Source organism: Carassius gibelio, chromosome B16 (genome assembly GCF_023724105.1).
Source record: "Carassius gibelio isolate Cgi1373 ecotype wild population from Czech Republic chromosome B16, carGib1.2-hapl.c, whole genome shotgun sequence".
NCBI classification, from domain to species: domain Eukaryota; kingdom Metazoa; phylum Chordata; class Actinopteri; order Cypriniformes; family Cyprinidae; genus Carassius; species Carassius gibelio.
Genome location: NC_068411.1, coordinates 4,247,980 through 4,392,158, shown reverse-complemented (window position 1 = coordinate 4,392,158; position 144,179 = coordinate 4,247,980). Strand labels below are relative to the sequence as shown.

General features: G+C 40.4%; 3 protein-coding genes and 1 pseudogene across 3 annotated transcripts; 2 read left to right on the top strand and 2 right to left on the bottom strand.

The window, feature by feature from the left end:
* Positions 1-52,329: 52,329 nt before the first annotated feature.
* LOC127974289 (putative nuclease HARBI1) lies at positions 52,330-53,564 on the bottom strand (annotated as a pseudogene).
* Positions 53,565-98,642: 45,078 nt separating this feature from the next.
* On the bottom strand, positions 98,643-114,947 carry LOC127974529 (sal-like protein 3). The gene is made up of 5 exons (XM_052577870.1): positions 114,866-114,947; positions 109,671-109,679; positions 103,352-106,468; positions 101,492-101,826; positions 98,643-99,486 (listed from the first exon to the last, which is right to left on the bottom strand). The coding sequence occupies exons 1-5, from the start codon at positions 114,945-114,947 to the stop codon at positions 99,055-99,057; spliced, it is 3,975 nt and encodes a 1,324-aa protein (XP_052433830.1). The 3' UTR covers positions 98,643-99,054.
* A 13,916-nt stretch (positions 114,948-128,863) lies between these two features.
* On the top strand, positions 128,864-132,188 carry LOC127974534 (uncharacterized). Its single transcript, XM_052577879.1, has 2 exons — positions 128,864-129,417; positions 129,546-132,188. The coding sequence occupies exon 2, from the start codon at positions 129,684-129,686 to the stop codon at positions 132,186-132,188; it is 2,505 nt and encodes an 834-aa protein (XP_052433839.1). The 5' UTR covers positions 128,864-129,417; positions 129,546-129,683.
* Positions 132,189-132,197: 9 nt separating this feature from the next.
* On the top strand, positions 132,198-143,239 carry LOC127974538 (uncharacterized). The gene is made up of 9 exons (XM_052577887.1): positions 132,198-132,333; positions 132,521-132,625; positions 132,884-133,023; positions 133,474-133,558; positions 134,524-134,677; positions 134,774-134,967; positions 135,194-135,344; positions 135,429-135,556; positions 142,570-143,239. Exons 1-9 carry the CDS (start codon positions 132,325-132,327, stop codon positions 142,870-142,872), a joined length of 1,269 nt encoding a protein of 422 aa, XP_052433847.1. The 5' UTR covers positions 132,198-132,324; the 3' UTR covers positions 142,873-143,239.
* The last annotated feature ends 940 nt before the right edge of the window (positions 143,240-144,179 follow it).

Sequence of the window (144,179 nt, the reverse complement as noted above, 5' to 3'; positions counted from 1 at the left end):
ACTCACCATCATGAACAGCCCTGTGACTGCAGTGGAGTCTTTCAGATTCCTGGGAACCACCATCTCTCAGGACCTGAAGTGGGACCATCACATTGACTCCATAGTAAAAAAGGCCCAACAAAGGTTGTATTTCCTTCGCCAGCTAAGGAAGTTTAACTTGCCACAGGAGCTGCTGAAACAGTTCTACTCAGCCGTCATTGAGTCTGTACTGTGTACTTCTATAACTGTCTGGTTTGGCTCAGCAACAAAATCGGACATCAGAACACTACAGAGAACTGTTCGGACTGCTGAAAGGATTATTGGTGCTCCCCTGCCCACCCTTCAAGAACTGTATACATCCAGAGTGAGGAAAAGGGCTCATAAAATCACTCTGGATCCCTCACATCCAAGTCACCCCATTTTTGAACTTTTGCCATCTGGCCGGCGTCTCAGAGCCGCAAATACCAGAACAGCAAGGCACAAAAACAGTTTCTTCCCCCAGGCAATCTACCTCATGAACAGTTAAATGTTCCCCACTTATGCTTATGCAAACAAAAGTGCAACATCCTTATATTTATTTGTTACCCCTCCATCCTAGTACATCCCTGCATCTTTTTCAATCCTATCCCATTATCATTTATAGCACAATTGTTTATACACTTATTTATTAGACTAAAATTTTTTTTTTTTTTTTTTTGTCTGTGTGTTGGTGTCTCTGTGTACTGGAAGCTTATGTCACTAAAACAAATTCCTTGTATGCGCAAACATACTTGGCAATAAAGCTCTTTCTGATTCTGATTCTGATTCTGAAAGATCGGACTGCCATTACAGTACTGACTCTCTGCCTGCTTTAACGACTTTGTCTCTAAGATATGGATTCTAATACTGTCTGTGTGAAAAGGTGCATTTCTATTATAGGCTTGTCCATGTGGAGATGGCATCAACCTCATCTTTGCACCCGACACTGAGGGTGTACTCACACTAGGCACGGTTGCCATGAACCGGGCCCGAGTACGATTGCCCCCCCTCCCCACTCCCCCTCTGGCCTGCACTCACATATAGGGTTTCAGCATTCGTGCCGGAGCACGCTTACGTCATTATGGTGCGACGGTTTCAGGATAAACAGGAAGAGCGGCGCTCTCTGAACACAATGGAGTGCATCGCTCTGTTTTCTTGGTGGATAATTTTGTGTTGTTTGGTCCACAGCCTGTTAAACAGATGTGTCACCTTAGTGGCGCGAAAATTTTCACGTAATCGTGCTGCTCGTATGAGGATGTTTGCAAGGTACCAGCTGAAGTGCAGCAAGGACTTTACAGTTTTTAGTTTTTATGCGTTTTGCACCTCTGCCGTAGACCAAAGCCACCCTTTCCCTGCCATGTTGGTTTTGGAGCGTTGCAAAACCGTGATGCAAAGCGTCCTTTTCCGTGCTCCGGCACGGTTAGCGCTCACACTGCATGTGAACCGTGCCCGAGTCCAACTGAACCGTGCCCTGGCCCACCTCTTCCAAGCGGGCCAGGGCCGGCTAATCGAGAGCACTCACACTAGTCAAACGAACCGCACTTTGGTGGTCAAACGCACTCGGGCACGGTTCAAACTGGCAGTGTGAGTACACCCTGACTCAGAAAGCACTAGTTTATTAATAAATAATTAAAATGTCTTCTTTTCCCCCGAGACTCTCATAATCACGTTGCCTGTGTTTTGAGGAAATTGCTTTATGTGTGAGCTCGACTGCAGAATAGGCAGAATACACCTGCCTTTATATTAAACTATAATTAATAAATTATTATATTAATCAATTTAATATACCGTGTGACTACTTGACTAGAAAAATCTTTAGTAGAGGGCAGGGCTATTTAGCACAATTTTTTAAGTGACCCCTGTCTGAAGCATACAATGGAAAAACACCAACAACTTGTCTGGTGACAGCCCCTGACGTCACTACCGGTGCGACTATAGAATAAATAGGCACCGGGAGAGCACGTCATTCACAATTCAACTGAAGCTTGTGTCCGAAGAATGGCAGGAAAGCTAGAGGACGCAGTGTCTCGTTCTCTACTCAGGGAACCATGGTAACATTCGTAACCTGAGACGTTCCCTTTCAAGGGAACTTCAAACTACATCCTCTAGGGGTCGCTATGGGGAACAGTATACCCACACCAACATGCTGAGGGGAGTGCAGGCCAGAATCATGGCGAGTACTAAGTATAAACTCTACAATTTCCATGGAAGTTGCCCCTGGGACTTTAGATGGCTTTTCGTGACATTATCTCTTATGGCAAAAGGCCTAGGCTACATACCCAAACTTACCTGTTAGGGCCACCTGTCTCAACAGTAGCAACACCCTGTTTAAATAGGTATTCTGAGGATACATAGTTGGAGTGTCACCCAGGCAAATCCCTCACCATATAGGATTTTCGAAAGAACGCAGAGAACTAGGGTGTGAACTTACCATAGTGTGGATTTTAGAAAGTGTGCAAAGACTTTACATGTACACTTACCATAACTTGGATATTTAAGACACTGTTTTAACCTGTTAGCCAGCACCCCGACGCCCTCATCCTGAACGCCTTTCAACTTGCACGCGTCAGTGTTTATGAATAGATTAAATGAAACGGACAAATTTAATCTTGACAATCTATGTATCATTATAAAGATCTAAGCCTCAAGCATCGACGACAGATCGCAGTTTTTAAATGGAAAGCTTATAAAGACTGTATTTGCTACATTTGTGTAAGCAGTACACAGACATGAGCAATGAAAACGCTGTACATACCAGCTCCATCGTAATAACGAGTCATAAACACATCCACAGCTGTAAATCCCGGTTTAGTTAGAAAGGTAAGGGTCCACTGAATGACATCTCATGAAGCACGTTTAGTCCAACGAAGCAATAACATTGTGATATGGATCATAATTCCTTTGTTTACATTTCAGTTCTTCAGCGACATAACTGTTTGTGTCTGTTATGGAATAACTCATGGTCAGAAACTGTGTCTTTGTAGTAAAAAAAAATGGCACAGTTTTGCAGTGTACATTGTCACAAACAGAATGAGGCGATCCACCGGAAAAAAGAATGAATGAAAGATAGGCCAAATATAGTATATTTGAATTTTGGTGCTTCCTCGTGACGCGCTCTGACGCACCTGTAAGCTGATGGAGGGGGAGCTTATAGCGATCGCCTTTTTCTTTGTTTCTTATATTTTTCAACAGTTTTAATATGTGTGAGAGTGTGTTTTATGTTGAATGTGAATGTATCTGCACGATTACCATCTGTTTGAGTGCAAATCAGCCCACTATTACTGTATGATCACGGCTATCAAAGTGACCGCGTCTATATGAATAGAGAGAGTGGATTATTTACTATATGGCGCATTTGTGTTATTACCATCTGTATAAGTGGCCATCAGTACATCAGCACTTATTTGCATCGTAAATCATCTCATGATTTTCTGTCATTTGCAAACAAAGTTAAATCTTCTTTTATTTTTCTTATTATTCTTATTTTTCTTACTCAAATTATTTTTATTGTATTTTTCTAGTGCTCAAATAAATCACTTATATGATGTCTAAGTTTCTGTCTAGTGTTTTATAATCGAAAAAAAACCTATGCAGTGGTATGTTTACTGACTAAATAGTTTGTGGAAACCAACAATAGTATTGGGAAATATATTTTTTGTATATTTTGGGGCTGGGGGGTCTAGACATAGTCTCCTAAAAATATTAGCAGAAGTCTCATTTTTCATGATATCTTATTCAGATTTGAAATAGAATTACTACTACTAATAGAATTCCATTACTTTTGTAGATAGCTTCAGGACTCATTTCATGTATTTTTATATCAAATAGATTTTTTTTTAAGTGTGGTAAAAAAAAAATCCAATGCACTTCAGTGTCTATAACTTTTAATATTTTTGAGCATTATCAAATCTTGATAAAAAGTAAAGCCCAAAGGGGCTTCTCTCCAAAGACACCAAAATTATGTTTGTAACACACTGAAGTAGGAACCTGTTACAATTATAAGTTAGGTAGAGCACTTTCAGCTGTGAGTCTCATAATGGGGGGTGCTGGTTAACAGGTGTAACTATGTACAAACTTCATAATCATCGGGAAAAAGGAGGCAGGAACCGGCAGACAATCAAATCAAACTTTAATCATCAAAATAAATACGAAACAGCGCAGCAGCACGGCCGACTGCCACGCACAAACAAAACCAAAACACAAACTAAAATCCAGGCCAGGTTTTCTCTCGTCCTTCTTGTCGCTCCTGTTTTATATCCTTCCATCAACTCCGTGGGACTCAAGACCGGTGGGTCGAGCAGGTGTCGCTCATTTCTCAATCACTCCACCGGCCTCGCCCCGTTCCCATGGCTCTCGGCCCCACCCCACTCGTCACAACAGGTTAAGGGGCTCTTGTGGCACTCTGAAAGAGCAGCTCATAGATGGAATCTAGGTGCATCATAGGTGCATCCCAAAAACAATATGTTTAAGAGTCATCCACTTGATCTATGGTAATAATGCTGGATGTTCATTTCTAAGGTTGATGTTTTCATTAGCTTTGTGAGCGTAAGAAGCACGCGTTTATCGCTCTGTGGCTTCTATACAAATAAGAACGTAACATCAATGACAGTCATTCAAAATATTTTCCGCAGGGTGTATGGTTCCCCTGCCGGATTGCCACCCACAATTATGCAATTTACAATATTAATGCATATAACATGCTCATTGTGCCGCTGCTAGTGGTCGTATGCTTCCCCCTGTACAATCACATATTTGCTATAAGCATTTTAAGCAACATGCTTGTTGCATATCCTCGATTGCCTAACTTGAGGTGATGCTTCCCCATTAATGCAATTTAATAGCATGTTTAGACACATAAATTGTGCTAATATACAAACTGCTGTTGTATTAGACTGCTGCTGCTAGGGGTGTATGCTTCCCCCTGTACATTCAAATATTTGCAAATTATGCTTGATGCATGCTGCCTTACTGAGCTGGGGTGATGATTCCCCCATAAATATAGTATTAAGCCAACATTTCCCATCACTGACCATTCAAATTGCATCAGTTGTGTTGGGGGGTTTTGGTATATGGTTGTTTGCGTGATTGTCTTGCTACTTTTTCCTGCTCTGTCCAAGAGCGTATGCAATATAATTATAATAAATATACTTGACGAAAGTGGTCCTGATTGAAATTCAGCATTGCGTTAGTTCAGGGAGGCCATGTCAGTCAAGCTCGCATCAGCTGACAGTCAGCTGTTCCTGATGCATGGACAGGCATGTGGAGTGTTGCCCCGAACATAACCATAACCAACATACTGCCATGACTAACTGTATGCATTATAATTGTAATAAATATACTTGACAAAAGTGGTTTTGATTGAAATGTTTAAATTTGATCTCTTTCGTATTTGTCTTATTGTCTTATTCTGCTTCTTTTTTTATTATAAATTATATATATTAAATATATTATATATGAACAACTATAATTTTTATAAGTTGCTCCCTTTTCACTACTGTTAAAGGGATATTTTCAAATGAAAATTATCGTAAGTTATTCAAGTTTTTCCAAATTCAGTTATTGATTCAAATTTATTTAAGCTTAATTGATTTAGTCTAAAGAGAGAATAATTAATTACTATTTTTTGTTCGAAGACATTGAAAATAACTACCAAAATAAATGTTGGTAACTGCAGCTTGACTAAAAGTACACTGATAAAAACAACTTGTAGGATTTACTTGATAAAATCATTGTAACAATTTGCACTCAATTTGTCTTAGTAAATTTTACTGCTGTGATATCAAGTACAACTTGCTTGCCAGGATCAAGTAAAATGTACTTAGTTATAAATGTAACATTTTTGAAAACATTAAGTAAATGTTACTTAATTATATTTAGCAGGTTGTATTTATTAAAAGTAATTAAGTAAATTTAATTTTAAATTGTGAAAATATCAAGTAAATTTTATACATCTGTAATATTTACTGTTATGAAGTAATTAAGTAGATTTTATAATGTCTGTCCATTTTACATTTTGAATTATTAGTTTAAAGAATTTATATTACTCACTATTATTATGTAAATTTTGTTTTTTTAAGTGTTACCAAATAAATGTAATAATTTTCTCTGCATCAAATACTTTTAATCACAAATCACAATTAAATACAATAAAGTTGAACAGTTTATTATGTCAACATTCACATCTTCACATCAACTGATTAGTAGTTAAGGTACATTCAGTAACCTCTCTGATCATTTACAATAACTGTAGAATTAACCAACAATCAACAATTTCCCCTAAAGAAAAGGAAGATCCATTTTACTCCATCCAACACATATCTGGGATTATATTTTTCAAATACTCAATTAGAATCTATGCAATAACAGCATTCAAACCGAGTGCTCTTTATGCTCTTTAAACCACAACACATTAAAACATTTCAAAAGTTAAAAGTAGTCAACAGTTCTGACTGGTTCTACCTTTGCCTCTAATAAACATTAACAGAAAGATCAGGTGTTAATTCTTGGCATTGCTATACAGGAGTCTGAGCAAGACAACTTCACTAAAGTCGACTTGCATATTAATGAGGTCAAGTGTTCTGAAAGGGATATTTGTATTCACACTGAAACAATGTTCAACAACAAATGCAACAATATATCTAACAAGTAGTCGTGGCCAAATTTAACCACATTAAACAGTCTTTTAGGGAATCAAAACTTAATGCAGGTCCAAGTCTGTGTGTTTGACAGTGAAATATCCATAGAATCTATCTTTTTAAGATTTTGTAACAAATTTTTGAGATGGAGATGCAAATTGGGGTGTACCAACAGCCTCAATTGTGTAGCACGTACCATGTCGATAGCATTTAGGATAGCAACTTCAACTTGAAAGATTCCACTGTTGGGGACATCTTAACACCATCCAGGTCCAGGAAAAGTTTCTGGAATACCTCAAAGGTGTAGCGCAGTGTTGAGGGGTACGCCAGGTTGAGGGCATAAATAAGCCCCATCAGCAGTGTGCAAGCTTTAGCAGTACTGCTGCATCCTGGAAACATCTCCCTGCCTTTCAAAAGGATGGACACATCGACTGGATCCTCTCGATCAGCACCATGGACGACCAGTATCTTAAGGATTTGTTCAGCGGCATCACTGTGAGTGTATTCCTGCATACAGTTTGGAGGCCTATACTGTTTCTCCCTAATGACACATGTGTTGAAACGCGTCAATCTCTCTTCCTAGACCTCAATTGTCCACTGTATTGGTTCCTTCTGAGAACAAGGTCACCCTGTAAAAGGACAGACACAATTTGTGATGTTAAAATAATACTCAAAAAGTTAATGCCAAATGTATTTACAATTCATATTGTCACACCCTCAGCTCGTTCCCTCAGCCCCAGTCACCATTGCCAGTCACCATCCACTCAATCTCCCATGCACCGCTCACGTGAACCGTCACCTGAATACTGATTACCTGCACCTGCACCAGCAATTACCACACCTTTAAATACTCACCTCACTCATTCACTCACCGGCTGGAATCAAGATTACATGGACACTCTTTGTGGATCTTCTGCCTGCTCCTTGTGGACCGTATTGTGACTCTGTGGAGATTCAGACACGGCGATTAAGGGAAGTGACTCTTTGTTGTCTGGCCTAGCTTTGTGCTTGAACTCACCTATTGATCAGTGCTTGAAGATTCACCGTCTGTGACCACACTTACCAGCTCTGTTGAAGTCCTATGTTAATAAAGCTTCACGAAAATACTTACCCGTCTTCTCCTCTCCTTGTGTGGATGTGACAGGATTCCAGCCCCAAAACAGAACTTCATATCTCCCATGGATGTTAACGCTGCTGCTCAGGGAGCGGCTTCGGACCCGTTCACCGAAATGGTGACTGCCCTCCGCCAAGTATTACAGTCAGTTTCACCACCCACCGAAACTAGTGCTTCCACCACCAACAGCACGCCCCTTGCACGTCCCGCGTGCTATACGGGTGAACCGAGTGGCTGCAGTGGGTTTATTCTGCAGTGCTCACTATTCGTCAACGCGAATACCAGTAAATTCCCCAATGAGGCCACCAAAGTCGCCTTTGTGATCTCTCTCCTCACCGGACGAGCGCTACAATGGGCAGAGGCTCTTTGGAACTCCCAGAGTCCGGTTCTTTCCTCATTCGATGCCTTCGTCACCCACCTCCAGGAAGTGTTCGGGGTGGCTCTAACTCCTCTTTCAACCCATGATGAACTCTTAAATCTCCGCCAGGGAGCCACGGAAATACACGACTACACTCTCCGTTTCCGGACATTAGCCGCCACCAGTGGTTGGAACCAAACTGCCCTGCTAGCAGCATACCGTAAAGGTTTAAAGCCCCAGATCAGAAAGCAAATGGTCATTTACGACGATAATATCAATCTCGAGACATTCATCAGAAAAACTATAAATGTTGCTCAGCACCTCTCGGCTTGTGCCTCCCCGGCTTCATATACCATCTCTCCATCAGCCAGAACGCCCTCGCCTCAACGAAACCAGGAGGAACCCATGATCACCGACTCCTACCGCCTAGATGCCTCTGAACGGAGACGCCGCATCCAGCAGCGGCTGTGTTTATACTGTGGCGAGGCCACTCACCTGATCCACGCCTGCCCGGTCCGTCCGCCTCGCCCAATGGTGAGTACAGTTTCCATTACCCCATCTGTATCTCACATACCTCATATCAAAGCCCAGATAACAATTAACTCACGTAATCTTTCCATCCATGTCCTGGTGGATTCCGGAGCCGCAAGCAACTTCATCTCATCTCACTTCATAACCAAGCACCGTATACCCATCACCCAGAATGAGACCACCTACCGTATCACTACCATCCAAGGATCACCGTTAGGGGGAGGCAAAATAACTAGAAGGACACACGAGCTGGAACTCGTTCTGCCCCACGGACACCGGGAACAACTGGCACTCCTCGTACTTCCTCGCGCTACCGTTGACGTCGTCCTGGGTAGGCCGTGGCTGGCCCAACATAACCCACAAGTCAACTGGAGCACAGGGGAGATCCAGGCATGGGATCCGGGATGCCAGAGTCACATTCACCGTTCACCAGTCCAGAGTTCACAGTCTGAGCCACCGCACCTTCAGTTGCACTCCACCTCCATAGGAAGACCTGCCCTTTACTCCTCCTACTCCGATGTGTTCAGCAAGGAACAAGCCACCCGATTACCACCACATCGGCCCTGGGACTGTTGTATCGACCTGCTGCCAGGTGCCAAGCTACCACATGGGAAAATATATCCACTCTCCCGTCCTGAGCAGGTGGCGATGGAGGAATACATCCAGGAGGCTCTCAAACAGGGGTTCATCAGACCATCCACATCTCCAGCTGCATCCAGTTTCTTCTTCGTCCCCAAAAAGGATGGCGGACTTCGACCATGCATCGACTATCGAGTGCTAAATGACACCACCGTCAAGTTCGCCTACCCATTACCACTCGTTCCGGCGGCTCTGGAGGAACTGCGTGAAGCCAAGGTGTTCACCAAACTCGACCTCCGCAGTGCCTACAATCTGATCCGTATCCGAGAGGGAGTGGAAGACTGCTTTCATCACCCCTGCCGGGCACTACGAATATCAGGTTATGCCCTATGGGCTTGCTAACAGTCCATCCATCTTCCAGAGTTTCATGAACGAAATATTCCGTGATTATCTCCACCAATTCGTCATTGTCTACATAGACGATATCCTGATCTACTCCCGGAACATAGAAGAACACCAAACCCATGTCCGCCACGTCTTACAACGACTCCGAGACCACCACCTCTACCTAAAAGCTGAGAAGTGTGAGTTTCACTGCACTACCGTCTCCTTCCTCGGATACGTGATCTCTGCGGAGGGAGTTCAGATGGAGTCAGCCAAAGTAGATGCTGTGACCAACTGGGCGGAGCCCACAACGGTGAAAGAACTCCAGCGTTTCCTTGGCTTTGCCAATTTCTATCGGCGCTTTATCAAGAACTACAGCCTGCACTCGGCTCCTCTAACATCCCTCCTAAAAGGAGGTCAGCGCCGGCTGCGCTGGACACCCCAAGCTCGAGAAGCTTTCAACCATCTTAAACACCTCTTCACCTCAGCGCCCATTCTTCGACATCCTGACCCGTCCAAACCTTTCGTCGTAGAGGTGGATGCGGCCAATCACGGCATTGGAGCCGTGCTATCCCTAAGGTCTGGTGAACCTTGCTCACTCCATCCGTGTGCGTACTTCTCTAAGAAACTCTCTCCTGCCGAATGCAATTATGGAATCGGAGACCGTGAGTTGTTGGCCATTAAACTCGCCCTTGAGGAGTGGCGGCACTGGCTAGAGGGAGCTCAGTTCCCATTCACTGTTGTCACCGACCACAAAAATCTCCAATATCTGCAGAATGCCAAAAGACTCAATGCTCGTCAGGCTCGGTGGTCACTCTTCTTTGCTCGCTTTAATTTCCAGATCACGTATCAGCCCGGTCACAAGAACACTAAAGCAGATGCCCTGTCCCGTATGTACTCACCAGAACCACACACCAACAAACCTGATTCAATTCTACCACCCTCCATTTTCCTCGCGCCTATCCTCTGGCAGATCGACGAGGAAATTCGAGCCGCCACCCTCGAGGAGCCTGCACCTCCGGAGGTACCCACGGGTCTAATGTACGTGCCCACCAACCAGCGACTCCCCCTACTGGAAAGTACGCACACGTCACCTGGCTCAGGACACCCTGGCAGCAGGCGAACCCTCTCGCTCATCCAGCAGAAGTACTGGTGGCCTAACATGGTTCGTGACGTTACCCGGTACATCCTCGGATGCTCGGTCTGCGCCGTTACCACCACACCTCGTCAACTTCCCGTGGGTAAATTACAACCACTGCCCATTCCTCGCCGACCCTGGACCCATCTAGGGGTGGATTTCGCCACTGACCTTCCCCCCTCAAGGGGGTACACTACCATTCTAGTTGTTGTTGATCGTTTTTCTAAATTCTGCAAACTAATCCCATTAAAGGGTCTTCCCACAGCGTTCGAGACCGCCGAAGCCCTCTTCACCAACGTGTTCCGGAATTATGGCACTCCAGAGGACATTGTCTCGGACAGAGGACCTCAGTTTGTCTCCAGGGTCTGGCGAGCGTTCTTCCAACTCCTCGGAACATCCGTCAGTTTATCTTCTGGATATCATCCTCAGACCAACGGCCAGACCGAGCGGAAGATTCAAGAGATCTCACGGTACCTCCGTACTTACTGCTCCCAACACCAGGATACCTGGAGCCAGTATCTGCCGTGGGCTGAGTATGCCCAAAACTCCCTTCGCCAAACCACTACAGGCTTAACCCCTTTTCAATGTGTTTTAGGCTATCAACCACCGCTGTTTCCCTGGTCAGGAGAAGTCTCTGAAGTGCCCGCGGTAGATCACTGGTTCCAGGAGAGCGAGAGGGTGTGGGACTCAGCTCACATCCATCTCCAACGGGCAGTTCGGAGGCATACAGAGACCGCTAACCGACGCAGATCGCCTAATCCCGTCTATCTACCTGGAGACAAGGTTTGGCTCTCCGCTCGGGATATCCGCCTCCGACTGCCCTGCAAGAAGCTGAGTCCCCGCTACATAGGGCCGTTCACCATCCATTCTCAGATAAATCCCGTCACCTACCGCCTGGACCTACCACCACGCTACCGGATCTCACCCACGTTTCACGTCTCACTGCTAAAACGTCACATTGATCCAGTTTCTCCTTCCTCCACAGAACCAGAACCGCCTCCCCCTCCAGACCAACCCGAGATCCTCGGAGACAACATCTACCAGGTCCAAGAGATCCTCGACTCCCGGCGGCGGAACGGCCACCTGGAATACCTCATAGATTGGGAGGGGTTCGGTCCCGAAGAGAGGTCGTGGGTACCACGTAATGACATCCTGGATCCGGCTCTCCTCGAAGATTTCCACCGACAACACCCAGACCGCCCGGCTCCCAGAGGTCGTGGTCGTCCCCGTCGCCGCTCTAGGATGCCTGGAGTCACCCGTGGGGGGGGGGGGGGGGGTAGTGTCACACCCTCAGCTCGTTCCCTCAGCCCCAGTCACCATTGCCAGTCACCATCCACTCAATCTCCCATGCACCGCTCACGTGAACCGTCACCTGAATACTGATTACCTGCACCTGCACCAGCAATTACCACACCTTTAAATACTCACCTCACTCATTCACTCACCGGCTGGAATCAAGATTACATGGACACTCTTTGTGGATCTTCTGCCTGCTCCTTGTGGACCGTATTGTGACTCTGTGGAGATTCAGACACGGCGATTAAGGGAAGTGACTCTTTGTTGTCTGGCCTAGCTTTGTGCTTGAACTCACCTATTGATCAGTGCTTGAAGATTCACCGTCTGTGACCACACTTACCAGCTCTGTTGAAGTCCTATGTTAATAAAGCTTCACGAAAATACTTACCCGTCTTCTCCTCTCCTTGTGTGGATGTGACACATATAACATTACACAATAAAGAACAGGGAAAATAAGAGCAATATTATAGTATTGTTACAAAGATTTTTGCATTGAGTTCTCATTTACATTGTGTTTTAATTCCTTTTAATATAGCATTGAACATGTGATGAGTTCGTACCTGACAATTGGCATGGCAACGAGGCGGAGAGGCTTGCCGCCCATTGCATTCAAAGTTAACGGTTCCTGCTTCATCTCCTAGACTGAGATACACAGGGCTGAAGCTACTGATGCTAACTTTGGGCTAACCGTTAGCCCAACTCCTCCCTCACTTTAGCCGTGAAAGGCTGTGGTCTAATGTTAGGTTACAAAAATTACATTTTATTTTTATTAAAAAGGTGACCGGACCTTCATACTGCTAGCTCACTAAAATAAAATGGCTGAATTCATACAAGCCCTTGCTGCTTCACATCAATGCTTATGGATTGTTGGGGACGTTTTTGGGGACGTTGAGTCTTATTTTGGCCACAACTTTCTATGTGTTTGTCTTATTTTGACCCATATTTTGGGAAAATGCTTTGAAATTTTCTCAACGGTACACTCTGGGCAAATCCAGCGCTTTTGGAAAACTACAGACCGGTATCCCTTCTTCCATTCATTGCAAAGACACTTGAGCGAGCTGTGTTCAACCAGCTTTCTATGTTCCTTGTACAGAACAACCTCCTGGGCAGCAACCAATCTGGCTTCAAAAGTGGCCACTCAACTGAGACTGCTCTGCTCTCGGTTACTGAAGCCCTGCAACTAGCAAGAGCAGCTTCAAAATCCTCAGTACTCATCTTAGTGGACCTGTCTGCTGCTTTTGACACCGTTAATCACCAGATACTCCTGTCCACCCTCAGAAAGATGGGCGTCTCTGGAACCGCACTCCTGTGGGGTAAGTCCTACCTCTCTGACAGATCCTTCAGTGTGTCTTGGAGGGGTGATGTTTCTAAGTCACAACACCTTGCTACTGGGGTTCCTCAAGGCTCAGTACTTGGACCACCTCTCTTCTCCATCTACATGAAGTCATTAGGATCTGTCATTCAGAAGCATGGCTTTTCTTACCACTGCTACACTGATGACACCCAACTCTACTTTTCATTCCAACCAGATGACCCGACGGTAGCTGCTCGCATTTCAGCCTGTCTGAATGACATTTCTAGCTGGATGAATGACCATCACCTTCAGCTTAACCTCACGAAGACAGAACTCCTGGTGATTCCAGCTAACCTATTGTTTCATCACAACTTCTCTATACAGCTGGGTTCGTCAACCATTACTCCTTCGAGGACAGGCAGAAACCTAGGAGTTGTGATGGATTATCAGTTAAGCTTCACAGACCACATTGCTACAACGACCCGGTCCTGAAGGTTTGCCTTATACAACATTAGGAAGAGTAGACCCTTCCTGTCAGAGCAAGCCACCCAACTTCTTGTCCAAGCTCTTGTTCTCTCCAGACTGGACTATTGTAATGCTCTCCTGGCGGGCCGTCATACATGTACTGTCAAGCCTCTGCAACTGATCCAGAATGCAGCAGCGAGGGTTGTCTTCAATGAGCCAAAAAAAGCTCATGTTACTCCTCTCCTCATCAGGTTACACTGGCTACCAGTAGCCGCTCGCATCAAATTCAATGTACTGATGCTTGCCTACAAGACGACCACTGGCACGGCACCAACATACCTAAACTCACTGGTTAAATCTTATGTGCCCTCCAGAAGTTTGTGCTCTGCAAGTGAACAACGCCTTGTGGTGCCATCCCAAAGAAGTTCAAAATCACTCTCAAGGACCTTTTCCTGGACTATGCCCAGCTGGTGGAATGACCTCCCTATCTCAATTCGTACAGTTGAGTCTTTACTCACTTTCAAGAAAAATCTAAAGACTCATCTTTTTCAACAGCATTTAACCAACTAATACTAGCACTTTTCCTTTTCTTGTCTTTTCATTTATAAAAAAAATAAAAAATAAATCTGCCTATGCGTTCTATACTAGACTAACTGAGACTTGTCGTGGCACTTGTATACTGTTATTGTTCTCTCGTTGACCTGACTGCTTCTATTGTTCTCATTTGCAAGTCGCTTTGGATAAAAGCATCTGCTAAATTATTAAATGTAAATGTAATCAAACCATCAAAATGAACACATAGTTGTTATCACAAATCTAAAATAGAAAAGTCAAAACGTACCGAAAATAAGTCATGTAAAAGCAACATCCCAAACCATCTGTCTCTGCAACTGCAAGCCGGATCTTGTTGTAAAAAAAAAAAAAAAAAAAAAAAAAACCTTTTCAGATTAAAATTTACTTTATTTGTATTTTGTAGTATAGCGACTATAAAACATTAAATAGTATTTAAAAATATATGATACAATTTACTCTTTCATCTCAGTTATGTTATTACATGAATAAATAGTGTAAATTTTACTTCAGATATTATAGTTCAAGGTTAATCTTGATTTTACAATGTATAAATTACATAAATTAAGGGGAAAAAAATTACCATACCACAAAGTCATTATTTTCAGTGTAATGACTAATAGTTGAAAGAAATGCAACAACTTTTCGTCAACTAAAACTATATAAGACTTATATGATTGAAATGTGACTAAGACTATTAAGTATTTTTGTCTCAAGATAAAGACTAACACTAAATAAATAATCTCTTTCAAAATTAACACTGTTTTGAATAAGTAGAAAAACCCAAGATAATTTGTTAATTTGTGACACTGTCACACAAGAGACATGTTTTACCACTCTATTCATTTATTAAATCGCATTGTTATGCACACACACAAAAAGATCTTGTGACCATGTTAGTCAGTTGTGGCGGGGAGAGTGATCACACGGACGACAGTAATGCAGTGAAGTCCCCAGAGGGGCGATTTATTGAGCAGTGGGTGAAAGTAGACTGTGCAGTGATGGCGTGCTCTGTTTTAGGAGTCTTGGTTGTGCAGCACAAAGTATCAGTAGGTGCGGCGTGACATGCTGTTCCTCAGACACCTGAATCTGAAAGAGAGCCAGAACACAGTGTTAGTCTAGTTCTGGAGTCGAAGCTCAACTACCTCTCCTTTTTCTCTGCTTAAAAGCTTTTCTGCTGATGAGGTTCAGGTGTCTGTGATCACCATGCTCTCCCCAGTGATTGCAGTGTGAGCGCTGATTCCTGGGCGACGCTAATCCCTCGTTAGCTGGCTCGCCATCCCCCCCCCCCCCAAAGCGCCGTCCTGGTACTGCGTGAACATCTGTGGAGAGACAAGGGAGATCGGGGGGGGAGGGGTGGGGGGGTGGGAGGGAAGTGTTATTTGACAGGCCTGACCATAGTGACCACATCCTGGAGAGCCCATCGGCATTGCCATGAGCTGCCCCAGCCTGATGCTGGACCCTAAAGTGGAAATCCTGGAGGGCCAGGAACCATCTGGTGATCCTGGCATTAGTATCTTTGGCCCGGGCCATCCACTGGAGCGGAGCAACAAGTAATACCTCAACTCTAAGATGGCCCACTTGATGGCAAGCGCTTCTTTCTCCACGGCTGCATATCGAGTCTCTGCTGGGGTGAGCTTCAGACTTATGTATACGACTGGGTGCTCCTCTCCTCCTTTCTCTTGGGAAAGGACTGCACCCAGGCCAGTGTCGGAAGCATCTGTCTGTAGGATGAATGGGCAGCTGAAGTCCGGGGCATGTAGGACGGGAGAAGACGAGAGCGCCTCCTTGAGGGTTTGGAATGCGGCTTCAGCTGCCGCCGTCCAATTCAGCTTTTCTGGCTGCCCCTTTTTGGTCAGGTCTGTCAAAGGGCTGGCTATTGAGGAGAAATTCGGTATGAAGCAACGATAATATCCAGCTAGTCCCAAAAGGGCACGCACCTGAGTTTTGTTGGTGGGCCGCGCCGCTTGCTGAACCGCCTCTATCTTTCTGCTCTGAGGTCGGATTAGCCCCCGGCCAATCTGGTAGCCCAGGTATTGTGCCCCTGCAAGCCCTAAGTGGCACTTCTTTGGGTTAGCAATAAGTCTAGCTCGCCGCAACTCTGTTAGTACTCTCCGTAACCGATCGAGATGTTCCTCCCAGCTCACCGAGTGGATGACCACATCATTCAGGTACGCAGCGGCGTAGGACTGGTGCGGTCGCAAAATGATGTTCATCATTCTCTGGAATGTGGCAGGAGCCCTGTGAAGGCCAAAAAGAAAAACCCGGTAATGCCAGTGGCCACCAGGGGTACTGAAGGCAGTCTTCTCCTTTGAGTCGGGGGTGAAGGGCACCTGCCAATAGCCCTTGGTCAAATCGAGTGTAGAGATGTAACGGGCCCCGCCTAATCTCACCAAGAGCTCATCCACACGGGGCATGGGGTAACCATCGAAGCTTGAGATTTCATTCAGCCGTCTGAAATCGTTACAAAACCAGAGAGTTCCATCTTTTTTTGGGACCAATACGATGGGACTGGACCAAGGGCTGCGGCATGGCTCGATGATTCCCAGCTGGTGCATCCGGGCTACTTCCTCCTCAATAGCCTGCCGGCGAGCCTCCGGTATTTGGTAGGGCCTCTGCCGAATGATTTCACCAGGGGGCATGCGGATCTCATGTTGTATGATCCGGGTTTGCCCGGGTAGCGTATTGAACACATCTTTGAATTGTCTGACCAGGGTGGTTATCTTCGCCTTCTGCATCAGAGAGAGCTGTTCCCCTACTGCGACCACTGGGGTCTCCTCCTGGGCAAAAGCTGCCAGTTGCTCCCGGGGTGCCACCCACCTCTTGAGCAGGTTGATGTGGTAGATTTGCTGCTCCTTCCGGCGTCCCACTTGGCGAACCCGGTACGTTACTGGCCCCACTTTCTCTAGGATGGTATAGGGCCCCTGCCAGGAGGCTAGGAATTTGGAAGTCGCAGTCGGCACAAGAACCAGCACTCGGTCCCCAGGTTGGAATTCCATTGGCTGGACTGGCCGGTCATACAGCCGTTTCTGGGCGCGCTGGGACTCTGCAAGGTGTTCTCGGACAAGGGGCATCACCCGTTCAATCCTCTCACGCATCTCTCGCACATATTCGATAACAGATCTATGGGGTGCCGGCTGTTGCTCACATGCCTCTCTTGCCACATCCAACAGCCCACGGGGATGTCAGCCGAACAGCAACTCAAAAGGCGTGAACCCAGTGGACGCCTGATGGACCTCTCGGATGCTGAATAACACATAGGGGAGCATCAGGTCCCAGTCATGCCCATCTTCCGCCACCACCCGTCGCAACATCTGTTTCAGTGTCTGGTTGAATCTTTCAACCAATCCATCCGTCTGGGGGTGGTACACCGAAGTGCAGAGTTGCTTCACCTTAAGGAGCTGGCAGAGCTCCGCCAGGAGCTGAGACATGAAGGGGGTTCCCTGGTCAGTCAATATTTCCTGTGGTATTCCCACTCGGCTGAATAGCATGAATAACTCACGGGCAATGGCTCTGGAAGTGGCCTTCCTGAGGGGCACGGCTTCGGGGTACCGGGTTGCATAGTCCAGTATGACTAAGATGTGTTCATGGCCCCGGGCGGATTTCGGCAGAGGCCCAACTAGGTCCATACCGATGCGGCTAAAGGGCACCTCAATGATGGGTAGTGGCACAAGTGGGCTGGGTGGAGGCTGACGAGGGGAAGTGCGCTGGCAGGTTGGACAGCTCTGGCAAAATCGCTTCACTTCCGCCTCCAGTCCTGGCCAGTGGAACCGGTCTCGAATCCGTTGTGTGGTGTTAACCACGCCCAGGTGTCCAGACATCGGGTGCGAGTGTGCTAGCTCGATTACCGTCTCAGTCTTGGTCCTTGGCACCACTAAGAGCAGTTTTACCTCCCCCCTCCGCTGGGCAACACAGTAAAGCAGGCCATTCTTGATTATGAAGTAAGGGGTGGGGTGCGGCGGGGGCTGGCGCACCTCCTCCTCTATTACACGAACCTGAGTCCAGCAATTCTTCAAGCACTCATCCTCCTGCTGCTCTCGGCCAAACGATCCCCCTGCTGTGATCTGTTGGAACAAGTTCATATACATATTAGTAGAATTAGCACACTCACCATCCCCGTTGCTGTCGGTGGCCAGAAGGGCTGGTCGGTGGCCTTCTTTACGTTCTGCTCATTGTTTGTGGTGAGCCCGGGGGTTGGGTCCTGGTTGCATCGCGGTGGCCATTAGCTGATCGAAACCTGGCCAGTCTCTTCCCAGTAGCACCGGTACTGGGAGGTCTTTAACCACCCCCACCTCCAGTTGCCATGTCCCGGGGCTGGCTGAGATGGTAACACGCTGTGCGTTAACGTTGAGGGTGTCTCCATGCACACAGGTTATGGGTATCATAGCTTTCCCACTCTGCCGGGGTCGCAGTACCCCAGGCTGGACCAAAGTACGGTTCCCCCATCCAGGCAGACGGTTCGCTTAGGGGCACCTTGCGGGACTGCTCTATGAACGATACAACCAGCTTTCCACACGCGACCTCCCGGGGATGGCGGCTCGGTGGGCATGGGTTCATCGGTTTGTCCCGGCGCAGGTACCACTGGTCTATTAACTGGCCTTGAGGTGCCCTCGGCCTGTCGTCGGTCAAGCTTGGTCTTCCGTGGCGGTGTCGCCACTCTGTCTCCTGCCTTGGGGGCAAAGGATGCCTCTGCCAGCTCCACCGCTTCCATCAGTTCCACCAGACTGGAGGGGTTGCGCATGTTCACGAGCCTTCGGTAGTGGCCTGAAGCAAGCGATCAATTACCACCCTCTCAGCAACCTGGGCCGCCGCTGGGCCGTCGTGTAAAAGCCAGAGGTGGGCGAGGCGATGGTGAGGTGCTCATTGTAGGTCCACTGCTGGAAGTGTCGGGCGGCACACATTGGGGACAGCCCCACCCTGGCCAAGATTTCTTTCTTTAGTGCGTCATAATCCTCATTTCGGGGTGGTGGGAGGGAGTAATACGCTCGCTGGGCTTCTCCTGTCAGGAATGGAGCGAGCAACTGTGCCCACCGCTCTTTCTCCCATGCCTCTCTGGTCGCAATGACCTCGAAGGTGTGTAAATATGCCTCCACGTCATCCTGGTCATTGAGTTTAGTGAGGTGTTGATGGGCCTGCCATCGTGGTTCACGGAGTGAGGTTCGCTGGGCCGTGGCACCACGCAGCTGCTCTACCACCTGTTCCATCCTCTCTTGCCGGGCTGCCAGCTGCTCAGAGAATTGCTGCTGTCGGACCGTTATTTCCGTGAGTCTGCGAATAATCTCCTCCATTTCCAGCCCCAGAGGTACGCCGAGCCGAGAGAGAGAGAGCGGGGTTCTACGGGGACACTTAACGCTAATTGTCATCTGGGTTTGTGGGGAAGGAATCACTCTCTTACTGCCCGCATTCTCCACCAATGTGGCGGGGAGAGTGATCACACGGACGACAGTAATGCAGTGAAGTCCCCAGAGGGGCGATTTATTGAGCAGTGGGTGAAAGTAGACTGTGCAGTGATGGCGTGTGAATCCCTCGTTAGCTGGGTCGCCACACAGTATAAAGTTGTTGTAAATATCATCAAAAGTAAATACTTTTTTAGTACTCTAAATGCCCTACATTTGTGCCAATAAAGCTTTAAGTCTACACTCACCACTCACCTTGCGAAACTCGGCCTTTTGCCTAAGTTGTTTATGATTTAGAATGTATGTAAAACTGACATCTGAAAGATGTCTATCAGATGTTTTTATAAGAGTACTTATTTACATATCAGCAGATATGGATTTGGTCTGGGCCAGATTTGGTCTGATCTGTTATCCTTAAGTGGACTCCGATCCAGCTGTGTTTTGGATTATTATATTATTATATAACAGTTTTATAATAGAAATATAAATAATTAGTGTAAGGCAACAATAAAAAAAATTAATCGTGATTAATTGCGTGATTTTCTGCAATTAATCGAGATTAAATCGCATTGTTATGCACACACACAAAAAGATCTGCATTTTTTGTGACCATGTTAGTCAGTATAACGTTGTTGTAAATATAATCAAAAGTAAATACTTTTTTAATACTATAAATGCCCTACATTTGTGCCAATAAAGCTTTAAGTCTACACTCACCAGACACGTTATTAGGTACACCTCGCTAAACTCTACCTTTTGCCTTCAGAACTGCCTTAATTCTTTGTGGCATATAGATTTATGCACATATTGGCATAATATTGACATGAAACAAGTTTTGTGATGATTTGAGCTTTGTGACATGTTGCAGTATCATGCTTAAAGCAGCCATCATAAGACTGTTGTCATAAAGGGACAGACATGCTCAGCAACAATACTCAGGTAGGCTGTGGTGTTTAAACATTGCTCATTTGAACTTTGAATTTAAACTGATTCTTTGTACTTTGTACTTTTACTAATTTCATATTATGTACAGTATATTAAATATGGTAACAGCAACTCAAATAGCCATTAGCTATCCATGTAGTATACTGACTGAGTGCAAACTTCAGTGAAGTGAATTTTGGTGGCAATGATAAAATACATTGTTGTGATCTCAACATATTATGACATTCCCATAATTAGGTGAAATTAAAATGTTAATATAATTTTCATTTTGAGCCTCAAAATTGAGTAGACACCTTGACTTAGGGTTTCCTCTACCCTACTTATCCTCAGTGAGGCAGAACCTGATTTTACCAAGTGAGACATGTTCCTGGGACAACATCTTTGTCCCAGGAACATGCAGCTCTTAAGTGAAAGTGAAAGTGACGTGACATTCAGCCAAGTATGGTGACCCATACTCAGAATTTGTGCTCTGCATTTAACCCATCCGAAGTGCACACACACAGAGCAGTGAACACACACACTGTGAACACACACCCGGAGCAGTGGGCAGCCATTTATGCTGCGGCGCCTGGGGAGCAGTTGGGGGTTCAGTGCCTTGCTCAAGGGCACCTAAGTTGTGGTATTGAAGGTGGAGAGAGAACTGAACCCCCCACCCAGAATTCCTGCTGGCCCGGGACTCGAACTCACAACCTTTCAATTGGGAGTCCGACTCTCTAACCATTAGGCCATGACTTCCCATTAATGCATCTTGTTTCCTTCTGGATCATCAGTGAATTTTTGAATCTTTTTAAATAGTTGTGTTTGAGTCGCTCAAATGTCCTCAGTCTGAAAAGATGCATCTCAAAATCATAAAGTCACTGCTGGAAAGGGTTCAAATATGCAAAGATGCTGAAAAACTGAAGAATCTGCAGGACCTTAAAGATTCTTCTGAAGAACGCTGCTTAGTTTAATGTATAACAATACTGAGGTGCAAATGTATATGCCAGTAATTTTTTTTTCTGTAAATAGAGCTACTTGCACTTAGCCTACTGTAAATAGGATCTATCGCTTAGAAAGTATGTTAATTCCACTTAGTTTAAATAGCCACTGCCGTATTTTTCTTACTCTATTGGCAGATCATTTGTAAAATAAGAAAAATTCACTTAAAATATTATTATTAATATTATTATTTTATATATATTTTTTGCCCATGAGATACCATAAAATGATTAGCTATTAGTTCATTAACCTAACGTTCTGCCAGTTTTTCACCTGTGATATTATAACACCGATAAGAATTACATTTGTATCGAGTCTGAAGTATGCAGATGGCTTTTTGGTGGGAGGTATTGCCATGGTGAATCGTAATATCAGCGCTCCATTGATAATGGCTTTTTATAAGTTTTTTTATAAGTTGTGCACTGGCTTAACTCAGAGTCAATCAATTTAGAGTTGATTAAACCAACTCATTTCAGCTGTTCTGTAACCGAAAACTCAAGAGTTTCCCACCACAGGGTAAGTCAACTCAGAGTTCAAGTTTAAACTCAGAGTTGGTTGAACCTCCTTAGTGAAATAGTCCCCTGCAAAGAGACTGACATCAAAGCACAATAACCTGGCAAAAGATCTCGTAACGCCCAGAGAGAAATGGGGAAGAAAATCAGTGTAAAAGAGAGAACAGTTGCAGCCCTAATCAGTGTGAATGCTAATTGTGATCGCAAATAGCGGAGTCTAGGATAGTACAGCACAAATTTAATCTCACTGTTGGGGTGACAATAAACATACATTTCTCCAGACAAATTTATGAAGGGGGCACAAATAATACAACCAAAATTGCACTTGTAAGGATATATACAAGTGTACAGAGCAAGTCCAGGGGTTATAGATCCCTCATGTATAAAAACTAATGACAAGTACACTGCATGATTTTCACAGTCATTGGATCGCTGTTCCTATCACACTACTTAACTATTTTGGGTATCTTGATTTTCCATTTATTTCCACATTACACAAAGGATCAGTTACTCGGATTCACACATTACACAAAAATTGACTAGAATGGATCCCTGACAACTCCCTGTCCCATTACAAAATGCATGCACTACAAATTATTAGGGGAATAACGTCAGATTACTCCTCCCTCTGAAATTTAATTCGCTGTAGGGTAATTGTCAATGTCATCACTTTTCATACTGCAAGACTCTAAATCACAGACAGGTCCAGATTCTTGGGCATTGGCGACAGTTTAGCACTTTCTCGGATAGAATCTTTATTCACACTCATGTGAAAATGAACCGATTTGCCTCAGGGCTTTTTTTGGTGATTTCCTAAAAGATGTTAATGAGTGAAAATCGGCCTAGAGTCCATTTGGTTTAAAATCCTTTCCCTCCTTGCCTATGATAGCATAGTGGTTAAAGAGTGGAAATTTCTGACACAGATCTGCATGATTCTGAGTTCACGGAAATATAAGTGTCACAGGTCGGAGCGGACCACAGGTGTTGCGAGTCACGCCCCTTCCTAATTTCCACCTCGAGGAGGTCCCACGAACACCCCAATGACCAGACACACGAGATGAGTTAAGGATAATTTAAAACAACTTTATTTAAATTTAAAAAGATAATTTAGGGAAGGAGAAAGGGGAATCTAAAATTGGATTTTCGTCTCTTGACAGGAGGGGACTGGGCCTGAGAAATCTGGAGGTCGTTGGTAAGTGATCACAAGGGGAGGGGGGGGCAAAGGGCTCTTTCGTCCTTTCACAGAATTCCCACCAATCTCCTGACTGATCCTAAGTCCTTCCTTAGCGGCTTGATTTCCCGTGGCGCCCTTCTCTTCTCCTGAAGGCAATAGAAACACACGATGAGTAATCGGTAAAACGGAGAAGAATGCCTTGTTCCTATATTCGTTGCTCTTTGGGTTGTACTTCACCAGCGTCTGGACAGCTCCTCCACTCCAATAGACCTCCTAGGTAAGTACAAGGTAACACACAAGCCCCTTAGGGCACAGGTAAGTAACAGAGGTAAGTAGGCAGCAAGATGACTGGGTTTTTTCCCTGGACGTACACCGGTGTATTTGAAGTGAGTAACTTTCTACTCGTCGCACAGGTAGGTATTGAGCAAGGTGACTTACTCTTCATGCTGGACTTACAGAGCGTATTCAAGGTCAATAACTTTCAGCTCATACAGACAGGTATGTATTCAACAAGTGACTGTATCCTCACGCTGGGCTTACAGGGTGTATTCAAGGTCAACAGCTTTTAGCTCGTACAGACAGGGATGTATTCAACAAGTGACTGTATCTTCACGCTGGGCTTACAGGGCGTATTCAAGTTCAATAGTTTTTAGCTTTCCCCACAATACCTTGTCTTGCATTCACACTTCACCTCCTTCAGGCTGGATACGAGGAACGGAGTTATAGGCGGGCGTAGGTGGGATAGGTGGGCACCGCCACGGCAGCCTACGTTCTCTCCAACAGGAACTTTTCTCGGCCTGGAGGGCGAGTACAGACAACAGGGACACGGCACAGCACTGCAAAACTTTGGTGTACACACGTCAAAGACAGACTCACCCACTGCACTACACACACTTCAGTGATTTTTAAGGTCGGTACTCCACGCCCGGTCGGATTTCGTCCTGGAGGAGTTTACAGTCGCTGGCACGGTAAGTGCTCCAAACTTTACAATGTAGCCACAGCCAAATGACATCCGTTCACCCCCACTCTACTTCGGCTCACCCACTCGTCTCGTCCTCCACGATGGGGCCGCTCAACAAGCTGTTAATCACTCCAGCAGATATTAGTTATCCATATCCAAGTGTGAACAATGATATGTAAACAATCCAATGTACTCACAATCATCGTGATACTGATCTTCTCCCGCTCTCTTTCTAATCCAGATATAAGCAATGATATAAGCAATCCAATGTACTCACAGTCTTCATGATACTGATCTTCTCCCGCTCTCTTTCTCACCCCAGCTTCGTACAGATGCCCGTAAGTGTTATCGTTGTTCCACAATGGCACTATTTCCCTGCGGGACCTTCATACAACAGACACGGGTGAGTATGACTTCTCTCCACAAAACTTTGCTTTGGCAAACCTGTTCCAGTAGCCATTTTCAAAATTCTCCAATTCGCTTAGCGACTCCACAATTGCTCTCATCTGCTTCGCCCTACTCCAGCGCCCAAAACACTCCGTCTCACTCGTGGCGTTCCTTGGGAAGCAAAACAACACTCCTTCCTGTGTCCTCAATGCTCTCTTTATACACCCAAACTGCCCCATCTGCAATCGCCACGTCATTGAACACATCTGCTGAAGATTTCCCTTGATTTGGGGCGTCCGGAGTTTCCGGAAGTTCTGGCTTAGTCTGTGCAAGTGTGGAAAGTGCCAGAAAATTATCTCTTCATGCATGTATGTCACTCATTGTTTACACAGATTTCAGAATTTTGGAATATCCCGAGTTTTCTCAGCTGTTGAGCCGCAGCGTTTGCACATTGTGGTTAGTTTGCCATGTATAAACTGGAGGCGACGTCCAATGCCAGAGGGACCCAATGGCACGCTGTCAATAGAGTTACTAATATGTTGTATTTTTAGTATTATATTTCAGTATAATATATTTTATATTTATATACCCATATCTTGGGTAAACAGTAAACAAGGAGTGATTTAGACACGAGGGGGAATTGTTTAATTTGGACTTCTCTGTACATGCTCTTTGAGTGGTTGACCATAGATCTGCAATATATGAGTGACAGACAAGAACGGTTTAACTTAAAAATATAAAAATGGAAACTAATGCAGAAACAAAGACACCTACATCTTGGATGCTATTGAGGTACGCTAAAACATACCAAAATCGAAGTGAATTATCCCTTTAACAGGTGTGCAGCATTATTTATATAATATAAACCATGCCTTATATTACCTTAAAGAAAGGCTAGGCTAGGCTAGGCTTCACACATGAATTTCAAATGTCAATATTCTTCCATTACTTCATATTTGTCACAAATACATTTATTTATTAAAATTCTTTAATAAAACAACATGCAATTTTGTCATGCACAACCTGTACTTTGATATTTGTTACCTGTCCTTTATTTGGATAAATAACTACTTGGGGGAACAGATATACATTCATCAATTAAGAAATTGTGGCATATTTTATGAATACTTCCTTTATTTTAGTACAATGTGAGGCACGGTATAATTTCGCTCCCATTATGCAGGCCTAACTAAAACAAGAAATGGATAAATTACTAATTTCTAATAACATTTTAGAAATTGCATTAGAAAACTCAACATAAATCCACCTGTACTCTACACTTTTAAGTTTCAATTTAATAACTGCAGATCCACTATAGGTTCCACAAACAACCATGGTGGTCTGACAGGCAACGGAACTGTTGGACTAAATTCCATACACTATAAACCCAAATCTTTTCTATTAGCACCACATACCCATCCAAAACTCTGACTTTTAACCCTTTCGTGCTCTCAGCAGACCTGCATTACTACTCTAGTTGGGTCGGACCTAACATGTCCTTGTAGGTTTGCCCAATAGTTAGCTGCCAACTGTTCCCTCCTTAAATGTAAATGTTCCCTCCTTAAATGTATGGTAGAACAATCACTTCTACCACAAAAGACTGCTTTGTAAGTAGTCTTCCTGATGTATCTGAATTTCTTAGCATATCCAAAACCTCAGAGCAACTTGATGTAACAAAAACTTTGGACTCTCTCTTTTCTAGCTTTTTAAATACAGTTGCTCCTTTACACTTAAGGAAGGTTAAGGAAAACAGTCTGACACCATGGTATAATGAGCACACTCACACCCTAATGAGAGCAGCATGGAAAATGGAGCTCAGCTGGAGGAAAACAAAACTAGAGGTATTTCGTATTGCTTGGCAGGAAAGTAACCTGTCCTTCAGAATAGCATAAAAAACTGATAAATCCGATTACTTTTCTTCCTTTTAAGAAGAAAACAAACATAACCCCATGTCTTTATTCAATACAGTGGCTAAATTAATGAAAAATAAAGCATCAACAAGTGTTGAATTTCCCAACATCACAGCAGTCATGACTTTATGAACTACTTTTCTTCTAAAATCGATACTATTAGGGATAAAATTGTAACCCTTCAGCCATCAACTACAGTACGATCTACGATCTCGAATCTCCCTTTTCTGTCCGAGATACTAGAAAAGGTAGTATCCTCACAATTATATTCTTTCTTGGAGAAAAATTGTATCTGTAAAGATTTCCAGTCAGTAATTAGACTGTATCACAGTACTGAGACTGCTCTCCTTAGAGTTACAAATGAGCTGCTCTTATCATCTGATCGTGGTTGTATCTCTCTATTAGTTCTATTGGATCTTAGTGCTGAGTTCGACACTATTGACCACAACATTATTTTGCATAGACTAGAACACTTTGTTAATGGAAAATGTTCTAGCATGGTTTAAATCATACTTATATGACCACCATCAATTTGTAGCAGTGAATGAAGAGGTATTATATCGATCACAAGTGCAGTATGAAGTACCTCAAGGCTCAGTACTAGGGCCATGACTTCAACTCAGAATCTCTAAGTCACATTTTTTATTGGGAAAAACGGGTAAAACTAAATAAAACAAAACAGGATAAAAATTGGATAAAAATACGGTAACACTTTCTATGAAGCCCATATTTATAATACATTATAAGGGTACTCTTAAGGCATTATAATGAATGCATAACGCATTATAAAAAAAATGTATAATATGTTATATCAACTCATGAATAATCATAACAATTATAATACATCATAATATAATTCATTTTGGTTATTTTAAGAGTTTAAGTTTAAGAGTATGATTATTTATAACACAATGAACACCATATTAAATCTACTTAATTTACAATATAATGGACTGTATCATATCTTGACATTGTTCATTTAAGATCTGGACAGTATCTTATTACAGCTTGTGAGTGGTTAGATGTTGAGTGTTACTTGAGTGTTACCTTTGGAGCTAATGTTAACTGATGTGAGCTTAATACTCTTAACTGAAAAAAAATCAATATTTTATATGGTTACATTTTATTTTGATGGTCACCTTAATCAATCGATTATAAGCAGCTTTGCCACTACATCCCAACTAACTCTCATTAGAGTATTAATATGCTCAAGAATGGTAGAATCTAGTATGGTAGGATAAGTTGTCGTACTTGCAAAGACACCTATGTCAGTTTATCTGTTGGTTGACCATCAAAATAAAATGTTAGCATATATTTACAGTAGCAGACATAGTAATACTCCAATGACCGCTAGTTGATATTGTTGCAGAGTTACCCAACAGCTGTCTAAGGGGTACCATAGAACAGGATGAAATGGTATTATTCCTGGGCCTGTGCAGACTTCTCAGCTCCATACCTAACAAAAACAGTAAAGAAAGAAAAACAGAAAAGGCAATTATTTTATAATAATAGTAAAACATTTACAAAAGCATTAAAAAGCATGCGTGGTTATAATTAAGTTGTGCCAGTACTTCATATTTTTGCCCAAGTTATACTACTAAAGGTAATATGAACAAGTTAAAAGTGACACTATTCAGTTTAGACATGTAATTTTAAAAGTACTATTATTTTATTATTTTGTTATATATTCAGTAACACAAGTAATTGCGTCACACCAACCGCTTTATTCATGATTCATCTTTTATTTTTCAGAGCTGAACTTTAACAACACAGAATTACCAGAATATTAACCATATTTCAACAAGGAACATATAGCCTACAAGTAAAATCATAGATAACACATTTTGCCAGTGGAAAATAAATGGTGTAAATATAAAAATAAATTTTTTGAAGAGTTAATGTACTTAATTAGTAAGAATATAAAACAATATTCAGAGAACACATACAGTATCATCTCAAAACATATAAAATTGTCTTCTTTATGGCGACGACTCTTCCCGTCTGCCTCGCGATGGTCCAGCCAGTCATTCAGCACCACGGCGGGAGGGAAATGCTAGTTAGCTGGCTTAATTGATAAAACAGTCGAGATGACTTCAAGTGGTTTAAAGTTCACCTACCTGTACCTATTTAACGTACTCATTACACTCTCTGTGCTGTCTGTTTTGGGGGGATGGACATTAATAAATCAGACATTATTTTAGTTTATCCCAATTTGATACTTTATTACATGTTAGGTGTGGATACATTTATTATTCATGCAACAATGCTTATTACTGTATTAGCGTTCATTAAAAAGCATTGCTATATGGATGATAAGAACTTGCTCTCATGAATGTTTTTATGAGGATTTTTGTAAAAGGTTTACTACCAAACTGAATGAAATAGCATAGCATTCTTAGTGACCAGAGTTGGCATATTTCATTCTGTAACCTATACATTTATGCTCTCCAAATAGGACACTTATAATCTGGATCTGGCAACACGACGGAGAATCAACTCTCTATCAAGGCCTGTTCGGTGACCAAATAAAGTAACTGTCGTTAAAACACCTGGAGTCGCCTCATTTGTTTTATCAATTAAACCGTGCTAACCAGCATTTGCCTCCCGCAGTGGTGCTGACTGACCAGCTGGACCATCGTGAGGCAGGCGGGAAATGTTTTGAGATGACCTCCGGAGCATGCATCCTTCTAAATGAGACACAGCTGATATCTGTTCTCTAATTAAGCACATTAACTCTTCAAACTTTTATATTTACACCATTTATTTTCCACTGGCACATCCGACACGTTTGCCCACAAAGATAGCATGTTTAATCTATTATGAAGCAGACGTGCCTGTATGCGTTCACATTAAAAGTGTTTTTATGGAGGTGAAAACGCTTATGGGCATTTGCGTTACACGCAAACATTCACGAAACATTCAGAAGCATTGAAACTTGTTTTAAGCCTCTGCCCAATGAATGTATAAATAAAACATCCTACGTTTGCTAAGTAATCTGCCAACATTTACATTTTTTATACAAAGTTAACGTTAACCCTTCAGCTACCACAGTTCAATCCCGACTGGCTTCGTTATTATTATTTTTTTAATGAGAAGGGGTGGGAAGACAGCCACGCGAATCATCGCATGACTCAATGACCGCATAAGTGCTTTTTTAGATTATAAGATTGTAAGAAAAACCCTTTGAGATAAAATAGGATTATTCATAAAATAAATAATCTTGTATTGTTACATTATGATATAACCCTAAATTATATAAAACATGAAATACATAAAATTAAATCAATGTAAGTGTTAGGATTATGTAGCTACCCATAACTGCATAGAAATAAATAATATGCAAAAAAAAAATAAAATTTTTTACATGTATATAACTATAAATATATCCTAATATAGCCCAAATGTGGCCCATCTGGGACCCACAAATAAACAATAATGTGCAGCCTAACTGGGACCCACATAGCCCAGATAAATCGCATATGGGGCCCACATATACATGTTGGCTGGGCATTTTCTGCCCTTTTTGAAGTCATAGTTACATTTCGGGGGAAGGGTCCATAGACCATTTGGTGAGATGAGGGGACATTAGATATTATTTGTTAAATATAACAAATAGATGTGTGTTTGATTGGTCCAAGCAGCAGTGTCCTGTAAGAGTAACTCTATCGCTGAGTTAACACGGATGTGAATGTATGCTGCATTGTACAGTATCTTGAGACGGAAGTGACAGAACTGCAGCTGACAGAAATACATTGTAGCACGATACTACAATATTTCTTCAAAACCAGATTGTGGAGAAATTTTTATCATCCACGATCAAAAATGACCATATTGCACCTCCCTAACTGAACACTACATTACTAGAGAGGTAGGATTCTTGATTATCGTACAATGCTGTCTGGTAGACCTCATGTTAAAGGTGCTGTAGGGAACTTTTGTAAAAAAAATATTTTTTAACATATTTATTAAACCTGTCATTATGTCCTGACAGTAGAATATGAGACAGATAATATGTGAAAAAAATCAAGCTCCTCTGGATCCTCCCAGTGGTCCTATTGCCATTTGCAGAAACTCCATTGCTCCCGGTAAAAAATAACCAATCAGAGCTGCGGTCCGTAACTTTGTTTGTGTTCAAAATGTAGAAAAACTTATATAATAAGCGAGTACACCATGAATCCATTTCCCAAACCGTGTTTATGGCTTGTCCTGAATCACTAGGGTGCACATATAATAAATGTTTATATTCGGACTATTTTAGATTGCTTCGGGGATACCGCGGCGGAGTAACCCAGTACCTTTGTGATTCTTCATAGACATAAACAGAGAGAAGTAGCTCCGGCTACGATGTTCTTCTGCAAGACGCAAGCAGTTCTGTTTATTAACCGCTAGAGCGTCAAAAGTTCCCTACCGCAGCTTTAATACATGAACATTTTTTTTTTTGTTTTGATTCAGGACTTTACTGTCTCCTATAAATATGCTTAATTTAAGCCATATTTTTATTATTTATTTTTATGTCTACAGTAAGTGTACCTGTAAAGCCCAGTCATCTACATATATGGCATTTTCAATATAAAATATCAGAAAATGTTTTTTTGTTTTGTTTTTTGTTTTTTTTATAACAGTTTTATTATTTAATATTTTACAATATAATTTATTCATGTGATTTCAAAGCTGAATTTTAGCATCATTACTCAATTCATATCCTTCAGAAATCATTCTAATATGATGATTTGCTGCTCAAAAAAACTATGTATTATTATTATGTTGATTTTTTATGGTTATTTGATGAATAGAAAGTACAGAAGAAATCTTTTGTACTATTTTAAATATGTTTATCATCAGTTTTGATCAATTTAAAGCATCCTTGCTAAATAAAAGCATTCTTGTGTCTCACACTTTTGAAGGTGTCGACAACGGCGAGCAACGTCAAAGGTGCAGAACAATCAGACACACACCTGCCACTCACGGCTGACACTCCTTTTGCCTCCAGAAGTAGTTGTGGTGCCATGGTGGATGGTGTCAGGTGGTGTGCTGTGGTGATGTAGGCTATAGCAAGGACATTTGTCCTTCCCAGTACTCCTCAGTTAAGTTTTGTTCTAGGAGCTCAAGTAAGGTCGTGGCATGCATGGGGAGCTTCATGCTGGCCCTGTTTGGTGTCAAGGGCAGCGATTAGTCTGTGTTCAGACTCTGGTTCTAAGAAAAAACAGTTTTTTCCTGTTCCTGTTAAAGCCACTCATAGTCTGATTAGATGTGTCAGAAGCATTGCACCTCTGGACTAGAGCTGATCAAGAGCAGTGAGAGTCTGTGTTTGTGGTTCACACTGGTCCTAGACTGCAGGTGAATGTCAATGCCTCGCATGTAGGCGTGGACATCATGGTCTCCTGCAAGTTCTGGTGTAAATGCAGGGATGTTTTTGGCCTGGCTTGAGGTCTTTGAGTGTCACTCTATGTGTCATTTCAGAGACTTAAACTGACTTGTGAAGTGTCAAGCAGAAGACTTTTGCTCCCCACTTTGTATCTGTGTACAGGGGTGAGGGGATTTGCACTATTGGCAGTGTGACTTTTACTTGAGTCCATGCGCAGTCTGTAGGACTGTTTCAGTTCTTTCTGAACAGTGCAAGATCCTCTTTAATGTTGCAGAATTGCTAAGTCAGTGTTTTAATAGCTTAGTTGATGGGGCTGTAAGAAAGAGTTAGCAAATGACTGGGTTATACATGTGGTCAAACTATTACTCAAAGCACTGATGGTTCACAGGTTTGGTCACTATGAAGGTACCAGATAAATGAAAACTGAAATAAAAAATAAAAAAAATATGACAGAGAGGAGACTTTCCTTATTTAGTTTAAGCTAGGAGATATGACTAAGTAGTTGTCACTTGTTCGAAGGAATGCTGCAGCAGGGTCGTAGTCCTGGGGAGACTGTAAGCTAAGCTAGCACGGACACATCAAACACCAACGGTATATACACAGAAACATAAGGAAGCATTTCTCAGGGCCTATAGCATAATAAATGGTAAGTGTACCTTATGTAATAGGTCTTCTGCTGAGGAGTATGGACAAGTATAGCAGAGACAGGAATTAGGGCAACTAATAACCTGTACGGCTCATTAAGTATACAACAGTTGCTAGAACTGCTATAATCCTATACCATGAGGGAAGCTGGTGATGAATAAACAAAATGATTTAATTAAAGCTCAGATTCAATTAATATCAACTTAGCTGAATTGGTACATCCAAGCTAAACTAATGTAAATTAATGAAATAAAAGACCGGTAGAATAAAGTAAAAGTAAAAATAAAAATAACACAAATAAAAACAAAGTATGTGGGGAGGGGGAGCTAATTGAATCCAAAGAGAAGGTGATAGCACAAACAGAAAGTGAGGAGTGAGGGGGAGAGAAAAAGAGTAGTCGTATTAAAGTTTGACTTTACACTCACTATCTAAGTGTTAGTCAGATTCTAACAGCTAGCAGTTAAGGTAAAGGGCTTAGCTCATGTGCCTGAATGACTGCTAAAGAGTTAGCTTTGGCTACACTACACAAGGGTCTGTGATGTGTGTGCTGTTATCAGATTGAACGGGAAGAGCCTGCTCGCTCCTCCTGGGGTCAGACATTGCTAAGAGACCAATCCAAGCTTACAACATGCGCAAGTGGAGCAGAACTTGCAATCATATAAACATGCATGAGAAACTTAAGCCCATTCAGTTATGATGTGTTGCATACAACTTCATTCACAAATCAGAACAGCACATTCACTTCACAGACAATGGCAACTTAGTGGGGAAGTCGTGGCCTAGTGGTTAGAGAGTATGACTCCTAACCCTTAGGTTGTGGGTTTGAGTCTCAGGCCAGCAATACCATGACTTAGGTGCCCTTGAGCAAGACACTGAACCCCCAACTGCTCCCCGGGCGCAGCAGCATAAATGGCTGCACACTGCTCCGGATATGTGTTCACGGTGTGTGTGTGCACTTTGGATGGGTTAAATGCAGAGCACGAATTCTGAGCATGGGTCACCATACTTGGCTGTATGTCATGTCACTTGCTAGGCTAGAATTACACATTCTTTATTCAATAGTATCACCTTAATGACTACAATGATATGCCATACATGAAGGCCTTAATTTAGGGAGATGAGGAACATTTTTCAAATCACTATTAAAAGTAAATATACTGTAGTGAGATTTCTTAGTCTCCCAGTTTTAATATCACTTGCCAGTGGGATTTCTTCACTATGCGGATTAATCCATGCTGCTAATCTGAGATTTCTTCATCAGAGAAACACTAAAACTGAAAGTCGCCCAATAACAGATACATTTATTGTGGTACCATTTACCATATTTTCCGGACTATAAGTCACACTTTTTTTCATAGTTTGGCTGGTCCTGCGACTTATAGTCAGGTGCGACTTATTTATCAAAATTAATTTGACATGAACCGAGAGAAATGAACCAAGAGAAATGAACCAATAGAAAACATTAACGTCTACAGCCGCGAGAGGGCGCCCTCTCACGGCTGGAGATGGTAATGTTTTCTCTTGGTTCTTGGTTCTCTAAATAAATGCGACTTATAGTCCAGTGCGACTTATATTTGTTTTTTTCCTCATCATGACATATTTTTTGACTGATGCGACTTATACTCAGGTGTGATTTATAGTCGGAAAAATACAGTATATGGGCTGCTAATCTGAGATTTTTTCATCAGAGAAGTCTTAAACTCTACTAACAACCCGAAATTATGATTTTTTTTCCACTAAAATCAGGTTAGTTTCTTATCAAACAATTTAACTGAATTCAGTCACTTGTTGAAATAATTCGCTTAACTACCGCCAGGTAGCGCAAAGAGACGAATTTTGAACTGACTGTAAATTTCAAACATACTGAAATACTTTATCCATGGAGTGAAGGCGGAGCGTGTTTCTGGTATCAGTGCATGTGGAGGGTAAGTTGTTGCTGCTCACAGACTCTGCTGCAAGTGAGAGAGATGTTTCACCTGAAGAAATGAAGATGACCGCAGCAGCACAAGCATGGCACATCTGCAAAAATCAACCTGCAGCAATGCTCGTTGCTCGACTCGCCAAGCTTTACTTTTGTAGGTCGCATGGCAGTAAATATTTTGCTAATGTGACCATGCAGTCAACACAGATATTTAATAAAAATATTAAAACAAGCAGGGCTGTAAAATAAAACAATAAAAAACGCACGCCAGGTCTACACCGGACACAAGTGGAGCGATCCAACAAAAGACAACAGAACCCAGTGATGGATACACTGGACACGATCCCCATCAGTGAAATGATGCTCGTTCTGTTTATGATGTCATCAAGTTTAGAGACACTTTTCGCTGTGGGGCACGGATGACAACTCTCGTGCCTGGTGTAGACACACAGAAAGTGTCTGCTCTTCAGGTCCTTCTCAAAAAATTAGCATATTGTGAAAAAGTTCATTATTTTCCATAATGCAATGATAAAAATTAAACTTTCATATATTTTAGATTCATTGCACACCAACTGAAATATTTCAGGTCTTTTATTGTTTTAATACTGATGATTTTGGCATACAGCTCATGAAAACCCAAAATTCCTATCTCAAAAAATTAGGTTATTTTATATTTTAACTACAGTGTTTTTCTTTCATTTTCCCTGATTGAAGCCATCAACACATCAATCTAACACATCAGCGTGGCAAAACTGACGTCTATTAGCGAAAATATGCTATGATGCGCTTGTTTGATAACTTGTGGTTAAAGCACTACTCATCGGTCAAAGGCTGCAAATGCACTTTATACCACTGCCACGGCGGTACAGGTTGTATAGGCCTATATATGTAATGACTGTTTAACAGCAAAAGCATGCACAAGAGCCTTTGTGTAAAGTTCTTTCTTTATATTCTTGATGAGTAGACTGTAGCCTAAGATTATCCCACGTTTTGAAGTCACTGTCATTTTTTTACTGGTTTTTAAGGAGATTACAATGTTATATTATAATGTTATTGTTGTTTTACTTCTTCCTTTCATCTCAATTACAAACCAACATTTTACAATAACATTAAGTTCGCAATCAGTCCCCTTTACGCCACCTGGCGGTAGTTTCACAAATTATTTTAACACGCGCTATTACCCATTCTTGTTGTCCACCTACTGTATTGCCTCTGTACAATGTCTGTGCAGTGTCTGTGTATGTATATACCTAGTATTGCCTACATTATGTGGACCGAATTCCCTACAAGTATAATAATATAAGCAGTTTTTCATTTTTTGTGCGCAGCTTATAAATCATATACGTAGAAATGAAGTGTTTTAAAAAGTTAAAATTTAAGAAAGTGTACTGTAAGGCATAGAGTTAGGGTAAGAAGATAGAAAATAGTTTGTTTGTTTTTTCGTAGAAAAAAAATTACATCTATGTATTGTGTGTGTGCGTGTGATGCTGCTATGCTTTGAGCAATTTTTATCTACACAGAGAAAATTAAATCTTGTTATACTCATCAGGACAGTCATGTTGTGGATTACAGCAAACAACAAATCAGTTACATTCTGCCTTCAAATACCATACCAGCAGTGATAAGTGTTCATTATGGCACTAGGAAAACATGAAGAGATATTAGCTTGAAATAAGATTATCATTGATTCTTGTGGCGAGTCAGTCCCACTTAATCGTTGATCATCCCCCTTGTGTTCAACAATATCTAAAGCATATAACTGAGAACATAAATGTAGTTCCTTTAGCCCACAGACATGTGCACGTCATTATAGGGACATTATATTAATGTGTTTCCTGTTTATCCAGGTTGATCACAACCTAAATCATCCCTACTTGTCCTGGGGCCACAGACATCCATGTTCTAGATGGAGGTGTATTTCAAGTAGTTTACAAAATTAAAGCAGCTGTGTTTCCCTGCATACTGTGGCTTCCTGACACGGATCATTAAACCTTATTAGCCACTTCCTTTTCCAGAGATCTTCACTCCTATTTTCAAGCCTCATATTAACATTTTCTGGGTTTTCAGCTGGAAATTATTTGGCTTATTGTAGAGTGTCAACTGCCTTTCGTTTTCTGATGGGTAGCAATTGTCGCTTTAGAGTATAATCACACTGTTTCATTCTCCTACACCACATCTCTCTCTTAGTTTTGTGTTCCTCTCTGTTTGCTTTCAATACTGTTGAAATTGTAGTCTTATAAAAATGGCAATCCTACTGTGTTTCTAATGAAATAAAATTATCATGTAAAATTTCTACTGGATTATGATATGTGTTGCATAAATAGAAGCATGTAAGTATCCATAAAAACTCTTTTATCCTTAATTAAATGTAAATTTGTTTATGTGGAGTGCATTGTTAGGACGTTAGACAAACAAGATTGTTTGTTATTAAATGTGACATATTGGACTGGAATTTTGAATTGCATTCTAAATTACTAATTAAGTTCTGGATGTTGTTAAAATGGATGAATAATTAGAATATGACAAATTAAGAGAAGCAGAATTAAAGTGCAATATAATTCACATAACTGCTTTATCTTCAGCATCAGATTAGCGCACAAGACACTTGTAAAAGGGAGTTTCCTCTAACATGACCACAAGGATGCACACTGCAATAATACTTTAATCTAATGTTTCCATGGATTTATTCTCTTTCTTATTCCATTCATGGCAGACCAGATTTATAAATCCCCAATCACAGGCTGCTATGACTGCAGAATGGGTCTTTTCATCAATACATATTTTGACATGCAAAATCCATCACAGGGTGCTTTAATTTCACCACACAGCATGACAAACAGAGTGCCCCCATAATTACACTAAAGCACTTCCACCCTTCTTATGTTTGACAAGAAAAGCAATATGCTATAATTAGTTTGACAAGGGAACGTATTTCTGGTGTGATGTAGAGATGGACAACGTTTCCATAGCGACATGCATCTGTAACCAGTGGTGTGTAAAATCTAAAGAAGGCATTTGTCTGACAGCAGAAGGCATCTGTTAACTGCACACATGCCAAGCATACGGAGTTGACACTGACACACAGAGAAGAGCCTGCTGCGATGTGCCAGCTAATGAGGCTTGTTGCTAATTTCTCAAAAGACACACCACAAGCATGTAGTATATATTTAAAAGAATGTTCAAGCTGCTCTGTCAAATAAAATGAAAATAAATTAGGACTATTTGGCAGTTAAGTCCTAAAAAAAAAAAGTAACACAATATAAGCTAGATTTTTTTTTCTGTTACTCTTATTTTTCTTAAGTATACCTGATTGTGACCTTGTTAATAAGTAACTGCAAACATATTTTATCCTTTATCTTTGCAAAAAAAAAAAAAAAAATCAATTACATTTTCATATTTTCATTTTAAATTTAAGTTTAAGTTTCATCAGATGTCTTAAAACCTGACTGTATTTTTTATTGTAAATTTAAATGTATTTTTATATAATAAAAAAATTCTACAGAATGCACAATATAAAAATGTAATCATATTAGCATAATAAAAAAACTCTAAACATAATGTAACAGTAGGCCTATTTATGTTTCCATCCAGTTGTTTTTATGCATGAATTGAAAATGTGCATTAAAACATCTGGAAACACTGCAAATTCACAGGTGGAGGTGTAAAGGCTAAGATATGGCTAAAACCTAAATATAAATGTGATGTAGTAGCTGCCCAGAGAGAGATGTTCCTCTATGTCCAGAAACGCCCTCTCAAAAACATCTAGATAAAACCAGACCTCTGTCTGTCTTTCTGATCCTCACTAAGAGATATTATTTTGGTATAATATGGTATAATATAATATATGACATAAACAATGTAAGAAATGATGCAAGACACAGAAATTCACAATAAAGCTTGCACTGGAACAAAATAAATACTTTTTGTCACTGTAGCGGGACAAAAGTAACAACTGTTACTCCTGACATTTAAACTCAATTTAATTTAATATAAAAAAAAAAAAAAAAAAAAAAATTAAATGCAAACTTTAGGATGTGTTAAAGCACTAAATAACCTGTAGATTGATCATTACTGTGAAACAAGAAAAACAACACGACTAATAAAAAAAAATTATCGCTTCAACAACTTACTTTTTGTACTCGAGAACAGTTTTACGGAACTAACTTCCGGAAAGATGAGGAAATCGCATTATATTTCTCAGCTCTGTCAAGGATTGCATGCTGAATATGCTGTCATAGCTGGGAATGCAAATGCAGAAAGCGGCTCGGAGAAAAACGCTTTGTTACTTTCGTCCCACGTTACTTTCGACCCCGCTCTCCCCTACTATCTCAGTGACTCATTTAAGTGTCATTTAAGGCTGTTTAACAAAAAGAGTGGTTCCTTCACTGATTATTTTAGTAGTGTTATATATTTACGCCAGCGGGTGGCAACAAATAAGCATCTTTTATGTGAATGGAAATTTGATCACATGCAATTACTATTACTCACCCTGTTAAAATCCAACTTGTAGTTGTTAATCGTCCCACATGTTAACTGGGTAACTTCTTGAAGGAGTTGGATATGTTACTATCAAACTTTCCTGAGGATGGTACTCCTCTTGTACTATTCAATACCCACCTAGAAAAACCCCAGGCTGCTGATTTCAACACTTTGCTCGCCTCATTTGACCTCAAGTGCATGTCTACTAATGTCAGCTAATCACAAATGAGGTAACCAACTGGACCTCATGTACACAGACTATTGCTCCACTGACAACACTTTAGTTACTCCATTGCACACCTCAGACCACTACCTCATCTCTTCTAACCTCACACTAACTCCTTATATAGCACACACTCCTCCACAGGACACCTTTTGGTGTAATATAGGTTCAGTCTCTTCCTCAAGCCTATCCTCTATGGTTTCATCCTCACTTCCTTAACCTTCTCAGTTTTCAGCATTGGACACAAACAGTGCTACTGAAACTCTCTGCTCCACTTTTATATCTTGCTTAGACAATTTTTGCCCCCTTTCATAGACCAGCACGTACCACCCCCTCTGCCCCTGGCTGTCCGATGTTCTTATTGAACATCTATCTATACTCAGGGCTGCAGAGAGGAAATGGTGCAAATCATAAAACTTTACCGACCTTAGTGTGTCTCTTCTCTCTTCTTTCTCTGCAAATGTCTCCACTGCTAAAACGACATACTAAAACAACAAAATTAACAACTGTTCGCACACTTTACAAAACTTTCTGTCCTCCTCTCTCTCCTCCTTCATCAACTCATACAGCTGATGACTTTGCAATATTCTTTATAAATTAAACAACAAACATCAATGACCAATTCTCCACAACAAAAACTGATGATAACTTCATAAAGACAAATACAGACTCTCTCTCCTTCTTCTCTCCATTCTCAGAGAAGGACATCTTCCAAACGTATCCTTTCCAACTGTGGCAAAACGGAGAGTTGACAAGACAGGTTATAGTCTAGGTGGAACCTGCCCCAAAAACACCAACTAAGCCACCCTGGGACTCTCAACCAGAGAATGATTTTATTTATTTTCTACACTGGGGCTCGAAAGTTTGGGCACCCCTTGCATATCTGTGAAAATATGAGTAATTTTCAAAAAATAAGAGAGATCATACTAAATGCATGTTACTTTTTATTTAATACTGTCCTGAGTAAGTACAAAAAAGATATTAACATTTAGTCCAAAAGAAAAAAATAATTGCTGAAATTATTAAAGTAACCCCACTCTAAAGTTTGGGAACCCTTGGTTCTTAATACTGTGTTCTGTTCCCTTATGAAACAAAAATATATTGCAGTTTATTGGAAAATATCATGTAATATATTAGGCATATATTCTTATATATATTTATTTTTTCCAATATATTGCAATATATTGAAAGCGGCAATAATTTGCAATATATTATATAATATATGTATCATCAATATATTATTAAATGCATTCAAATATACAAAATATTAGAAAATAAAAATATAATATATTACAATATATCACAATATATTTTAAGAAATATATTGGTAAATATATTTTCCTTTCGTAAGGGTTACCTGATGATCCTCGACTGTATTTCTGTTTTGTGCATGGTTGTGCATGAGTCCCTTGTTTGTTCTGAACAGTTAACTGGATGCAATAATAACAGATTGTAAATTATTATATTTATTACAATTATAAATAGATGTATGATTATTAAACACTTGTTGGGCACTTTACTTCCACTTTTAGAACATTTTGTTCATTTTTATTGAAAATAAATTCTAATGTGACGTGATGGGAAAAGTGAGAAGAACGAGCTCTGCAAAAGCCGGACTCTAACCCAATCAATTGCGTCACAAGCTAGTTTTCAGTGCCCAAAATATTACTGCCTACACCATTGAAGCCGTTATTCACATGTGTCGTATATAACCTTGTGTGTCGATGGAGGGTGGAGCTACAGTAAATTTGCACTTAGTAATGGACACTCAGAATAATCTTATTTTCCATTTGCATTAAGATTATTTTTATTACCACACTGGCATATAATTTTACTTAAGTAAAATGCACTTAATTTAGATCCCCCCAGGAAACAAGACTAAGTATCTTATATCATTTTCTTATATAGAAAATCAATCTTTATTTTATAAATTTTTTGTATATATTTGTATTTAAAAAAAAAAAAAAAAAACATTGTAAGAAGAGCATTTTTCCATCATGCATCAATGAAGTCTTTATAAAGGGTGAGGAGACCAAAAGAAACTCTGGGTTTATCGAAGAAAACCTGCTCCTGACCAGGTTAGGTTCATAGAGTAAGTTACTACGGTAACTGACTCTGAGTATAAGTTACCTATCTTTCAGAAACAGGCTTGACTTACCCTGCTTTCTCGGGTTTGACAAACCTTCTATTCTGAAACAGAAAATGTAGAGTTTCCCTCATTTCAGGGTTAACATACTCAGAGTTTTCAACTTAACCTCCTTTGTAAAATGGGCCCCAGCTCTTTCCTGTCAATTTGGTTTTTAACCATGTTCTGTATTGTCAAATCAATTCCTGTTGTATGACTTACCTGGGTTTCTGCCCAGTCTCCCTGCTGCCAACAGATTGTTCTCCTCCGGACGAGGTTCAAACAGCCTGAGAGATAGTCGTTCCTTGCCCTGCAGCTTGGGGTGGTGCCCCAAACTCTCAAGTCAAGCCAACCCTTAAGTTCCAGTTATTCAGTGTTGCTATACAGTTCTCAGACATCCGGATATGGACAGTGAACGACAGACTAAGTATATTTTTGTGGACAAGAAATCCTCTTTTTGATTTGCCTTTGCTTCTGGGTCCTTTTATAGTGACAATTTCATCTGATCAATAAAAACTGTGTTAAAGGTGGGTGTAAACTTGGCTAATGAGGAAGCAGCTATCATGTGCTAGAACTAGTGCTGGGATAAACGATTATTTTTTAAACTATTAATCTAGCGATTATTTTTTCGATGCATCGATTAATCTAAACGATTAATTTTTTCAGACCGATTCGATTTCGATTATCTCCCCATTAATTGACTACTAACAATTTATACATGTTGATTTACATATCTGAATGAAAAAAAACATGAATTCCTTAACATTGCATTATATGTTTATTGCTCTAAAAATTACAAGACTAAGACTACAAAGACTAAGAATGCATTACTTTGCACTTGTATAGAGATAGCATTCAATAAAACCTTGATGCTTACTGAAAAAAAGGTCTTGATGTCTAGCATTCAATAAAAAAGGTCACCCAACATACTTGTTTAGAGCAATTGAAAGAATACAGTAACCAATGTAAACTTGAGGGCTTTAAGCTAATACAGAGAAATCTTTTCCAAAAAATAAAATAAAAATGAAAAGTGGGAGCCAGCAGCCTGTCATGGAGAAAAAAAAATCTCTGAATGCTCCACGTGAAACTTTGGCGTTCCACCCTTTTTCTATTGTGTCTAATGATTTTGGTTAATATGCACGAGGGAGAGAGAGAGAGAGAGAGAGAGAGCAAGAAAGCGCTCGTGTAGTTTGAAGACTGTGCGTGTGCGAGCGCGCGTGAAACTTTGGTGTTTCGCCCTTTTTCTATCGTGTTTAATGATTTTGATTAATATGCACAAGGGAGAGAGAGAGCAAGAAGCACTCGTGTTGTTTGAAGACTGTGAGTGCGAGCGCGTAGCCGGGGCTCTCTCTCGTACGCGCCCTGTTAGAGATTTTGGTCCATCACTCATCGATCAAATAAGGCTTTTACAGCCGCCAAAAAAAAGATCAATTCAGAAAAACCCATGGATTGGTTATATAACATTGGACAGAATGTTGATCCGGCCATCGCGTATATTCAGCGCACATAAGGTAAACGTTTTGCAAACGTTTTTTATAGAAATAAAAACAGGTCGACGAGCCCTAGCTAGAACACACATAAATAAATTTTGAGGAGACATTGTAAAAGTATTTTTTGCACATGGCAAACAGTATTTGTTTGCTTAATTGTTTTACATTTTTAGTATGTAATGTAGTTTTTTTTTTTTTTTTTTTTTTTTTTTTTTTTTGAAAGATTGGAAAACAAATAATCAGCAATTCTCATGTGGTAGTTCTATGGTCCTTTTTTTGATTTCAGAAGTAACGTTTTAAAATAAAATTTAACTTCACGTCATTCCAGGGGGCTGATAACACAGGTCATGAATGTTGCTTTAGATGGAAATCAATGACAATAAACAATCAGTTTACATTTATTATTTAACTGTCTTCAAAAGTATAATTGCTTTTACTTGAACAAATTAATTGTTTATGGTGTTTGTTCTTGTGTCATTGTATGTATCTGTCTGTCTGTGTGTATGTTGGTTTTCCATGACATTGGGTGTTGGGTGTAGCATTGATGCATCTCTGTGTTGGCATGGAGCAGGTAATCCGAGGACAGCTCTGGAGAGTCCGTTTTTTTTTTTTTTTTTTTTTTACTACAGCTGATCTAGTACAGACCAAGGAACTTTATGGGAATATAGCTGTATGGGAATATAAGTGAGCAAGAAACCACGTACCCAGATGCAGCGTTTATTGTTACGTGGGACTTTAACAAAGCCAACTTCAGAACAATAGCTCCAAAATATTTTCAACACATCAACATCAACACGCGTGGTGATCGTGCACTGGACCACTGCTACTCTCCTTTCCGGGACGCCTACAAATATCTCCCCCGCCCACCTTTCGGCAAATTGAATCACTCTTCCATTCTGCTCCTGCCTGCTTATAGGCAGAAACTGAAACGGGAAGCACCTGTCCTCAGGACAATTCAATGCTGGTCAGACCAATCAGATGCTATACTACAGGACTGTTTTGATGATGTGGACTGAGATGTTCTGGGCAGCGTCTGATGACAAAATAGAGACATACTCCGATACTTTAACGTGTTTCATCAGGATGTGTGTAAAATATGTAGTGCCAACAAAAACAATCCGCATCTACCCCAACCAAAAACCGTGGATTAACAGCGATGTTCGAGCAGCCTTGTCAGTACGGAAATCTGCTTTTAAATCCAGGAAAGCTGATGATAGCAAACAAGCCAGTTATGATCACAGGAAATCAATCCATCAAAGCCGGAAAAAGACAATAAAAAAACTAAGTTGAAGAACATTCCAACACTAACGATGCAAAAAGCATGTGGCAGGGAATCAATAAAATCACAGATTTTAAAGGGAATAAACTAGCTACTGTGAACATTGCCGCCTCTCTACCAGGCCTGTACCATGAAGGTAGCTGAACAAACTCGGGGTTACAGGATTGGTTTTGAGTCGACAAAACCAAACCGATGCAATCAGGCTTTATTGGTACCATGAGCCAGCTCATCCACTTTCTCTGTCAACTCAGGCTTTGATCCTTAAGATATGATTAATCCACGCGCGTGCACATAAAAGAGTGACGTCGACACTGAACAACCAATCGCGTTCGATATGGATAGAGCGAGAGCTATATATTTTTCTTAATTCTTAAGAAATATGAAGAATATAGAAGTATTTTTCAAGCACACAGTAACGCTGTATCTGCTGCCAAAGCAAGAGAACTATCTTGGAGGAAGATTGCTGATTGCGTTAATGCGTAGGTTAAAAAATAAATGTACATTTATGTAGGCTAATCATATTAAAAATTTATTAAATGCTAAAATGAAAATGTATTCGTGTTTATATATATATATATATATATATATATATATATATATATATATATATATACAAGCCTGTCCTCCAACAAAAAACGACCATATAGGTCGTTTGTGCAAGCACCTTATTACGACCTATATTTACGTTTTAAAGTTAAGTGCCCTCTAGCGAGCGTAAAAATAATGACAGTATCGCGTTGCGTCTGTCGTCATGAATTGACGTATAACGTCATTACCAATCAAAACGCACGGTTATTTAAATGCAATGTGTGGGCGTTTTACACCAATCTCACAGTATTTCCTACATATTTTACTACTATAGGTGGCTTATTCGTTCGAATGACCAAACCTAACCCCACCCCTAAACCTACCCCTCACAGAAATCATGCTAAATTATGATTTATTGAGTATATACATTTTCGTGCACGTCCATTCCTGGGATCGAACCCACGATAGCATGATTACATATCAAGGTATAACGCAATAATCTACTGACTGAGCTACACGAAACGCAAACCAGAGGGCAAATAAAAGAGTACAAAACATTAATATGAAAACGACCTTTTGCCTATAGGGGCACAATTGTAGTATACGCTCTGATGGGTCGTATTTCAGGGATTTGGATAAACGACCTATACAAGCGTATTGGTTGGAGGACAGGTTGATATATACATACATAGGTAGCTCTTTATTGTAAAATGAAGTGCAACTCATACATACATACGTGTGTCTGTAGATGTATGTAAAATGTGAATGTATAGGCTATTACATCCTAAGAAAGATTGATATTGATTGATTTTTAGATGCAACCCCAACTCCAAACGTTATTGGCAGCAGATCAAGACAAAATATAAAAAATATAGGTTGCACTTTATTTTACAGTACGTGTAATTACATGTACTTATATTGTACTTACAGTGTATTTATCTAAGAATGTTCTGGTAATACAAGGTAACTACATGGGGTAGGGTTAGGTTTAGGGGTAGGTTCAGGGTTAGTACCTAGTTATTACATAGTTATTGTAATTACTATAATAAGTACATACCAGGGGAACAGGACTGTAAAATAAAGTGCTACCAAAATATAATTCAAAGTGGTGAGTATTTACCATAACCTTTTATTCTTTTTTTGAACATGTAATCACAAACACTTGTTTGCAGCAAAAAAAAAAAGAAAAGTGAAATGAGGAAAACTGGGGGAGGGCCACCTCCTCAAGATTACACTGTGGGCGGAGGAGTTGGCGCTGAGGAACAATAAGGGGCGGCCGATTATAGATGGGATTGGAAGTGCTGTACAGTCTGACCCTGGTGCTGGCTCCTCTAAGCAAGTGACACAGGGTATGTGTGTACAATGCATTACTAATGTTTTTTAAAAAAAGACTCTGTTCTGCAGTAGAGGGAAATACAGTGTCCCTGTTGAAGCCAGCACACAAGCACACAGTCTCTCACACAGAGGTCAGTATGCAGCAGACATAACACCAAACATAACCTGCTTTATAACAGTTATGCTTTACATTGGCCTTTTATTTCTTAGGGTGAACCAAACGATGAAGACACTCTGTCTGTGTGTTCTTAGACAGTTGCTGAGGTGAATGCACTGAGCTTTTTATTATGGCACACATTTAAATGTCATAAGTGACCCCATACACAAAAGACATATATTTGAAATATATTTTCAGAATTTATTTTTGTAACGACAGATAAAAGAGGAGGAAGCAATTGCAGGCGATCAGATGTAGTTTATTGAGAAAGAGAGTCCAGGATGTTGGCAATGGCAAGGAAGGTCTACGGTGGCGTGAGAAGAGCTGGGTGGTGAAGTCGGCGGTGCAGGTGAAGGTGGTCAATGGTTGAAACCAGGAACAGACCGGAACACTGACACGAGGACGACAACACTTAATCCACTCCAGCACACGAACACGGAAGACGGTTATCCAACTAGGACACGAAGACATGAGAGAGGATCTGACAACAGAGAGAGAGCGAGGTGAGTATAAGTAGCTGAGGTGTGATGAAGATCAGCTGGAGCGAGACAATCAACACCCAGGTGATGACAATCAACTAAACGAGCACATGGAGACAACGTAAGTACAAAAACAATCACAAAACATGACACGGAGGAAACACTGGATTTCCTACCGTGACAGTACCCTCTCCCCTAGGACGTCACCTGACGTTCCCAGCCTGCTTTACCTGTAGATTGTAATCACCAAGTACTGAAAACCGCGTCCCCTCCGTCTAGAGTCCAGAATACGATTAACCGAATAGGTGGTCTCCCCATTAACGAGACGAGGCGGGGGGGGAACCGGAGCAGGCGGATTAAGACCGGAAGAAATCACCGATTTAATTTTGGACACGTGGAACACGGGATGAATCCTCCTGTACGCCGGAGGAAGGCTAAGACGCACGGTTACCGGATTAATAATCTTGGTAATAGAAAACGGGCCAATAAATTTGGGAGCAAGTTTGTTAGAAACGGAACGCATAGGAATATTCTGGGTAGAAAGCCACACTCTTTGACCGACGACGTAACGGGGAGGCTTCGACCGGTGGTGATCGGCCTTAGCCTTGGTGCGCGACCTAGCCTGGAGCAGAGCTCTGCGAGCTCTGGTCCAGGTGCGGTGACACCTCTGGACTAGTGCGTGTGCGGAGGGGACCGAAACCTCGGATTCCGTACTGACAAAATTAGGTGGTTGGTACCCTAAACTACACTTAAATGGAGACATGCCCGTAGATGACACTGGCAAAGAATTGTGTGCGTACTCCACAACTGAGAGTTGCTGACACCAGGACGAAGGATTATTGGAAACCAAACATCGCAAAACCCTCTCGACATCCTGATTGGCTCGTTCGGTTTGACCATTGCTCTGGGGATGGAACCCGGAAGAAAGACTAACAGTCGCTCCTAACAATTTACAAAATTCTCGCCAAAATTTGGACACAAATTGGGGACCCCTGTCAGAAACCACGTCTGTCGGGAGACCATGTATGCGGAAGACGTGGTCAATGACAGCTACCGCTGTTTCCTTGGCTGAAGGTAATTTGGGCAAGGGAATAAAATGAGTCGCCTTCGAGAACCGGTCCACTACGGTTAAAATCACCGTATTGCCTCTAGAGGGCGGGAGGGCGGTGATAAAATCTAGCGAAATGTGGGACCAGGGTCTTGAAGGGACAGACAGCGGTAAGAGTAACCCATCTGGAGGTCGATTGGAAGTCTTACCAATAGCGCAAACTGAACAAGCCAAGACGAAATCGTGGACGTCACGAGCCATACCAGGCCACCAAAATCGTTGCTTGACTAGAAATCTAGTTCTACTAACCCCTGGGTGACAAGCAACACTGGAACAATGACCCCACTGGAGAACGTCTGACCGTAACCCCTCCGGCACAAACAATCGGTTCGGTGGGCAACGAGCCGGGGGCGTTACCCCTTCTAAGGCGGTCAACACCTTCGATTCGACCTCCCATCTGAGCGCGGAGATAATGATGGTCCCCGGTAAAATGGGCTCGGGAGTAGCAGTACGATCGGAACGCTCAAAAAGACGGGATAAAGCATCGGGTTTGATGTTTTTGGAACCCGGCCGGTAAGAAAGTGTAAAATCGAAACGACCGAAAAACAATGCCCACCGAGCCTGCCTGGAGTTAAGTCTTTTGGCGGTTCTAATGTATTCGAGATTCTTATGGTCCGTCCATACAATGAAAGGTACACCCGACCCCTCAAGCCAGTGACGCCATTCTTCCAGTGCAAGTTTGACTGCCAACAACTCTCGATTGCCAATGTCATAATTAACTTCTGCAGGAGATAAACGGTGAGAATAATACGCGCACGGATGCACCTTTCCGTCTGAGGATGCGCGTTGGGATAACACTGCTCCTACCCCCACCTCTGACGCGTCGACCTCCACTATGAATTGACGTGAGCGATCAGGGGTGACGAGAATGGGAGCTGAAACAAAGCAGCTTTTCAGTTTGGCAAACGCAGCCTCAGCTGCGTCTGACCACCTGAACGTCAAACTAGGGGAGGTCAAGGCGGTCAGAGGAGCGGCTAGTTGGCTGAAATTGCGAATGAAACGCCGGTAAAAATTGGCGAACCCCAGAAATCTCTGCAGGGCCCTGCGAGACTCTGGGGATGGCCAATTTACCACAGCCTTAACCTTCTCAGGATCCATGCGAACACCCTCAGTCGAAATGATGTGTCCTAGAAAAGAAACAGACTGTGCATGAAAAACGCATTTCTCCGCCTTGACAAACAATCCATTCTCTAGCAACCGCAGAAGCACTCGTCGTACGTGTTGCACGTGTTCCTGGAGAGACGAAGAAAAAATCAATATGTCATCCAGGTAAACATATATGAACAGATCGACCATGTCTCGCAACACGTCATTAACGAGTGCTTGAAAGACTGCCGGCGAGTTGGTTAGCCCGAACGGCATAACGCAGTACTCAAAATGGCCTCTAGGGGTGTTAAAGGCAGTCTTCCACTCATCCCCCTCCCTGATGCGGACCAAATGATAAGCATTACGTAAGTCCAATTTAGTGAAAACGGACGCTCCCTGCAACCTCTCAAAAGCTGAAGACATAAGCGGTAAAGGATAAGTATTCTTTACCGTTATGTTGTTCAGCCCTCGGTAGTCAATGCAAGGTCGCAAGGATCCGTCCTTCTTTCCCACAAAAAAGAACCCCGCCCCCGCTGGAGAAGAAGAAGGGCGGATAAACCCCGTTGCTAGAGAACTGGATATATATTTCTCCATGGCCGCCGTCTCTGGAATAGACAAAGAATATAACTTGCCCTTAGGCGGAGAAGTACCTGGCAATAACTCTATCGCACAGTCATAGGGACGATGAGGAGGAAGAGAATCAGCACGAGACTTACTGAACACCTCCTTCAGGTCGTGGTACTCCGCGGGCACGCTAGCCAAATCCACTGCTTCCCCCTGAAACACAGACTCAGAAACATTAACACCAGCAGACAAAAGACAAGACAAATGACATTCCTCGCTCCAGCTAACCACAGATCCAAGGCGCCAATTGATCCTGGGGTTGTGTTTCTGAAGCCAGGTGTGGCCGAGAACGATGGGGGATTGAGGTGAGTCCGTGATGTAAAATGATATCTCCTCAGTATGGTTGCCAGATGTGGTGAGGGAAACAGGTAAGGTGGTCTGAGTGATGACTGGTAGTCTGTGTCCGTTGAGAGCAAAGGGTGCAATGGGGTGTTTGAGGGAGGTGAGAGGAATGTTAAGCTTACAAGCAAACTTGAAGTCCATGAAATTACCCTCTGCCCCAGAATCCAACAAGGCGTGATGCTCGAGTGCGTGGGTGGACCACCGTAGACTCACCGGAAGGAGTGTCGATGTAGATGAGGTCTTCCTGGCAGAGATCCCACCCGATAGTAGCCTCCGTTTTACTATCGGGCTTGGTCTTTTACCGGACAACGCTGGATGTGATGTTCTTGACTGCCGCAGTATAAACATAGTCCCAGGGATCTCCGCCTGATTCTCTCCTCCCGGGAGAGCCGAGCTCGCCCCACCTGCATGGGTTCAAGATCTCCCGGTGGGCTGACCGCAACATCTGAGCGCTGATACTGAGCCTCCGGTCTGTTCGCGAGAACTGTTCTCCCCCTCCGTCTGGCGGCTTGATCGAGTCGATTGTCAACTCTGATGGTGAGGTCAATCAGACTATTGAGAGAAGTGGGGAGCTCGACGGCGCGGATCTCCTGTTGGATGCGGTCAGCCAACCCATGCAGGAAGTGATCCCACTGCGCCTCTTCGTTCCACTTACACTCCGCCGCCAGGGTGCGGAACTCAATCGAGTAATCGGAAACGGACCTTTCCCCCTGACGTAGGTCCGTGAGAAGGCGAGCCGCTTCCCTCCCGGCGACGGAGCGGTCGAAGACCCGTCTCATCTCTTCCGAAAGGGCGTGGAACGAGGCACAGCAGCTGTCTTGGTTTTCCCACACCGCCGTCCCCCAGAGGGCAGCCCTTCCCGTAAGTAGTGATAAGACGAATGCCACCTTCATTTCCTCGGTGTAGAACGTGCGGGGCTGCATGGCGAAGTGCAGAGAACAATGAGACAGAAATGATCGACAGAACTCTGGCTCACCCGCATATTTCTCCGGGATGGGGAGGCGTGGTTCGGGCTGGGAAATCCCCCCGGAGACGATCGGCGGTGTGGGTGGCGTGGGAGGCGCAGCGGGTGACGGTTGTTGTTGGTGTTGCGTCTGGAGAGCGAGCTCGGACACCTTCGTCACCATTGCTTGGAAGGCTCGACCCATCTCATCTATCGCCTTGTCTTGGCGATCCATACGACCCACAGCTCGTTGCAGAAATTCTTCCAGATGAGATGGGGAGCGGTCGCCTGCTGCTTCCATGATGGTCAGATCCTTCTGTAACGACAGATAAAAGAGGAGGAAGCAATTGCAGGCGATCAGATGTAGTTTATTGAGAAAGAGAGTCCAGGATGTTGGCAATGGCAAGGAAGGTCTACGGTGGCGTGAGAAGAGCTGGGTGGTGAAGTCGGCGGTGCAGGTGAAGGTGGTCAATGGTTGAAACCAGGAACAGACCGGAACACTGACACGAGGACGACAACACTTAATCCACTCCAGCACACGAACACGGAAGACGGTAATCCAACTAGGACACGAAGACATGAGAGAGGATCTGACAACAGAGAGAGAGCGAGGTGAGTATAAGTAGCTGAGGTGTGATGAAGATCAGCTGGAGCGAGACAATCAACACCCAGGTGATGACAATCAACTAAACGAGCACATGGAGACAACGTAAGTACAAAAACAATCACAAAACATGACACGGAGGAAACACTGGATTTCCTACCGTGACAATTTTGGAATATATGCAAACATTTTAAATTGGCCCAATAAATATATTTCACACTTAACATCATATTTTGTTTTATATATATTTCAGAATATATTTCAATGTATTTGGAATATATGACACATATATTTTTGACACTTTTGGGGACCCATACAGAAAAAAATACATTTAAATATATTCTGAAATATAACAAAAATACATTATGTTAAGTGTGAAATATATTTATTGGGCCAATTTCAAATATTTGCATATATTCCAAAACATATTCTGAAAATATATTTCAAATATATTTCTTTTGTGTATGGGACTGGCCCTTACACATCTCTTTTGTAGGATTTTTCACAACCTGCCCCAGAAACTGAAGCCTCTTCCTCAATGGGCTATACAAGGTAATGCTTTAAACCCTTGACATAAATTACAGTCAGTCATGTGTTTGTTGAAAGTCATTCCACTTTTTGTGATTTGATCAACCTCCAGAAAACGTGTAATGATTGTTTGTGGTGGAATTGTTTCAGGTGGAAACAGACTCAGTCAGGGCCCTTTACAAAAGGAGTATAGAACTATAATGCACACTGAAGGAGCTGGACTGTGAGCTGAGGAGGCTTCAAATAAAAAAAAAATTAAATTGGAGATCAGACAGTTGGAAAAAAACAGATCTCAGTATGTTAACTTTTTTTAACCAAGTAACCCTTTAGTATGAACACTATGAATGTTTATTAATGTAATTTTCTTGCTCTCTTTTTTCCCCCTAGCCACATGATGACCAATAAAACAGTTTGAGACATATCTGCAGTGTCAGTGTGCTTTTATTAAGTAAAATATTGTGTTGTGATTGCATCTCTGACAGCTGCGCCAGCTGGGTGGTCAAGTGTGATGGGGTCAATTTCATCAGGGAGAAGCTGGTTTTGTGGTGGTACTCGCTCCTTTCTGATAGTGGCTATATTATGCAGAATGGCACATGCAGCCACTATCTGTGATGCCCGCTCTGGTGACACTCTTAAACGCCTAAGGCAGTTGAAACGTGCCTTTAGGATGCCAAAGTTCATCTCAATCTTGACCCAGGTTTTACTGAGGGCCACATTGTAGCAGTTTGGTGGCCCTGTCTGAGGGTCAGGATAGGGAGTTAGCAAAAACCTCTGGCATGCATAACCTTGATCTCCAACCAACAGGCCATCAAAAAGCCCTGTCATAGAACAGAAAAAGGGAAAATTGTGTACGTTTTGCTATTAAAATTAAAACTTTAAAGTGTACTGTACCAAATTTAACTTGCCTTCCTCAAAGCGCTGACACAAAATAGACTCACGGAAAATTTGTGAGTCATGTACAGAGCCAGGCCATTTGGCATCCAAACTTGTGATCATGCATTCATGATCACAAGTCATCTGCAGATGAAATGTACAGTAAATAATTGTCCTATCTGTTAGTTACTATTTATTTAAAGATTGATCTCAGTGCAAAAAATTAATAATTTCACATAGGCTATATAGTAGACCTACCTGAACATTAAAGCTGTGAAAGGACTTTCTGTTCACATAATCTGCTTCATGTTCTCGAGAGCTGTGGAGATTGCAACATGTGTGCAGTCTATTGCTCCTATGACTCTAGGGAATCCTATCATAGGAATTTACATTCTTAACATGTAACTACTGCAGACTACTGTATAATAGATTTCGAAGTGTGAAATATGCTTTTTTGAAGATGAAAAAATATGAGTGTGAAATTATAAATTTGTTCATGTGATGTCACCCTATCAAGATATCTTACCGGCAATTTTATAAAAGCCCTATTTTATGGACATGGTTGATAAATGTCCAGGGAACACAATGAAGCTGTTTTTGTACCCCTGCAGAGCGAGGACCACCTTTCGAATGGTTCAACAGACCGTGTTTTTCCCTAGATTCTCTGCATCCCCGACAGCATACAAGTATGTATCACTTGCAAAAAAACGCAACGCAATACATACCATTTGCGGTACAGTAAGGGCATGGCTTCGATGAGTCACATTTGTTATGTGCGGCTCAAGAAGTTCACAAAGATAAGACATTATAGATAAGAACATAACCTGCCTCGGAGCAGGTTAGCCATGCAGCGTAAGATACCATGGCAACGAACAACGATTAAAGCTGAGCTACTTTCATAGTACCTTAAACCCAGTGTTGGTGGAAACTAAGCTGAAACATAGCTGGCTAGCCACCTAATCCAACTTCATGGTACAGGTCCCAGATGAGCTTAACTTTTCTGCTCGTTTTGAGGCTCACAACACCGCCCACACAGAAAGTGCTCCCACGACTGCTGCAGAAGAGGTGAGTGCACTCACCATCTCTGTCGCAGATGTAACCGATCCTTCCTACAGATGAATATCCACAAGGCCACGGGTCCTGATAGCATCCCAGGCTGTGTGCTCTGATCATGCACATTCCAACTAGCCGCGGTTTTCACAGACATCTCCCTCTCTCTGTCAGTGGTTCCCTCATGCTTAAAAAAAATCCACATTTATACCCATACCAAAGAAAAATAAATCACATGCTTAAATGACTGGAGGCTCATTGCTCTGACACTCATCTTCAGCAAGTGTTTTGAGAGACTCATCAGAGACTTCATATGCTCTGTGCTGCCTGCCTCACTAGATCTGCTACAATTTGCATATCGTAGCAACCGTTCTACAGACGATGCTATTACTTTCACCCTACACACTGCTCTATCCCACCTAGAAAATAAGAACACTTATGTGAGAATGCTGTCTGTGGCCTACAGCACAGCATTTATCACCATATTGCCTGCCACACTTGTTGTGATGCTCCAGACTCTGGGACTAAACAGATCTCTGTGCAGCTGGAGCCTGGACTTCCTAACAGGCAGAAGTGAGGTTCAGAATGGGCAACAACACTTCACCCCCTCTGACCCTCAATACTGGTGCTCCTCAGGGCTGTGTCCTCAGCCCACTCCTGTACTCCCGGTACACACATGACTGTGCAGCCACACACAGCTCCAACATCATCGTCAAATTCACTGATGACACAACGGCTTATCTGGGACAGTTTTGAAATGGTTTCAATCCTTCCTGTCAAGTTTTTCCATTACCTAAGGTGTTTTTTTCATCCTCGATAGCTCAAATTATTTGTGGTGCACCCCGGGCATCAATTTTAGCACTGTTATTAATTTCACTGTATATGCTATTTTTGGGATCTATTATTAGTTCAGATGTCAAGGATCTTGGTTTTCACCTTGATAATAAAATGATAGTTAAAGACAGTTCATCATTGAATTCAGTGATGTCATCTCTGTTCAGTTAAATAGTGTCTGTGCATTTATTTGCAATCAAGTCAACGATATCGCTGTAGATGAAGTGACCCCAACTAAGAAAGCCAGAGGCGACAGCGGCAAGGAACCGAAACTCCATCGGTGACAAAATAGAGAAAAAACATTGGGAGAAACCAGGCTCAGTTGGGGGGCCAGTTCTCCTCTGACCAGACGAAACCAGTAGTTCAATTCCAGGCTGGGGATCTGTATCTGGGGCTCTAGTTGTCCTGGTCTCCACTGTCTTTCAGGGTTGTAGAGGTCCTTTTTAGGTCCTGATTCACCATCTGGTCTGGATACGTACTGGATCTGGGTGGCTGCAGTGACCCCCTGAGTCGGATACAGACTGGATCTGGTGGCTACGGTGAGCTCAGAATAAGAGAGAAACAGACTAATATTAGCGTAGATGCCATTCTTCTAATGATGTAGTCAAGTCAAGTCACCTTTATTTATATAGCGCTTTAAACTAAATACATTGCGTCAAAGCAACTGAACAAAATTCATTAGGAGAACAGTGTGTCAATAATGCAAAATGATAGTTAAAGGCAGTTCATCATTGAATTCAGTGATGTCTTCTCTGTTCAGTTAAATATTGTCTGTGCATTTATTTGTAATCAAGTCAACGATATCGCTATAGATGAAGCGACCCCAACTAAGCAAGCCAGAGGCGACAGCGGCAAGGAACTGAAACTCCATCGGTGACAGAATGGAGAAAAAAACCTTGGGAGAAACCAGGCTCAGTTGGGGGGTCAGTTCTCCTCTGACCAGACGAAACCAGTAGTTCAATTCCAGGCTGCAGCAAAGTCAGATTGTGCAGAAGAATAATCTGTTTCCTGTGGTCTTGTCCTGGTGGTCATCTGAGACAAGGTCTTTACAGGGGATCTGTATCTGGGGCTCTAGTTGTCCTGGTCTCTGCTGTCTTTCAGGGCAGTAGAGGTCATTTCTAGGTGCTGATCCACCATCTGTTCTGGATACGTACTGTATCCGGGTGACTGCAGTGACCCTCGGATCTGGATACAGACTGGATCTGGTGGCTACGGTGACCTCGGAATAAGAGAGAAACAGACTAATATTAGCCTAGATCCCATTCTTCTAATGATGTAGCAAGTACATCCGGTTCCGGTTTACCTAATTAATGCAGCCTAAAAATCCTTTTGTATGTTATGTGTAAGCCAGGTTAAAGAGATGGGTATTTAATCTAGATTTAAACTGCAATAGTGTGTCTGCCTCCAGAACAATGTTAGGTAGGTTATTCCAGAGTTTAGACACCAAATAGGAAAAGGATCTGCCGCAAGTACATTGGGTGTTATGGGAAGTGTTCCCAGATTTGTATATTAGAAGCATATTAGTGTGTTATATGTAAGCCAGGTTAACCTCTTAGACAGCACTCCGACGCCCTCATACTGAAAACCCCTAAACTTGCACGTGTCAGTGTTTATGAGTATATTAAATGTAACTGGACAAATTTAATCTTGACAAACTATGTATCATTATAAAGATCTAAGCCTCAAGCATCGATGACAGATCACTGTTTTTCAATGGAAAGCTTATAAAGACTGTATTTGCTACATTTGTATAAGCAGTACACATAAACATGAACAATGGAAACGCTGTGCATACCAGATACGTCGTAATAACGGGTCATAAACACATCCACAGCTGTAAATCCTTGTTTAGTTAGAAAGTTAAAGGTCCACTGAATGACATCTCATGGAGCACGTTTGGTCCAACGAAGCAATAACATTGTAATATGGATCATAATTCCTTTGTTTACGTTTCAGTTCTTCAGCGACAGAACTGTTTGTGTCCATTTATGGAATTACTCACGGTCGAAAACTGTGTCTTGGTAGTAAAAAAAACGGCATGGTTTTGCAGCGTACAGTGTCACAAACAGAATGAGACGATCCACTGGAAAAAAGAATGAATAAAAGGTAGGCGAAAGATAGTATATTTGAATTTTGCCAATCGCCTTTTTCTTTGTTTGTTTTATTTTTAAACAGTTTTTATATATGTGAGAGTGTGTTTTGTGTTGAATTTATCTGCATGATTACCATCAGTTTGAGTGCAAATCAGCCCAAATCAGCTCGCTATTACTGTATGATCACTGCTATCAAAGTGAACGTGTCTATATGAATAGAGAGATTTGTGTTATTACCATTTGTATAAGTGGCCATCAACACATCAGCACTTATTTGCATCATAATTCATTGTAAATGCTGCATTTCTAGCAATCTCAGGATTTTCTGTAATTGACAATTTTTTTATTTTTCTTATTATTCTTATTTTTCTTACTCAAATTATTCTTATTGTATTTTCCTAGTACTCAAATAAATCACTTATATGATGTCTAAGTTTCTGTCTAGTGTTTTATAATTGAAAAAAAAAAAACAATGCAGTGGTATGTTTACTGACTAAATAGTTTGTAGAAGCCTTCAATACTATTGGGAAATATATTTTCTTAAATTTTGGGGGTGGGGGGTCTAGACATAGTCTCACAAAAAATATGAGACATGTGGCTTTCAACCCATTACTTTTCTAGATTGCTCCAGGACTCATTTAATGTATATATATATATATATATATATATATATATATATATATATATATATATATATATATATATATATATATATATATATATATATATATATATATATATATTGTGGCGGGGTGAGGAACTACACGGCAACCGATTGACAGAGAAAGTCCCCGAAGGGTGGATTTATTAAAGGTAGGTGCTCTGGGTGAAGGCGGTGATCTCCTGTGGCGCTTCAAGTCCCTCGTGCTCGCTGTGTCCTGAGTGGTGGATCCCGTGCTGTGCTCTCCTTGGTGGGGCTGACGGTCACACGCTGCTCTCTGTAACAGAGGAGGTAAGGGTTAGCGTCTTTGTTGGGAGACATTCCTCACCACTCTGCCTTCCTCCTCTGCCTAAGTAGGCGCCGCTTGATGAGCTGCAGGTGCGGCCGCTCAGCCCGTGATGAGCTGGTGCCGGTGATTCCAGTGTGTTGCCAGGGCGACGCTGACGAGCGCTCGGGACGCATGTCACACTCCCCCCCCTAAGCGTCGACCTGCGCCTGCGGGACAATGGGGAGATATGGGGAGGGTGGGGAGTGGGGCCTGACAGACCTGCGAAAGCTGCCCCTATCCTGGAGAGGCCGTCCGCGTTGGCGTTGGCCGTCCCCGCCCGATGTTGTATGGTGAAGTGGAAGTCCTGGAGCGCAAGGAACCAGCGGGTTACCCTGGGGTTGGTGTCCTTTGCGCGGGCCATCCACTGCAGTGGCGCATGGTCTGTCAGCAGGGTGAACCGGCGTCCGAGGAGGTAATAGCGGAGCTCCAGGACTGCCCACTTGACGGCCAGTGCTTCCTTCTCCACGGCGGCATACCGTTGTTCGGTCGGGGTCAGCTTCCGGCTAATAAAGATCACCGGGTGTTCCTCGCCGTCCTGGACCTGGGAGAGAACGGCTCCCAACCCGGTGTCCGAGGCGTCGGTTTGCACCAGGAAGGGGCAGTTGAAGTCGGGGGCTCGCAGGACTGGCTCCGTGGTGAGGGCTGACTTCACCTGCTGGAACGCCTCTTCCGCTTCTGGACTCCAGGCTATCTTCTCCGGTTGCCCCTTCCTGGTCAGATCTGTCAGGGAAGAGGCTAAGGAGGAGAAGTTAGGGATAAAACATCGGTAGTATCCTGCCAACCCCAAAAAGGCTCGTACCTGGGTCTTGGTAGAGGGCCGCGGTGCCGAGAGGATAGCTGTCACCTTCTTTTCCTGGGGGCGGATGAGGCCACGTCCCACGCAGAAGCCCAGGTACTTGGCTTCGGAGAGAGCCAGGTGACATTTCCGGGGGTTGGCGGTGAGCCCCGCCCGGCGGAGGTCCAGCAGCACCCTCCGGAGCCGCTCTAAATGTTCCCCCCAGGTCTCTGAATGGATGACCACGTCGTCGATGTAGGCCGCGGCGTAGGCCATATGGGGCCTCAGCAGGACATCCATGAGCCTCTGGAATGTGGCGGGGGCCCCGTGCAGGCCGAAGGGAAGGACCCGGTACTGCCAGTGGCCACTGGGGGTCGAGAAGGCTTGGCATCCTTAGACAGGGGGACTTGCCAATACCCCTTGGTGAGGTCGAGAGTTGATATGAACCGGGCCCTTCCTAGTCGATCCAGGAGCTCATCGACGCGGGGCATGGGATAGCCATCGAATTCAGAGACCTCATTTAGGCGGCGGAAGTCGTTGCAGAACCTTAGGGTGCCGTCGGGCTTCGGGACCATGACGATGGGGCTGGACCATGGACTCCGCGAGGGCTCAATTACCCCCAACTTCAACATCTCCTGTACCTCTGTCTCGATTGTGTGTCGCCGAGCCTCCGGGACACGATAGGGCCGCTGCCGGACGATGACTCCTGGTGGTGTTCGGACTTCGTGCTGGATGACGGTCGTCCGCCCTGGCAGAGGGGAGAACACATCCGAGAACTGACCGACCAGGTGCTGCAGTTCCGTCTTCTGGGCTGCGGAGAGATGGGGATCCATGTCCACAACCACGGGAGAGGTGGCGGCAAGGGCCGAGAGCTGGGGCCCAGTCCCCACCCAGCGCTTCAACAGGTTTATATGATAGAGCTGCTCTTCCCTTCGGCGACCGGGTTGGCGCACTTTGTAGGTGACGGGTCCCACCCGTTCGGTGACCGTATATGGGCCCTGCCAGCGGGCCAGGAACTTACAGGCTGAGGTGGGGACCAGTACCATGACGTGATCTCCCGGCTGGAACTCCCGGGGTTGGGCAGCCCGATTGAAGAGGCGCTGCTGGTCTTGCTGGGCCTTGGTCAGATGCTCCCGGACCAATGGCATGACCCTGTCGATCCGCTCTCTCATGGCCTTGACGTGCTCGACGGTGGTCCGACATACCGCAGGCTGTTGTTCCCAGGCTTCCCGGGCGACATCTAGGAGCCCTCGGGGTTGGCGGCCGAAGAGGAGCTCGAAGGGCGTGAAGCCGGTGGACGCCTGGGGCACCTCCCGGACCCCGAACAGCACATACGGGATCATCTGGTCCCAGTCGCGTCGGTCCTCGGCCACGACACGCCGCAGCATCTGTTTAAGGGTCTGGTTAAAGCGTTCCACGAGCCCATCGGTTTGTGGATGGTATACGCTGGTCCGGATCTGTCGGACTTTGAGGAGTTTGCAGAGGTCAGCCATGATCCGGGACATGAAAGGGGTGCCCTGGTCGGTCAGGATCTCCGCTGGTAGGCCAACCCGACTGCTCAGTAGGAAGAGCTCCTGTGCGATGTTTTTGGCGGTGGCCTTGTGGAGGGGAATGGCCTCTGGGTAGCGGGTGGCATAATCCACGATAACCAGGATATGTTCATGCCCCCGGGCGGACTTCGGCAGCGGCCCCACCAGGTCCATCCCGATGCGCTCGAAGGGCACCTCAATGATCGGCAGCGGGATCAGCGGGCTAGGGGGAGGAGTATGTGGCGAGGTCCGTTGGCACGTCGGGCACGCTTGGCAGTACCGCTTGACATCCGCCTCCAGTCCTGGCCAGTGGAAGCGGTCCCGGATCCGTTGCACAGTGTTTTGGGCGCCGAGGTGGCCAGCCATCGGGTGGGCGTGGGCGAGTTCCAAGACCGCCGGGACTTTGCTCCGCGGTACCACCAACAGCGTCTTTTCCTCCCCCCTCCGCTGGCCGACATAATAGAGCAGGCCGTTTTGGATGATGAAGTGGGGTGTGGGGTGGGGAGCTGGTTGTAGATCCTCTCCTTCCGCCACCCGCACTTGAGACCAGCAATGCTTGAGGCGCTCGTCCCCACGCTGCTCTTTGGCGAGCGTCCCCCCTCCCGCTATCTGCTGGAAGACATCGAAGAACAGGTTAGAGTTTTGGGAGGGGGACTCACCTCCTCGAGGGCTGTCCGACGTCAGCAGCGCGGGGCCTCGTCGAGGGCGCCTTGCTGGACTCCGGCGTCGGCGGTTCCCGGCCGGGCTAGCAGGCTGTGTGCTGGAGGTGAGGAGCTGATCGAACCCCGGCCAATCCCGGCCGAGGAGAACGGGTACCGGTAGGTTCCTTAAGATTCCCACTTCGACGGGCAAGGAACCAGGTGTCGCGGTGATGGTCACTCGCCGGGCCGGCACATGCCTGGTATCCCCGTGCACGCACGTTATCGCCAGCCGGCTCTGGAACCTGTTCGGGGTGGAAGGACAGTCGGTTGTATCAGGCTTACCCCGCTGCCCGGGTCGAGGACGGCGACGAATGGCCGGCCGTTGATGCGCACCTTGGCCCGTGGTGCCTTCGGCGCTGGACCGTGGACTGAACAGCCTGCTAGCCATGTCCGTCCTGGGGAACGCGGCGGCTCGGTGGGCATTGGCTCGTCCTGGGGGCCGGGAACCGCAGGCCTGCTCACGGGTCGCTGGGTGCCCTCCGGCGAGCGTCGCTCCTGGACCACCCTTCGGGGAAAAGGCGGCGCTCGCTCCCCTATCTCCCAGTGTTGGGCGGCCTCCGCCAGCTCAATGGCCTCCACGAGCCCGTCGAGATCGGTGGGGTTCCTCATGCCAGCCGCCCGCCTCAACGCGCGGGGAAGGGCGCGGAGGAGTCGGTCGATCACCACACGCTCAGCTACCTGGTGTGCGGAGGGACCCCCGGTCAACAGCCAATGTTGGGCCAACCGGGATAGTTCGGCCGCCTGGGCGCGAGCGGGCTGTCGAGCTCGATATTCCCAGTCATGGAACTGCTGCGCCGCACAGATTGGGGAAAGGCCTACTCGGCCCAGGATCTCCTTTTTCACCTCTCCATAGTTCCGGCTTCTCTCGGCCGTCATGGTGAAATACGCCCGCTGCGCTTCCCCGGTCAGCAGCGGCGCGAGGAGGCGGGCCCACTCGTCCTCTGGCCACGCCTCCCGGACTGCGGTGGCCTCAAACATCCGAAGATACATCTCCACGTCGTCATGCGACGTCATTCGTGGCATCAGCTGGACGGCTTGGACACGGGGGTCAGGCAGCGGCGTGCGGTGGGCGGCGGCGCGGAGGGCGGCGAGCTCACGTTCGGCGTCTCCTTGACGTGAGGCCATGTGCTCCACTATTTGTTGCTGGCGGATGCTCACCTCGGTGAGGTGTTTGAGCAGTTCTTCCATGCCGGGGGAGGAGCGGCCGCCTGTGAAAACAGAGCAGATATAAATGACAGGAAAAAAAAAAAAAAAGAAAACAAAACAAAAACAAACGGGTGGCTTTAACGGTCTCCTCAGGGGTCGGTTGTCGGTGTCCACCTCACACTCTTGCCCGCATTCTCCACCAGTGTGGCGGGGTGAGGAACTACACGGCAACCGATTGACAGAGAAAGTCCCCGAAGGGTGGATTTATTAAAGGTAGGTGCTCTGGGTGAAGGCGGTGATCTCCTGTGGCGCTTCAAGTCCCTCGTGCTCGCTGTGTCCTGAGTGGTGGATCCCGTGCTGTGCTCTCCTTGGTGGGGCTGACGGTCACACGCTGCTCTCTGTAACAGAGGAGGTAAGGGTTAGCGTCTTTGTTGGGAGACATTCCTCACCACTCTGCCTTCCTCCTCTGCCTAAGTAGGCGCCGCTTGATGAGCTGCAGGTGCGGCCGCTCAGCCCGTGATGAGCTGGTGCCGGTGATTCCAGTGTGTTGCCAGGGCGACGCTGACGAGCGCTCGGGACGCATGTCACAATATATATATATATATATATATATATATTTAAGTCTGGTAAAAAAAAAAAAAAGAAATTCAAGGCACTTCAGTTTCTATAACTTTTAATATTTTTTAGCATTATCAAATCTGGTTGATTCAAAGTAAAGCCCAAAGTGTCCGGGCTCTCCTCGAGTGCTGGAATCACACTTCAGTTCTTACCCACCGCGGCTCAGCCTGTCGCCGCGGCTTTTCCGGCCGAGACGCAGTTTGAGGCTGCCTCCTCTAGCGGCGCAGACCGCGCATCGTAATCAATACATTTTCAGGTGAAGACGCTAAATACAGGTTCGCGGCTAGAAAGTAGTGCGGCAGCTGCGTGGAGTTCCGATCACATACGTATACGGAAATTTCAGATCCGATTTGAGCCTCGGATGCGTTCAAATATTTGAACTTCTGCGACTAGACTGTATGCGAACGCCCAACCGGATGTGACATTTTCTAATCTATCGGTGCGAGGTAGAGCTGCAACTAACGATTATTTTTTCTGTCGACTAATCTAATGATTATTTTTTCGATTAGTCGACTAATCTAACGATTATTTTTATTACAATAAATAATTAATCTAATGTTCTTTTTTTAGTTGTTTTAATTAGTGAATCCTTTGGAGAACTTTACAGAAAAAAATATAAATACAACTTCTAATATAATATTTCAACCTTTACTCATTTTCAACCAATGTGGTTGAGGTTTTTACAGTATAAAATAATAAAGAGGCAAAGAAATTGATTTTACTATGGTAAATATGAGTTTATGATTAAACCACAATAGCCATAAATTTACAGTAGTCTGAGACGTCATGAAATGTTCTTTAGCATCACAAACCATAAAATGTAGTCAGGGTTCTGCTATGGTTTAGCTTGGTTTCCAGAGATCTGGAGCTGATTCGGGGTAGCTCGGTGGTTTGTGACCGTTGTCTCGCGGCGCGTCGTCTTTTAAGGGGCCATTCACATATCACGTAATTTCCAATGTAAGCGCGCGATAAGCGCGCTCATAATGGAAGTGGCGCGGTGCGCGTCAAGACGCACTCTTTTTTTTTCCCAGGCGCGTCCGCACAGCATCGAGTTAAAAACATCTCAACTTTTCACAATGCCGCAAGCGCAAGAATATCAGACCTGAACCAGGAAGTTGGTCACCAGATCACACGGTAACCAGTTAAACCGTAACCGGAGAGCGACAAGATGTTTTCCTTTGAGGTGCTCGCGCATCGCAGTTGTGCTCCCGTGGTACCATATCGGTTTTGCAAAGGGAACAAAGGGCCATTTTATTTGTCCTCTTTTTAAAGTATTCCCATACTTTTGATAACAGTGGTCTCTGTTTTTGTGAAAGAATGCAACTTTCTCCATTCCCAGTATGCCGTTACGCGAGATGTAAACAAACAGTGTGACGCGTCGACGCATTTCACGCACGTCGACGTATTTTTGTAGTCGACATAATCGATGACGTCGACGTGTTGTTGCAGCACTGCGAGGTCAGAATTACCAATATTTTGTTAACTTTAACATTATTCTTCAAACACAATTTATGTAAAATGGTGGTTTATAATAATTATGGGAGAAATAATTATTAAACCATTATTTATTTGATTAGCCCCATAAAACCTATGGTTTTATTTGGGGGTCATCTGATTTGTGACGATGTATTCATACATTATATTCATTAAAATTATTAATTTTACCATGGTGACCATGCCAAGGTAACAGTTGCTGCACGACCAGTTTGAAAGTTCTGCACGACTGCCTAGAGGGAGAAATATGACAATCGTGTCCAAATGTCGTGTGCCATGGAAGGTGGCTTAAAGTTTGTTAAATGAGGTTATGACATAGTACCACGAAGCCAAGGCTTTTTTCCCATAGTCGTCATCCACACTGAAATGTCCAAAGATATTATCTGCCTTACCGTGCATGTTTAAACCTCACACAGACATAAGTTTCATGCAATTATTCTGGCAGGATCAATTTATTTAGGGATATATTTCACCATTTACTGGCGTGATCGCTTAGAATTTATCTAATACACCACTACCCTCGTTTTGCCGCAGGACCGCAAGTGTGAGTAAAAATTCTGTTGTCTTTCTAGGTCTATAATATGAAAAGCATGCAAGTAAATATCTTTAGAAACTGCTTGGAAGTGAATAGCACATAACTGCAATTAATGTTATTGCCATAATCATGTCTATTGGTATGTTTTACAAGACTAAATGATGTAAAAAAAAATTCTGAAGCCTCTGTTTCCAAAGTCTATACTACAATGTGAAACCAGTGTTCCAAATTTATCCATTTTGCAGGCTGCTTAAAAAGGCCGGAAGGTCAAAACAAGAAGAATGATGCTTTTCCAACAGGAACGTACTAATGTGGACAAAGGCTTAAGGAATTGTCAAATTAGGCAACCAATCGCTAAGCTGGCAACACAGTAGACTAATTTTTTAGGTTGCCACATTAAATGTTACTAACCTGTCTACTCTTCCCACAGCCAAGGAGGGGGAAGATGGGCCTAGTGGTTAGAGAGTTTGACCCCTAACCCTAGGGTTGTGGGTTCGAATCTCGGGCTGGCAATACCATGACCGTGGTGAGCAAGGCACCGAACCCCCAACTGCTCCCCGGGCGCTGCAGCATAAATGGTTGCCCACTGCTCCGGGGGTGTGTTCATGGCATGTGTGTGTGTGTTCACTGATGTATGTGTGCACTTGGATGGGTTAAATGCAGAGCACGAATTATGAGTATGGGTCACCATACTTGGCTGAATGTCATGTCACTTTCATTTTTTTTTTCACTTTCAACAACTACAGCAGTCGAAGCAAGCTCCGCAGGCGGCCAAAGCAGCTATCTCTCCTCTTCTTCTCATGCTCCCCTTTACTTATCTGTTTTCCGTATCTCCTCACTGCCGCAGCAGTGTCTGCTCCCGCAGGAGCATTTTCTGTATCTGCCGCAGCAGTGCCTGCTCCTGCAGGAGCCTTTTTTGTATCTCCCCACTGTCGCAGCAGTGTCTGCTCCCGCAGGAGCCTTTTCTGTATCGCCTCAAAAAAAAATAAAAAAATAAAAATTCCTTTTTCATCATTCAATGGGTCGTTGGTTCTCTTCGGGCAAAAGTCGACATCACCTCCGCTTCCAAGTTATGCCTATTCATCCTAGGTGGTGGTGATAGTATTATGTATCGATTATAGTCAAGACGATATTAGACTCATTCTCCTATTATTGTATTTTATTATCATTATTAGGCGGCCACTTCAGCTACCAAACTGCTCCGTTATTTCATTTCATGCTTGCCCGTGCTTGCAAGGATGATTCGAGCCTGTAGGCGATGAAGAAGTCTCAATCCACAAACAGACGTACATCGTCTGCAGATACAAGGTATTTCATTGCACTGTAACAAGTAATCTTGTATGCGCAATATTTTAAACAAGCCTCACTAACTAAGTTTAATGCCTCAGTTATGTTAGAATGTATCTCATTCTTTTGTTTCTGTGGTGTTGTGTCGGTCTCATCATGAGGCGCATGGTCCGGAGCGCGTACGACCAATGCATCAGTTTAAACTAAACCTTACTCCAAATATATTTACCGGTTTTGAATACTAGATTTAACATGTTCGTTTACGTCCATGTTAGGGTTTAATTGTTGAACTTTAAATGAAATCCTCTATTGTTTCACCATTGACCGATTTCCAGATCATTTAGATAGATAACTTCCGTGTGCAGATGCAGCAAATTTTTCACAAGACAAGCGAGATGACCGTAGTACCCGATTACATGAACTAGCTGTTTTAAATATAATAATTTCATATTTCATAATTTCATCAGTTTATCAGTGCATCTGAAAGTATATTCTTTTAGACTATCTGTGATTCCATAGGCTCTCTTTCTTTCACCTGCATGGTTTAAAACAGCAAAAAGTCATGCCATGACAAGAACAGAGTCTCTCTCTTCCTCCACCCAAACACGATTACATATGTTTACTTATTGTCGATCTCACTCACTGACAAGATGACGATTGACAATGGCCATATCGCTGATTAATGGCATCTGAGGTACCCTGGCACAGGAAATTCTATTTATTTTTTGTACACTTAATTTTTCACATACAATGACTGCACCAAGATTTTCTGACTTTATATCCGAAGCAGCTCATTGGATTCGTTAAACAATTATGCAGTAATCCTCATAGCATCTACCCTTTAGACAACCAAATTGTTCTTAGTATTGAACCCCTGTCAGGCACTGCAAGTATGTTCCCGGCTTGATCCAACCTTTGCCTTTTCCGTGTAAAAAAAAAAAAAAAAAAAAAAAAAAAAACCACCCCCCCTTCACTGTCTGGCCAAATACTGGCAATACAACTTTACCTTTCTGTCTTACGTTCGGAGAGGCTTTCCCGTCTGATGCCGTGAGTAATTACCTCCCATCAGACGTCGGTGAGAGCCTCCCGCCTAGACCACATTACTTTACCTTTCTACGATCGGCGAGGCTTACCCATTCGACACCGTGAGTATTGAGCTCCCTCGGGATGCTGGCGCGAGCTTCCAGGCCACACACCCTTACCTTTTCCTCCTACAGTCAGCGAGGCTTATCCGTTCGATGCCTTGAGTATTGAGCTCCCATCGGATGCCGGCTAGAGCCTCCTGGCAACACAACTTTACCATTCCGTCTTACGTCCGGAGAGGCTTACCCGTTCGATGCCTTGAGTATTGAGCTCCCATCGTACGTCAGCGAGAGCCTCCCGGCTAGACAACCTTACCTTTTCCTTTCTACGGTTGGCGAGACTTACCCGTTCGGTGCCTTGAGTATTGAGCTCCCATCGGACGTTGACGAGAGTCTCCCAGCCACTTAAACTTTACTTTTCCATGCTACGGTCAGGGAGGCTTACCCGTTCGATGCCTTGAGTATTGAGCTCCCATCGGACATCGGCGAGAGTCTCACGGTCACCTAAACTTTCGTTCCTGTTTGACGGGTGGCGGTGCTCGCATACAATGACAAGAGTCTCCACTTCCCGCCAAACTCTGTCCAAATCTCCCCCCCCCCCCCCCGTCTGGTGAGGCTTACCCATTCGATGTTCTGAGTCCTGATCTCCCATCGGATGCTGCGAGAGCCCGCGCAGTTGTGTTTTCCTTCTCCCCCTCCCCGGCTGGCGAGGCTTACCCGTCTGATGCCGTTGAGTATTGTGCTCGTGTCAGATGTCGGCGAGAGTGCTCCCGGTCGGGTTTTCTTTACTTGCTGCCCACAAACAGGTCTTATCCATCTGATGCCGTGAGTATTGATCTCCCGTCAGGTGTCGCAAGAGTCCTCTTTGTTGGCGCCCCAAAGCCTGTTTATCTGCTCAACCGAGAGGACTTACACGTCCGTCGTCCTGAGTCTTGATCTCCAGTCGGAGGCTTCATGGGTCCTCTCGGTCAGGTATCTGCCCTGGTTGCCCTCTGACTAGCAGGGGCTCATCAGCCAGTAGGGCCCGTACTCCAACACCGTGACCTATTCCGGTCGAGATAACTCTGGCCCTCCTGGATTGGGCAATCCAATCACGTCGCTCCTCCGCTATCGGCCGGTGGGGCTCATCCATTCCAATGCAGTGAGGTGCTCCGGTTGTGCAACGGCTTGAACCCCCCCGACCGGGCGCCTTAAATCACATAGTCCGACACAAGCAGCCGGTGGTGCCTATTCCACCAATAGGTAAATCACTGGAGTACATGGGCTCTTCCGACCTGCCTTTTTTAAATATCAGTCCCCGCCAGATGTCAAAGCTATTGTGGGGGGTCCTTAGTCTGGCGGCTGTCCTTTCCGCTATTGCTTTTTGGGGGGTACTCTAGGTTCGGGCCATTCCCGAGCTCGGAGCCCCTTCCCCGGACAGCACGCCAAATATGCATTATAATACTTCAGCTAATTATATGTAAGTGTGAACTCGTGAAATGCAGTTTCATAACAAGGTTCGGGAGGAGCACGTCAGATACTTAGCCTAATTAGCACAGGTGGAGCCACTTAAGATAATCAACCTTAGGGTATACAGTTACAGCTGAATTAACCTACCTGTCTCCATTGATGGTTTATCATCAATCTCCTCCACTAGAGTTCATTTTACACTTTTACATTCCCCGGACAGCACGCCAAATATGCATTATAATACTTCAGCTAATTATGTGTAAGTGTGAACTCGTGAATCTAGCCTCCCGAACAATCTTAGGTTGCCTACCACAGCTATGCTGATGATACCCAGATTTACCTAGCCTTATCTCCAAATGACTACAGCCCCATTGACTCCCTCTGCCAATGCATTGATGAAATGAATAGTTGGATGTGCCAGAACTATCTTCAGTTAAATAAGGAAAAAACTTAAGTCATTGCATTTGGAAACAAAGATGAAGTGTTCAAGGTGAATGCATACCTTGACTCTAGGGGTCAAACATCTAAAAATCAAGTCAGGAATCTTGGTGTGATTCTGGAGACAGACCTTATTTTCAGTAGTCATGTCAAAGCAGTAACTAAATCAGCATACTATCATTTAAAAAACATTGCAAGAATTAGATGTTTTGTTTCCAGCCAAGACTTGGAGAAACCTGTTCATGCCATATCACCAGCAGGGTGGACTATTGTAATGGGCTCCTCACTGGCCTTCCCAAAAAGACCATTAGACAACTACAGCTCATCCAGAACGCTGCTGCCAGGATTTTGACTAGAAACAGAAAATCTGAGCATATCACACCAGTCCTCAGGTCCTTACACTGGCTTCCAGTTACATTTAGGATTGATTTTAAAGTACTTTTACTCGTATATAAGTCACTAAATGACCTAGGACCGAAATATATTGCAGATATGTTCACTGATTATAAACCAAACAGACCACTCTGATCACTAGGATCAAGTCAGTTAGAAATACCAAGGGTTCACACAAAACAAGGGGAGTCCGCCTTTAGTTACTATGCTGCCCGCAGTTGGAATCAGCTTCCAGAAGAGATCAGATGTGCTAAAACACTAGTCACATTTAAATCTAGACTCAAAACCCATCTGTTTAGCTGTGCATTTATTGAATGAGCACTATGGAATGTCCGAACAGATTGCACTATATTTTCACTGTTTTATTTTAACTGTTTTTAAATGTTTTAATCATTTTAAAAGTTTTAAAATTGCTTGTTTTATTTTTGTTATTTTTTTCTTCATGATTATTTTACTTTCTTTTATGTAAAGCACTTTGAATTACCATTGTGTATGAAATGTGCTATATAAATAAACTTGCCTTGCCTTGCCTTAGGTAGTTTATTCCAGAGTTTAGGCGCCAAAAAAGAAAATGATCTGCCGCCTGCTGTTGATTTTGATATTCTTGATACTATTAAATTGCCTGAGTTTTAAGAATGCAGCGGACGCTGGGGATTATAATGTAACAAGAGCTCATTCAAAAATTGAGGTTCAAAACCATTCAGGGCTTTAATAATAAGAAGCAAGATTTTAAAATCTATACAATGTTTAATAGGGAGCCATTGCAGTGTGGACAGAACAGGGTTAATATGCCCATACTTCCTGGTTCTAGTAAGAACTCTAGCTGCTGCATTTTGTACTACCTATTACATCTACATGTAGAGGTTTTAGGTCCTATAATTAACACCTCTGTTTTTTTTTTCTTCAGAAGTTAGCAGTAAGAAATTACTCGTCATCCAGTTTTTTATATTGACTATGCATTCCTTTCATTTTTCAAATTGGTATGTTTCGCCGGGCAGCAAAGAAATATGGAGTGGAGTATCATCAGCATAACAGTGAAAGCTAGCACCATGTTTCCTGATGATATCTCCCAAGGGTAACATGTAATGCGTGAAGAGTAATGGCCCTAGTACTGAGCCTTGAGGTACTCCATACTGGACTTGTGATCGATATGATACCTCTTTCTAATGCACTTCCATTAATGCCAACAAAGTGTTCTAATCTATGCAAAAGAATGTTGTGGTCAATAGTGTCGAACACAGCACTAAGATCCAATAGCACTAAAAAAGAGATACAACCACGATCAGATGATAAGAGCAGGTCAGTTGTAAGGAAAGCAGCCTCTGCACTGTGATACAGTCTAAATCCTGACTGGAAATCCTCACAGATACCATTTTTCTCTAAGAAGGAAAATAATTGTCAGGATACTACCTTTTCTAATATCTTGGACAGAAAAGGGAGATTTGAGGTCGGCCTATAATTAACTAGTTCTTTGGGGTCAAGTTCTGTTTTTTTGAGCATTAATAAAAGCCAGTTTGGAGGTTTTTGGGACACATCCTAATGACAATGGGGAATTAATAATAGTCAGAAGAGGATCTATGACTTCTGGAAGCACCTCTTTTAGGAGCTTAGATGGAATAGGGTCTAACATGTTGTTTGTTTAGATGATTTAACAAATTTATAAAAGTAAATAAAAATAAAAGTCTTCCTCATTATAGTAGAGAATGTGTGGAAATGTTCCGCAGTGGATCTATAGTGCACTGTCTGATGCGATACTGTAGCTGACTGCTGAATGGTTACAATTTTATCTCTAATAGTATCAATTTTAGAAGTAAAGTAGTTCATAAAGTCATTACTGCATTGTCATTTGTATAAGTCTGTATGTCTACATGTAAATTGTTTCTGCACAGTCTGGAGCATGCACCCAAAAATTTCATTCACCAAGGCACATGTTCTGTGGTGAGGTGACAATAAAAGTGATTTGATTTGATTTGACATGTAGTAATCAGCACACTGTAGCAGTTGGTAGGGTGGCAGTGAACCTCTCTGTGGGTTTTAGGTGGCTGTCTGAAAAAGCTGACACTCACTGATATATTGCTTTGGACAGTGACAAATGGGAGTACTAAAGTCTCCAACAGTTTATGTGTGGCTGCCAGCAACCACAGTAAAGGTCCTTAATCTCACATTCAAAAACTCAACAGTCATTTTAATTCAGGCATCTGACTGGATTCATTTTTGACACTATTTTAACATGAAGCTGGTGATGGGGCAGTCATGGAACACACTGTAAAAGGGGTGCACTGATGTGGTGTAATTTGGGGTAATAAGCAGTAGTGAATGAGTTCGGCAAGGTGCCGTTATTGAGAATAATCCATCAGAATGATCTGATGAGTACTGATAAATGATTAATCAAGGGCTACATGATAAGCAGCCTATTAAATGTCTCAGATATGTGATCCGTGAAGGCCGATTTTACATACTGTCGCCTAGATCAACCCTCATATGTCAAGATACATTTCATTACAGTGGAGAGACATTAGAGAAAGAGTTAAGAGGTAAAAACAGTGACCATTTTTATTCAGATTCAGTTTGAAATTGGTATAAAATCTGGGTTGTGGAGGGTTATAGCCCATTTTAAGTTACCATTTGTGTTGAAATTTGAGCTTCATCAACCTATTACACATCCAGCAGATTAGTTTCTTTCCATCATCATTAATAAATAGAGTTGATTTGGTCTCATGCTGAATCAAATGGTAAAATTACTTCTGTATGTTTCATTCATCAGCACTTAATGCTCAGACACAAGCAAACTAACAGCCACAGTAAGAAAAAATAAAATATTAGTAATTGTATAGACTAAATAAACCCCCGCCATCCTCTCTCAAATTAAAAATTCAAAAGACGTACAGAATCTTGTTGTAAATCCTAAAATATATGCAATTTGATCAATTAGGGATTAAAAGAGCTATTGTGCTTGTCAATAAGGTACGTGACAGCTCTGAGGTATCATATTGACTGTTGCATATTAATACCCAATGTCCTATTGGTCTAACAGCTGATTGTTTGGAATGTAAATGATGTAGCCATTGCGCTGGTGACACATGGATTAAATTCCAATTAATCAGATGCTCCATCAGTTTCCCTCATTCCGATCAAATATCTCCTTATTGCAAGCTCTTCCCAGAGGTGTTAGAACAAATAAACACTTTGAAGTCAGGTAATATCATCCTATATCTTACACACGAAGGGGATTCCTTCAACCATTGGTAGTATATATACACAGTGGCCTCAAATTGTGATTTGGATGCTTAAGGTATTGATTTTCAACTCCCGTCATGGGAAGCCCCAGAACTGTATATTTTGTATGTATTCTTAATTTGACCTACCAGACTAAAATTATCAGCTCTGTATTAGAGAGCTACATGAACTGGCGTGTCAGAGAGAGAGAGAGAGATAAAGTGCAGTGCTCTGATCCCTAGTACAGTAGTAGGGAACTTCTAATTTAAGCCATAATTAACATGGAATAAATACCTATGCCTATTATATAAAACAAATTATAAAATAAACAAGGTGTCTTTTGACTGACCGTCTGCCAGCCACCTCACGCCAGGGGCAAGGCCAGAAATGTTTAAGTGGATGGGCAAAGTGTAGCAAATGAAAACTGCATATCAAATTGCCAACAGAAAATACAGCACAAAGATTCAATACACAATACTACTAAAGCATTGAAAAAATATTTTTAATTTAAACTTTTACTAAAACATTATTAAAATTAAAAGTTTAATCTGTTAACCGTACCTGAGCTAATGTATTTCTCATTGTTAATACTAGTTAAGGGATTGCCAAACGTTAACCTAAGTTTACTGTATGTAAAGCATGGGGCTTCACAGATGATTTCATAATCAAGTGTTTCAGTTCACGTTCAAAGGAGAGTAGATATCAAGGACCGCAGAAATGAGCGCAGCTGCAAATATACAGTTCATTGTGGAGAAGAGTAACTGGCACAATGTTTATTTTTTTCTTTCCACAAAGAATGCATCTATTTAGTGGGTCAAACACTGTACCTATGGTAATATGATGCTTTAAACATGTTCGGCTCAAAAGTTCCTAATTTATAAATCCACTACCCGCTGGTCTGGTTTCATTTGTAAGCGGTCCGAATTCAGCGCTAAGACTTACATTTCATTAGGGAAATCCAATATATACTTTTTAAATTCTGAATGAGGTTTGTTTCAATATTTTCAAATTCAACTTTCAAATTTAACACTATTTTCAAACATGCGCTTCCTCACGTCGTTAACATAATTGTGGGTGGGATTAACAGAAACTGACCAATCATTATTTCGTCAATCGTATGGTATGCACCTATAGGAAGAGGGAAAATTTATAAACTGCCTGTAACTGACCATGAAAACTAACGCTAAATATATTTTAAAACACATATATGAAGTTATAGTGAAACTATACATTTATAATTATTATCTTTTGATAAAAAACATTCATCTGGAAAATTAGCAGCTTCTCACTGGGTTGCTTTGCCACTGCCTCACGCCACAGAAATCAGTTAATTCTCAGCACATAGAGACTCTTTCACCTAGACATCACACTATAGAAACTGTGTCTGTTTCCTGAACTAGAAAATACAAAAAATGGTCAAACCAATTTAAGAGTAACAATTTAATTGAAGTTCAACAAAAAAAAAAAAAAAAAAAAAAAAAAAAACAGATGTAATACAGATAAACAAATGATAAAGCTTGACTAACAGAATATCAGGGAGGTGCTGCTACAATTTATAACAATATATATATATTTTTTTTTTCAAAAAGGAAGTTTGAAGTAATGGTGCTTAACATCATCGAGAGAAACAAGTATTAATGATAAATCACCTGTGATGTTTGTACTGGCTACAGTATACAGGCAACCAGGGCACCATACAGAATAACAAAGAACAAGAAAAATATTCTGCATTAATTCAATACAGCGGCGAAATTAATGAAAAATAAAGCACCAACAGTTGTTGACATTTCCCAACAGCACAACAGTAATGACTTTATGAATCACATTACTTCCAAGATTGATACTATTAGAGATAAACTTGTAACCATACAGCCTTCAGCTGAAGTATCGCATCAGACATAATAGATCCCATGAGGAACAATTCCACTCATTCTCTACTTTAGGACAGGAAGTATTGCATAAACTTGTTAAATCATCTAAACCAACAACATGTATGTTAGTCCCTATTCCATCTAAACTCCTAAAAGAGGTTCTTCCAGAAGTCATAGATCCTCTTCTGACTATTAATAATTAGTCACTGTCATTATGATATATCCACAAAACCTTCAAATTGGCTGTTATTTACCCTTTAGATGCCAGATCTTTTTTATTTTTAGGAAAATGCTGGATTTTGACATCAAGATTTAAAAAGTTTGTGGCTTTAAAGGGCTTAAAGATAGCGATCTACTGTTAATTAGAAAAATGTTGGGCTTGACCGAAAGTTTAAGTTCAGTGTAAATATACTCATCTAATTTGCATACAATTACATCATCAGGATGGCCATCTTGAATTTCATAACATTCAGGAAATAGTAGCTATTGAATTGGTTTTAACTTATTTGCATGTTGTTGTTTTTGTGTTCATTCCAAATGATCAGAAAAGAGGAAACCAACAATAAAATTGGAGAAAGTAGTAAATTATTACTAGATTATTATACTATCTATATAGTAGTAAAACACAACAGTAAGCTACTTTTTGATCAGTTCATCAGTAATATTCAGGAAATAATAGGTATCAAATGGATGTTTAAATATTTGCATGTTTTTTTTTTTTTTATTCTTATTCAAAATGACCAGAAAAAGAGGAAACTAACAATAAAACAGGAGACAGTACTAACTATTACTATACTATATAGTAGTAAAACGCATGTGAACAGTAGCCTGCTTTTTGATTAGTTCATTAGTAATATTCAGAAAATAATAGATATTGCCCTGCCACCCCCATTCCCATTGGGACAAGGTTCAAAATTATCACTTGTTTGTGCTTTGTGAAGACTTTCACGCTGCAGATTTTGTGCAGCAAAGATGTACTGGGAAAAGTGTGATTATTAGATGACCAATTGTCATTTGCAAAAGGCAGAATCGGCAAATAACATTTGCACACAAGGGCATCCAAGATGTAGGTTTCTATGTTTCCGCAGTATTTCCCATTTTGATATTTTTAGGTCAAACCGTTCTGTGACTCATATAATGGAGGTCTATGGTCACCACCTCAAAGAGCATTCACAGAGGAGTCCAAATTAAACAATTCCCCATCGAAGTACACATTGATGACCTAAGAAATGAAACGAGCAGTTTGTGGAAGAAAACCAAACAGTATTTATATACTTTTTACCTCTTGTACACAACCAGGTCCAACTTAATTAATTAATTAAAGTTATTAAAGTTAATTAAAGGATCTAAAACCTCTGCATGTAATAACCTAGAACACTGTCTAAGACTTGATGGCTGCTCTGTCTGTTCTACGTCATCACTTAGGAACCTAGGTGTGCTATTTGATAGCAATCTTTCCTTTGAAAGCCACATTTCTAGCATTTGTAAAACTGGATTTTTTTCCATTTCAAAAATATATTTTAAATTATGACTTATGCTCTCAATGTAAAATGCAGAAGCATTAATTCATGATTGGGTGATTGTTCTACCTGCTTAATAAACAAACTCCAGCTAGTCCAAAATGCAGCAGCTAGAATTCCTACCAGAACCAGGAAGTATGACCATATTAGCCTGGTTTTGTCAACACTGCACTGGCTCCCAATTAAATATTGTATAGATTTACAAATCTTGCTTATTACCTATAAAGCCCTTAATGGTTTAGCACTGTAGTATAGAAGAATACCAAAGTCTCCCACGTCTGCTGCGTTCTGAAAACTCTGGCAATTTGATAATACCTACAGTAGAATATCTAAATCAACTGTGGGTGGCAGGTCCTTTTCCTATTCAGCGCCCAGACTTTGGAATAACCTCTAGATTAAAGAACCATCTTTTTAACCTGGCTTACATATTACACACTAACACATTTCTAATATTCAAATCTGTTAATGGATTCTTAGGCTGCATTAATTGAAAAAAAAAAAAAAAAAAAAAACAGAACCAGCAACATCGTTTACTTGATTGCACTGATACTATTTAAACTGAACTGAGCTGGATGATGACAACACTGAATTCAATGATGAAATGCCTTTTTGCTTTATTGACACACTTATTTCCCTATTTAATACTGTTCAGTTGCTTTGTCACAATCTGTACTGTTAAAAGCGCTATATAAATAAAGGTGACTTGATATTTAGCATAATCACACATTTCAGAAAATTTATCCTAATAGGTTTTAAAATTTTTAAAGCAACAAATTGTTTCAAATGAATACAGAATGAATACAGAAAGAATGCTTGTCCATTTAAGCAGGTGTAATGTATATGGATCATGATTTGATTTAGACAATCTCTGGCACACTCAAAGCCTTTTCCCAATGTCATTCATAAATTTTTCATTGAGAGCAATTATGCATTCAGCTTCTCTTCATAGCTAGCAATATACTACCTGAATACCCTTGTCATGGGAGTTTAATGGAAAATAGTCTGAAATGACCTAGTTAAGCTTATATATTTATATTAATCAATGTCACTGCACTACAGATGAAGATTATGTTTTTTCCAGTGGGAGTTTTGCATTTTAGAAATGATTAAAAGAATAGTGAATAGTTGCTCTGGTTTTGTTCTAGTTGTTTCTGAGAAGTAATCATTCAGATCATGACTGACATTTCATTTTATGTTATTTTTATTTCCAGGACAAAAATAATAAATTTGAATTACACTTATAATTAACAATTATAGTCTTGACTACACATTATGTAATGCAAATCATATGACTGAGTATGAACATAATGCAGTGTCATGTATAATTTGATGTAAATCAGCTGCAATGAGTATGTGACAGCTTAACACACACACAGCCTTAATAGTGCTGAGCGCTGGTGATCCCATCGATATGTGGAATAATTCTTTATGAAATTGATGGATGAGGTCAACCATTGACAGAATAGCTAAAGAGCACTTCGAGATCTCCCCTGTGAATAGCTATGATTGAAAATAGATTGCTGAAAAAGATTTATGTTCGTCTTCCCTTGCCACACATGCATGCACAGCTGTCCTCTGTCAGCTAGTGTTTTTTTTTTTTTTTTGTGGACACATCATTTGGGATTTCCTGCCCATGATAGAATCATGCTGTCAGATTCTAATTGTCTGTAAAATGTGTTTGTTTGCAACAATCTCATGAGCATTCATTTGTATTCAATGTAAAGCATGGTCCTTGTGTGTACATTTACTTATATTTGCACAGACACTGAAACATTGAAAGTGTAATACCTGCTTTAAGGTTTATATCAGGACTGTATGGTTCTCTGATTCTTGAGATAAGGTACAAAAGTACTCTTGAAAAGTAATTTACCAAAAAATCTATTCTAAATTAATTTGAATTAGATATCTACATAAACACGGGTCTCATCTATCATACCATGAAAAGGAACAGTTTTTTTTTATTTAACCACTTTTTATAAAAATTGACATTTACTCACTTATAAACTTGACATTTGTCAACTCGTCTGACTTTTTTGTGTGTATGTGTGTTTGATCAATTTAAAACACTGTAAAGTCTTTAAGTGTGTAGAAATGTTGTGCCTAAGCAAGGTTAAGTGATAGATTACATTGTATACACTTTTAATATTATTTTACATTGTGTTAGAATTTTACAATTCCCATTTTAAATTACCTTCATTTTGTTTGTTTTTTTTCAGTTTTAATATATACAATCAGTGGTTTTGTTCACACAAGACACTGATGCATGTAGATAAGTTGTTTTTTTTAAATTTATGAACACACCCAATTGAACTAAAGAAACATATTTTTTTATATAAAAATGGAAAACCTCCATTTTACGGTGTTGACACACAACTAACAGTGTTGACACAAAATTGATGGTGTTGACAAACTAATCGAGAATCAAACTGATTAAAGATATTTACCTAGTTTTGACATGGCAAATGGAGAGAGTATCAAGGGAAAGGTTATCAAACTTCTAACAAAGAGTACCTGGTGAGAGGATCTTTAACCCTCTGGAATCACATGAAAATGTCAAAATGTTCCTGTTATCAAAAGAAAAAAAGCACATGTATCTGGAGGTCCTCTATTGGTCATCTATTTTTGAACTAAACTGTAAATCTAACAACCGATTTGCAAGAGGACACAATAGGCTGAGAACTAACTAAAAAAGTTATGTAATGGCGTTAATAGTGTGCAAATGTTGAAGTGTAACAGGATCCGGAATTCTCCCCATGTATTTCCTGACTCCTTTTAAAAAGGCTCACTGAAAAAATTTAAAGATTAACAATCAGACTCATAATGTCAGTGTTTCTGTAAATCTAAATTGGTTGAAATGTCTTTTGTAATTTATTTTAAAACAGGGGTTCAGACAGGTAATATATTTTTTTTTCTACAGGGCCTCAGGCAGGTAAGTTCTATGATTTGCTTCAATTTTTCTCAACAAGTATGTAACCCGATGACCTTAGAACCTGGAGCATCATGTCTGCATTTCATGATGACAACACAGACATGAACTTCTGTCGGATGCCTTAGGTGCTGTAAGATAGAAGGGCCTCAGAGTACAGAAGGATGAGTAACTCAGCTTCATACTTTTCTTCTCTTGAGAAAGTTACTATGGAGGTTCAGCATTGAATCTGAAAATCAACCTTTGATGTTTCATCTTTTTCCTGGTGATGGTGTCTGTTTTATCAGTTTTCATGCAAGATAAGTTTACAGTGAACTCCTTAACAGTCTGGCTGACACATTGGAGAAATGTTGCCTTCTTAGGTGGCATCTGTTTATTTGTCACTCATTAACTTGTAGCTAACACCAAACTGTAAAAGCCTATGAAGAAGCTATGAAGAAGAATACTTCTTTAGAACCTTGCCTGATAATGCCAGTTGTCTGTGACCTGATTTTGCAACGGCTCATCTCTGTGCCACAGGAGTTGTAATATTCCTTCTCAGCTCTTGGCAGAGAACATTTGTGGAAAAGAAGAGATCTCCTAATGTTCCGAAGTTGGCTTCTAGTTATCATCCTCTGTTTCTGTTTGTGGAGAATATACAATTGTTTTATCCTTTAGTTTGACATTTGACTTTTCTATTTGAGCCTTCTTTTTCCGCCATTCCTGCTTTCATAGTTTGTGTCATTCTTTTCTTAACCTTTTCTTTCAATGCTTTTATTTCCCTTGCACGTCTTTTCCTGGTTTTTCTCCTCTCCCCCTCAGCTGCAAGGGCACGCCTGCTTGAAGTAGGCTCCTCAACAGTCTTGTCCAGAGGACTTCCTGGTGGGGTGTCTGTTTCATTTAGCCATCTATTCTGCTTAGCTCTGGACCTTTTCTTTGCTTTCCTCCAATACTTTCTGTAGTGCCTCTTTGCACTCTGTCCTAATTCCCCTGCTTGTTTTTGGCCCTGTCCTTCCATCTCTTCTGCTTTCTGGGTTTTTTCTGGCACTGTATGTTTCTTTTTCTATGCTCCTCCACTGACAGTTTTTGTCTAGCCATGTCTGCCTAAAGTATGGATAAAAACAATAGTTTTTATTTAAGATATTATTTGGCATTTGGGTATATTTAGATATTTTACATCAATCGACATGTATATTTAAATCATATTATCATGTTATGTAGTTGTTATACATTACTTAATAAGTATTTGGGAGCACTTTTCCACTCCATTAGCTTACACGTCAACACCGTCAGACAAAATATCTGATAAGAGTTGACGTTTGATGGAGTTGACAAAACAGCATGTTTTTTTTTCAACTCAATCATGTCTGGTAAATGGTAGCCATTTAGATTTTTCTCAGTTGCCAGCTGCCACTAAACTAAACCAAAATACCAACTTTAATTTCAAAATTCTTGATTGAAATCATCCCTACTGACAGTGTTGACACACAAAAGCAAGGATTTCAACTTGTTTGCTGAATATATATATCTAAAAAAGCGTGAATAAATATATATATATATATAAAAAAAAAAAAAAAAACTTACGAGACCATGTGTTGGACTGTTGCATCCAGAAATAATTCAAAGGGGATCCTCAGAATGAAAGCTGACCGAAATATGCCTGATTTATTTCAAATTTGAAAAATATCTGAGTTGACATGAATTGATGACAGATTTTGAAAGGCTGTTGTTAATGTATAAAATAAAAAATAATAATATAATATATAATATATATATATATGAACCCAATCGAGATGGTTTAGGGGTGAGCTGGACCACAGACAGAAGGCAAAAGGGCCAACAAGTGTTAAGCATCTCTCGGGGAACTCCTTCAAGACTGTTGGAAGACCATTTCAGGTGACTACCTCTTGAAGCTCATCAAGAGAAAGCCAAGAGTGTGCAAAGCAGTAATCAAAGCAAAAGGTGGCTACTTTGAAGAACCTAGAATATGACATATTTTCAGTTATTTCACACTTTTTTGTTATGTATAAAATTCCATATATAATTCCACATGTGTTAATTCATAGTTTTGATGCCTTCAGTGTGAATATACAATTTTCATAGTCAAAGAAAACTCTTTGAATGAGAAGGTGTGTCCAAACTTTTGGTCTGTACTATATATATATATATATATATATATATATATATATATATATATATATATATATATATGTATATATATATATATATATATATATATATATATATATATATATATATATATATATATATATATATACAGGTGCTGGTCATATAATTAAAATATCATCAAAGAGTTTATTTCACTAATTCCATTCAAAATGTGAAACTTGTATATTATATTTATTAGGGCTGTGAATCTTTGGGTAGGCAGCAATTCGATTCGATCAGAGATGTATAAAGTACTAGAGAACCATACTTGAGTAAAAGTACAAGTGCTCTATCAAAAAAGTGACTTGAGTAGAAGTAGAAGTGCTCTTTAAGCACCACACTTAAGTAGAAGTACTAAAGTATTCAACATTTTTTGTACTTAAGTATTGCAAGTAGTCTATTTTAAAATTTACTACTCAAGTACTGAAAGTAAAAGTAGAAGTATTGTGTTATGTAGCTATTAAAGAAAGTAGTCAAAAATTTGAACATATTGTTTTTACTATTTCAAATGATTAACCTAAAGGACAATCACAATTCCTTTGACTGTAACTTCTTGGAAACAAAAAACTGTTACTAGGGTTAGTTAGCCCAATTTGCAAAATGATGTCATTAATAACTTACCCTCATGTTGTTTCAAACATGTAAGACATCAGAGGGTCATTTAGAATTTTTTGAAGCATCGAAAATACATTTTGGTCCAAAAATAGCAAAAACTAGACTTTATTCAGCATTGTCTTCTCTTCCGTGTCTGTTGTAAGACAGTTAAAAACAAAGCAGTTTGTGATATCTGGTTCGCGAACGAATCATTCGATGTAACCGGATCTTTTTGAAACAGTCCACCAAATCGAACTGAATCGTTTTAAACAGTTCGCGTCTCCAATACGCATTAATTCACAGATGAATTAAGCTGTTAACTTGTTTAATGTGTCTGACACTCCCTCTGAGTTAAAACAAACCAATATCCCGGAGTAATTCATTGACTCAAACAGTACACTGACTGAACTGCTGTGAAGAGAGAACTGAAGATGAACACTGAGCCGAGCCAGATAATGACTCGTTCACGAGTCAAGAACCGTTTCTGTCAGACGCGTCTGATTCGTGAACCGAGGAGCTGATGATACTGCGCATGTGTGATTTAGCATGAAGCAAACCGACACAGAGCGTCTGGAACCGAACTGATTCTTTTGGTGATTGATTCTGAACTGATTCTGTGTTAATGTTATGAGGTGCAGTCAACGCCAATGACGCCATTGCATCGAGCGCAAAAGAATCGGTGAACTGTTTTCTTCAACTGGTTTATTGAATCGAACTGTCAGAAAGAACTAACGTTACTGGTCATCCGAAAACCGATGCAACCGGTTCTTGACTCGTGAACGAGTCATTATCTGGCTCGGCTAGGTGTTCATCTCTCTCTTCACAGCAGTTCAGGCAGCACACGCAGTCTCGCTTGATTTGCTCAATGATGTGCCAGCTTCATCAAACCTGCCATCTACAGTTCTGGCAGTGGTTTGTAATGGAATGATTCGTAACATTATTATAATTGTAACGAGTAACGATGCAGCACATAAAAAAATATCAGAGTAAAAGTATTAAACTCAGCGAAAATATGTACCGAAGTAAAAGTGGAAGTAGGAGAAAAAAATAATACTCTAGTAAAGTACAGATACCGCCTTTTAGTACTTAAGTACAGTAGTGAAGTAGTTCTACTTTGTTACTATACATCTCTGGATTCGATTCACGATTCATAGGTTTTCGATTCGATTCAAGAACGATTTTTACAAATTTAGAATGATTCGATTCGATTCACAATTAAGTTCGATTCGATTCGATTATAACGATTCGATTCTGCATTCGTTAAGTGCACTCACAGGATTATTTAAATGCTTCCCTTAAATTCATTAAATGCTTAATCAAGGGGGCAAATTACAGCAACCTTTATGGTAAGAGAACCATAGGTAAAAAAACAAACAAAAAAACACGATAGTTTAATAATGATATGGCGTGACATGGCATAAGTAAAAATGCATGTAAGCCAAGATTTAAAAAAAGAGCTTTAAGAGTATTATGCATAGGCTAAAATTTTGTCACACCAGGGGCATAACTTCATTTCAGAAGTGACAGAAATGTCAAATACATTCATTTTATATATGTATTTATTATCATAATTATAATAATTTTTATTTAATTATTTTATCTTTACAAGGAATTCACTTATTTTTTTATTACTTTTAATTATCTGTAAGAAATAAAATACATTGCTGGACCATAATTAATTATTTGTAATCTATATTCTTTTCCTAATGGCAATTTTATGATTGTTTTATATACTACATTTAATTAGCAATTATTTAAATTTTCTGCACAGAATAAGGTAGAAAATATACTTTATAGTTTATGTACTGTAATAAATGATATGTCAATTAGCACTGCATCATTCATAAATTTTATTCATTTATTGTGTTTTTTATTATTAACGTTTCATCAGTTCATTCTGCTTTTATTCAGTTTAGCTGCAGATAAAGCCTGGCACGTCTATAAGAGCGACATCTATTCTCTTCCAGTGTGAAAATTATTTATTTCATATTCACAGAATAAAATGCTGTAGTAACTATTTAACTTTTCCTCTCCATCAGCGAATGATGTTTCTGAGAGAAAACGCGCCAGATGTCTGTTTGCTAAAGCAGCAAACGTTACTTTCATGCATCTGATTATCAGATAAACCTCCTGCTCTTATTTCAAGATTGTTGTTAATACTGTGGTTATTTTAACAGTTTCCTTCATACATTCGCTTTTATCATAAGTTTCCTTCGATGATCGCTGGCGCCGATACAGGATGGCTGCCTCCGTGACGAGCTCCGCATATGTTTTTGTGTTTTTGTTAGTTTGTCCTGTCTTTAGTTATATTCCTGCCATCAGTTTCACCAGGGAAGAACTGCTGAACATTTGGCAGAACGCACCACAAGATGTTTTTCCGGATTTCAATTATTCAGATGTTTTAGTGAACGTTGTTATCGGAGGAGCGGCGGCGCTGATCAAGCGCTTCAGGACGCGCAGACGGGGGAAGCGAGCGGGAGCGCTCGTCAGACTCAGGAAGCGCGGATTTCGAACGCCGTTGCCTAGCATCCATCTGGCAAATCTCCGCTCTCTACCCAACAAAACGGACGAACTCCTTCTGCTTTCTCGGACTAATAAGGATTTCACACACTCTGCTGCTCTGTGTTTCACGGAAACCTGGCTGAATGACACCATACCGGACAGCGCGCTCCATCTGCCGGGATTTCAGCTGTTTAGAGCGGATCGTGAATCAGAATCCACGGGGAAATCGCGCGGCGGCGGGACATGCTTTTACATCAATGAACGGTGGTGTACAGATGTAACTGTGTTAAAGAAGACGTGCTGCTCAAATCTCGAAACACCCTTCATTAACTGCAAGCCGTTCTATTCGCCGCGGGAGTTTCACTCGTTCATTCTGGTCAGTGTTTACATCCATCCTCAAGCGCATGTGAGCTCAGCTTTACAGAAACTCGCTGATCAGATCACAGAGACAGAACAACAACACCCTGACTCTGTTTTAATCATTCTCGGGGACTTTAATAAAGCCAATCTGTCCCGTGAACTGCCAAAATACAGACAGCATGTTACATGTCCCACAAGAGACAGTAATATATTGGATCACTGCTACACCACAATAAAGGATGCATTTCACTCTGTTCCACGAGCAGCTTTGGGACGTTCTGATCACCTTCTGGTTCATCTTATACCGTCCTACAGGCAGAAACTAAAATCAGCTAAACCTGTATCAAGGACTGTAAAAAGATGGACTAATGAAGCAGAGCAGGATTTACAATCTTGTTTTGACCTCACTGATTGGAGTGTTTTTGAAGCTGCTGCCACCGATCTGGATGAACTCACAGAGACCGTAACATCATATATCAGTTTCTGTGAGGATATGTGTATTCCTACAAAGACTCAACTAATTTACAATAATGACAAACCGTGGTTCACTGCAAAACTCAGACAGCTCCGTCAGGCCAAAGAAGATGCTTACGTGAAGGGGGACAATGTCTTGTATAAACAGGCTAAATACACATTGGAAAAGGAGATCAAAGTGGCAAAGAGGAATTATTCTGAAAAAATAAGGACTCAGTTCACTTCCAACGACTCCGCATCAGTGTGGAAAAGTCTAAAGAAGATCACCAATTACAAGACACCACCCCCCAGCACCGTAGAGAATCAACGACTGGCAGACGATCTGAACGAGTTTTACTGCAGGTTTGAAAGAACACCCATCACCTGCCCTGAACGCCTCCCCACAAAAACATTCACACCCTTCACAACTCCTGCAACCAGCCCTGAATGCCTCTCCAAACTACCGTTCACACCATTAACAGCTCCTGCAACCCATCCTGAACACCTCTCCAATCAAGCACTCTCACCATTCTCACCTCCTGCATCCCCCCTCTCCCCCCCACCTACAATTCAGATCAGCGAGGATGCGGTGCGCCAGGTCTTCCGGAAGCAGAAAAGGAAAAAAGCACCAGGCCCAGATTGTGTTACACCAGCCTGTCTGAAATCCTGTGCTGACCAGCTGGCCCCCATCTTCACACAGATCTTCAACAGATCGCTGGAGCTGTGCGAAGTCCCTTCATGCCTCAAACGTTCCACCATCATCCCCATCCCTAAGAAACCCAAAATTACAGGACTAAATGACTACAGGCCTGTGGCTCTAACGTCTGTAGTCATGAAGTCATTTGAAAAACTGGTGCTGGCCCACCTGAAGGACATCACTGGGCCCTTGCTGGATCCTCTTCAGTTTGCATACAGAGCAAACAGGTCTGTGGACGATGCAGTAAACATTGGACTGCATTATGTTCTGCAACACCTAGACAGACCGGGGACTTATGTGAGGATCCTGTTTGTGGACTTCAGCTCGGCCTTCAACACGATCATCCCAAACCTCCTCCTGCCCAAACTAAATCAGCTCTCCGTGCCCACCTCTGTCTGTCAGTGGATCAAGAGCTTCCTGACAGACAGGCAGCAGCTAGTGAGGCTAGGAAAATACACATCCAGCACCCGTACAATCAGCACCGGAGCTCCCCAGGGCTGCGTTCTCTCCCCGCTCCTCTTCTCCCTGTACACTAATGATTGCACGTCTAAGGACCCCTCTGTCAAGCTCCTGAAGTTTGCAGATGACACCACACTCATCGGCCTCATTCAGGACGGTGACGAGTCTGCTTACAGACAGGAGGTAAAAGAGCTGGCTGTCTGGTGCAGTCTCAACAACCTGGAGCTTAACACCCTCAAAACAGTGGAGATGATCGTGGACTTCAGGAGAAACCCCCCTGCACTCCCCCCACTCACCATCATGAACAGCACTGTGACTGCAGTGGAGTCATTCAGGTTCCTGGGAACCACCATCTCTCAGGACCTGAAGTGGGACATTCACATTGACTCCATCGTAAAAAAGGCCCAGCAGAGGTTGTACTTTCTCCGCCAGCTGAGGAAGTTTAACCTGCCACAGGAGCTGCTGAAACAGTTCTACTCCACCATCATTGAATCCATCCTCTGCACTTCAGTAACTGTCTGGTTCAGCTCAGCTTCTAAATCTGACCTCAGAAGACTACAGAGAGTAGTCCGGACTGCTGAGCGAATCATCGGTTCAACTCTCCCATCTATTCAAGAACTGTACTTATCCAGAGTGAGAAAAAGGGCTGTCAAAATCACTCTGGACCCCTCACATCCAGCACACTCCCTCTTTGAACTGTTGCCATCTGGTCGACGCTACAGAGCACTGAGCACTAGAACGACCAGACACAGGACCAGTTTCTTCCCTCAGGCAATCCATCTTATGAACAGCTGACAATAATGGCGAACACACTACACTTTATATTTATATACACACACACTTTATTTATCTAACACACATACTTAGTATACACTTAAATCTTGCACACAATATATATGTACATACATAACTTCACTTTGTAATATACCTGCCTACAATTGTCATTTGTATATTGTCATCCACTGTCTACATATTTGTATTTTTTATTCTTTTATTATGTGTTTTATGTTCTGTCGTTGTCATTCTGTTGTACTGCGGAGCTTCTGTCACGAAAACAAATTCCTCGTATGTGTAAACATACCTGGCAATAAAGCTCATTCTGATTCTGATTCTGATTCGGTTCATCAGCATTGTTAAAACACATGTATCATTCAGTGGGACTGTGTGTGTGCTTTAGACACTTACATTTCTGCTCTGTCCATGCAATAAATACGCAGCTTTTGACTGCTCAGGTAACGCTGTAAGTAATGCAGAGAGCCATTGAAAAACTACTTCCCTTTATATTACTGGCCACGAGTCCTAAGGAGAGATCACACATCAGCTGCGTCAGAAACGAACGAGCGCAATCCTGTGAGTCTCGGGTGGTAATAGTGAAGCGGGTGAAGGAGAGATAAGAGGCACGATTCACAAACACTGTTCAGGGCCTCCATTAATTCGTGCTTGTAGTAATTTAATGTGTATATATTTTAAAAGCATTGAATCGCTATAGAAATTGCGATTAATTTGATTCTTAGCGTTTTAAATGGATTACTGTCCGAGATCGGCGATTCACGATTCAAAAATCATGTTTCAAGATCGATGCAGTCGTAACACCCCTAATATTTATTCAATACACACAGACTGATATATTTCAAATGTTTATTTCTTTTAATTTTGATGTTTATAACTGTTGACACCTTGCTCGAGGAGGGCAAGACACAAAAGGTCATTGCAAAAGAGGCTGGCTGTTCACAGAAATCTGTGTCCAAGCACATTAATAGAGAGGCGAAGGGAAGGAAAATATGTAAAAGAAAAAAAGTGTACAGCAATGGGGATAACCACACCCTAGAGAGGATTGTGAAACAAAACCCATTCAAAAATGTGGGGAAGATAAAAAAAATAGTGGACTGCAGCTGGAGTCAGTGCTTCAAGAACCACTACACAAAGACATATGGAAGACATGGGTTTCAGCTGTCGGATTTCTTGTGTCAAGTCACTCTGGAACAACAAACAGCATCAGAAGCGATTCGCTTCGAAAAGGAGTGGACTGCTGCTGAGTAGTCCGAAGTTATGTCCTCTGATGAAAGTAAATTTTGCATTTCCTGAATGTCACGTCACTTTCAAAAGCAGCCCCTACCAAGTATTGAGTACATGTACAGTAAATGAACATAGTTTCCAGAAGGCCAACAATTCACACTTTTATTTTATTTTTTTATTGCTCTTATGAAGTATTCTAATTTGTTGCAATAGTGAATTGGTGAGTTTTTGTTAAATGTTAACCAAAATCATCACAATTACAAGAATTAAAGACTTAAACAACTTGACTCTGTGTGTATTAAATTTATTTAATACATGAGTTTCACAATTTGAGTTGAATTACTGAAATAAATGAACTTTTCCATAACATTGAAATTTATTGAGATGCACCTGTATTTGCGGTTGTACTGGTGAATCCAGATCACAGCAAATTCACCCAATCACCTTACAAGGGATATGTACAGTGTGATGTTTTGCAATTCACTAGCAGATGGATGTTATGGGAGCATTTTTAATTTCTGAATGAAAACGTCTCAGGTAACACATGTAACCATGGTTTCCTGAGAATAGGGAGACGATGTGTCCTCTAGGGAGCGCTATGGGAACGCTGTAAACATGGCCAGTGTCTGAAGCATGAATTAAATAACGACGATGAACTTGACATTGCCAGGTGGAAGCCTATGGCGTAAGCAAATGAGCAACTGCTGATATAAAAGGGCACCTGTAGAACAAATCATCCTCACTTTTTGTCTGAGGAGACACAAGCGTGATACCAAAGCATGGCACAGAGATGCAGCGTCTCATTCCCTATTCTCAGGGAACCATGGTTACATGCGTAACCTGAGACATTCCCTTTAGAAAGGGAACTCCACACTGCGTCCTCTAGAGCAGTGGTTCCCAACCCTGGGGTCGCGACCCCCACTAGGGGTCGCTAATAATTTTCGAGGGGTCGCCAGTCGCCAATCATTTTTTTTTTTTAAACAGCACGATAAATTAATTCTGATTAAAATAATTCTGAAAAAAAAATGTAAAAAAATTAAATATGACAAAAAAAAAAAATCCTTAACGCCGAGAATTTTGCAACATATCGCGAGAGTGGGAAGATACAGACGTAACTTCGAAAAAAAAACGAGGCAAAGAGAAAATATGGCAAAGCGGCGAGGAGAAGATAAAAATGAATGCGCTAAAAAGAAAACAAGGCCTTATTTAGACAGTTATCTTGAATTTGGTTTCATTGAAGCGATGGACAAGGTGAGAATTGAGTGTGTAATCTGTGGTGAGAGACTAGCGAATGAAAGCATGAAGCCCTGCAAACTAATGAGACATCAGAGCAACAGCACCAAACACCCACAGACGGTGGGTAAACCTACAGAATTTTTCCTGAGGAAAAAAGAACTTGTTATGTCAAATAGACCCCAGAACATAATAGATGTTTTTACAAGAGCTGGAAATGAAAATAGACAGGCAACGGTTGCATCCTTCGAGTGCGCTCTCTTAATTGCCCAATCAAAAAAGCCACACACCATCGGGGAAACTCTGCTCAAACCCGCATGTGTAAAAATGGCAGAAATAATGTGCGGGGCACAGGCAGCTTCAAAACTAAAAACTGTACCTCTGTCTAATAATACAATAAAGCACAGAATCGACAGAATGGCAAATGATGTTGAGAACACACTGATTGAAAAGTTAAAGATGCACCCATTTTCCATCCAACTTGACGAAACGTCTACTGTGGCGGATGAAGCAGTCCTCATTGCATATGTGCAGTACGTTGATGACTCCGAACTAAAGCAGGACATACTTTTGTCGACTAATTTGTCTACAACAACACGAGGAGAAGATATTTTCCACGCGATTGACACGTACTTCACAAAGAATCAGATTCCCTATAATAATTTAGTCGCATGCTGCACTGATGGAGCTGCTTCAATGATGGGAAAAAACAAGGGCTTCAATGCACGTTTGAAAGAAAAAGCACCCTACTGTCTTGTGTTTCACTGTATGATACACCGTCAAGCCTTGGCCAGCAAACACCTCTCTGATGAACTTAATGAAACAATGAAGACAGTTGTAAAGATCGTTAACTTTATAAAAGCCCGCCCGGTAAACCATGGAATCTTTGCGGAGCTGTGTGAAGATGAGGTGCATCAGACACTCCTCCTTCATACCGAAGTGCGCTGGCTATCAAGAGGCCAAGTGTTGGTTCGTTTTATTGAACTAAAAGAAAAAATAAAAGAGTTCCTGAAAATGAACAATCAGAAGCTGTTTGACGAAATGACAGATGCATTTCTCATCAGAACGTCATACTTGGCGGATATTTTCAGCCTCTATAATGAAACAAACAAGCGCATGCAGAGCGCGGATGCAAATGTGCTGGAATGCAAGGAAATTATTGACGCATTTGTGCATAAAGTGGACTTTAGGAGGAATAAGCTGATGAAACGAGACCTACACCATTTTCCATCACTTCTTAAACAGACCTGGGGAAATTTGCCTGAATCCTTGAGCAAGGAGTTCATACTTCACATGGAACGGCTACAGAAAGAGATGACGTCACGGTTTTCGGATGTTGATGAACATGTCGCTAAATGCGCATGGGTAATGGATCCGTTCACTGCGCAGGAGGAGGACGTGGAGTATTTACAAGCGGAGGACGAGCTCTTGGATATCAAGTCTAATTCTCTTCTGAGGAGATTCTTCAATGAACACGGGTACAAACGGTTCTGGCTGGTGAAAGGACCTAACGTCGCACCCAAGCTTGCGCACCATGCTACAACCAGACTCATCCTGCCATTCGCCACAACATACCTGTCCGAGACTGCTTTTAGTTCTCTGGTAACCATCAAAACGAAGGCACGCAACAAGCTGGATGTGCACCATGACTTTCGTATGGCTGTCACGAAAATCATGCCTAATATACAATCTCTAGCCCTGGATATGCAGGCCCAGACTTCACATTAAATAGTCACATTAAAACAATTAAATAAGGGCTTTAATTCAACCAGGAACAAGAGAAAAGGCATGAAAAAACATAACTTACAATATGTAAATATTTATTATGCAGTGGTTATTGTTGTGTTTTAATTGGTGAATGTTTTTAGTTTTTAGAATTCAAAACAAAAAATACATTAATTCTCTGAATAAGTGATATTCATGTTAGTAAATTTTAATTTGCTTCTGTTTGTTCATCAGTTAAAAAGCACAGGCTGAAAACAAAAGTCGGTCATTGTGAACCCTTGCATGTTGTTACACGTTTAAGGTAATAAGTGAAATGGATAGATTTGATATTTACGCTAACAGATTAAAATGTGCTGTTATTTGCTCAACGGGTTTAGGAAAATAAATGGAATCTGTTGTTGGAAAAACTCAGTAGTTGCAAGTTGCAGTTAATTGTTTGCATTCTGGTGTTATTAAAAACTTAAACAACTGACAGTCACATTAAGCTGATGTCTATACTGGTGTATTTGAATGGGGGGGGGGGGTCATGGGGGTCGTTAAGATTTTTCAGTGTTAAAACAGGGGTCTCTTGAAAAAAAGGTTGGGAACCACTGCTCTAGAGGGCACTATGAGAATGGTATACCAACATCACCATGCTGAGGGATAAGTGCTCAGGTAACTGTTTCCTCAAGTCAGGACTTGAGGAAGAGCATCCCTGCTAGTGAAACAGCTAAGCTTTATGGCAGGCTCAAGCTCCAATCATCATAGACTAACTCAACCGCCAGAGTCTGGAGCTCTTAAAGTGTAGCTCTCAGCATAACAACTCCCTAAACCGAGAGGAGACCTAGCTACACTCAATGACAGAGGCAGGTAGTGAGGCTCAAATTAAAAGAGCTTGCTACTCACATCACTGCCTGAGCTGGAAGTGGAGGCTTCAGCAAGATGACTCCCTGCTCAATCTGGGTAGGGGAGCTCTTAAGATTGGAGGTCTCAGCATAACGACTCTCTAGAACGAGAGGAGACCTGACTACACTCAGGAGCACCCTGCTCACCATAACCCTTCATGCTGAGAGGAGTGATGTAGAGGTCTTCACGGGTCCAAAAATTCGTGCCCGAACCCGACAGAGACCCGTAATGTACTACACCGAACCGACCCGGACCCGTCTAATATTTCAAAAGCTGGACCCGGACCCGTGTAGATCCGAGAAATGTCTACCCGGACCCGTATATTATTTGAAATCTAGACCCGAACCCGCCGGGAAGACACAGACCCGACTGGACCCGACGTTCACATATTCCACCTTAAATTGCTATTACAAGTAAATAAACCTGTTGCGAAGAATACAGCTTTTTGTCTTACCTTATTTAAAGAGCCGTAGTCTCTCTTCCTTGTACCCGACTGCTTGTGATGCATTACAATCCTCCGACAAGAAAGTTATCCATGTTTTTCATCTCGTTAAGTCCAAGCTGAATCCACTCATTATTTCAGCTTCAGAAGTCCACTTGATGTCACGGTGACGGATGACAAATGCTACTGTGCACATGTACATTCTGACTCCAGTTAATTCGCTTAATAACTTAGACTGCCCTTTTGAACTATAATAACGATCGCTCGTGCAATGCCATGGCCGCTGACGTTATTTATTTACTATCATCTGATCTCTGTCTGTGCTCTCTGCTCTGCATCGAGTTTGAATCTGAACCACTAAAACTTTAAGATTAAACGGTTCATTTATAATATTATAAAAATGGGAGAAAATGTAAAACGCGGTTTGGCAGTCCAAGTGTCCCTCACTGGTTGCCATAGAAACATGAAATGCGCTTGAGACTGCACATGCTTGCTAGCTGTATCAACCTAAAATGCTTCAACGCAATTTGAGCGTAATAGAAAACATTCATGTGACAGTTCACCTCAGATTGTGTTGCTGATTTGAAATATATTAAATATGAGTGTGTCAAGTCTGCAAGCATTAATACCGTGCGTGCACTTGTATATTAACTCTGAGTGTGCGAGCAAGAGAGAGCGAGAGAGATCACTTTTTTTGTCTCACTCTTTTCCTAATTTTACAAGTTGCAAGTTACAAAAAACACAAGCAGTCTTTGATCACGGCCGGATGTTCTTCGAGTCAGATGACTCCGATCGGCGATCGCACGGGTATTACACACAATGTTAAACAGACCCGGGACCCGAGGTAATAGATTCGGACCCGACCCGGACCCGGCTGATGATTTAAAATATAGACCCGAACCCGTACGGGTCCCAGGTCGGGTCCGGGGTCGACGAGCCTCGGGTGCACTGTGAAGACCTCTAGAGTGATGCTTCAAAGTGTGTTGGTAGAGACACACTGGTTGAGTGGAGCCCAAGGTACCGGGGTCTAACCAACTCAGTGAAAGGGAATGAAGCTGCTATGCATAACCTTTACCGTACAGGATTTCAGACAATTTCAGTGCGCAGAGTCTTGCATGTTTACTGATCATTTATGTGGATTTTAGAAAGCATAGCAACCCTCAAAGGGAGGGGAGCTACCAAGCTCAAGAACAGCTGATCAGGGGGGGTCACAGAGAGCATCACAACCTGAAATAACTGTAAACAAAAATACTATGGAGCAGAGTGCTCAGCATAGCAGACACCATGCTAACCTAAGACACATGCCCAGGCTGAGAGGATAAGAAGGCTCAGATGAGGCTCAATAAGAGCCTAACAACTCAAACCTGCTACACCAAGTCAGGAACCCACATTATACACAGTTCCTATTATGAACATAAATAAATAAAAGTTATCTCTCCTCCAAGAGCCGTACACAGTCTGTTTAAATACTTAATTCCCTCAGGAATCATGCAAGATCAGAAACCGCCGCGGATTCATCACATTAAGCTTGTTCAAGTCGCCCAAGAGGTGAACGTGCTCGTACAAATGCTGGCAAAAAAACTTGAGTAAAGACCTCTGCTCTAGAGTTCCGCGAATGCCACATGAGCGCATCCTTCTCTCTCCTGAGTTAAATGTATACGAGCTTCGTGCACAAAGGCTTGAAGACAAAAAAAGAGGATGATGTAATCTACAGGTGCCCTTTTATATCTGCAGTCGCTCATTTGCTTACATCATAGGCTTCCGCCTGCCAATGTTAAGTTTATTGTCATTGTTTAATTCATGCTTCAGACACCGGCCACGCAGACAGCACCCTCAGAGCGCCCTCTAGAGGATGAACCGTGAAGTTCCCTTTCGAAAGGGAACTTTCTTTAATGTTCCTAATGCACCTACTATTACTGGTACAGTTCTTGTTTTACATTTCCACATCCTACTGATCTCAATTTCCAGGTCCTTATATATCCTTGTATTTCCTATAGCATGATGTTAGTATCATCTGGAACAGCTATTTCATATGGTGCCCCTAAGGAGACTTGGTCAGGTTACTTAGTTTTATATAGTAATAATATGTAGTGGCCACGAGATATTAATTTGTGGGAACGTTATGTTAACCCGTGGAAAAGTCATATTATGTCGTGGCCATGAGATCATTTTGTCGAGGTAACGACATCCTTATGTCGTGGCCTTGAGATGTTATGTTGAGGAAACGACATCCATTTCTCGTGGCCACAACTTCTTATGTTAAGGGAACGACATGTTTTTCTAGTGGCTACGAATTTTATGTTTAAACAAAACTGCATGACCATAGTAACCCGGGATTATCAGAGATTGATTCATTAATATTTTATTTTGAATTAAGAAATTATTATATTATTTATATATAGAAATTATTACATTAACCATAGGCCTTGGCTACCAGGCTGTATTATATGCAATCGTTAGAATTCAAATGAAGTTTATCATAAATAAATCTTACATAAAGTGCATAATATACAATTAAAAATTTTTTTTAATCCGTTAACTGATAGTAATATACATTTTCCCCATAATATTTGTATATTATTATTATTATTATTATCCTGTTATTTTTGGTTATGTTTTTTAATTCGTTTATATTTATTTTTTACCTTCATATCGATCTCTTTACTTAACATTATGAATACTTTTTTAAATAATAGCCTACGATTAATATGCTGACTGGAATTTTTGCTGGAATGCACTTTAAATTTCACATATATTTCATTTTATTATTATAAATAATATAGTGTTTAATTGAGGAATTAATCATTCATGTAGTTTCATTTGCACACAACACGCTTATTTATCATTAATTTGACAATTATGCCAATAATGTTTTGACTTTATGATTGTATTTATGCCCATATGTGATGATAAATGACCGTGTTGTGTTTTCTTTTACAAATGAAACTACGTGAATGATTAATTCCTCAACAAAACACTATAGTATTTATAATTATGAATGAGCTAGTGAACATGTTCCCACAAGTTAATATGACGTTCCCACAAATTAATATCTTGTGGCCACAACATATTTTCATGTTCCCGTGAGTAATTATGTTGTGGCCATGACAAAACTAAGTGAACCAACCAAGTCACCTTACAGGCACCGTAATATCAATCAGCAGACATGTTTTCTCTTTTTTGTAATGCAACACTATGTCAGGGCATTTAGCTAAGATGGTTCTGTCAGTAACTATTGGAACATCCCATATAAAGATGTTATCATTGACATTGATGTCTTTTTCTGGTTCATGTTCTTAGTATGTGTAACTTTTAACTGCATAGATGCAGTGGCTGGTCTTTCCAAGTCTCGAAAGAATTGTCCGTGCATGGTTTACCCTTGAGGAGTTTTTTCTCAATGTTGTTTTTTAATTGCATTTTTATATTCTTCACAGTGATTTGTTTCAAGTACTTTCCTTTTATCTTCTGAGTTTCTTTCTGAAGAGAGTATTTAGCCTTACCAGCATCGTGGTCTCTCACTAGTCGCATAAACATTTCTTTGCCCAGCGTAATGTAGTTGCTTAGGCCAGATTCCAGTTCGACTAATCCACGACCACCATCTTGTCTCCTGATATACAGTCTTTCAACATCTTTTTATATTGCATTCCAGACATTCCTGTGCTTATCACTTACAATTATAAAAAAAAATAAAAAAATAAAAAAAAATAACCAGTCTTCATTGTTCAGGGTTGATCAAAAATATAAAGACTTTTGTTTTATCCTGGGAGTGGAGTCATTTTATGAAATTCAATAATATAATTTAATAAGCTAAAGTTTAAAAATAGCTTGTATTATTATTATTTGCAAAATATTTGTAAATATATGTATCGAATATCTGTGTGCCTAAAACTTATGAACAGTTTCCTGTTAGGCCCATTTACTCTGTTTGCATTGCCTCCTACATAATGGCAAACAGCACTCTTGAGATCGCTGACAATATTTACAGCCATTACAGCTGCTGCACAGCTACTTACAGGATTACATTACTGTGGGACAGAACATTCCTAACCATATTTATGTATAGTATTTATTATTCAATTATTTAGTGTGGTATGCAACACTCTTATACTCTCTATAAAATGCTAAAATAAAATAAAGTAATTAAAAAAAAATATTGTTTAGACTCTCTTTAAAATTGACTGTTCTGTAAAATCATTATTAATTGTAATTCTGTATGGGTTTGTTTTTCCATGGGCTCTTAAAATATATTTGAAATTCAATAGGAGATGTATGATCAACAGTCAGTTGTGAGAAATAAAAGCAGATAATTAAAATCATCATACACATACAATAAGAGGACTACAGAGACAGTATATCCAGCACTGATGCTAAATCTGCATCCAGCAATTCAAATAATTTAAGTTTAAAAGGCTTCCTTTAAACAAAGCTTCTTTTAAACTTCAGCATATTAAATTATATGATTGAATTTCATAAAATTACTCCACTCCCAGGATGAAACAAAAGTCTTTATATTTTTATCAACCCTGAAAAATGAAGATTGAAATTTTTTTTTATTTGATAATTGTACGTGATAAGCATAGGAATGCCTGGAATGCAATGATTATACAAAAAAAAAAAAAAAAGCAAAAAGAGGGCAAGAATATGCACAGTGGCTTGCAGACATAAATAATAATTTGTAAGGGTTTACTGGTTAAGGCTAGGGTTCTCAACTCCTGCAGAGTTTAGCTCTAATCCTAACCAAACACACCTGAACAAGCTAATCAAGGTCTATGGGGATAAAAAGAAGGTTTAGTCAGTAGCCACTATGTTAATTGTTTAAACAAATTTGGTATTATTCTTGCACTGTAATCAGGCCTGCATAATCATTTTTGAGCATTAAATACCTTTGAGAGTGCATGATTGGATCAAGCAGTTATAGTGTCTGAAGCTTGGTCATGAATGTCATCTGTTTAATTCAGTTTAAGAGGAATTTCTTTAATTTGATTCACTCTGGTGTTTAGATGCAGTTTTTATCTTCTGAATAGCGTTCAGTTTATATATATATATATATATATATATATATATATATATATATATATATATATATATATATATATAAACATAATTATGAGCACAATTCTATATACTTGTTTGTTTATTTATTTAAATTAACTGTGAGATTTAAACTAGATAGATAAAGAGAATACTGTTTTATTATTTTGCTACATTGGTCTTTTATGAGCTTGAGTTAAAGTTTAGATTAGGATTAGTATTTAATACCTACGATTAGTCTTATTAAAAAACACAATCCTTTTAAAGTCATACAGTATTCGTTTTCATGTGCATTAAGGTACATTAAACTATTTTCTTAACTTTTTTTCTTTTTCTTTTTCTTTTTTTACACAGAAATACAGAAACACCTAAAATAGTTATCTAGGTATTAAATGAGTAGCCTCATTTGTTTGAAGATCCTGCTATCTGGTATCTAATGCAATGAAATACAAAAATGTGTGGGTGTCCAAAGGTATCCAATAATTTTTGGGGCCACTGTATATTTATGTGAAAGTGTTCTTATTTAGGATACAAAAATATTTTAATTAATATATTTAAACTTATTTGATTTGTTTCCTAAAAAAAAAATTTGATGAGAAAGCAATGGCCATAAGTACAAACAGAGATAGTATTAAACAGACAGAATCTCTTCTTATTTTATTTGAGCTTAAATGGACAGAATGTCTTGAAATTAAAGAGCAGAAAATTATCTCCACAAAGGCTCATTTACAAACCCCACAAGTTAAATGGATAAATACATAAATGATAATAATAATAATAATAATAATAATAATAATAATAATAATAATAAAATTAATTTAGATAACTCAAGCGCACAGTAATAAAATCTCACAAACAAGACCATTCCTCATTCCTTCCCCAAATATGACAAATCAACATAATCATTATTATAATTATTGACATTAACAATATTATATAATATTTGTATAATTATATAATTTAATATATAATTGTATACTTATTTGTGTGCGAGCATTACAAAATATCCACACCAGTTCTGTTTGTACTCAGTAGATTTGCTGTTAACACAAACTGTTTTTATAGAACCGTATTTTTTTCTTTTTTTTTTACAAAGAATAAAAAAGAGGCTTGTGATTGTAGCAGCTTTAAATATCAGAGCTGTCCCATTATGTAGCATATTACAGCTTTTCTAAAGAAAAAACAACAACAACTCCTTAGTATGATTGCATTGGTATAATGAAGATTTTTTTTCTGTGTTTATTTCAATGTATTTTAAAAATTAAAATCTTTAAAAGATGAAATCAAATAGATTCATAAAAACTCAGACCAATTAAATAAACATTAATACCTGCTTTTAATTTATATCATAAATATAAAGAAGATAACATAGGACCAAGGCTGGAGAATTAATGTTAAAATTAAAATAGTTACAACTTTTGGTCAGGCATCTAGAAGATGAAAAAGCTAAGATTTACAGTTTAATGTACCACAAGCAACTATTATATCCATCCACAAAGAAATAAATCTTTTTTTCCCCCATTTCAGCTGAAACATGTATAGTTCAGTGGGTAATACCACTGAAGAAAGAAACATACTGATATAAACCAGTAAGCATCATGCAAACCTGTCAAGACAAATGTTGTTACTGAATGTATGGACTGAAGTAGGACTGAAGAACACTAAATACCAGAGTTCCAAATCTAAACAACATATCTGACTTAATTTATACAATATAACAATTTAAGTCAACCTGGATTAAGGATTACTCTTTGTATTTTTTATTAATTCATTAATTAAAAGTATCCTTTTCTAACTGTACATCATCATTTAATTGTTATTTCATTGTCTTCTTCCCTGAATCTGGAGAAGAGGTGTCCAGTTCTCATTTCCAGGTTAGTCTTCTCAAATTCAGTCAGTGGAGGGCTTCTCCCAGTGCGAGACCTCTCCATCCCACCTGACATTCCTCCTACGGCAGGAATGCCACCACCACTTAGACTAATGGGATTGGATGGAACGCCTCCATTCTGAATGACAGAGATTTCATTGTTTTTCATTGCTAGTCCATTGGTAATGGCTACAGCATACTGATTCCAAAAGCCTGGGTCTATGTTGATTGCTCGTGCTGCAAGATCCTTCTGAAAGATTTCATTGAATTTAATAGTATCTCCCCCTAGTAGAGCCATCGGATTGTCCACTGACAGTCGTCTTCCCCGCCGGGCTGGGGCATTGTTCCACATGTGGGTTCCCATGTGGACCTGAAATGAGAATGCTAGTTCAGTTTATGCATCACAAACAAATAAATAAACAATCTTTATTTCTATGCATTTCTTATATACTTTTGTATTATTAGTTTGCTTTATAAATGTATATCAAATACATATAACTGAATTTAATCTCATTTGAAGTTAGTAACTAGTAAACTTAGTAATGATACTTAGTATGATATTGTTAGTAAATGTTACAATGACATGCAAGTTTCATGTCAAGTCACCTTTATTTCTATAATGCTTAATTCAATAAAGATTGTGTCGAAGCAGCTTCACAAAGATAAACAGGAAATAGCAGAATCATTTATGGAAACTCATGCTATTTGGAGTTTCAGGTTCTCGGGCGTTCTGTTTCTCCTGTTATGCAGCTCTAAAAGAAAATAGTGTAATTATTTAGCTCAAGTCTGTTCATATCAATCACAGTGTGAAGTTATAAGCGATCAGCTATGAGCAAGTTACGCAAAAGGCAGCAATATCATTCAGTTATTTCAATGTTCTCAATGCATCTTAATGTATTTCAATGCGCCACTGACGATAACAATCCTTCTTGATAAAACTGCATTTTGGTCCCAGCTTGTCCAGTCATGATGTTCATACAGTTGCAAAATAAAGGGATTTGTGCTGAGGGCTTGTGTAGTTGTCAAGGTCTTTACTGAGCATCTGTCCCCAGCCCCAGAGCTTGTCTCATTGTGCTCTTTACTGATAGTGAAGGCCTGTGTTGTTGACGTTTCTGGGTGCAGGTCCACTATCTGTCAATATGTTAAAGCATTGCTAAAAGTGTTTTAGCACAGACATCCTCCTGTGAGCATGGAAATACTGCTGCTGTACATATTAAATATATGAAATAACCGCTGTGTATATTAACAAACGTGAAAATTACCCTGTAGCAGATCTATACAGGTGGAGTTGGAGAAGATGGAGAGTTTGATAGAACTCTACATGATAGAACGTCATATTGGTGTATATCTAGTGTGATATTCTATCTGTTGCAAACAACCAGTGGTGGACAAAATACTCAAATCAGGTACTTGAGCAAAATTACAAATACGCTAATAAAATATTACTTCAATAAAAGTACTCTTTTTCAATTTTACTCAAGTAAACGTACAAAAGTATTTGATGTTTAATGTACTTAAAGCTGCAGTCCATAATGTTTTTTGTTAAAAATTATCCAAAATAAATTTTTGACCAAGTCACCAGCTTCTTACCCTGGCCTGATTTGGTAAGCTTGAAATAATGTGTTCTAATTTGAGTGATACAGGTAGTTTTGTACAGTAAATATGAGCTTTGCTGCTGTTCAGCTTAGGGTCCTAATGTTTTGTCAAAAGCCCCTGATAATCTTGAAGATAGACCATTCACTAAACAAATAAAATGTTTCATACATTTTTATTTGTTCTTCAAATACTAGAAATCCAGCTGTCCAGGATGATAAGCATTAGATTACAGCTTACCATAAGTGTTCATTTAACTAAACAAGCTAAAAAAATGTTTTGGGGGTTATTGAAATAAAATAAATAATTGTTTATAAATGACAAGATCAATCACATTATAACATTCAAATCTGCATTCTCACTGCTGTTGACCAGAGAGAACAGTAATTGTATATAAAACATCTTTATACAGTCTTTTGCATAGCTATTTTTGTGTTACAAACGTTAAAATAATAACAGATGTACTGAATAAAAGTTTATAGTTCAGCAATCAAATTGAATAAATCTCCTTTTGGAAAGTGATGACACTTCAAATTAAGATTGGATTAATTACAACGTAACACCAGCAGGTGGAGAGGAGAACGGTGAAAAAAAACTTTGATTCATTAATTTTGTAATGAAACAAATGAAGTCTTTATGCATGAGTCATTGAATCATTTGTTCAACTTTTTATTATTATTATTATTTTTTTAACAGTTGACTACCGACAAATAAATGTATATATGTAATACCATAAAAATAAACTAATATGCACACATAGGTTAAATGTTATTAAGCCATACCTTTAGATTTCCCTTTGTGGTGAAGGCTCTGCCACAGATGGTACAACCAAATGGTTTTTCTCCTGTATGAGTGCGCTCATGGATCTGAAGAGCACTGGCTGATGAAAAATTCTTTCCACAAGAGGTGCAGTTATGTTGTTTGGGGGTCCGCCGAGGTGGAGGTGGTGCCAGCTTTGGTGTGAGGTTGGGGATTATTGTTGTCTGAGGGGTTGTGGGCAGTACCTGGGGGACAGCTGGTAAGTGGCGCCCCTCACACTTGGCCGGTGGTTTACTGTGTCCATTCTGAAATTTGACTGTGCTTGGTTCTGAGCTTATAATACAGGGAGTGTTTAAACCTTAATGAATGAATGAATAAATAACAGGAAAATGTTTATTTTATTTACTTGTATTATATAGTGTAGAACAGCGGTTCCCAATCCCAGTCCTCGTGCCAGTGCGAGTTCAGCATGAAGACTAGGATTGGGAAACACTGCTGTAGAATATACTGTAGAATATGAAGAATAGTTAAATAATGTGTGCGCTATATACACTACCAGTCAAATGTTGTTTTTTTTTTTTAAAGCGTTATCATCTGCTCAACAAACCTGCATTTATTTGATCCAAAATACAGCAAAAGCAGTAATATTGTGAAATATGTTAAATATTTAAAATTAAATAATTTTATTTTAATATATTTTAAAATGCACATTTTTAAATGCATTTTATTCCTGTGATCAAAGATAATTTTCAGCATCATTACTCCAGTCTTACTACATGATCATTTGTACATTCATTTGTATTCACTACACTACGGTATAATTCATTATGGTATAATTCATTAGTGCCAACCTACTTTATTTATTTATTACATTTGACCACAAGACCAGTCACAAGGATCAACGCTTTGAAATTGAGATTGACATCATCTCAAAACTGAATAAATAAGATTTCCATTGATGTATGGTTTGTTAGGATTGGACAATATTTGGCCGAGATAAACTATTTCAAAATCTGGAATCTGAGGGTGAAAAAAATAATATATATATATATATATATATATATATATATATATATATATATATATATATATATATATATATATATATATATATATATATATATATATATCTATATATCTATATATCTATAGATAAAATCTCCTTTAAAGTTCTTAGCAATGCATATTACTAATCAAAAACTAATTTTTGATGTATTTACATTAGGTACAAAATATATGTATGGAACATGAACTTTACTTAATGTTCTAAAGCTTTTTGGCATATAAAAATGGAGTATTTTGGGCTATAGCTACAAATATACCCCAGCAATTTAAGACTGGTTTTGTGTTCCAGGGTCACATACATACATACATACATTTATTTATTTCATTCTTTGATGAATAGAAAGATCTAAAGATCAGCATTTATCTGAAATAAAAAGCTTTTGTAAAAACATTATACTGTACATTATATTACACACTATACCATTTAAAAGCATATTCAAAAGCAAGCAATTATAGAATTTATAGAAACATTTATTTAGCAACAATGCTTTAGATTTATATTAAAAAAGTGATGATAAAGATATTTAAAATCTTAAAAAAATAAATGCTCTTCTTCTGAACTTTCTATTCATCAAATAAACCTGAAAATATTTTTTATTTTAAATAGTACAAATATTTTACTTTGGATCAAATAAATGCAGGCCTGATGTACAGAAGAGACTAAATAAATAAATCTACTAAAATTACTGTTCAAAAACTTTTGACTGATATTGTGTATATATAGTGTATATATAGCACACAGACACACACACACACACACACACACACACACACACATACACACACAACACATACACACCTGTCTACAAATATACTACCTTTATCTTTTCCCAGGAACAGCAGACTGAAGTGATTCTCATCTTTGACAAATGACCTAGTGTGCTGTGTGGCAGTAAGATCTAATGCACCTGTGTTTTCTGATCCAGGAGAAAGGGCGTCTAATTGTTCCGACTTCACTGCTGCATTCACTGAAGAGAGATGCAAAGTATCCTCCTTGCTGTTATTTGACTGAGTAGGGGACTTGGAGCGATGACTCTCACATTGACTAAAAGTAGGAGACAGAGCCTGCGTAGAGCCAGATGATTCAGACTGTGCTGGACTCCCAACACTGTGGTTCTCCAAGTCTCCTACAGTGGAAGATGACTCACTTTTAAACATGTCTTCATTTTCCCCATCAATTCCACTCGCAACTTCTGGAAGCTTCAGGCTGAAGGCATTGGTTGTTTTAACTCTTGTGTCAGAAAGCCTCATTTCATTCTCCAAAGCAACAATGCTAGATATAAGAGAAGTTGGAGGTGAAGTGCTTGGAGACATATCTGTGTCTGAATGTTTTTTGGGTGGGTCCACATTGCCTTCTTTAATATCTGTTTCATCTTCTATTGCTTGGTCAATCTCATCAGTTAGCTCGTCATCATAGTTGCTTGTGGTAGCTAAGCTCTTTTCGTCAAATGACAGATTTGTGTCCATGTCTTGAACACTGTCAGGCTGGAGTGTGTTAGAAATCTGTCCACCCATATGCATGCGGATGTGTTGCTGCAGAACTATAGCATTAGTAAACTTTTTCTGGCATATGGGACAAGAGTGTTGTACTCGGAGAGGGGGCTTTGATCTATGAACCCCAAAGTGTGTTTTCAAATTACCCTTGGTTGTGAAAGCACGGCCACATATTTTGCATTTAAAGGGTCTCTCTCCTGTATGAATGCGATAATGCATCTTTAGAGCACTCTGACAACTAAGCACACGATGACAGATGACACACTGGTTGGGATCTGTCATCTTTTTATCAATATTTTCCACCAACTGCTGTAGCTTTGAGGTCTCTGATGTCTGCATAGAGTCAAGGAGGCCACCAAAAGGAAATTTGGGCTTAAACTGACTGGAAACCATTTGAAGGGATGGAGGAGAGACAGCAGAGGGAGTATTTGCTGAATCTATTGTTTGTGTTCTGGTGCTAGTTGTAGTTGTAACTGTGGTTCTAGAAATAACTTGGTGTATGGAAGTAGTCAATATGGTGGTTTCTCCAGGCCTGGTGGTGGAGGTGGGTGGAAGATGAAAGGCTTCTGATTTTAGAACTGCAGATGTGTCACTTGCCACACTAGTCTGTGGTGAACTGGAAATTGGTGCAATACTAGCCTCAGCAATGAGGTGATTAGGAGACATAGATGTACACTCACTTGATGGCGGCGATGGCATTTGAGGTGACCTCCTTAAAGGTTTAATACTAATTGAATCCCCATAGCTTCCTATAATACTGGGTATTTTTGGAGGGAGTTGTGGTGCTGTTAATGTTGAGATTGTAGACAAAGCAGGTTTGCTGTCCAGCCATGTGGTAACATGTTTTTCTGGGGGCAATGACATCCCATAAGGTATACCTGAGCTAGTTGGAACATTATCCAGATACTCAGGAACTGGATAGGGGTTCATTTGAATCTGAGGATACTTTTCTTTGTGTCTCTGAAAATGAACTTTCAAGTTACCCTTTGTGGAGAAGCGATTACCACAAATGTTGCATTTGAAAGGCCTTTCACCAGTATGGGAGCGAAGATGAATCTGCAGGGCACTGTCACTTCCAAACACCTTGGCACAAAATCTGCACTTGTGTTTGAAGAAGGGATCTTCTGAGCTGGGTTTGGTGTCAAACACAGAGACATTTGGGGGCTTTCCTTTGCGGTGCTTCATTATGGCAGACAGAGGATCCAGAGCATTTGTGGTGGCTGCAATACTGGCTAGAGGATTAGGGAAGATAACACTGCTGGATGAGCTATGAGGTATGAAAGGAAGGCTGGAGGGGGATGTTAGCAATCTTCCATGACTCAGTGTTAGAGGACTAGGTGTGTTTTTTGGAAGTGAAATACCACAACTTATTTCACCCCCAGTTCCTGTTATACTAATGGTGCAGCTACTGCTGCCAGTCGAAACTGAGCATGGTGGCAATTGAGAAGGAACCAGATTACTGGCTGATGGATATAATGAATTAATTGTGATATTGTTTTTCATCCCAGAACTGGCCAGCTGGCTAACTGTCTGAGGAACATTAACACAGGCTTCCTCCAGAGCTGAAGATAATGAGGCTGAGACCTGTCCATTGAAATCGGAGGGCCCTGTGATTGGAAGCTGATGCACAGGGGGTGTAATGAAGCCATGTAGATGAAGCTGCCCAGGCATTGTGGGCATGTTGGAAGATGAGGTTACTTCTAAGGTTGCATTCATGCTGTGGTCTGCTTGATGGTTGACAGCTGTCTGTGTGGAGGTCTGTTTGTTTATTTGCACCACCTGGCTCTGAATCTGCTCAATCAATTGAAGCTGGTGGAGCTGTTGTTGCTGCAAGGCCATGAGTTGGTCAAGGATCATAGGAATGGCCATAGTTGACACTTCACCAGCTAGTGCTCCCCCGGCACCCTGAGAGAACTGAGCTACAGCCACATGGGTTCCATGCAGTGTTTCAAGTGTGACATTAGTGCTGGGTATAGTATATCCTACCTCAGAAGACTGCTTAAGATCTTCAAGTTGAGGTAGGCTTATGTCTGGCTCTGACAGTGTTACTTGATTTTCAGAATTTAGGGGTTTTTCAGGAGACAGTTCCACCTCCATGGGCTCATATTCATTCTCCAGGACAGCACCCAGGTCCAGCATCATCTCTGCTCCTTCAACACCTGTAGTGGACATGCGGCCTTTCTCTACTACCCCTTCACTGTCTGCTGGGTCACTGCTGCAGCTCGGCATAGGTGATGGTTCAGTTGGGTAGTCCCGTGTTTGGTCTGAAGTCACTTCATTGTCACTGATAATTAACACCAGTGGATTCTTGGTACAGGTCTTCAGATGTTCACAGAAATCAGACCACTTAAATAACTCAGCACAACACTTTTCACACACATGGGTCTCTTCACTCCCACTGCGGCTCTCATTTCCACTGTCTGAATCATCCAGTCCTTCACCTGAGACTGAGAAGAACAGGAAAATTAAGGGGATGAATATATTATTATTATTATTATTAGTTTTATTTGCACAATCAAATCTTTATACCCTTTCTCGTGATTGTGTTCTTCTTAAACACCAATTTTGATAATTTCACTTTACTCTGTATAGCCTGATAACCTCTGAATTAGTGCAATTTTTTTTGGAGGGGGGGGGGGGATTCAATGCAAATTGTTGATTTCCATTGTTTTTATAAAAGCCAAGGGCATTTTATCTGTACAAATCAGGTCTCATTCAAATTTACCACTAACATGAAACTTCAGATTTAATTAGTACTGTCAGATGTGTGATCTATGCTTTTGCAAAATCTTTTCACACACAGTGTGTTTATATAATAAATGTCTGTTAAAATTATTGCATGTTCTGTACAGTTGATGTGTCATACCAGCCCTTATTCACATCTAATCATATCTAAACTGTTTAAATTATAAAATTTGTTTGGAGATTTTAATCTGTACAAATCCATTCAGTGCCAGATATTTTGTGCACTTGTATGCAACACATGCTTCATGGCAATTATCTGGTAATGTGCTTGACTAGAAGCTTGGGATGGGTGTGAATTTTTGTTAATTATGTAACACAATGGATAACTTGTTAGACAGTATTAAAAGAGTGAAGAAGAGTATTTGATTCTTCTTTTTAGTAGTGACTGGAAATAAATTATTATTTTTAGTAGCATTTTAATCTATCTATAGATAATCATATATAGATAGCCATGACACATTCCTATACAATTTCAAAGAGAAACCAAAATTACAGTATTTTCCGGACTATAAGTCACACTTTTTTTCATAGTTTGGCTGGTCCTGGACTTATAGTCAGGTGCGACTTATTTATCAAAATTGATTTGACATGAACCAAGAGAAATGAACCAAGAGAAAACATTACCGTCTACAGCCGCAAGAGGGCGCTCTATAATACTTAGTGCTCCTGTAGTCTACCCTCAACAGCATAGAGACGGTAATGTTTTCTCTTGGTTCTTGGTTCTAAATGAATGCGACTTATAGTCCAGTGCGACTTATATATGTTTTTTTCCTCATCATGATGTATTTTTGGACTGCTGCGACTTATACTCAGGTGCGACTTATAGTCCGAAAAATATGGTATATATTTTTTCCCTATAATTATTTAGTCATAATTAAGCTCCTTTTCATTTGAGTTTATTTGAATTATGCTTCCCTTTATTATGAGAAATACAGACTATATATATATATATATATATATATATATATATATATATATATATATATATATATATATATATATATAATAATGTAATGATAAAAATTAAACTTTCATATATTTTAGATTCATTGCACACCAACTGAAATATTTCAGGTCTTTTATTGTTTTAATACTGATGATTTTGGCATACAGCTCATGAAAACCCAAAATTCCTATCTCAAAAAGTTTGCATATTTCATCCGACCAATAAAAGAAAAGTGTTTTTAATACAAAAAAGTCAACCTTCAAATAATTCTGTTCAGTTATGCACTCAATACTTGGTTGGGAATCCTTTTGCAGAAATGACTGCTTCAATGCGGCGTGGCATGGAGGTGATCATCCTGTGGCACTGCTGAGGTGTTATGGAGGCCCAGGATGCTTCGATAGCGGCCTTAAGCTCATCCGGAATGTTGGGTCTTGCGTCTCTCAACTTTCAAGATTCTCTATGGGTTTCAGGTCAGGAGAGTTGGCAGGCCAATTGAGCACAGTAATACCATGGTCAGTAAACCATTTACCAGTGGTTTTGCCACTGTGAGCAGGTGCCAGGTCGTGCTGAAAAAAATGAAATCTTCATCTCCATAAAGCTTTTCAGCAGATGGAAGCATGAAGTGCTCCAAAATCTCCTGATAGCTAGCTGCATTGACACTGCCTTTGATAAAACCAGCAGCTGACATGGCACCCCAGACCATCACTGACTGTGGGTATTTGACACTGGACTTCAGGCATTTTGGCATTTCCTTCTCCCCAGTCTTCCTCCAGACTCTGGCACCTTGATTTCCAAATGAAATGCAAAATTTGCTTTCATCCGAATAAAGTACTTTGGACCACTGAGCAAGAGTCCAGTGCTGCTTCTCTGTAGCCCATTTCCTGCACACGCCTGTGCACAGTGGCTCTGGATGTTTCTACTCCAGACTCAGTCCACTGCTGGTCCTTGTCCACAATCTTCCTCAGGGTCCAGTCACCTCTTCTCGTTGTGCAGCGTTTTTTGCCACACTTTTTCCTTCCCACAGACTTCCCACTGAGGTGCCTTGATACAGCACTCTGGGAACAGCCTATTCATTCAGAAATTTCTTTCTGTGTCTTACTCTCTCGCTTGAGGGTGTCAATGATGGCCTTCTGGACAGCAGTGAGGTCGGCAGTCTTACCCATGATTGCGGTTTTGAGTAATTAACCAGGCTGGGAGTTTTTAAAAGCCTCAGGAATCTTTTGCAGGTGTTTAGAGTTAATTAGTTGATTCAGATGATTAGGTTAATAGCTCATTTAGAGAACCTTTTCATGATATGCTAATTTTTTGAGATAGGAATTTTGGGTTTTCATGAGCTGTATGCCTAAATCATCAGTATTAAAACAATAAAAGACCTGAAATATTTCAGTTGGTGTGCAATGAATCTAAAATATATGAAAGTTAAATTTTTATCATTACATTATGGAAAATAATGAACTTTTATCACAATATGCTAATTTTTTGAGAAGGACCTGTATATACATAGTAATTTTTGTAGACTTTTATCCAAAGCGACTTGCAGAGTAGAAGAACCCAGACCAGCGAGAGAGCAACATTATACAAGTCTAAGTAAGTCCAGTACAGTGCACATAGCAAGGTGTTATATATATATATATATATATATATATATATATATATATATATATATATGAAGAGTTCAGATGCAAAAACCTCTAAATGCCATCTGAAATTTGCATCTAAAATTAGGAATTTTTTTCAGGCTCCTATATTTATGTTCAGTTATTTCACTTTAATAGCCTGGAAAAGGACCTGCACATTGCCATTGAAGTAAAATGACTCAACCTAAGCATAGGAGCTTGATAAAAATCCTAATTTTAGATGAAAATTTCAGATGGCATTTAGAGGTTTTTGCATCTGAACTCTTCATATATATATAAGGGTAAAAGAGATGGAAGAACATTTCAGGTGACTACCTCTTGAAGCTCATCAAGAGAATGCCAAGAGTGTGCAAAACAGTAATCAAAGCAAAAGGAGGCTACTTTGAAGAACCTAGAACATGACATATTTTCAGTTGTTTCACACTTTTTTGTTATGTATTTAATTCCATATTTCTTTGCGTCATTTGTTTGGGTGAATAGCACGCACGCAATGTCTTTGAGGAGGCAATCTGCATGCCATTGTGAGCATTTTTCAAGGAAAAAAGCTCCACTCTCATCCGTCTCTTTTCCGGAAAAAAAAAAGCAGCCATCTGCTTCCCGTGGTTCAGAATCCGCCGCTGCTGAAGCACGGAGGAGAATGAGCTTGTGAGAATACAGGTGGATCTGTTTAAATGTTTTAAAGAGGGATTTTCCCTTTCACGCTCGTAATGGCGGCGGATGAGAGAGAGCCTCAAGAGGATGAAATTATATCTTTAACACTATCTGATGGGTGATGGGTGATGTAAAACCTCTCTGTATATACTTATGTGTATTAAATTGCTGGTGGTTATGTGTCTATTAATAAACTCTGTGAGTTTCCTTTGCAGTGCTCAATTACAGTGTTTACTAAACACTCGTTAGCACAAGCCATCTGGCTTCATTTTTATTAGGTGGCTGAGATCACAGGCTTCTGGGGGAGCCTCCTTGATCATCAGGACTGGCACAGCACTGCAGGGAATTTTATAGATGTCCGGCCAGGTCACCCTGAGGGGTCTTCTGGCTGCTTAATGGTGCTGTCGCATCTAGCGGGAAGTGTAGGTGGCAGTTACAGAAGTATTCTTCTATATGCTGCCTCAGGTGATGCTCCCCTCGCCCAAGGTTTGTAAAATTGAGCTTTGGGTGAGCCCTATGAGCTCACTATTCTGAGCTCGGAGTTCTCCTCTCCTATGAGACCAAGTTCTCTGTTCTTTCCACAGAGCGCTCCAGTATTATTTCCAAAAGAAGAATTGAGAGTTGATGACTCTCAAACAGACTGTTTTGGGATGCACCATTCCATCTATGAGCTGCTCTATCAGAGTGCCACGAGAGCCCCTCCTTAGGACAGAATTTGAAAATCCATGCTATAATAAGTGTGTACCTGAAGTCTTTGCACACTTTCTGAAATCCACAATGTGGTACGTTCGCACGCTAGTATTTTGCATTCTTTCTAAAATGGCCTTTGGCCGTAAGGGGAACTGTCACAGACAGCCGTCTAAATGTCCCAGGGGCAACTCCCATGGAAATGGTAGAGTTGGTACTTAGTGCTCGCCATGATTCTGGCCTGCACTCCCCTCAGCATGGCTGTGTGGGTACAGTATACTTTTCCCCATAGCGGCCCCTAGAGGACGCAGTTCGAAGTTCACTTGAAAGGGAACGTCTCAGATTACGAATGTAACCATGGTTCCCTGAGTAGAGAACAAGACACTGGGTCCTCTAGCTCCCTGCCATGCTTCCGACGCAAGCTTCAGACGAAAAATTGAATGACATGTTCTCCCGGTGCCTGTTTATGGTCGCATCGGTAGTGACGTCACAGGCTGTATTTTTTTTAATAAATTAAAAAAAATAAAGAAGCCAAAGTGCCTAATATTTTTCAACATACACTAGTACAGACATATAAACTACAGTATACAATTCATTAGTGCAAACGTACCGAATTTACTGAATACTTTAAATACTTTAAGTAGTCACTAAATGCTCTAATATGCTCTAATATTTCTCTAATGTTAAGCTTTTTGCATAAAAACATCATGCCATGTCAGTGCCTAGTGATGAAAAGACAATGCCAAAAGAAATCATGAAAGGCTGAAAGGCGTTTCTAAGCTTTGCACTTAAGTCACAAAATCCCTCCGTAAAAATGTTTTTATAATAAAACGTCAGAATATTATTCATTATCACTTAATAAACCTGACTACAAGAAAAAAAAAATTGACTTATCGAGAGAGAGAGAGAGAGAGAGAGAGAGAGAGAGAGAGAGAGAGAATATATATATATATATATATACATACAGCATATATATATATATATATATATATATATATATATATATATATATATATATATATATATATATACACTGTATATTTATATATATATATATATATATATATATATATATATATATATACATACACATACATATTCACATTATCATTGACATTATCATTTTATTTGCTGTAGTTTAGAAAATGGTAATAAAGTAGGCACTGGATACCAATCAACCAAAAATTAATCAACTGTTGAATTACAAAATTATCAAAATTAGATAATGCCAATTTAAGTCAACCAATTACCAAATTTGTTCAGTATGTGGTTTAAAAAAAGATCACATTAGAAATGAAAGGAAATTAAAGAAATTAAAACACTTAAGCAAACTTGGTCAGGTCAACGTTTCTGAATAATTTGACATCCCAATTTTCTTTTAATCAATTTTAGCGGTAGTCCACTGTATAAATAATTTTTAGCTATAATATTTCACAGTTTACTTTATTTTGCTACCCTCACTTACATAAATGAACTATAGTGTCCTGCACCCACTATAATAATAATAATAATAATAATAATAATAATAATAATAATAATAATAATAATTATTATTATTATTATTATTATAATTATTATTATTATTATTATTATTATTATATCTGGTATCTCTCTATATAGTGTCTGACCAAGAGAGAATCAACATGAGCATTAAAATACTTGCGCAAAGAGGAACAGAGGAAATGTCTGAAGAAACACTGCGCTCATTAAGAAAAGGACAAAGTTACTTAAATATTCTTACTCAGTTACCTGGGAAATATAAAAGACACAGTAAGTATTCAAAAATACACAGTGAATTTAAATGTATTAGCAGAAAAAAAAAAATCTTTATGATTTTTGGTGTTTGACATTGCAAACTGTGTTAGGTGTACATTATGACAAATTTGAAAGGAACTCCTTGGTTGTTTGGAGATGAAATACAACATACAGACTATTATAATGAATACTTCATGTGACATATGTGAGCCACTTTCCTCAGGTCAACAGAACATCTGCAGAAGCTGCATTTAATGTTTGACATCTATTGGCCACCCATGATCGTGCCATAAAGACAAAGGTTAATGGAGTATCAAAGAAGCCCTCCCCAGGGACAATTGTGTCAGGTCAGGACTGACTTGGTGGTGGGACAATGATTGTTTCTTGTTGACACACCATTGAGTTTCCATACAATATATATATATATATATATATATATATATATATATATATATAAATATATGTATGTATATCCCCCCAAAAGCCAGGCAACCAAAAGAGAATCAAAATGAGCATTTAAATACTTGTGCAGAGAGGAGCAGGGGAAATGTCTGAAAAAACACTGCACTCAGTAAAAAAAAGAACAGAGTTGCTCAAACATTCTTACTGGAAAACATCCCACTAAGTGAATGTGAAGTATGACAGTGGTGTACTTGACATTTAGACCTTAATCAGACCAAATGGTAAAAATCTCATAGAATGACCGATCATGTCATTAGATTACTGTAATGGCAAGACAATCAATACTTCTGTTACTAATCATATGAAGTAGAATCTAGATTATACGTCAACACTGTACTGCCAAAGACTGAAATACAAGTCAACATTATATGCTCAGTACTGTAAGAGTTCAAATATGTTAGTTTAATTCTTCAATAAATTGTCAATGTGCATTTCTCGTTAATTCTCTCTTGACTGTTATTATTATATGTATATGTACACAAGAATGGCAAATATGTACTTAAATATGTATTGATAGATTTATGAGTTTATCTAGATTACATTAATTTTTACACTATTTTTTATTTATTTTTAAAAGAAACTTTATATATATATATATATATATATATATATATATATATATATATATATATATATATATATATATATATGTGTATATATATATATATATATATATATAGATATAGATGCTGTGTCTGTTTGACATATTGCTTGTTTACTGCCTCACTCTTAGTCATGAGGTTGTTGAATCATGAGGTGCTTTAATTTTGACATTGATTTAAAAAAAAAAAAAAAAAACTTAATTATACATAATACAATTTAATATAATATAATAATAAACAAATAATTTAGCAATAAATATGATAAAGTAGCCGATGTTTATAAACTAGAGAGAAAAAAAATGCTAAAATACTTTTCTGAGAGACTGAGCCTGAATAACATATATGAGGAAGGTTTATACGATTATTATTATTATCATTATTATTATTATTATTATTATTATTATTATCGACAAATTTTTATGTAGCTTTTTTTTTTTTTTTTTTTTGGTAGAAAATAGAATTATGTAGAAGTCCGGATTGTTAATCCATGAGTGCAATGTCAGAGAGTTGTGCTATCGCAATACACGTGAAACTAACACCTTTCTTACCTTTCCTTTTTTATCTCTCTTCTTTTCTTTTGGCAATGATTTAGTAAAGACTTGAGTAAAAATATCTAGTTAAAACTAAGAAGAAGAAAAAAAGTTACGTCAAAAAAGTTAGCCTACTTATTTTAAGCAGAAAACCAGCCCATTTTTTATTTAAAGTCTTTTTAAAGACATTCGGTTAAAGATTCGAAGTGTCTCCTAGTTACAAAACCTGCTTTTAAGATTATTTCTGCATAGTCACACGCATACACGCAAGTTTTGTTGGTCAATCTCTCAGTTTGACAATAATCGCTGCATTGCGAATTATTTGTATGCTTTTAATTAGCTTTGTAAATTTGTCGTTGTTATTATTTATTTGTTGTATTAGCTAATATAAGAAGTTTCACATGAATTCCAAAGTCCATCGTTTGCTGTTTAATTTGAGTCACATTGACAAGTCTACTTTCAATCATGTATGTCCATCGTAGAATAGTACACTAATGTAAATTTAACTGAAGTATTTTAACGTCATATTTACCTTCAGCTTTGACTTATGTTAAAATATAACTTAAGAAAAAATTCGATATTAAATTTCGATCTAAAGTCGCACCTGTCATAGGCTATCTACAAAATGCGAAAATAAATGAATAAATTCTATATAATTTTAGTAAACTGCAAAATAAGCTTGCAAATGTGACTGCATTAACTATAATTATTTTATAACGCTACTTTAGAATTACAAAGAATCAGTCATTTAATTATATTATATAATATATTATTTTATTTAATTTAATAACGCACCATACAGTAGGGATAGCAACGCACTCACCGTGCTCAGAGTTCAGCTCCAAAAGTGAAGGGTCCTTGTCCGATCTCAGCTGCTGTGGTTTTGCTTGCTTCCGACGGGACATTCTTGTGCTGGCAAGATCTACCTCATTCATGAACATAAGCAGAGATCCGCTGAAAAAATCTCAAAAAGTCAATCTGCAAAATAACGGAGATGATTTGCTATTATGTGAATGTATCATTATGACAGTGAATGATACTTTGGATTGGCATAGCTCCCCTGGGCACACTCATATGGAAATGAGTGACGAACTCCGCTATTTACTAGGCAACTTCATCTTCAAATATCACCATCCACCCAAAATTACCTCTAACGCCCAGAGAAAAAGGAGGAGGGTCAAATGTTTTCTGTGCTCTGTAGGGCTTTTCCTCCGTTGTTCATTTTAGCTTGATTTTACGCTTAGCGTCAAATGATATTCCCGACAGTGAGAGAACAGTGAGTAATAGGCTACGGTTTGCTCCTGTTCAGAATAACTTTTCTGCTGGTTTGCAGGTTCCGCTTTTCCAGTCGGTACGATGAACGCATAACATAATTGCCTCCTTCTTTCTCTCAATAAAGATGAACAAAAAAAAAAAAAACGCCGACTTTTGGCAATGAGTGCGCAAAGGTTTACACGGGCAAGACCCCACTATTTTTAATGCTTATAGCAACACAAATTCAAGCGTAGACTATTTAAAAAAAAAAAATAATGTTTAAGTATTTGATTCATTAGAAGTTAAATCAGTTTAACGCATAATCCGTCGTATAGCTATCATTCGTTTCAAGAGTCTGTAGTGGTTTAGTCTTCTATAAGCCCGTTTAAAGCCTCTCGCTCCAGGCCTACAAATCAGCTCGCATTGCCTGAAGAACGTCCGCGATTTAATATAATAAATAAATAAATACATATGATTTTTACTGCGGTTGTATCTATCTGTCGGACATTCAGCTGGGCGAAGCGGTAGTGCCAGAAGTTTGTTTGCTGTCGGTGATGGCGCTGGAGAGGTGTGTTGTCCGTGTGTGAGAGACTGTGTGTTGTGTGTGGGATTTGCTGAAGGCTTGAATTGAGCCCATTGCTGAGAGCGACCGCTAGGATGTAGGACACACCAATTCACCACAGCCTTTCATCTGCTCACGAATGCATGAAACTGACCTGATAAAACCGCTCAGTCTATCTTAATATTAATACAGACTTACATAGGTCTATATATCTTAAGAATATGAGGATATATATATATATATATATATATATATATATATATATATATATATATATATATATATATATATACACACACACACACACACACACACACACACACACACACACACATCTAGGCTAAAGAGGCATTAGAAAAGTGACATAGTTGTTAGCATCAAAGCGATTAAAACACTCGCACAGAGACAAACACGCAAATAAAAATGTTTATATAGTGTTGAGCTATAGCTTATTATTAATTATTACATTTCGTTTTCTTGTCTGATTTTCCCTCATCTGTGTATGCCTAATTATTGTAATGTAGATTTGTCGTACTGTTTAATCCTAATATTAATTTAATTTAATACCGAATATAATTTAATATAGCCTAGGTAATGCAGAATTTGTACAGTGTATTTGACTTGTTTTATGACGTAGTCTATCGACCCTATTTTTTTTTTATTTACAAACATTCCTTTACAACAGGTTCTATCATAAGCGATTTTTTCGTCTTCTCTACTCCATCACCCTTAGGCCTATGTCCAAAAAGACATCAAATCTTCTATTAATGTATGCAGAAGACAAAATCAACCATTGATAATTGCAAGAGTATAGCTCGGGTCCTGCAATCGATCGGTGTGTCCTGCTATGGAGAGATAAGAACACTCACTCTTTACAGCAATATCATTTATTTTGACCTATCTGCTCGCTACAGACTTATGATGAATAGCCGAAGCAGCTAAAGTGCTTTATCACGAGTGTATCCTCTTGATGTAAAATTGATTTGTTATAAATAGCTGAAACAAAGAAACCAAAATTCCCGCGTTGGGATCATCATATAAATATCTTCTGTATTCGAGAGATGATGGAACCAGACACATAGAAAGATAAAATAAAAACCTCATTAATTATATAAGCACTACCAGATTAGTTATTTTATAACGTTAAAAATAAATAAATAAATAAATAAAAGTCGAGATTTTTGGTATTACTAAACAAAATAGTTTTATATATTCATATTTGTTAAAGGGGTTTAATAGCCTACACGACTGCAGACATTATTTGAATAATGTGTTCCTATGTGAAGCTCAGAGAGGCCAGGGCTAGAACGGGGTCAGTTCAGCGGTTTAGAAGACAAGCGAATGTGATTAACGAATCCGTTTAAGCTCCACAAACTGTTCGTAAAAGCAAAGCACTGATACCCTACTGTGTTGTCTGCTGTGTCTGTTGATTCTTTAAATCTCGAGCGATAGATCAGATGAGCTCAGGAATCAATCTTAAGGCAGTAGTACAGAACCTTGACGTGAATCACAGTGAAACGTTTCAGGTAAATATGCATCCTATTTAGTTTTTTATATATTGATTAATTGATTTTTTGATTGATTGGCGCACTCAGGGTTGTTACTATAGCCTACGAGATATTCTGGCTCACTGACATTTTTCGCATTTCATGAATGCAAAAATGCAAGACGATAGTTGTAAGCTCTTGTTGTCCCAGCTCAGCCAGCCTCGATTGCAGAAAAATACAAATGTTCAATTTACAAAATTTAGTTTTAATGTATGACATAATTGTATTCTTTGCGTGTCTGTGAAATACATTGTACATTTATTTTGTGGTTACATATCTGTTTTTAATTGTAAAAGCCAAATGAGCAAATTTTAAGGATTAGCTAATTCACACACACATAAACACACACACACACACAGACACAAACACACACAACAGAGAGAGAGAGAGAGAGAGAGAGAGAGAGAGAGAGATGGCGGTGTAAGAAAAAGTAGAAGAAGATTCTTTAAGGGCCCTTGACCACATTTAATTCGAATTTAATTTCAGAACTCTGGTGATGAAGGATGTACCACAACATAAGAGTGCAGCTCAAAAACAGTAGTCCAAAGCTTTCATTCAAACACATTAATATGTGTTGTCACATTTGTAACAGAAAACAAATTAGTAACACGGCTTGTACAGAGATACCACTACTATTCAGTATGTGTTTGCTGATTAATTAATTTCATGCCATTGTTTAAAGACATTACATGATTTTCATCAAAATTTAGAAAGAGTTTAAAACATGACAGTCTGTCTTTAAAAAGACCTGTCATGGACTAACATTAATTTATCTAATTTTCTAGAGAATCATCATAAAGGAGTAGATAACAGTAAAATGTGACCGGACTGCATGAGTCAAAACAAACTGAAATAAAAAGAACCGACCAATTGAATTGTCACTGTGACTGAATTAGCAGCTAGCTTAATTAGCCTTTTTGCAGAAACTAATGCTAAAAAAGTGTGTGTGTGTGTGTGTGTGTGTGTGTGCTTGTTTATGTTACATTGTGGGAACCAAATTTCCCCACAAGGATAGTAAAACCTGAAATATCCCTACAAGACAAAAAAAAAGTTAATTTAATTTAAAAAAGTTAATTTAAAAGTTTGCTAATAATGACAACTTGCACTCTATTTACTAACCGCTATTTTTCAAAAAAAAGAAAAAAAGATAACAATAGCTTCTCTATTCTTTTTGTATTATATTTATTTTCTTTTAATTAATTATACAATTAACAAAACAATAGAAAGGCCTAACACTAGCTTGCTCTATTCTTTTTCTATTCTATCTGTTTTACTTTTATTTATTTTTTTATATTTATACAGATTTAAAAAAATTGCTACGTGTACTGCATAAGGATAACTGAAACTTGTCATATAAATGGCATATCATTGCTCTTTTGTTGAGTCGGTTTGGATAAAACCATCTGCTAAATGACAAAAACAAACAAAACATAAAACATCTATTTATATTAACATGTAAACATGTATTAACAATGTAAACACTAATGCAAATGTGTTCACTCATTAACTGGTGGCATTTCTGAATATGATTAGCTACTAAAGACGTAGCAGGTAATGTTTTAATTTTTTCATTTTCATGAAGTGACTGGAGCGCTGGAATAATCTGCTGTATTTGACTGTACAGTGAGTCTCTTAAGGGCATGTATTTGTCACAGTATAAGAGGAAGTGTTCCCCCATCTCAACTGCCCCTTATTTACATTAATTACAGATTCGCTCTTAAGTAACCATGTCATCTTATGTTATCCTCTTTCTATGGCCAGCTGGTGGTCACTAAGTCTTTACTTAGTCAACAAATATCTGTGTGCTATATTTCTGACTGGTATGAGATAGTCAGCCAGTGTACACTTATCAGGGGCGTAGGCAGCGGACACCCCCCCTCCCCCCCCAGTGTATTATACAAATATTTGTTAAATAATTATTGTTTAACCCTTGTGCATCCTTTTGGATATTTTTGTCCTTTTCAGTTTAGATTTTTTTTTGATCATTTTGCCTGTGTTATTGCCAACTGCATACATTTTAACTCAATTCATTTAAATTCAAGATTATTTTTATAGCGCTTTTTACAATACAAATCGTTGCAAAACAACTTTATAGAAAATCAAGTTTCTACAATGTTTGGTAGTAACTTATCAGTGGAGATTGTCAGTTTTTGTACATAATGCAGAAATGTACAGAAAAATCAATTAAAGACATAAACAGTCAATGAACACTATTAACAGTAATTATTTATTAAATTTTTTAGCAAAATTTGGTAATTCGTTATGTTGTTTCAAGGTTGGCATCATCTGAGGTCCTCCGAGGGGTTTGCATCATCTCTGCCGAGGTGTTCTGGATCCAGACTGAAGCTTGTGTAAATCCAAGTTACATCCCGTGGCAAAAACAAAGAAATGAATAGAAACATAATTAATGTAGCTGTCTCTCAGAAGTCAATATGGCCAGAGAATCACCCATTCCCCCAATGCTGCGGCAAAAAATAGCAAGTAAGGGTAGCTGCAGCCTGGAGCAATGAGCGTGCCAAAAGGTGGGCATGCAGAAAGATTTCTCATTGGTGGAAAGAAAGGTAGGGGGCGTGCCAAAAGGCTTAGCGAAAACTGGCTGTTTCGCCTAAAGGCGAGCCATACTCTTGATCACTATTGGCCTATAGATTGATAGAAAGCAATAAATTAGACACATAATCCTATAAAACCAAATGTAATTCTTCCAAGGTAAAAACAGTGTTAATGATGTAAAAAATGATGTCAAAAGCTGTATTTGTTAACATTAGTGAACTAACAAGAACAAAATACTAACAGCTGTATTTTTATTAAAGCTGCGGTAAGTAACTTTTGACGCTCTAGCGGTTAATAAACAGAACTGCTTGCGTCTTGCGGAAGAACATCGTAGCCGGAACTACTTCTCTCTGTTTATGTCTATGAAGAATCACAAAGGTACTAGGATACTCCACTGCGGTACCCCTGAAGCTATCTAAAATAGTCTGAATATAAACTTATTATAGGTGCACCCTAGTGATTCAGGACAAGCTAAAAACACGGTTTGGAAAATGGATTCATGGTGTACTCGCTTATTATATACATTTTTCTACATTTTGAACACAAACAAAGTTACGGACCGCAGCTCTGATTGGTTGTTTTTTACCGGGAGCGGATGACTTTCTGCAAATGGCAATAGGACCACTGGGAGGAGCCAGAGGACCTTGATTTTTTCATCAGATTATCTGTCTCATATTCTACCTTCAGGACATAATGACAGGTTTAACAAATATGTAAAAAATATATTTTTACAAAAGTTTAATAAATACTGTATCGAATGTTTTGCGAATATATTTAACAGTGCTTCAGATAATATATTTCTATATATTTCCACCTGCTCATGTTCTCGTGAATGCCCGGCCAAAAGAATCGGGTCGTTAGTCGATTTAGTTTTGCCGTTACTCCTAAGTGTCCCGCCATAATTGGGTTGTATCCAGTATTAATTTTGACACGAAATTTTAATTTAGTTTTAGTCTTAGTCTTTTGACTATAATTCATTTTAGTTTTAGTCAAGTTTTAGTCATCTGATTTGTTTTAATTTTAGTCTTATTTTAGTCGACTAAAATAAGACTAAAATCAATAACAGATTTACTAGACAATTTTTTACAGCTGGTATAGGAAACAAACTTAACCAAAATATATAAAACACAAATTCAACTTTATTTCAACACAACTGTGTCTTTATTTCGATTCAAAAGCTTTTATGCAGCAACAAACACTGTCATGATAATGTAAACAATAACTATCTGCCAATTGACCATCAATAAAAGAAAAATAAAGTTAGGTCCAGGACCTTAAAGCTTACAGCTGAGCTGAACAATAAGTGCATACATTTAAAGTAAATATTTAATAAGTTGGGTGGATAAAAAAAGTAACAAGATTTTATAAGGTATTCATTTGTCTAGCAATATTGTATGTTTTAAATACTAAAATTTTGCTAGATTAGTATGTATAATGATAGGATGTGAACATTCACGTTTCACATGACTAATATAGAAATATTTGTGATATTGTCAACAAGTAGAACATTATAAAATATACTAAACATTAGTATTAATCAAATGTATGTATCATAATATTACCTATTAGTATTGTGCTCTCATCTAACTTGAAGAAGGGGCTATTTTACAGTACTTTTCAGTTCGTAATATTTAATGCTACAACATCTACGCACTGCAGTCTTCCAATTTTGCTTAGCTCAATAAACAAAAGAACACCGTTGTGAAATTACATTTGAGAAAATGTCCAGGTGGCTCGTCTGTAAATGTCTTTTCAAATTGGTTGTGTTCTTGCCACGAATGAGCGCTCCGCGTGCTTTACACTTTGTTTTGTTTTGTTCGTCGTCAAACGTGAAGTGAGCTGTGGACATTTTGTCACTCTTTTAGACATCACCTCTTCAAATGCCGACTTCCCGGGAGCTCATTTAAAAACTGAATACCTTCGCTTCACGTCTCAATAAGTCAGGATCGGATTGGTTCTCTTCTCTCATGCAGTCTCGCCTGTTCCGTTTTGTCGGTTCTTTTGTTCATTCCTCGCATCTCTCCCGTCTGCTGATTTGATTTTCGTCACAGTCTATTTTCGTCTCGTCCTTTATTCGTTGACGATAATGTCAATCAATTTAGTCATAGTTTTAGTCTCCATCAGTGCCTTCTTTTTTAGTTTTCGTTTCGTTTTCGTCCGCAAAAATATATTCGTGACGAAAATAATGACGAAAATATTTAGTCAAAGAAATTAACACTGGTTGTATCTTCTATTGTCTGAGCGTCGCAGGTTACTCGATACAACCGATCCTTGATAATGGCAAAATACGGATGGGCTAGTGGGCGCTCAGGGTGGAGGACCTGCCCATCGATAGAATGGACCTGCTCAAACGCATGTTTGAGTGTCTCATCTTGGGATTGTTCCAGGGGACAGTCATCGCGACTGGAAAGGTTTAGCCTCGCCACGCCGCTCGGATCCCCTGAGACTGCCCCTCTAGGTCCAGTTACAGATTCTCCCACCTGAGCGCTAGCCCCACCCCCCGGCCGGTTCTTCCCCCCGACGGCATCCACTGTTAAACAGCCCAATAATTGTTGAAACGCTGGCCAATTAGTTCCCAAGATTAGCGGATGCCGGAGGCGCGGACTAACGGCCACCTCCACATTATGCTTTTGGCCCCTAAATCCCCATCCTCCAGTGGGGGCCACCCAACAGGACCTAGGGAGAGGGACAGATTTCGGGGTAGGGGGGGAGGGGGAGACAGGGGAAGAGAGAGAGAGAGACAGAAGGAAGGGGCTCAGCGACCCCAGAGCACGCCGCCAGCTGGTCTTCCGCCAGACCCACTGGGCAGTCTTCTTTGGTAGGAAGAAGATATGCATGTATCAGAATTAGGCTATCAACTTGCTCACACATGAGCAGCTCCGTTTCATCTCGGAGATGAGTTCTGTCTTTGCGCTTGCCAAATTCCGCCGTGCTAATAGCAAATCCGTCATGTCACAAGCGGAACTGGCTCTTAAAGGGAATGGGAGGTAAGACTCTGATTGGTTTATTGCACGTTACACCCAAAAAACAACCATTACTCATTAAGAGAATAGGGACAACAGGTTTAGACCATGCGCCCGGGTGCGCCAACCGGATTTGGACACATCCTGAGTGCACCTGCACCATGTGCTTTACACTTTGCGTTTAGATTTTTAAAATAGGGCCCTGCATGTGTGTGCACTTTGCCAAGGCATCAGTCAATTTGTTTTTTGACCACAGACATAATGTCAGCTAACAGCAGCATTATAAAGTAAATAAAATGTAAATAAAGTACAAAATAATTTGACCCTAGAGCTCCAAACTCTGTCCTAGAGGGCCAGTGTCCTTTAGACTTTAGCTCAAACCCTAATTAAACCCACTTGAACCAGCTAATCAAGCTCTTCCTAGACAGTAGAAACGTCCATATAGGTGTGTTAAGGCCAGTTGGAGCTAAACTGGACTGTGCCCAGCTGGTGGAATGACCTCCCAAGCTCAATTCATACAGCTGATTCTTTACTCATTTTCAAGAAACATCTAAAGACTCATCTTTTTCGACAGCACTTAACCAACTAATACAAGCACTTTTCCATTTCTTGTCTTTCCATTTATATATTAAAAAAATAAATAAAAAAAACCTGGCTATGCTTTCTATACTAGACTAACTGAGACTTGTCATGGCACTTGTATACTGTTGTTGTTCTCTTGTTGACCTGACTGCTTCTATTGTTCTCATTTGTAAGTCGCTTTGGATAAAAGCGTCTGCTAAATGATTAAATGTAAAAAATAATTAAATGTAAACTCTTCAGGGCATTGGCCCTCCAGGATCTAGTTTGGAGTCCCCTGTCCTACAGAGTTGTTACTTTGCACATGCTTTTTGATCATTGCAAAAAATAATGTAAAATTATTTTCTTAGAATAGGAGATATGCTGTCCCTCCCATCATATACATTATCAGTAGTTAAGTATGTGGTCTTGAAGAATATCCTTTTTTTTTTTCTCTCTCATTTGGACTTGGTCTTGACTTGGGCTCGAAACTGTTGGACGTGGACTTGACTTGGACTCAAACCTCTTTGTACTCGGTTTTGACTCGGTCGCAACTAGTCCTGGTCTTGGACTTGACTAGGACTCGACAAAGCTGGACTTGACTACAGCTCTAGTTTAAACATTTGATATGTCATCTATGTAGTAATCAGAATAAAATACTGAAATTTTAAACTTCCACATCATTGCATTCTGTTTTTTATTCACAATTTGTACAGTGTCACAACTTTTTTGGAATCGGGTTTGTGTAACACCCAGATTTTTGACTATAGAGGAACTAACAGTGCATCCGTCTAGTTGCTAATTGTGATCCAAGAGATTCTTTGTGCTGTTTTCTTTTTATTTATTTTTTGGGTCCAATAAGTAATATCTCTGTCTTATCTGAATTGAATAGGAAAATAATAATGGTCATCACATCCTTATAAATCTTTTACATTTTAACACACTCTTTTAGCTTAGATAACTTAGAAGTTTAATCTGGTCTTGTTGATATATATAGTTGAGTATCATCAGCATAACAGTTGAAACGAATCCTGTATTTTCTAATAACATTGCCAAGTGGCAACATGAATATTGAAAATAGCAGAGGACCAAGGACAGATTCTTGTGACACTCCATATTTTACTGGTGATAACTGAGATGACTCCCCATTTAAATAAACAAAGTGGTAGTGATCAGACAGTAGGATCTAAACCATCAGGATTTAGGTAGGATCTAAACCATCTTGAAGTCTGCCCTTGAACAACTGTATAGTTTTCTAATTGATCTATGAGTATGTCATTATCTATGGTTTTGAACAGCAATAAGATCAAGCAAAACTAACAATGAAATCCAGCCTTGTTCTGATGCAAGAAGCAAGTAATTTGTAATCTCAACAAGTGCAGTTTATTTGATATGGTGGGGCCTGAAACCTGACTGAAATACTTTATAGATATAATTTTTTTTTTTTTTTTTTTTTTTCAGAAAGAAGCAAAATTGAGCAGACACAACCTTTTCTAAAATAGTTTGAACAGAATATTTGAAATGGGTTTGTAATTTGCCAGTTCACTGGGATCTAGTTGTGGTTTCTTAATAATTGCCAGCTTGAATGGTTTTGGGACGTGACCTAAATGTGGAAGAGCGGTAAATGATCTTAAATTTAGCACGACTACGCCACCTTGGGTCTACCTCAAGGACATTTATTAAATAAAATTATCTTCTTTTTTGGCAACACAGGTCATCTTACGATTAATTGGCAGGGGACACAGATATACAAACATTTTTATTACCATAAAAAAGGGTTTTTATTACATAAACAGGGAGATAAAAAGAGCAGTCGCTGAATGCAACAGTTCACATATAACAGACTCAATTACACACTACAAACAATACCACAATGGGCAATCTGGGTCATCAAGGACATCCAAGGATCAAGGTACAGGAACCGAGGCTTGACAGCAAGAACAAAGGGCACAATAGCCCCGCCTTATAGGTAGAGCCAGGACGAGGATGATGCAACACTTTTTTTCAAAGATAGAGAAGCGGCTGGTTTGAAATAGAGAAGCTGCTGGTGCAATCCTAAAAAAAAAAAAAAACGAGAGAAAATACAATTTGAGTTAACAAAATAACAGTTTTATCAGTGAAACAACAAATAGACCTTTAAATGAAAGTGTGGATTGAGTTTCATCAGTCAACGATTAGGGGTGAATGTGTGATTGATTAAACGAATACTACGGAGAGAATACTGACCCAAAGTTGGGAGTTTCTTTGCCTTTCATAATTGAGAAATTGAGTTCTCTTGGTAAGTGTATTCATTAAATTCTTTGCTACTGTTTTTTTTTTTTTTGTAAAATGCTTGTTACATGTAGTTGTATGTAAAGATGCATAATAGTTAATATTTTGTTATAAAATGGGAAGAACATTGCATGAATGTCTTATTAACTAATGCTTCAGAGTTAAAAGTCACTCCAAGATGTTAAGTTATTTTAATGGTTTTCATCGTGTATTTAAGCTGTGATTTGATGGTTGATTGTCTGACGCACATGTAATACAGGCAGATGAGGCCTAAGTGCATAATTTGGAAAATAGCTTTTCGCGCATATATATAAACTAGATGTGTTAAAGTTAGATGAGAATTAAGGGAAAAAAATTTATAAATGTTGTTCATATGCAGAATAACTGCTGTAATGATGTATATTGTTGAAAGGAATGTGTAATTGTATTTTTGGCCTTGTCTTTTGCAAGGTTCAGCCTTTTCTTTCTTTTCTCTTTTCCCCCTTTTTTTTCCATTATTTTCTGAGTTTGATGCTGCACATTCCTGGACACTGGACGATTCCTGAAGAAGATTTTATATGTGTATTGTCCCTGGTTCAGATCAGGAAAAAACGTTTGCAAGCAGGAACTGGCAAGCCATGCCCATATAAGGACCGAGTGGTAGGATTGTGTAAGTTTTTTTTTCTCCCCTTTTTGACTGAACTGTGTTGATCAGAACTGCATTTGCGGAAGAAGGATATCCTGCAAGCAGCATTTGAACTTGAGATTTATTAAAACCTTGTACTGAGACTGCTATTTGAGCAGGAAAATTTGACTTATTTTGATTTTATTTTCCCTACTGTTATTTTCTTTCATTTTTTTTCTACTTAAAAATTATATTGTATTCAAATTTAAAAAAAAAAGTTCTTTATTTTAAATAAGCTAATTAGAAACAATTTGAATTGAGAAAAAAAGGAAAAATAAATCATATACATATATTAATAGACTAAGGATCAATAAAATGTATTAGCTTGATTCTACACTCTAAAAAATGTTGGGTTATTTTTTCTACCCAACCGCTGGGTTAAGTCTGTTGGGTCATTTTATTGGGTTATTTTCTCAGTGTTGGGTAGTTTTTAGTGTAACCCAGCCGCTGGGTTACCAGTTGGGTCAATTTTAGTGACAGTTGACACAGTGAACCCCTCCCCCTCCTCGACGCCTCAACTCTACCTTCGCGCCGCGGGCATTTTGAATCACCTCAGGAGTCGAGAGCCATCGTTTTTCAGCGAGGACAGCTGTTATTCGGAGAAAAAAGGGTATGTGTGTGTGTTATTTTTATCTATACAACTATAAAATAACAGAATATGCAAAATAAGGCGGTTCGCTTGACATTAACAGTTTTAAAAAGTAACTCCTTGCTTCGTAAGCTTTGTAGGCTAGTCTGTTATGTTACAGCTTTTTCATGCTTTTTGAATAAATCGAACGTCTCCTTTGGTAAACATTTCCTCTGAAATACGTTACTTACACCATTGGTTCCCAACCTGGGGTCCGCGCCCCCTCAGGGGGGCGCCAGAGTTCACAGGGGGGGCGCGGGAGCATAAAATGTTCTACTAATAATTTTATATAAAGATATTTTTTCAAAGTTTTAAAAAAAATCATATGCTAACAATGCCGATATCAATTACAATTTCGTTATTTTAAATATAGGCGCGTTGCGCGTGGCAAGCGCGCTCATAATGTAAGATACGTCGGCGCGACCACAACAGTGCCCAACATCAAATGGCAAACATAATGAAAGCGGAACGAAACTGCTCGTTATTGTGTGGTTGATGGACCGTTTATCAGTTTGGGCCAGTGCAGCGCGAGCCGATCGTGATCATGCGATGCTGTTACTACACAGCGCTAATAAGAGATCCAGTACAGAAAGCATTTGAATTTGCCACAGAAGTAATAACATCGCTGCAAGATCTAGAGAGAAACATTCACATTTCTCTGTTATTAACGGATCAAACAGCACGTGGAAACCAGGAAGAAACATTGTGCCGTGAATGAACTATCCAGTGTCCAGATCTGCAACATTCACCATGTATTTACTGTAGTAACACTAACTGCAACCATGAAAGTAGGCTATAATGCCTTCAAGTAACATTACGTCGGTTTTATTTTGACATTATGAATACAATTGCTGCCCTCAAATGTTAATCTGAAATAAAATAAACCTTGGTTTATAACTACTACAATATTTCATTTTTTCCAAGAAGCTGTTTTGTTTTATATGCTCATAAGAAGAATAAATTATAGCTCCAGAATTACTCAAAGTAAAAAATATTACACTTTATTATGTTATTTTTAATATCGAACTGAACCGTAAATTTTGTGAACCGTTAAACCCCTTATATATAAATATAAATATAAATATAAATATATATATTAGTGCTGGGAAAAAAATTAATTGCATTCAAAATAAAAGTTTTTGTTTGCATAATATATGTGTGTGAACTGTGTATAATTATTTTGTATATAAATACACGCATATGCATGTATTAATTATTTTTTTTGCATGTATATAATGTATATACAGTAGCCTAATACATAATTTATATTATATATAAATAATTTATATATAAATAAATAAAAATATTAAATATATACATGCATATATGTGTATTTATATATACAAAATAATTATACACAGTACACACATATATAATATGCAAACACAAACATTTTTATTTTTGATGCGATACATTTTTTTCCCAGCACTAATATACATTTTATATATATATATATATATATATATATATGGGGGAGGGGGGGGGTCCCGGATTGTTAAATATGTACATGGGGGGGCCCCAAGGAAAAAGGTTGGGAACCACTGACTTAAAGTATATGAGCTATTTAGTTGGTTTAAGGTAGATATTGAGATACATGACGCGAGTGTCGCGTCATAAAGCAAACATTTAATGTTAAGTTATAACGTTATATGCGACGCGACACTCGATCGCCTCATGTGTCCATAAACTATCGAATTTTGTTCAAAATTAGTAACTTAAGTACATCATGAGTCCATCTTCCAAACCGTGTTTTTGTCCTGTCTTGAAACACTAGGGTGCGTACAATAAGTGTTTATAATCTGACTAACGTTACTTTACACCTGTTGGACTGGGAAGTAGCTTATATACTTACAGCACTGGTCATATCCACAAACAGAGAGAAGTAACGTTTGCAATCGTGACTTGTTTAATGTCTTAAAGCAGATATATAAAGCAGAGACCCACAGTTCTGCAGAGTTCAGCTCCATCCCTAATCAAACACACTTGAAGAAGTTAATCAAGGTCTAAGGGTTACTAGAAAGCCACAGGCAGGTGGCCTTTTTTATCAAGGCTGGGGCACTACTGAGCAGAACTGTGGCTCCCCAGAACTGATGTTGACCACCCCTGCCCTTGTACAAAGCTGTCTTTTTTGTATATGCTTATATGCTCAAAAGTTAAGTGTATTAGAATTTCTCATGTGCTTATCTTTTTGATATAAAGACCATTGTGTCTAATTTTGAATGCTTTTAATGTTTTTAAATGTGATGCCTTCTTAAAATTCACAGACACTGCCTCTTCTTTGCTCATACTCCCACTGACAGGGTGCAGAATAATGGATAATTTTGTACAGGAGAAGCTGAAAGAATGGAACTTGGAAGTCCTGATACCAAGCTTTAAAGGTAAACTTTATTTAGGTAAAATTAAAATGCACCTCTCTATATGTTCATTATAACCTAGTGTGTTCTGAGTAAGACAGTTTTCTTACGTTCTTCTCTTCTTGTCTTTTTTCTTCTCTTTCTCTTTACAGATGAACAAATTGATGAAGAAACCCTCCTGCTACTTGATGAAAAATCGCTAGAAGCTATGATACCAAAAATAGGCCTGCGATTGAAATTTAAAAAGCACCTGAGAGAGCTGCTTGTGAGTGAAGAAATGCTCATTTAGAATGGGATATATCTGCTTTAAGTGCAAAAAGACTGTTGGGGCCAATGTTCGTTTTTTGTTTTCGCATCTAAGAAGAATGCATAATGTATATAGTTCATCAAGTTATTTTGAGTGTGGCCAAGCCGGGTGTCATAGGACATTTAATTACAGCAGATCATTTAAGAGGCATCTGCTACAGCACCGTGTAGAGTCTGAGGCAGAAGTATCCAGCCAGTCAACACACTTGACTCAGACAATGACATTGAGGTCTGACAGCAGACCTCTGGCTTCTCAGAGTGAGCCTTTTGAGGAGGAAGATAATGCTGCTGAAGATAATGCTGCTGATGACATGGAATGGGATGAGTTAGAGCAGAACACTATCACAGATCGAGTGGCCTTGTTTTTATCGAAATTGAGGGCAAAATCATCTATGACCCTATCTACTGTCAACTTTGTAGTTCAGCAAACATCTAGTTTGGTCTTTGATATTGTTGGTGCTTTACAAAGACAGACAATGTCATTCTTACAAAGGATTGGCCAAAGTGAGACTCCTGAAGGTCAACAGCTGAATCAGCAATTTGCAAATGCAGCACAACCTTTTCAATGCTTGGATACTGAACACAAGCAGATGAAATACTTTGTTCAAGCTGGGTACCTAGTTCAGCCAGTGGAGGAGCCTCTCCCTGGTGTCTCATACACCCAGCAGAGGGACTCACAGACAGGCACTGTAAAACAGGTGGCAGTGCAGGATACTTTTCAAAGGATTCCCTTACGTCCACTACTGAAACTCATTCTTGAGAGTCCAGGGACAATGGAGAAGATAATGGAGTGGAAAAGAAAGCTAAGTGACTCAAACAATCTGGATGACACCACTGTGTTCAAAACAAGTTCTATCTTCCTCACTGAGCCCTCTGTTCCTCTTCTGTTGTATAATGATGACTGTGAAATGGTTAATCCACTAGGCTCTAAGACCTCAATCCACAAATTGGGATTCATCTATTTCACTCTTAAATGTCTTCCCCCAGAGTGCCTTTCAAGTCTTGATTCTCACTTTCTTTTGGCAGTGTATAAGGCAGATGATGCCAAAACGTATGGTATAGATGCTGTCCTGAAGTCAGTTGTTGATGATATCAATGATTTGGAAACAAATGGTGTGGAAGTAGACACGGCTCACTTCAAAGGCACATTGAAGGTTTGGGTTGCCCAAATTTGTGGGGATAATTTGGGGCTAAATTCAATCCTTGGCTATACAGAGAGCTTCTCTGGAAATAGTGTTTGTCGATGGTGCCACGTGAAGAAACTTGTCATGAGAACACAAACAATGGAAGATCCGTCACTGCTTAGGGATAAGGATGGCCATCTTTCAGATCTGGTGCAAAGTAATCCAACAGAAACTGGCTTAAAAAGACAGAGCGTTTTGAACAACTTGAAATACTTCCATGTGACAGAAAATGTAGCACCAGATATTATGCATGATATCCTTGAAGGAGTAGGTGCATATGAAGTTAAATTGGTATTAGGCTCTCTCATCTCTCAGAAGGTAATAACCTTAGACCAGGTTAATTACCGAATCACAAGCTACGATTATGGCTTCTGTGAGTCTTCCAACAAGCCATCCACAATCCGACCTCAAGAAATAAAAACACCAGACAGTTCGATGAAGCAGACAGCAGCACAAATGTGGTGCCTGTTAAGGCTTCTTCCTTTGATGATAGGAGATCTAATTCCAGAGGGAAACAAATACTGGGAGCTCTTGCTGCTTTTGTTGACCTGTATGGAATATATTTTTTCTCCATCCTTAACAGAAGATGCAGTATTATTTCTCAGACATCTTCTTCATGAGCATCACAGCCTTTTCCTGGAACTCTTCCCTGATAGACATCTAAAGCCAAAACATCATTTCATGCTGCATTATCCAGGTGCCATAAGGAGACTGGGCCCTCTGATGCACTACTGGTCCATGCGCTTTGAGGCCAAGCATGGTTTTTTTAAAAGGCTTGCCCATGTCACATGTAACTTCAGAAACATTTGCAAAACAATGGCCTTCAGGCATCAAATGTTTTTGTGTTACAGTCTTTTGTCTGATCACCTATTTGCACATCACAAAGAACTTGGTCCTGGTTGCACTACTCCACTTGCTTCCATTGAGGGATTTGATCAAGTCTGCCACAGATTTGAACATACTCCATCATTGACTGAAGTGTATATACCCTCTTGGGTGAAGTGGAAAGGGACAGAATATCGTCCAGGAATGACCCTCCTTGTGTCTCATTCTCCAGATGGTGAACCTCAGTTCGGAACAATTCAGAAGATTGTGGTTTTTGAGTCTGTCATCAATTTCATTGTTAGGAAATGGGACACAGTAGGATTTGAAAGACACTATTTTGCATGCTGCGTAATTCCCACTACTGTCATTGACTCTATTGATGTTGACTCCATTGATGATTACCATCCTCTCCATGTAGTGAGGTCATACAAGGAAGGGGACAGCAACCACTATGTGTCCATGCGCTACCGGCTGTTTTAAATGTCCCCTTTTTCAACTTGAAATTCCAAGGACAATTTTTTTTTGGACCGTTTACACACCTGTACAGACTTTTTGGAGATGCAACCATTTTTTCCCCTAGAAAGCTATCTTTAATTCACCGTATTTGTGTTTTACAATGTTTTGCGTAAGTATATGTAGAATATATTATAACACTACACTATTTTAGTTAATTTAAGCTAGCATTGAAGCACTGTTGTGTGTAGAATAAACGTCAATATAAAAAATGCATGTCATAATTTGTAGCTTTATATTTGTTACAAGAAATGAAACCATGTCCATGTAGGTAACCCTTTTTCCATGTACTTTTATAGGAGCCACAACCAGAACAGATCCAAAGTGGATCAGCTTCCAAACCTCCTGTGGACCAACAATGTGAAGCAGAAATTCAGATGTCAGTGGAGGAAGTGCCAACATTTGTATGTGTTGTTGTCTTTCTGTACTTCAAATTAATTTACATAAAATCATACACATTCAGGTGCAACACAGTTTTGTCACATTTACTAAAATTAACAGTGGCTTTACTAATTTATATATGAGTAAAAACAAATCAACTGTCAAATGTGAAACTTTGTAAAAGAGATTTTCACTAGTGTTAAAGGGATATTTCAGCAACATTTAGTCAAATTTTTAGGATCTGCGGCTTGAATAGTTTGCTGCTTTGTCTTTTACAACAGAATATTTCTGAGGTCCTAATGAGCAGTGTCGAAGGCAAGGACGTATTGGCCAGTCTTGAGAAGAACACTTTATCCTTAAATCAGCGAAGATGCATGGTCAGGATACTAGTTTCACACCTTATGAATCGCTTTGGAGAAAAGTATGTATGCATTTGTCCATGATAAAAAGTATATTTTATTGCATATACATTTTTGCAAAAGGAAGTGAATTTAGGCCAAATTGTTGCATGAGCTCCCATAGTGGATTATGGCCAAGTACACACTGTAAAGTTGCAGGAGTGACAACTACATTTAAAATTAGAATTTCTGTAAATGCAGTTGTCGCTTCCTGCTATTTTCTGGAGTCAGTCCTGTTGTAGAATGTGGTTGTTGCTCCTGTAAATTACTGAACTGTGTCTGTACATAACAGTACCAAGCACTTGAAGGTAAATTACAACCAAATGTAAACATTGTGTATGAGTCCTATGTCTGTCTAATGCTGGAAATTCTTTCATGTCTGTATTGAATTGATGTGTGACTTTCTCCTGAATTCTTTTTATTATTATTATTATTATTATTATTATTATTATTATTATTATTATTATTTCTAGCCCATCCTCTGAGCAAAAGATGTGTTTGGCTGTTTCTCTGGTTGAGCAATATCCCTGTCTTAAGGACTCCCAGGGTAAAGGCTATGTGAGTACAACTTTCTTATTGCCACATTTCTAAAGCTTTTCTTTTTAAAAGGAAAAAAATGGTCTATGGTCTTGTTACATTCACAGGATACTATGGATTTGCTTGAAGCTGAAAACCTTGGAAAGTGAAGAAAATGAGTAGCGCATTCTATGGAGCAACTAAAAGAACTTGGTGATGGAAAAAATGAGATGAGAACAGAATATATTTTAATGCTTTTGCTTTCATTTATAAAACATTTGTGAGCAAATGCAAAAACATTGAAAAAATATTTATCCTCCTATCTCATATTTTTTCCATCACCATGTTACTTTAGGGGTTCCATAGAATGTGTTTTTCATTATCTGTGCCTTTCCAAATAAAGTATTTAGTTCTGGTCACGTTCCTACAGGATACAAACTAGGGTTGTGACGGTGAGGAAATTTTTCCACTGGTTAATCGACACTTGACAACACCAGTAATACTGATATCACCGTGGTGGGGGGTCATATGAATCTTAGTTTGAGTTTTTCCTCTTTCCCTCACTTTCCTTTGCTTAAATGGCTTGTAAAAGCACCGTGCACATTTTACTTTCACTTTTAGCGGCTATTCGGCATCAACTGCTTTGATTCAATTTAAGCAACAACAAAATACAACGTAGAACGTAGAACTTTTATTAACAAAACGAATAAAAATACTCCATGCTATATGCCTAATATAAAAGAACAAATAACTTTTATAGTACCTCAAATAACACAAAGTTTAAATAGGTATAGATACAAAACAAAAAATCAGTAATGAATGAAGAACAAATAATTATGAAAAGCAGAACGTTTATTATCTAAACAAATAAGAATGTTTGGAGAAAAGGATGGCATAAACAATCATGTAAAATAATAAAGAAGAAAAAAACAGTTTAAATAAAATAAAAATCAGCAATAACTGTGGAACCAAATAAATGAGAATAAAAACTACTTTTATGTTTTAAGGAAGCATGGTTCAGCCCTGGACGAAGCCATCGTCCAGCTACTGGATTTCTGGAGGAACGCTTGCGAAATGTCAGGAAGAGAACCCGTCGTGAAAACTGCACAAGCCGTGAGAAAGAGGATTCTCAAGCCATAAGCAGCACCTTGGTTATACCAGGTAAAAATTTAAATTTGCTATCTTTTACTAAAAGCAAGTATTTATTATTTTGGCAAATATCCTTAATTTTGTTGTTAAAATTATATTTATTTGTAGAGCCAAGTATTTCACCTGACAGAGCAGTACAACTTGCAGAATGGCTTAAAAATAATATGTGGCCAGCTAACCAAGTTGCAGATTACATGAAAGAAACAGCCATCCACAGGGCTCAGTGGATAAGAGCTAACGGGACAAAATCTATCGAGGAAATAACTTGTGAATTCCCTCGACTCCTTGATACGCCAGGCATGGTAGGTCCAAATCTGTGCATCTTTTTCCAGAAAGTCTGAATTCCTTTTGATGGTCATCAGGATGGGCGATGTGGCAAAAAAATAAACATGTTTCTTGTAGGGATATATTTTTAAATAGGGATATTAGTTTACCTGTACTGCTCTGGAACACTGGAAGGCTGAAGACAGAGCATTGCCTTTTAATTTTTTTAAATAAGTTAATGCCCTGTTGATTTCTCATTTTCAGATTTCACAAGACTTCTCTGTATTATTCCCCGACCATGCAGAGAGACTTTTCCAAACTTGGAAAATGAGTTTCAAAGACAAAATCCTTTGCTTTGCCAGCCAGGAGAAAAAGGCGCAGGAGCTTCTCCAGAATTTAGACAGTTTGTCTCCAGGTATAGTTGTGAATGCAAGAACTGATAGTTATTCATTAGAATAATGATGACAAAATAATTAATACAAAATATTAATCTGCACAGAAGTCCAAAGTGACGTTGCACTCAGGCTGCTTCCTGTAATACTGCCCACCCCTGTCTACAAAAAAGGGATGAAAATGTTCAAACCAAGCTTGGAAGAAAATATCAAGTCTTTCATTGAATTCAAGCATGTAAGTAATTTTGTATTGGACACATCACGTGCAAACCATACTAAGAGCAAATTAAAATGGCTAAACATATCAAGTGTTTATAAAGTCACTGTCATCAGCATTAAATTCTTTATTTGTCATTGCTTAGAATCAGAAAAAAACTCCAAAAGCTATATACAGTGGCAAGAAAAAGTATTTGAAACTAGAGGTCGACCGATATTGGATTTTGCCGATACCGATAGCTAGGTTGGACCACACTGGCTGATACTGATAAATTAACCGATAATTAAAAAAAAAAAACTGTACTTGTCACAGACACGCCAGGCTCCAACACCACCCAATCACAGCACGCGCCATCACCTGAGTACTAATCACACTCACCTGCTCCTCATCTACCTGCAATCTCCCCAGCACTCAAAAGTCACACACACACACGCAGTCACTGTCCGGTCTCGTTCGCAACTAGGTCTATACCTACCTGCTAACTCTAAGGACTAACCATATACCTGACTTACCTCTCTCCGGTGATCTCCAGTGTGCTCCTGTTCCCATCGTGTGTGTGTGTGTCATCTTCCTCCATCGTCTCAAGCCACCACTTCTCGGATCATCCCACCTTCCAAGACACCAGCACCGTATCCTCACCCATTGGTTCACCATTGCTCACCTTCACCTCTGCTTGTGTCAAATAAACATCATTCCCTGTCATTTTCAGTCTCCGGTCCCTGACTACCGTAACAGAAGACCGGACACAGACCGAGCGACACAAGCATGAGCCTCACGGACCCCTTCCAGGACCTCTTTGACGCGTTGCGTCGGACGCTCACCAGCATTCCATCACCCCCTTCACCAGCGAGCACTTACGGAAACAACACCACCTCTTCCTCCCCTACCGTGCACGCCATCCCCATGGCCAAACCGGCGCCCTTCTCTGGTTCGGCGGAGGAATGCAGCGGATTTCTCCTCAAATGCTCGCTGGTCCTGGAGATGCAACCGCACTTGTACCCCACCGAGCGATCTAAGGTAGCCTTCCTATTCTCCCAGTTGCAAGGTAAAGCTCTAAAATGGGCCAATTCCATTTGGACCCAAAACAATTCTGTCATCCAGTCATATTCAAGCTTTGTTGACCACTTCCGAGAAGTTTTCGGGAGACCTGCCTGGGATTCATCCATTGGTGAGAAACTTTATAATTTAAAACAAGGAAAAATGACTGTCAATGAATATGCTCTTAAGTTCAGGACTCTCGTGGCCACAAGTGGATGGAATGAGCAAGCCTTGCTGACCACCTACCGTCAAGGATTGGATCCTTGAGTGCGGTTGCATCATGCTGCATACGAGGAAACCATCGGGCTTGAACGCTTCATTCAACTATCCATCCGCTTCGCCACTCATATGCAGTCGTGCCTCGAAGAGCACCAGGGCAAGTCACATGCCAACTCACCCCTCTGCCGTCCAGAGACCGTCAGCTCCCCAGAACCAGCCCACAAACCCATGCAAGTAGATTCCACTCGACTCTCGATGACTGAACGGCAAAGTCGGCTGGCCCAGAATCTCTGTTTATACTGTGGATCTCAGGGGCATATCATCTCCCTATGCCCCGTCCGCCCTCCTCGTCCCATGTTGAGTGCCGTTTTCCTTTCCAAGTATCAGATGAAGCCACTCACCACTGTTGTGACACTTACTGCCGCTAATGTTTCCCCTCCAGTCCATGCACTCCTCGATTCTGGGTCAGCCGGCAACTTCATCTCCGGCACCTCACTACCACTGCAACGCCGTCAGCCTACCAGATCCATTCAATAACTGGAAAACTGCCAAGCAGGAGACAAGTTCGCCGTGGTGTCGGCCCTCTGACCCTCCAGATCAGGCTGCTTCATGTGGAGAAGATCCATCTGCTGGTTCTGGAGGAATCCACTGCTGACGTGATTCTAGGGCGCCCATGGTTGGAGCAGCATAATCCGTTAATCTCGTGGAGGACCGGCGAAGTCCTGAAGTGGGGCGATTCCTGTTTCCAAAGCTGTCTGTCTGGACTTCTGGTTGCATCCACTCCTCTCCAGAACCACTGCCTGTCTATACCACCTCCATTGAAAGCCCAGTTGAAAGACAATCGGTGAATATCCCATCATGTTACGCCCCCTTCAGTGACGTCTTCTGCCCCAAACGGGCCTCCAAGCTGCCTCCACACCGGCCATGGGACTGCGCCATAGATCTGCTTCCGGGTGAGCCAGTGCCAAGGGGAAGGATCTACCCCCTCTCCATCCCGGAAGAGAAGGCAATGGAGGATTACATCAAGGAGGTGCTGGCGCAAGGCTACATCCGTCCATCTACTTTCCCTGCTGCTTCGAGCTTCTTTGTGGAGAAAAAGGACGGAGGCTTGCGGCCATGTATGGATTATCGCTCCCTCAACAATATCACTGTGAAATTCCGCTACCCTCTTCCTCTCGTCCCAGCAGTCCTGGAACATCTCCGTGGTGCCACTGTCTTCACCAGGTTGGACCTCCGCAGCGCGTATAACCTCATCCGAATACGTGAGGGGGACGAGTGGAAGACAGCCTTTATCACCCCTACTGGTCACTACGAATATCTTGTTATGCCGTATGGTCTAGTTTACGCCCCCCTCCGTATTCCAGGATTTCATTCATGAGGTGCTCCGGGAGTTTCTCCACAAGGTCGTCCTAGTCTATATCGATGACATCCTCATCTACTCCCGGAGCCTAGCGGAACATCAACGCCACGTTGCGGAGGTCCTGCAACGCCTGGGAGAGTTCCAACTCTATCTTAAAGCAGAGAAGTGCTCCTTCCATCACCCCTCAGTGCAGTTCCTTGGCTACAACATCGATAACAGTGGCATCCGGATGGAAGAGGGGAAGGTGGATGCCATCCAGAACTGGCCAACACCCACTACCCTAAAAGAACTCCAACGATTCCTCAGTTTCGCTAACTTCTACCGCCGCTTCATCCAAGACTACAGCTCTATCACCACTCCTCTCACCAGCCTCCTCCGAAATAAACCCAAGTTTCTGTCCTGGACCCCAGCCGCCACAGAGGCGTTCAATTCCCTGAAGGAGGCCTTCACCACAGCTCCCCTCCTGGTCCACCCTGATCCCGATAGGCCATTCATCGTGGAAGTCGACGCCTCCACCAACGGGGTAGGAGTGGTGCTCTCCCAGCAGCAGGGGAATCCCAGCCGTTTCCATCCATGTGCCTTCTTTTCCCGCAAGCTCAACCCGGCGGAGGCTTATTACAACATCGGCAACCGCAAACTCTTAGCCATCAAGTTGCCACTTCAGGAGTGGAGGCATTGGCTGGAGGGAGCCAAACACCCATTCCTAGTACTCACAGACCACAAAAACCTTGAATATCTGTGCATGGCCAAGAGGCTTAACCCCAGGCAGGCTCGATGGGCTCTATTCTTTACCCACTTTAATTTCTCAATTTCCTATCGGCCCGGATCCAAGAATGTCAAGGCTGACGCCTTATCCCGTTGTTACACTCCTGAAGAAAACCTGGAGGAACCGTCCCAGGATGTAGGGAATGCGCCATCCTGAAGAGTCCCCGTCACCTACCATCTGGCAAACTCCTCCCTCTGCCCGTTCCTAACCATCCATGGTCACACCTAGGGGTGGACTTCATCACAGACCTACCACCTTCGAAAGGCTGCACATGTATTCTTGTAATTGTTTATAGATTCTCTAAATCATACCGTCTTATTCCTCTGAAGGGACTACCCACGGCCTTGGAAACCGCGGAGCTGATGTTCAACCACGTCTTCCGGTACTTTGGCATCCCTGAGGATATAGTTTCTGACAGAGGTCCCCAATTCATCTCCCGAGTCTGGAAGGCCTTTCACTCCCTCCTAGGTGTGGCCGTCAGCCTGTCATCTGGATACCACCCTCAGTCGAACAGGCAGACGAAGATGAAAATCCAAGAGATTCATCGCTTCCTCCGTACCTTCTGTCACGGCCACCAGGACTCTTGGAACCAGTTCCTGGGGTGGGCCGAGTACGCACAGAACTCCCTGCGCCAACCTTCCACCGGACTCACTCCATTCCAGTGCGTGCTCTGCTACCAGCCCCCGCTCTTTCCCTGGTCAGGTGAACCCACAGACATACCATCCGTCGACTACTGGTTCCGAGAGAGCGAGAGGGTCTGGGACTCGGCCCACCATCAGCTACAATGGGCCCTACGTAGACGCAGGTTGACGGCCGACCTTCACCGCTCCGAAGCTCCAGCCTACCAACCAGGACAGAAGGTCTGGCTGTCAACCCAAGACATCCGCCTGCGTCTACCATGCCGCAAACTGAGTCCCAGATTCATTGGCCCATTCACCATCGCAGAGCAGATCAACCCAGTCACATACGAGCTACACCTCCCTCCTGAGTATCGTATCCACCCGTTTCATTTATCACTCCTCAAACCTCACCATCCTTCTGACTCCCTCTCCACAGAGTCTGGCGTAGCCGCAGCCAAAGCCCCCCTCCCACTCATCCTGGACGATGGTACTGCCTACGAGGTTCGCGTGATCTTGGATTCCCGACACCGTGGTGGACAACTCGAATATCTAGTGGACTGGGAAGGTTATGGTCCAGAGGAACGCTCATGGGTCCCATGCAACAATATCCTGGACCCGAACCTGCTGGACACCTTCCACACCAATCACCCTGACAGACCTGCTCCACGGGGAAGAGGAAGACCACCACGACATCGGGGTCCTCGGCCCTCAGGAGCGGGCATGGGGAGGGCGGTACTGTCACAGACACGCCAGGCTCCAACACCACCTAATCACAGCGCACGCCATCACCTGAGTACTAATCACACTCACCTGCTCCTCATCTACCTGCAATCTCCCCAGCACTCAAAAGTCACACACACACACACGCAGTCACTGTCCGGTCTCGTTCGCAACTAGGTCTATACCTACCTGCTAACCCTAAGGACTAACCATATACCTGACTTACCTCTCTCCGGTGATCTCCAGTGTGCTCCTGTTCCCATCGTGTGTGTGTGTGTCATCTTCCTCCATCGTCTCAAGCCACCACCTCTCGGATCATCCCACCTTCCAAGACACCAGCACCGTATCCTCTAGGCTTTTTCCTAAATTCCATTTTATTTCCAAATTTCGTTATTAAATTTTCTGGATTCTGTTTTTTTTTTTTCATTTTAATTTTACTCCACTCCTTTTTAATAGTTAAATTAAAGTTTCTTAATCATAAAGCAAGTCTTCTATCTGCGTTTTCTGCATTGCGGAAAACATAGGGCCCTACATTTATCCCAGCACAATGTAAACTCTCACACTTTAACTGCTTATATTCTTGAATCAGTAAGTCACTAAAAGACTTTGTGATTATCTAATCAAAATAAAAGAGCAGCGCTTGAGTCATAGGAGAACTCCCCGGTATCACACACACTCCGGACGCGTCGCGTTCAACTCGAGCAGCGGTCTAAAATGGTTTATTTATTCACCAAATGGACACAAGTTTATTTCAAGAATGAACAATGAGGCAAAGAGAAATTTGAAATTCAGTGTTTAAAAAACGATAAATCAGTCGACCTCTTATTTGAACCCTTTGGAATTAATTGGTTTCCTGCATTAATTGGTCATGTGATTTATATATTTCCTATTATGCAAACACAAAAGGATAGCCCCCCCCCCCACAAACCTGTAAGACCTTTGTTCATCTAAGAAACACAAATGAAGATATATGTAATGAAATCTGAGAAGTTTCTGTCCCTTCATTGACAGCCTACTCAACTACCACTTTCAAGGCATCCAGAAAATGCTCACTTTGGCTAAAAAAAAAGACCTAAAGCACCATCAATGTAGAAATTAATTAGTGAAGCTTGAATACAGCCATCCCTCTTCCTCTGCTTTTGTCGTTGTTCTCTTGTGAATGCGCATTGGAGATTGATGTGGAAGTGGAAAAAATTTCTTTCACTTGAAAGTTGAAAGGTAGTTGAGTAGACTGTCAATGGAAGAACAGAAACCCCTCAGATTTCATTACGAATATTTTCATTTGTCTTCCGAAAAAACTAAAACAAAGGTCTTATGGGATTGAAACCATGTGAGAGTGAGGAATTTTAACAAAAATATTTTCATTTTTGGATGAAGTCTATCTTTTAAGATTATAATTTATCATTATAATTATTTATGTCTTTATTGAACATCCCATTACTAAGAGTAAAAACATTCACTGATTATCAAGAAGGAAACACAGTGTATTAAAAGAAAGGGAGAGTGAACTAATTGAAAATTATGATTACATTTTACTTTTGTCTTCTGTGAAATATGTAAATATCAAACTTCTGAAGCATAGTATTAAATGGAAAAAATATGATATTTTAACAACACAAAATCCTAAACTCATGAAAATTACAAAACATAAAAAGTTGTGGACTATCCAGGCAACAACAACAAGATTAGCTCATTTACATGTTTAATGGGTTGTTCAATAAAGACATGAAAGCTGTATCAGCTGTAAGTACCTACTTGCATCCAAATCACAGCTGTTTTAATATAGACTGATATTGTGTGACTACTTGTCACTATGTCATTATGTAACGCAAGAAAAAAAAGATTGATAAAGGCATGTTCTGTTGTAAATTACCACTGGGAGACCACTAACATTTTTAATTGCCTGTATTGCTTTAATAGAAATAGACCCCCCCCCACCACCACCACCAATTGTAATACACATTTTTTTGCTTGACATTGGGGGTGAAAACATTTATAACATAGAGAAGCTATGTGCACTAACTAGCATTTAGCAGTCTAGCATTTAATACTGAGCAGGACTCTATAGCCTAGAAGCCTCAGAAGGACTGGACTTGGACAGACTCAGCCTTACTAGGAATCAACCTTCCATTTGAGAAGCACCCTATAAAGACTGAATTATTAATTATGCAAATTAATGTAGAATGTAATTTGAGTCAACTCCACGATATATAAAATATTAATGACTGATTTTGTTTAATAATGCTGCATTTTGATATAGTGAAGTATAGTGAGTTGTATGTTTTTAACATTTTTCTGTTTTTAACAGGTTGGGACCAACATGGTTGAATATTTGAAGGAGGCAGAGCTCACTAAACCCTTCCCCTTTGTCCTTGGTCTTGGGGATGACAGTCAATGCCATCAAGCCTTTGTAGTTGTTGGCAAACAGGCACTGCATCAAAACACACTCCTTGGTGCTGTGGACACGTGCTTTAAACTTTTTTATGTTTTAGACATCCATTTCCCGAAGCAGTGTGCACCAGTGTGGGAGTTTTTGCAGACTGTTGTCTACAAACTCCCAGGAACTGAATCTCCTTCTGTAAGACTGCTCCGTGGATATTTGTCATGTTGAGCAGTACTGGAACCATGACAACTAACCCTTTCTAAAATGTTATGCAAGTTTATATTAAGAGGAAATTTGTCAGACTAATACATATATCTAAAGCATTTTACTTGTATCACTTTGTTCGTGTGCCTCTTTGTTAAACATACTCTCTAAAAAGTTATGAGTTTATATTAAGGGGAAAGTCATCTAACTAATATATATGAAGCATTGTACTTGTGTCTTATACTTGTGTATATAATGTAAATGTTTAAATCTAAGCTAATTTAATTTATTGATATTTATTTTTTTAATATTTATAAAATGGAAGTTGTATTTATATTTTATATGCTGTTTTATTGTTCATTGAGCATGAAAAAATATCATGCTTTTTTGCTATATGAATTATATATGCTTTTATGTCTTGCATTTGGATGTTCTTTATTAATAAATCTTCACCTTTTGAGTTATTACTGTTTCTTTTAGTGATTCTCTGTGATTTTATTATTATTATTATTATTATTATTATTAATAAACCTATTTCAGGTTTGTTTTTTAACCAGCAATGTAGTCATTTTAATCAATAATGGAGTTAAATAAAACAACCCAACAAGTTGGGTCAAAGATTTAACCCAACCGGCTGGGTTAAAACAACCCAACGCTGGGTTTGTCCATATTTGACCCAGCGTTGGGTTGCCAAAATAACCCAAGTTGGGTTGTTTTAACCCAGCATTTTTTTAGAGTGTAAATAGGTCACAAAATAGGGAGAACTAATTAATAATTGTGCTAAACTAAATAGGAATTATAAATCTATATTAGGGTTATAAGAAGGTTACATTTTGTTTGGAGCAAACCTTTACTGTCATCCTGGTAATATCTATTTTTTCCCCTTGTGTTATGTGGTGATGTTTTGAATTTCATTGCTTTAATTTTAATTATTTTTCTATTTTTTCTTTCCTTTCCTTTTTTTTTTTTTTTTTCTATTTTCTTTAAATACAACATGCCTGTTTTAACACAGCTAGTGTTGTCAGCATTTCCTTCTTCCCTCGTCTCTTGAGCGTGTCTAATCTTCTGGTCACTGGCCCAAATCTTGAAGTGGTGCACTCCCTTCGCTCCCATTTGCATATTTCACTGTTTCAGAGTGAGGGTGGCACTCTTGCCGTGATGCACGTTACATGTGACACACACACACGACCACTCGAACCAGAACTTGTGAGAGAAACACCAACACCAGGAATCTTACCACTGCCTTAGGCACTCAGCTCCTGTAACAGCAGAAATCAGGTTATACACTTAAGATACAGTCCCTATCACAAATGGATTTCAATAAGAGTTGC

Excerpts from the sequence above, each read along its gene's own strand:
- LOC127974529 (XM_052577870.1), bottom strand. The coding sequence starts at position 114,947 with ATGTCCCGTCGGAAGCAAGCAAAACCACAGCAGCTGAGATCGGACAAG. Across the intron at positions 101,827-103,351 it reads GTTCCTGGGAAAAGATAAAG|GTTTAAACACTCCCTGTATT; the intron begins GTAGTATATTTG and ends TCATTCATTAAG. Across the intron at positions 99,487-101,491 it reads CCACAAAGGGAAATCTAAAG|GTCCACATGGGAACCCACAT; the intron begins GTATGGCTTAAT and ends TTCTCATTTCAG.
- LOC127974534 (XM_052577879.1), top strand. The coding sequence starts at position 129,684 with ATGGGATATATCTGCTTTAAGTGCAAAAAGACTGTTGGGGCCAATGTT.
- LOC127974538 (XM_052577887.1), top strand. Across the intron at positions 132,626-132,883 it reads TGGAGGAAGTGCCAACATTT|AATATTTCTGAGGTCCTAAT; the intron begins GTATGTGTTGTT and ends CTTTTACAACAG. Across the intron at positions 135,345-135,428 it reads TTTAGACAGTTTGTCTCCAG|AAGTCCAAAGTGACGTTGCA; the intron begins GTATAGTTGTGA and ends TAATCTGCACAG.